Source organism: Sycon ciliatum, chromosome 2 (assembly GCF_964019385.1).
Source record: "Sycon ciliatum chromosome 2, ocSycCili1.1, whole genome shotgun sequence".
Lineage (NCBI taxonomy): Eukaryota > Metazoa > Porifera > Calcarea > Leucosolenida > Sycettidae > Sycon > Sycon ciliatum.
The window spans coordinates 21,807,549-21,949,815 of record NC_088644.1 but is presented as its reverse complement, the minus strand read 5'-3'; the positions used below and the strand labels follow the sequence as shown (position 1 = coordinate 21,949,815).

General features: G+C 47.3%; 7 protein-coding genes and 2 non-coding genes across 13 annotated transcripts in view; 7 read left to right on the top strand and 2 right to left on the bottom strand.

Moving 5' to 3' along the window:
• LOC135809213 (FIGNL1-interacting regulator of recombination and mitosis-like) overlaps positions 1-17,106 on the bottom strand; it is a 34,082-nt gene extending 16,976 nt beyond the window's left edge. For 2 of the 3 annotated variants that reach the window (XM_065322505.1, XM_065322506.1), the window contains exons 1-17: positions 16,764-17,105; positions 15,902-15,944; positions 14,685-14,770; positions 13,928-14,035; positions 12,231-12,286; positions 11,476-11,566; positions 10,650-10,736; positions 10,060-10,126; positions 8,620-8,704; positions 8,006-8,051; positions 7,245-7,325; positions 4,190-4,264; positions 3,323-3,387; positions 3,013-3,091; positions 2,763-2,829; positions 869-952; positions 20-209 (exon numbers count right to left, since the gene is read on the bottom strand). In XM_065322505.1, the coding sequence (XP_065178577.1) occupies positions 20-209; positions 869-952; positions 2,763-2,829; positions 3,013-3,091; positions 3,323-3,387; positions 4,190-4,264; positions 7,245-7,325; positions 8,006-8,051; positions 8,620-8,704; positions 10,060-10,126; positions 10,650-10,736; positions 11,476-11,566; positions 12,231-12,286; positions 13,928-14,035; positions 14,685-14,770; positions 15,902-15,944; positions 16,764-16,835 (1,382 nt within the window). In that variant the 5' untranslated portion in view covers positions 16,836-17,105. Of the gene's footprint in view, positions 1-19; positions 210-868; positions 953-2,762; positions 2,830-3,012; positions 3,092-3,322; positions 3,388-4,189; positions 4,265-7,244; positions 7,326-8,005; positions 8,052-8,619; positions 8,705-10,059; positions 10,127-10,649; positions 10,737-11,475; positions 11,567-12,230; positions 12,287-13,927; positions 14,036-14,684; positions 14,771-15,901; positions 15,945-16,763 lie in introns of all 3 variants that reach the window. The other variant, XM_065322507.1, reaches the window with a different exon arrangement.
• Positions 17,107-17,521: 415 nt separating this feature from the next.
• LOC135810794 (phospholipid scramblase 1-like) lies at positions 17,522-19,271 on the top strand. Its single transcript, XM_065324231.1, has one exon. It carries the CDS (start codon positions 17,695-17,697, stop codon positions 18,466-18,468), a length of 774 nt encoding a protein of 257 aa, XP_065180303.1. The 5' UTR covers positions 17,522-17,694; the 3' UTR covers positions 18,469-19,271.
• Positions 19,272-26,336: 7,065 nt separating this feature from the next.
• LOC135809211 (phosphatidylinositol 4,5-bisphosphate 3-kinase catalytic subunit gamma isoform-like) lies at positions 26,337-62,949 on the top strand. 3 transcript variants are annotated; one of them, XM_065322502.1, is made up of 38 exons: positions 26,337-26,754; positions 45,043-45,209; positions 45,700-45,774; positions 46,120-46,595; positions 46,877-46,956; positions 47,691-47,768; positions 48,041-48,098; positions 49,494-49,542; positions 49,821-49,931; positions 50,153-50,243; positions 50,606-50,715; positions 50,950-51,046; positions 51,430-51,502; positions 51,808-51,892; positions 52,067-52,156; positions 52,600-52,684; positions 52,995-53,113; positions 53,418-53,610; positions 53,903-54,237; positions 54,589-54,822; positions 55,062-55,152; positions 55,415-55,477; positions 55,700-55,798; positions 56,309-56,428; positions 56,735-56,829; positions 57,077-57,170; positions 57,420-57,476; positions 57,630-57,730; positions 58,137-58,191; positions 58,606-58,740; positions 58,935-59,045; positions 59,351-59,445; positions 59,713-59,788; positions 60,151-60,252; positions 60,550-60,621; positions 60,959-61,054; positions 61,511-61,624; positions 61,899-62,949. In XM_065322502.1, exons 2-38 carry the CDS (start codon positions 45,118-45,120, stop codon positions 61,968-61,970), a joined length of 4,179 nt encoding a protein of 1,392 aa, XP_065178574.1. In that variant the 5' UTR covers positions 26,337-26,754; positions 45,043-45,117; the 3' UTR covers positions 61,971-62,949. The 3 variants fall into 3 exon arrangements, with proteins under 3 accessions (XP_065178574.1, XP_065178575.1, XP_065178573.1); XM_065322503.1 differs by lacking the exon at positions 26,337-26,754 and adding an exon at positions 41,108-41,483; XM_065322501.1 differs by lacking the exon at positions 26,337-26,754 and adding an exon at positions 43,832-44,326.
• Positions 37,806-38,885, top strand: LOC135810437 (uncharacterized). The gene is made up of 2 exons (XM_065323930.1): positions 37,806-38,318; positions 38,859-38,885. The coding sequence occupies exons 1-2, from the start codon at positions 37,806-37,808 to the stop codon at positions 38,883-38,885; spliced, it is 540 nt and encodes a 179-aa protein (XP_065180002.1).
• Positions 62,950-63,016: 67 nt separating the features above from the next.
• Positions 63,017-65,163, bottom strand: LOC135809212 (uncharacterized). Its single transcript, XM_065322504.1, has one exon. It carries the CDS (start codon positions 65,101-65,103, stop codon positions 63,385-63,387), a length of 1,719 nt encoding a protein of 572 aa, XP_065178576.1. The 5' UTR covers positions 65,104-65,163; the 3' UTR covers positions 63,017-63,384.
• A 179-nt stretch (positions 65,164-65,342) lies between these two features.
• Positions 65,343-128,288, top strand: LOC135809210 (Fanconi anemia group D2 protein-like). Its single transcript, XM_065322500.1, has 48 exons — positions 65,343-65,613; positions 65,703-65,816; positions 67,191-67,249; positions 67,812-67,867; positions 68,407-68,466; positions 76,462-76,522; positions 76,733-76,791; positions 77,261-77,333; positions 77,694-77,818; positions 78,358-78,445; positions 78,944-79,048; positions 82,427-82,503; positions 82,890-83,049; positions 83,700-83,840; positions 84,468-84,602; positions 84,989-85,120; positions 86,461-86,760; positions 87,937-88,056; positions 88,285-88,358; positions 88,858-88,986; positions 89,495-89,604; positions 90,164-90,279; positions 92,975-93,083; positions 93,367-93,517; positions 93,733-93,787; positions 94,170-94,294; positions 94,625-94,706; positions 96,349-96,465; positions 97,476-97,607; positions 99,280-99,413; positions 99,682-99,792; positions 100,041-100,168; positions 101,981-102,068; positions 102,489-102,608; positions 104,128-104,221; positions 105,120-105,191; positions 105,677-105,715; positions 106,258-106,332; positions 107,918-107,992; positions 108,335-108,412; positions 108,705-108,806; positions 109,991-110,030; positions 120,472-122,041; positions 122,189-122,481; positions 123,665-123,687; positions 123,918-123,969; positions 125,342-125,468; positions 127,374-128,288. Exons 1-43 carry the CDS (start codon positions 65,574-65,576, stop codon positions 120,501-120,503), a joined length of 4,293 nt encoding a protein of 1,430 aa, XP_065178572.1. The 5' UTR covers positions 65,343-65,573; the 3' UTR covers positions 120,504-122,041; positions 122,189-122,481; positions 123,665-123,687; positions 123,918-123,969; positions 125,342-125,468; positions 127,374-128,288.
• Positions 108,508-108,580, top strand: Trnaa-agc (transfer RNA alanine (anticodon AGC)). The gene has a single exon. It is a non-coding gene; the product is annotated as a tRNA-Ala (tRNA).
• A 2,519-nt stretch (positions 128,289-130,807) lies between the features above and the next one.
• On the top strand, positions 130,808-138,185 carry LOC135809209 (coiled-coil domain-containing protein 124-like). Its single transcript, XM_065322499.1, has 4 exons — positions 130,808-131,269; positions 135,676-135,877; positions 136,695-136,819; positions 137,067-138,185. Exons 1-4 carry the CDS (start codon positions 131,111-131,113, stop codon positions 137,259-137,261), a joined length of 681 nt encoding a protein of 226 aa, XP_065178571.1. The 5' UTR covers positions 130,808-131,110; the 3' UTR covers positions 137,262-138,185.
• Trnav-aac (transfer RNA valine (anticodon AAC)) lies at positions 136,519-136,591 on the top strand. Its single transcript has one exon. It is a non-coding gene; the product is annotated as a tRNA-Val (tRNA).
• Positions 138,186-142,267: the final 4,082 nt, after the last annotated feature.

Below are 142,267 nucleotides of genomic sequence, written 5' to 3'. Positions count from 1 at the left end.
ATAACAGGGCAAAGCTAACCCATTTTCTACTTGTCTTTCTGCTGCTGCTGCTGCTGCAGCACTAGGCTGTCCAGTGAAGCTGCCAGAGCTGAGTGAGAACTCTGCCTGACAGTGAGGCAAGGCTTGGAACAGTAGCTCCAGCAGAGGAAACTGTGAGGATTCCAACTGCTCCGCCGTAGAGGGTAATATCAACTGATCGCGCACCGAACCTAAAATAGAAAGAAATAGATTCCATACACCGGAGTTAGAGGTAAATGAAGTGTGCATGTACTACAAACAGCAATATCGTAGTAGTGGAATGGTGATGCCTGCTGAATGTACTCAATGGCCATGCTTTCTGGCACTGTTTAAGTCTGACTCTGATCACCTCTGTTCTGCAATGGTCACTGCAGTAAAATCATTTGTCCCAAAGACGTGGCCGACTATCTGGAAGCACTAAGACTTTCAGGTCTTATACCTCTGGACAAGCGTCCCAGTGTGCATCTGTTGCCGCTGAGAGGTTTACAGGCGGACAATAGGACAGGTGGTGATGAGAGTTGTAGAGAGAGAGACGCTGCTGGTGTAGCGGTCCCCCGGAGCAGATGCACATTGGGGCGTGTTTGCCGGGGAGAGCTGCATGTATAGAAACTAAGAGCGTGCAGCTTCTGACTTTTCTGCATGGGTGTCTTGTCACTACAAAATTCCTGGATTACATTATAGTCAGTGCAGATATGCAGCGAGGAAGTGGCGTTGTGCATACAACATGCTCTTGTGGTGGTATTGCCCTCACATTCTGCTGAGTTCAAATACACGACTGTGTCCAGCATTCAAGACCAATGTAGTGAACTGAAAACGGCATCTCTACAACTGCACACAGCTAGATTCTCACCTGGTAGGTGTGCAAAGTGTTGGAAGAACCAGAGTGTACAGTGCAAGACACCCAGCAACCGTTCACCATCCTCTCCTCCGTTAGCTGGGTAATACGACAACAGTGTACGCACACACACACAACACACGTGCGCGCACACACACACACACACATGTGGACACACACACACATACATACACGCACACACGCACACACACACACACACACACACACACACACACACACACACACACACACACACACACACACACACACATGTGCACGCATTTCATACGCTTGCACGATCTCAAGACCAAGACACACACGTGCCGAGATGAATTCAGGTACCCATGCCCATGTCACTGAAGCAATGAAACTAAATACACACACACAGGAGAGGGTGATGATGACGATGCTGATGACCATGATCTGGATGCCTCAGCATCGCAGCCCATTACAGCGTCTGGTAATTCCCGAGTTGATCGGGTTCAATTAATCATCCCACATGATCCAGTTCGTGATGCAGTGGGCGATGCAGGGCACATAGCAAGGACAATGCGTGCGGCCAGAATTGGGGACGTGTGTCGTCGCCAAGCTGACATCAAACCATGCCTGGCTGCAGAGCAACAGTTCCTGGTTGAAGTCGCCAGTGAGAAGGGCCTGTCGTCGTGGCCCACGGTGGCTCCCTGCTAGCAGGATGGAACAATCCTGAAGAAATCTGATTTCCGGGATGCTTTATGCATTCGTTACGGTCATCGGTTGAGTGGTTTGCCGGAGATATGTGTGTGGAGTGGCTCTCAGTCCCCTGCGCTACTGGTGGATATACCACTGCACGCCACAACGAGGTGAGAGACCTCATCGCCACTCATCCTGCAGCATTCGCACTGGCTGGATTCCAAGCCGTGAGCCAGCTCAAGTCCCATGAGCTACTGGCAAGAAGAATCAGTATGCCCGGCGTGTGGTGAACGCCAAGCGGTGATTGTTCACCCGCTGCTGTTCTCAACCTACGGTTTCAGTGGTCCTGAAACGAGTCAGTTTTTGAAGTCTCACTCGTTGTAGACCAGGACTTGAACTGTCCCATGGTCATTGACTCATTAGCATGCTGAGCAGAGCACCCGTCTCTCGCTTTGCCTCTTGCTGTGGGCCAACAGATGCCGCATGGGCTCTTTCTGTGGCTCAGTGTCGCCAGGCTGATACGCGAGTTGCTTTATGTCTCACAACAATCATTTTGGTAAGTATCACATTATCAATAAAAGTTTGGTAAAAAAGAGAAAAAAACACAAGAGAACGAGTTATGCAGCAACTATCCACGACTGTAACAAAATGATAAACAGTCAGAAAGTGCGATAGTAGGGCACAAAACTGACAGGCTACTGAGACATTCAGCGACCCGAGACCTAGCTCCAACACATCTCCACATCTCTGCGGTCCTACGTAACCATACACCTTCCTAGTTGGAAGGCTGTTGGTTTGCGCACTGGAGAGGTGTTGGAGCTAAGTCTCGGGTCGCTGAATGTCTCAGTAGCCTGTCAGTTTTGTGCCCTATTATCGCACTTTCTGACTGTTTATCATTTTGTTACAGTCGTGGATAGTTGCTGCATAACTCGTTCTCATGTGTTTCTTCTCTTTTTTACATTTATTACTGGCTCAGTATCCAAGTTTACAAGTTTGGTACCATTTCATTATCTCCTTGAACAATATCTATTTGGTGATTTATCACCTCTGTCCTGCTTTATTCTGCTCTTCCTTCCAATCATCTTTTTCTTTCCTTTATTGGGGTTTCACAGTTTGTGTTTCATCGATTGATCGGGTTTACCCTTTCATCGATTGATCGGGTTTACCCTTTCATCGATTTATCAGGTTTACGGCTATGCTCGTACAAGAGGACCTTTCCTATGGCGACGACATCACTTACCTAGCTGGACCAGCGATGGTAAAATCTCAGACCATGATTCAACCAGTCTGGATAGAATGCTGGAAGTCTGTAGACCAAATACAAATGAACACGCCACACAATGAATGGCAGTGGCAACAACACCTATCAAACAACAGCAAACAATACGGCAAATACAGTAACACACAAAGAGTTTAGGATTGAGCACCTGAAATATACAAGTAGTAAATTGTTGGATGTCATTGCATACAGCGTCGACCTGCTGACTTACAACTTGCTTGACAACAGTTAGCAGTGTGTCGCTACTTGACCCGTCACTGCCTTTGCCCCGGTATAGAACAGCTGTAGAGCTACACAAAGTACCAACAACAAACACACATGGCCACACCGGTAACAACATCACCATTCGGAGGTAGGGCACGAGAGAGCAGATAGGAAACAGCGCCATGCCTTCATCCCCTCCATCAGGTGTCATGTCAACAACACAACAGCAGCAGGCACAGCAAAAGGAATGGCAGCTCAGCGACGGCCATACCATCAGCGGACAGTGATTCAGGAAAGACACAGGATGTAGGGCATACCTGTTAGCTCTCAACAGCATATCCAGCAGCACGAGATACGATGTATCATCCAGTGTTGTGCAGCTCTGGTACATCCAACAAACCAGAGAATACCAGCATGCACAGCCAATAAAACAGAACACAAAACACACAATACGTTGTATTTCTAGCCGGCAGAGCGCAGCGAGATAGGCGAGAAATGATTTCTCGCACAACATGTTTGGTTGCAAATATGGCATCTGGTGTGTTTCTTATCGTCGTTTCCTTTCCCGACTTCTTCACAGTTTTGAGTCACATCTGGCTGCGGCCAACTACGCCTCAATTTGTGTGTTGTCGCTATTGCTGCCTATGTCTCTATGTGTGCCAGTATATGTGGAGCGAGAAAGATATGAGAACATAGTCACTATCACAATTTGGGAGGTGCATTAGAGTCAGGACAAAAGAAGTTGCAGTCACATGCATTAACAAGTACATGTGAAGAGCTGACATGCAAAACCCGATAAACGCCAAGTTTGAGAAATTAAGATTTTCAGCTCAGTGTAATCAAAAGGTCGAGAGGCACCACCAGGCAAATTTCACATTCAAAATCTGACTAGAACCATTTCAAAACTGGAACCCAAATTTGGACTTAAGATACCAACCGCACATAAAAGAATCCTTTTTTGGCCATTATCCGAAAAGTGAAGAAATGGATTTAGCGGGTTTTGCCTCCCAGCTCTTCATGTACAGAGCCTATGGAAAACAACACACACTACCCATAAACCATTTCTAACGACATGCTGCTCACAGAACAATGAAAAACAGCCACCAACAAACAAACATTCAGAAAGGAAAGCTGAAGCTCACAAGTCACCACACTACTTCCACCACACAAGAAGAAGAACCAACCTGGAGAAGAGATGTCAAGGCATTTCCAAGGAAAGTCACCACCTTCACTGGGCTGGCTCCAGTTTGTGCTGCTGCCTACACAAGTAGAGGAAAAGGAACAGAAGAAAAAGTTGAGTAGAAAACACAAAAAAGGTCTGGAAACAAGCCAAAGAAAACTATCCCTATTGGTTTCAAGTAGCCCAGCAGGTCAAGAATAATGCTACAATGTACCAGCCAATAGCTAACTAAAGCCAGTTGAAACTTGAAAGCCTGAAGTACTAAAAGTACAGGCTACTGTATGCAAACTCAAGCAGGAAAGAAACGATGTTCTTCTGCTTTCTAGGCTTAGAGATGCAGATTTTGGCTCCAAAATATGTGTGAAAAGTGGCAGCCAATCAGAGAGTGCGACCTCTTGAAGGCAACACACCACACCAGTAGTACTAGTAGTAGGCATTTCACCCCATTTTTTGAAATCGCGTTTTTTCCAGGTTTATCATCGGTAATCGATGGTGGTGGGTATCACAAGGTCACACAGAAAATTTTATTGAAATCCACAGTGATACCACTCAGATATGAAGGGTTGAAGATAGGCAGTTGCATAAGGCGAAATCAATACAATTTGTGGCACCAACAGCATCTCCGAAGTATCATCAGTGGATATAGTCACAAAACATCAGAGTGTTTTTTTCAAGCACACATCACTCACTTACACCAACAACCCTGTATGGATCGAAACAAAACAGATCAAAGTTCAGAATAGGCAAGAATACGGCAATTGTGACCGCAATCACTATAGCAACTCCATAGCAACCCATAGCAACGCCATAGTAACCCATAGTAACAGCTTCAGTTTGCTGTGAAATGAACTGATAACGACATACTGGCAGGCTCCTGCGGGTACTAAAGCGTAAGAGCTATAAAGACATTCTTCTGGCACAAAAACAACACAAAGCTTCCTCGTTGTACGCCGTACACCGCAACGTGGAGGGTAAGCAAGCGCGCGCGCGCGCGAATTGCTGCACAGGACATTCGTGCCCACAGTCATGCCATCTCAAGTGATTCCAAGTTGGCAAGAAGTTCCTCAGGACCTCTGTTGGTAGCTTCTTTCCATGGTGTGATATCTGCCTCCCTCTCCTTCAACTGCTCCATGCAGCAGTCATGAATTGCCTGCTGGTGAGCTTTGAAATTTTGGTGAAGCGTACCTGGCTGCGTATATCAAAGCATCCCCTCATCAGAGGGTTTCTCCAGCAGCCACTGTGCTTTTTGATTGTTCGTAAACATCAGTAGGCCTTTCAGCGCAACCGTGTCTAAACTTGGCTTTCAGTACGCTTTGAGAATTCGCCCAGGTAGGACGACGCATCGTCGTTCTCCTCCGCCTAAAGCGCATACTTCTCAGTGCCTACGTACATAATGTCTCCTTGCGCAGCGATGCGCAAGCCCTGGTAAACAAGAACTCTACTGTTTCCGAATGGAAAGACGACGCTGAAGACGATAGGCAGCGTTTCAAACGCGAGCAAACAACAGTTCTTTGTGAAAAACTCTTTGCTGGTAGTGTACGTGATCTACAACTCGCAAAAATGTACGCACTATGACGTATGTGGGATCTACTGAAAGCTGAACGTCAGAGCAACACGATGCGCCCAACTATCAGCCCGTACAACGAAGCATAGCGCGTACCTGTACAGTTTTGCGCATGCACTTGACTGGTGCCACGCAAGTACGCACTCTCACCTTAGCAAATTTTGACAGGTCCTGTCACGTGCCTGAAGTGCCTACTAGTAGTAACAGTTAGTAGCAAGGTCATGTCACAGCTACATGTACATACAGTGCAGCTACATGCTACAGCCACAGGCCATGTCACACATGCACATGTTAGTACTAGAGAGGTGGCATGCATACAGACTGTGACAGCTCACACCTTAAAGGGGAAGTATACCCTAAAATCAAATTTTCACCAGTTGTAGTCTTCTGGGCGCTGAGTCGAATGGTCTTGGTCCGAGGAAGCTGCGACGCTCCCTTCCTACTTGAATCCCAATCGAACTCGCGCACTTCCACCGAAACTGGGTGACTGCGCCCTACTAGATGGGGATTTGTATGCAAAATGTCACTAAAAGCGCCATTTCGTTCTTATAAAAGCACGGATGACCGCGATTGGCCCATATGTTGTAGTCTTTTGGACGCTGAGTCGACTGGTTTTGGTCCGAAAAGGCTGCGATGCAGCGTTCCTCCTTTATTCCCAATCGAACATGGTTGAACAAGCGGTCACGTGCTCCTGGGTGCCCAAATCACCTGGTCACCGCGCCAGCAGGTGACAAATTTCACACCAAGGTTCAACTCGAGTTCAACTCGAGTGACAGGACTGCACCCAAAAAAGGTCAAACAGGCTAGTAAGTTGTACCCTGCAGGCACGGTGACCAGGTGACTGGTGTACGCAGGAGCACGTGACCGCTTGTTCAACCATGTTCGATTGGGAATAAAGGAGGAACGCTGCATCGCAGCCTTTTCGGACCAAAACCAGTCGATTCAGCGTCCAAAAGACTACAACATATGGGCCAATCGCGGTCATCCGTGCTTTTATAAGAACGAAATGGCGCTTTTAGTGACATTTTGCATACAAATCCCCATCTAGTAGGGCGCAGTCACCCAGTTTCGGTGGAAGTGCGCGAGTTCGATTGGGATTCAAGTAGGAAGGGAGCGTCGCAGCTTCCTCGGACCAAGACCATTCGACTCAGCACCCAGAAGACTACAACTGGTGAAAATTTGATTTTAGGGTATACTTCCCCTTTAAGCAAGCAGTACATGGAGCTTGAAGAAAAAGAGTTGCTGTAGGCACATGACCTTTCCATGAGTCAAGGGCATTGGAAAATAGACTCCGTGTGATCTGCTACAAACCTATCAGCGTTTACCATACAATGTACAGTGTAGTTCAGAAGGACCAACAGCTCACGGAGCTGAAGCACAACACGACTGCCCATGTCTACAAAGTAGTCGATCCACTACACTGTCAAGAAACGAGTGTGCAATGATGTACAGCCATGTACTTTGAGTACACACAGTGGAGTGTTGTTTCACTGACCTGGTCTCCTACCAGCGTAGAAATGCATGCGTGAAGGCGGTCAACAACTGTCTCCGCAAGAACTTTCAGACTGCTGTCCATCTATGGACAAGAAAACGGACCAAACAGAACATAGCGACATGTACCGGAAAGAACATAATGGTGGAGAGAGCAAGAGAGTAAGTTACACTTATAAAGACAGGTAAGTCTAACAAATGAGAGAGAGTGGAAAGAGAGGGGAGGGGGGGAGAGAGAGAGAGAGAGAGAGAGAGAGAGAGAGAGAGAGAGAGAGGGGGGGGGAGAGAGAGAGAGAGAGAGAGAGAGAGAGAGAGAGAGAGAGAGGGGGGGGGGGGAGAGAGAGAGAGAGAGAGAGAGAGAGAGAGAGAGAGAGAGAGAGAGAGAGAGAGAGGGGGGGGGAGAGAGAGAGAGAGAGAGAGAGAGAGAGAGAGAGAGAGAGAGAGAGAGAGAGAGAGAGGGGGGGGGGGGGGAGAGAGACCAGGTTATACAGATTTATGTATGATCAAATCTGAAACTTGGAGTAAAGTCATGATAATCTTTAAAATAACTTCAGGTACGACGCAAGCCCTTGTTAGGATATACAAGTTAGACCTTGTGTCTTTACATGCAGCTCTTCCCACGTGTGGGTAGTGGTGGTGCTGGTGCTGGTGGCGCATGCGTGTTACGTGTGCGTGCCATGACATTCGTGATGACTAACTACACGTAGAGGAATTCTGCATGAGGACACTTAAATACATCACTGAAACGATACAATGCACACTAACCTTCACTGACTGGTCACTCATTTCGCCGCCAAATTTGGTGTAAAACCTGGCGGTGAGAGCCACATGGAAACATGGAAATGAGCACCGAGGGAATATGCTTCTCATCAAAATACGTTCGTTTGATTGCACTTCCATCGCTACTTCGAAGTACTCAAAGTAATGAATTTATAACAGTGTTTGAGACTACGTGTACATGATGCCAGCAACTGTCATAATATTCGTTCCTCTTTATACAGCCTCACCAAACTTCATACAATCTCCGTATTGAAAAAATAGTCAGTGACTCCATGCTAATTCACTGGCTATGGGAGTCGCAAGCAAACCAAACACCATCCCCCATCTGAGCAGCGTTTCACAATTGGCTGGCATCCAGAACAGTCTAGACTGCTGTATCCGAAGCCAGCTCACACTACACTACAGGGTCCTAAGCCGACCCAGATGTAACTGGTAAAGGAACAGATACCGCCAGGCATCCCGGCTAGGGGTGCACTAAAAGATGTCTCCACACTAGGCCTATTCCAAACATTGAATGTCTCACGGCGCCTTCCCGGCTGCCCTCACTGCACAGGCGTGACTCGTGACCAAGACTGCCACCGGCAACAAAACACACTCACTTCAGAAGGTTTCTCCAGGACTTGACCATCAGCGTGTTATCGAAATGAACACTCACAGCAGCCACGTCTTGCAAACACGTCCATACTGCATGGCAGTTGAAACAGCAACACGTACACAAACACACACACTCGCGCGCACATACACACACACACACACACGCACGCACGCACACACGCACACACACACACACACACACACACATGCATACACACACACACACACACACACACACACACACACAAACACACAACTGAAACTGCAGAATAACTCCGAAAAGATGCACAACACAGACACCTGAGAAGATCCAGAATGGAGAAGAGTAAAGAGTAATTGAGTAAAGTATCCAGCACAAAGTAGGCTGCAGCACGTCCCATGCTGTATTACCCGGGTATAAGGCAACCTTTATTCCCGTAGCTATGCAGAAGACGTTACTTCAGTAACGTCTGGCGCTAGCCAGGGTCCACACAGCTTTAATTTGGTGTTTGTGTGTTTGATTGTTTGTTTGTGTCACGCCTGGCGCTATCCCGTATCTGTCCCGTACTGTACCGTACCAGCAAAGACAGCTGGCCACAATATTTTTGTTTGTTTGTGCCATCGACATGCCTGGCGCTATCCCGTACCTGTCCCGTACCATCAAGAGTACGGTACCATCAAGAGAATGAGTATATATGCGAAGTGTATCGGGGAATGCATTCAGTGCAGTAACATTTTGTGTGGATTTGTGTGCGAGGCCGAGATCCCACTAGCAGGCTGGCTGGGCCGCCTGTCGACCAGCCCGGGAATCGCATGTAGGCCGATCGCATAATAATTATAACGTATCTACGGATCTACAGTCATGTAGATCTATAGCAGGGAGTCATATTATGTAAACGACTCCCTGCTGTATGGGGAGATTTTATGAAGAAAAAAATACGAAGTAGGGAGACGAGTAAATGCAATCAGAATGGATGTTAGTTGCCGTCAGTATAATAATAAGAAGAAGAAGAACGCCCGTGATCGGCAGAGTCAGCGCCGGTCCCAGGAAACGTCAGGACAGACATCCCGTCGACTCCAGAACGCCCGTGATCGGCAGAGTCAGCGCCGGTCCCATAGCTATGCAGAAGACGTTACTTGTACTTCAGTATCTCATTGAAACGTTTTTGCAATACAATGATGTAGCTAATCAAAGGAAAAAGCATTTCCATCAGTTCTAACAACATGCACGATGATCTAGGCAACAAAGCATAGCGCAGGGCCCTGAGCTTCCAAGCTCTCTCGTTTAAAATTAACCTGGAAATCTACTTGAAAAAGGGGTAGTCAACTAATAACCGGGATTCAACTAGTATTGATCATATCTATACTGAATTGGTAAATCGAGGCCCCAAGTACCGGGGGTCAACATATAACTGACGTCGACTTAACTAAACCGTAGAAAAAGTAAAGTAAAGTACGGTACTTACAAGCTGGGAAATGTTCACTGGACTTGCTCTTCGCCACTGTCATTTGCTCCAAGTGAGAGAAGCAAACCTGCGAGACGCACACACGCATGCACAGACGCGCACGCGCGCACACACACACACACACATATACACACACGCATGCACGCACACATATGCGCGCGCACACACACACACACACACACACACACACACACACACACACAAACGCATACCCATTATAGAAGGCCACATGGAAGTAAGTTACCCTCAACTCCTTCCCGCAATCATGATCACTGAACTTCAACATCTTTCTGATCGGAGATATGCTCCCAATGCCTCAAGGATAATCGTAGAACTCCAATCGGAGTTCGCTAAGGCTCTTCCAATTTACATACATCGCCAATGAATACAAAGTGGACACAAACGGACAAGCAGACGTTCACCTTTGCGTCGCACCATCAACTTATTCATCCAGGCGGTGGGGCTCAATTCTTGCAAGCAGAGGTCGTTTTGCTGCACTAGCTCATCAAGAGTGATATACAACTATTTTTATAGACGACAGTAGTCCTGTTCTCGTATGAGTTGCATGCTTGACAGGCACTGCAGCATACCTTGAGTGAATTATAACTCTGCCGAAATACGTTCAGCAACTCCGACTCTAGTCCAGAAAACAGGAGGCCGTAGCTAGTGCTACTCTCCTAACAACCAGCACACACACATGAAGTGACACCAACAGACAAACAAGCAAGATAACGTTTAGCAACATCATCAATTGTGTGCAGGGCTGCAACGAATGTTCTAAAAGGCTGAAGAATCTTTCTACAAAGTATAATCTAAACGAACGAAGATTCTAACATTCTAGGACTCTCTCTCTCCGTCTCTCTTTCTGTTTCTCTGTCTCCCTCCCTCCCTCCCTCCCTCTCTCTCTCTCTCTCTCTCTCTCTCTCTCTCTCTCTCTCTCTCTCTCTCTCTCTCTCTCTCTCTCTCTCTCTCTCTCTCTCTCTCTCTCTCGCTCCTCTCTCTCTCTCTCTCTCTCTCTCTCTCTCTCTCTCTCTCTCTCTCTCTCTCTCTCTCTCTGTCTGTCTGTCTGTCTGTCTGTCTGTCTGTCTGTCTGTCTGTCTGTCTGTCTGTCTGTCTGTCTGTCTGTCTGTCTCTGTCTCTCTGTCTCTCTGTCTCCTCCTTCGTACAATACTTTGTGCATCCTGAACTCTTTTAAAGCAGCTCCTGCAGTTCAACTTCAGTATGGCATCATGGCACGATCAGATGGAGGCAATTGCACAAGTCTGCGCGTCCTTAGTCATCTATCAGACAAGAAACCAAGGCGGGGACTCGGGAGAGGCACGCCGCTCTGGCGGGATATTACGGTACATTCACACTTATCCACGGTAGAATGCAGGAACACAGGAACGCAGGATTGCAGAGATCACATGTACAAACCTGGCAATGCTCCAGCGCATCCTTGGCCAGAGTCAGCGCTAACACAATGGCTTGCTCACACATACCCAAGTGAAGCTGGTCGTCGGATGTCCTTTAGCAAACATGATAAATGAGCAGGAAAGAATGAAACACACCGGTGTTGTGACGGCCAAGCAAAGTGGCAAGCATCATCATAAATCATGTGGCGACTTCGGATACTGTAAACCGGGAAACTTTTGCGCTGGTTTTAGTTTGCGGTTTGAGAGAACAGACCAATTTGAACCTGGAAATGTGTGCGATTGGAGACACTTTCATTAGTTTTTCGCTTTTTATACTACAGTTCTACACTTTGCAATTTCACACCCCTCGAGAAAAAAATGTTGAAGCTTCCAGATTACGAAAGTTTCCCGATGTACAAAAGGCATTGTTGACCCTGGATTAGTGCAGCAACAAGCAAAGATGGGTGCTGCAGTCAACAGCGTTTCCTGTCGCCAAATCAAAAGCCAGGGATGTACAAAAACAACTTCGAAGACATAATAGTTAACACATGTATGCGGTTAACATGGCAGCTATGGACATAAGATTGATTCCCAAGCTTCACAGGGTGCACTGCGGATGCAGTTGAGCAAACGCCACCTAGTGAAAGACGGAATGAGACAGCAAGATCACCAGGACATGCTGATCCATCTACTGTGTTGTCTGGACGGGCAACATTACTTAGCTTCCAACAGGGCTACTAGTGTCATACACTGCAAATACTCTGCAAAGCTACTCACCATTTCAAGATGTGATTGAGATAATTCACAGTCGTAGATTGACACTGGGATAAGAACTATGGGTGTACAGTGCAGTGAACACACACACACACACACACACACACACACATACACACACACACACACACACACACACACACACACACACACAAACACACACACACACACACACACACACATACACACACACACACATACACATACATACACACACATACACACACACACACACACATACACACTTGTACTTGTTGCTCACTGCCAAAACTGGTCACGTGGGTCTCCTCGGAAGAGGGGAGAGAGACTCAAAAGGAATCTTGGAAAGATGACTCAATTGGCTATTGAACCACCCAACGACCGACACCCCCTGAAATCCCCAACACTCTGGGTGGACTTGAAAATGATCCCACTTATGGGCTCACCACACCTCAGTAAGTGGGTGAAGACAAGGTGCAGAAAAAGGATTGACGGCATCAGGGTATCCGTCCAGGGATCCAACTGCAGTTACCCCTGCCCCCCAGTGAAGGTAATGCTTGCTATTAGTGTGGGTGACTAAATCAGCTTATATCGGATTCATTCACATACACACATACACACACACACAGACACGCACACACACACACACACACACACACACACATACACACACACACACACACACACACACACACACACACACACACACGCACAACTATATTGCATATTAATTTTGTTCACTACCAGAAATAGCCCATGTAGAGGGGACGGCTCGATACCGGGACGTTTTGACAGCCAAATTTGTATAGACCCAAACCGATCATCAGCGTTGATTTTTCACTCGAAATATGTTTGTGAAAGGAAACTGGCATGTTGAAGTTTGCTCTGGGGCCAGAGTCAATCGAACTGAGCCACTCCTTTGTGTTGACCCATTGCCTCCAAGTTGCCCAATTTTTCGCTTCAAAAAAGCTCAAATCAGAGGTGGCTCCAAACCGGACACGTTTTAGAGTGCACGTCAAATTCACTCTGGGTCTGAAATTAGGTAATTGCTATCGCTCCATGACGGCCAGTACAGAGTAACAATAAGCCTTGTGTGTGCTTCCATTAGTTTTGATTGGTATGCGGTGCTTTATTGGCGAGAGGCGAGCCGCTGTTTACCTGCGACAAGAAGTTGATTTTTCGAAAGTCGTAAAACTCAAGTCGCAGTGCGAAGCAACACGTCAAAAACTCACCTGCTTGATATGGCGCTTCTGGTCATCGCAGAGCCATGAAATTTTGGCTCGGAGTATAACACATCGTAGTCTCACTGTGACATATGTTTTCTAATCAAAATACCAAGAGAGAAAGTGAATATTGAGTCCGTTCCGGTTTGCAACCGGTGTCCTATTTGAAACCGTCCCCTCTAGTATATCCCGGCGAAGGAAATAAAGATACAGAAGGAATCTTGAAAAGCGAAACCAACCGGCGATCAAACTACCCAACAGCCCCCGGCACCACCACCACTCCCCAAACATGGGTGGGCTTGGAAAATATGCCACCACTTTCAGGCCCACCACACCACAGTAAGTGAGAGCAATGTGCAGAAAGAGAACAAAAGAACATACACACGCATACATACATACATACACACACACACACACACACACACCACACACACACACACACAAACAAGTGTACATATACGCCCACATCCACACACAGAAGCAGCAGCAGCAAGGTACCTGTAGTAGGGGTCGCATAGATATCAAGTTGTCACCGACATTATCCTCTTGGACTGAAGACACAAGTAGCTCTATGCTATGAAGGCATTCATTACATACTCCCAACAGCTGCAGCACAACAAGGGCAAGCAAGGATTCAACGGTTCAAAGCTAAGAATACACACTTACAAGTCCCTATGTCAGGAAACAAAGCAGGACTCATAAAAGAGTGCTACTGTCCCTTGCCCATGTTTCATGCACGCTTTACTGCACCACGTAGGAATGCTCTACTTGAACTTGTAGCTGCACTCATGAGGTCTCACTGGCCAAAACAGTCAGCTGTCTGCAGCATTGAGTAGTAATGAATGCATATGTAAGCATTGAGTAGTAATGAATGCACATGAAGTATACAGAGCTACAGTACTGTCCGGTGCTGAAGAATGGGTCGCAGTTTAGGCTAGACTTTTCATGCAGAAATCTCTATCAAAATAATCCTATGAAAAAACACGGCTCGCGTGAGACTCCTATAATAGGATTTGAATAACGGCATAGTGGTTTTCATAGAAGTTGTAAATATGTGAAATACCTTTCCGAAAAATTGCAAAAATTCACTAGTTTGATACCTTTTTTTGCAATGCTAAGGTTGTCCAGAATGAGAAAATCAATATAATGATCAGGGTATGTATTTGGGCACTTTGACCGGTTTTCTGTACGCGTTACGGGGAGATCAACTGATGGTAAATTCACTACAGTGCACTTCTGTAGTCCGTGTATTTACCTGTGAACGGAGAGTCTGCTGATCGCTACAGCATAGACCTTGCTCTGCAGAGCACAGCACTGTCTGTGAAAAGCGCTGGAGACTTTCTGTGAGGAGACATAGAGAAACAATCCAGCCACAAGGAGATATATCTGAGGTCAGATGTACACGATTACACTGCATAGTACAACAAGCAACATCAGACTATCAACGGAATGCAGCTAGGCAGTGGGGATTGTTTGAGTGCCGTGCAGCCAAGAACTTGATGACGGACAACGGACACCAGAATCTGGAATCTGGAACCTGGAACGCCCATTGCCATGGCAATGATAGCGATGACTTCCTCACGCCGAGGCGCTAGACTTGCCACCTGCAATATGGCGCATGCTGCTTGAGGTTGCGAGGAAGACGCACGGACCACTCGATCACAGCGGTAGTTGGGAGACAGGATGTTTGCGGCTTACTTCTCAACCCTCTGCCGACAGTACTGGAACCAGGTGGATCTCTCCTGTGCTGTAGCGTACCAGTCCGTTTCAGGTAGACCGATGATGGTAAGATCCAAGGACACAACATCCCGTAAGGGCTTCTTGGGATCGTGCTGCGGGTATTTGCAGGGCAGCTCGCCAAACAGCATCTGCTTTGGCAGCTGGGTCGCCTCCGCCCGGGCAACATGAGCAAGCCACCGCACGCGGTGCTTGATGTTAACGTCCACCCCTGCCAGCTCACTCAGCGAGTCCAACGACAACCTTTCCTCCCATCGCTCACGACAAGAGATGCCGAGGGTGGTGCGGAATGTACTGATGGCGAAAGGTGTTGAGCTGGCAAACATGATCCGCATTCATACTACTCAGCGTGAAGAATCCAACTCGTGCTGTGTGCACTCAACAGACAGCTCTTGGCAGGGGCAAGCCTGCTGTAGAGCACCACTACAGCATTTCCTGGTCTACACTGCACAGACATGTACTGTGTCCAGTGTCTACACCGCACAGACATGTCCTGTGTCCAGTGGCAAACTCGAAAACACACACACACACACACGCACACACACACAAACACACACACACACACACACACACATACAAGCATGCATACACGTGCGAGCATGCATGCATAGTGCATACACTTGCACTTGTTCACTGCCAGAAACTTCTCAGTTTGTCTCCATGCAACAGGGAAGAGACAATCAAATGCATAGGTGCAGGTGCGACAGTGAGCTAGCATATGTGCATAGCATTTACCTGTCTTGTCAGTCCATGTGGATGAAGAAGCAGAGAGAGAGTCGTGCAGCAAGGGATTGAGTTAAGGATTGGATAGGATCAAATCGAGGTTTAATAGGGCCATCCGTAAAAAAATCTTCTTTCAAGAGACGATACTTGTTCATTCCTCTCCAGACCCACTCCCTCCCCCCTCCGAACGAACATACACACATTTATGCAGGGGATCGCTATTTTTAATGGAGTGAAAAATCCCCTCATGAAACATGACCAACAGCAAGTCCAAAGTCACCGTATACCTAGGTTTGCATTGCCAGTCGCACAACCTTGCCGTGGCTATATTCACCAGGCCGACTTTCACTTTTTGCAGGTTATCAACTACATGTATGCACAGTGCCCGTCCACATCTAGAGATCGGACACCTCATTCAACCGGGCATCTTGCAGGCACGTACATCCAGCCAAATCTTGAGAACTTTCTTCCTTTTTATGGCAGCCAGCAGAACTATATCACCGCAGACAATATCATAACCCTCAGTGCGTATAGACTAGTGCATAGTTGTGGATGGTATTGATCTTGTTTCAGTGACCCGAACAGAAGAGAATGGTGCATCGCATCCAACATGGGTGCACGGTGCATGTATTCGTGAGCTCCGGACGATTCTGAGGGTGTGCAGCACCCTTCAGTCCGGATGTGCCTCTATAAGAGACGTTATGCTGTACTTGTATATCAATGATCTGTGAAGAAGTGCTACAATGGAGTTGATACGTAACAATTTAGCAACAGCGTACTACCACAGGGTATATGTATTGAAAATGACCAGGTTTTTTTGTTAATAAATTTAATTAAACTGTCCACAGACAGGAATCGTTTGGGGAAAGGATATTAGCAGGTCTGAGAACACTTTCCACTGAGTTCCTTGGCTGCTCTCTGAATACCCCAATGTCCCGTCAGCCATTGTCAACTAGCTCATCAGCAGCACCAGCTCATCGTGATACCAATGTTAGTGCTTGTTGTTACATATCCACCACATCAGGTACAATGAATGTCAAGAATATCCACCAACCATACACTGTGATGAAAGAAACAAGCTGGCTAGTGCAGATGCCAATGAAAACCTGACAAGGAGGATGAACAATTTCAGGTGATATCACTACACATCAGGGAGTCGTAAAATACCACTCCCTGCTACATTGCATATTCAGAAATAGCAGCACTTCAAAAATCATTATGTTTTCGAAACGTGGGTTTATTTCCCGCACTTTTACCACGCCATGCCGCGTATATGCGCGTGCCTGCTGCGCCAGGCACTCAGCTGATCAGTAGATCCAAAAAAAGTGTAGCACACACAGGTACAGCTACAGGTCAGGTCGCGTCGAGGACCGGTAGAAACCAGGGAGTACGACTACGAGTACTAAACACCCGGGGTTTTGTACTGGGGGTACAAACTCCCTGCGATCCGCCACCCGGTATAGATCTACCCGCGATTCGGCACGCGGCATGGCAGTCTCCAGATCAGATCAGATCATGAGATGGGCGTGCACTCAGCAACTGCACTGCCGTACAGTCGTGCACGGTACCGCCATACCAGGGAGTCGTCAAATACGGTATTTGACGACTCCCTGCGCCATACCATTTTGCAGTGTCTGCTTCCTGCATGTGACAACTTTCAACTCCTTCCAAGATTTCCTTGAAGTAACGTTAGTTAGTTTGGGAGAAGAGGAACGAGAAAGTTTGTTTTTCAGAATTCAGCTTCGAGAGCTATCAAATCCGGAAATATCTCTGTTGTAATTTACATTGCAACTAGTGTGTGCACTATGGCCGAAAAAGGTGGTGCACAATGGATGCCTTTGCCTCAGGCGGATTCGAGTTGTCCGAAAGGTTTGGAATATTTGACCCAAGTGGATCAACTCCTCGTCAAACAAAAAGTAGAGCTTCTCGAGGCCCTCACCGGCTTTGAAACCGCCAATAAATACGTTGTGGCGAATACTTTGGGACAGCAAGTGTACTTTGCCGCAGAGAAGTCCGGCTGCTGTGAAAGGCAGTGTTGTACCCTTTCCAGGGCATTTGAAATTCACATTATAGACAACGCGAACCAAACGGTGATGGTATTCAAGCGGCCCCGTCACTTCTGCACAAACTCATGCATGGGCTGTACTTCCAGTCGCGTGACAGTAGAAGCACCGCCGGGCAATGTGATCGGTTATGTGCAAACCAATACCTTCTGCTGCAAGCCAACCTACACCATAGAAGCACCTGACTTGAGTCCAGTCCTCAAGATAACCAGTCCATGTTGTGGATGTGGATGCTCGTGTTCTCCGAAGTTTGCGGTGCAGACACTTACTGGCGAAGAGATTGGTTGTGTCCAGAAGAAATTTTCGGGTGTTGTCAAGGAGGCATTCACTGACGCAGACAATTTCAACATCACTTTCCCCATGGACCTTGACGTCAAGGTCAAGGCATCGCTTCTGGCTTCACTGTTTCTTATTGACATGCTGCACTTTGAGCAGAGCGGCAGTGGCGCCGGAGATACTGGAGAGGTTGCTGCAGCAGAGGGCCTCTGCTGCCTGCTGACTCTTCTGTGCAACTAAAGCTCAAGTCCAGGTATTGTCTCCCCGTGCAAAACACGCTTTCCTGGGGCGTGTGTGTCACGGGTTCAGTTTTGTTCATTATAACTATGATCTCATTGTCTTCATGCTGCTTGTTGTGCTTCTGCTGCTGCTTTCCCTTGGTGTCCTGGCTTTCTTGAAGCCAACAATCTGTCGCTACTATGGTGTTTTTGTTGCTGCTGTTATGGTCGATTCTTCCGGCCCAATTAACTTACAATCTCGTCAAACTCTTCCGATCTTCTCATGATTTTAGGATATTCTCTTTTGCTATTCATTCATTTTTGAGATATTTATATACGTCCTGCTCCAATGCCGCTTTTAAAAGTTTCACTCCAACTACAAACTGTGCTTGACAATCACGCTGTTACAATATTTCTTCACGTCGTCCTCTCATCATGATTTTAACTTCTTCGTCCATACTACATAATAATTATTGTAATGTTTTTTGTTTCCCACCTCAACGCATATTTCTAACATTAGGGAGTCTCTAGGTTATAACTGACAGCATGGTTATTCCTGTGGGTTAACGTTTTCAGTTCTGGCCAGTGATCACTAGTGAACATCTCCCCTTTGGCTGGGCCTGTGTGCTGCATGTTGCTTCTTGATTGCGGTACATGCACATCAAGCCGAGCAAGAATGTGCAGGCTCAGGACGTCAAGGCCAAGACTTGTTCTGCTCACAGTCAGGGTGCAGAGCCCGAGTCTGTGGGACGAATTTCAGAGGGTGCGGGGACTCACAGAACATGCCACTACCCGTGCACACATCCATACCTGAATAGAAGCACACAGAGCATGCAGCTACATTGTTCCATGTACATTGAAGCTGTAGCATCATGCCTCTTTGCTGTGTAAATATGCTTCCTTGGCTTGATGTGAGGCATTGTGTACACTGGATGAAATTAAAACTAAGTGATTGACTTGATAGATGATGAATTGAGATAAGAATATATTATCATGAAGATCATGCCGCTATTTTTGACCCAGATATCTATTGTACTTTGTCCCCTGCCGGGTAACTGCCGACTCAATCCGTGAACCCGTGGCACAATCCATCCATCCAAAATAGTACCACTGCCACTGACTTTTGAAAGCCTGATCTTCACCACGTGAAATACAATGTAAAAACCAGCTTGAAGCTGAGTTTTGAACATGCTTCTCCATACATTTATTTTTAGGGCTGAAACGATAATGCCACTGAATTACTTGGTAATCGATAATCCCGTAACACTCAACTACAATCGTTACGTTGGAGATTACTCGATAGGGATTTTGAGTCCAAAAAGTAAAATTCCCATTTTTCTTGAAGTTTGATTCGGTTTCCGCTGTGGTATGCAGTTGCCAGGGGTATGGTTTATGTTCTGATGTGACTTCAAAACTGCCATGTTTCGGAGCTACCCTTTTATTTCACTATGCAGATTCTTTGGTATTATCAAGAGTACATGAACCGCTGGCGACCGAACTCCACCCCCCCCCCCCCTCCCACAAACTCTGATTTTCCGGGCTCAGGTCACATGATAGCAAAGAAATATCATCTCATGTGTACCCAATGAAGGATGTACAGTTGAGGGTCCTGACTAAAAGCAAGAGGAAGCTCCCTCTTGCAGCAAGACTGGAGCTTCCTCTTGCTTAAAAAAGGTCCTAGTAGCCCATACTCAATTCTAACCGTACTGCGTAAAGCCCGATTCATACTTCATCTCGCGTACGGGAAACCCATCGCGCGACCGTCGCGCGATGGGTTTCCCGTACGCGACATAGTTGAGCTCAGATCAACTTTTTCGCGACGCGACGCGTTTCCCGTACGCGACATGAAGAATGAATCGGGCTTAAGGGTGGGAGGTTTTGAAGACCTGTTGTTTAAATGAGGTCGACATAGGGAGGGTGGTGCTCATCTCTTCTCCCTCGACCTCGTCGCATGTGCCTTCCGACGGAATGGTCAGGTGCCCCAGATGGGTCTCTTGGGGTTGGAAATGATCTTCATACACTTGAACTGGGAATCCGGCCCACAATCTCATGTTTGGAAGCAGGACATGGCAGGGAAGACTAATACAGTAGTCTAACCACTTTGCCCCCCCCCCACTTTTTTTTTCTTTTTTTTACTAAGGCCACACTGCGGCTTCCAATCATGACATGCAAGCAGCGGTGCAGCATCGCAGGCATGAATCGTGGACGTGGTGACGGGGTCTGATGTGCTCCACCGACCTAGGGTCTCGGCTTCACTGCACAGCAAACGCGTCGAAAGAAAACGGGGGGCTAATAATTATCCTGAGATGGGGGGGGGGGAAGAAGAGAAGAAGGAGAGGGAAGAAGGACAGAGAGAGAGAGAGAGAGAGAGAGAGAGAGAGAGAGAGAGAGAGAGAGAGAGAGAGAGAGAGAGAGAGAGAGAGAGAGAGAGAGAGAGAGAGAGAGAGAGAGAGAGAGAGAGAGAGAGAGAGAGAGAGAGAGAGAGAGAGAGAGAGAGAGAGAGAGAGAGAGAGAGAGAGAGAGAGAGAGAGAGAGAGAGAGAGAGAGAGAGAGAGAGAGAGAGAGAGAGAGAGAGAGAGAGAGAGAGAGAGAGAGAGAGAGAGAGAGAGAGAGAGGAGAGAGAGAGAGAGAGAGAGAGAGAGAGAGAGAGAGAGAGAGAGAGAGAGAGAGAGAGAGAGAGAGAGAGAGAGAGAGAGAGAGAGAGAGAGAGAGAGAGAGAGAGAGAGAGAGAGAGAGAGAGAGAGAGAGAGAGAAAGAGAAGTTTGTCTCTTTCCCTCAAACTAGTGAAGAAAGAGAAAGAGAAAGAGAAAGAGAAAGAGAGAAGAGAAAGAGAAAGAGAAAGAGAGAGAGAGAGAGAGAGAGAGAGAGAGAGAGAGAGAGAGAGACTGAGAGAGAGAGAGAGAGAGAGAGAGAGAGAGAGAGAGAGAGAGAGAGAGAGAGAGAGAGAGAGAGAGCTGGGAGATAGAAGAGCACAGTGCTCTTGGTGATGGGGACTGCGAAGGATAGCAGGTTCTGGGACATGTGCATGAGAATCAGAATATTGGTGAAGATGGCAGCAGGGTTATAAGGTAAGTAGCTGAACACTAATAAGAACAGGGAAAGCGTTGGCGGGCAGATTCAAAGTGCATCAGTAGCAGAGAGCCAGTCCTGAGCAAGAAGGTGACGGTACACCTTTTTCTTGAAGCTTTGCATGTGGGGCTGGGCGGGTGGGTGGTGGAACAGGTCTGGTGGCAGGGCATTCCACGTTGCAACGGTGCAAGCAGGGAATCCTTGGAGGCAGCTATTCCGGGTGTTGGCAGGCAGGCCAGTTGTCATCTGGTATGGATGGGAATCCTGCAGCTGGAGAGACTGACGGGTAGGTCTTGTCTCGGGGGCACGGTGGGTGGCTGGTTTGGGCAGCATCTGCTTCAGAGGGCTGGATGCATCTAGATAGCAGAGCTTGTAGGTATAGGCAAGTGCACCTACCAGGCGACGGAGTGCCAGGCTAGGGAGCCAAGTACCTGCTCCGATGATGTGGAGGGCCCTTCGCTGGATCTGGTCCAGCTTCTTAAGATGGGACGAGGGTGAGCCCATCCACACTAAGGGGCAATACTCGAGTGTGGGTCGCACAAAGCCGTTGCACACGCGTTGGCGGCTCTCGGCGTCCAGAATGGGAGACGCTCGCTTCAGGAAGCCAATCCGCTGGTTAGCACGGGAAGCTAGGGAGCGGAGGTGGAAGGAGTAGCTCAGGGTGTCGTCAAAGGTGACTCCCAGGAGTTTCAGCCGACTCTCTTCGCTGACCGGTGTGCCGTCAAATGTTGCTCGAGGGAGCTCCCAGGGCTGGCGATGGTGGCCTATAGACATAGCCTGCGTCTTGGATGGCTCAAATCCTCCACTTATATCCCCAACGGGAAAACGCATCAATGCCCTGCTGGAGGAGCTCGGAGCCACAATCAATGTCAGCTCTTGATGTGAGGCAGTGGAAGAGAGTGGTGTCGTCAGCGTAGGTTGCTAGCTCCATACCTGGTGGGGAGGTGGTCCTCGCCATCATTGGTGTAGAGGATGAACAGGATGGGACCAAGGATACTGCCCTGCGGCACGCCAGCTGTGGTCGGGTACGGACTGGAAGGTTCACCTCCAACTGCAACCCTCAAGTGACGCTCAGTCAGATAATCCCTCAGTCAAGCGAGAAGTGGACCAGTTATACCATAGCATTGTGCCTTGTGCAAAACGCCTACATGAGAGACGCGGTCGAATGCGCCAGCCACATCAACTGCAATGACTCTAACCTACATTGTAGCGAGTCGCACTACCAATTTTGAGTCGACTTGGGCACGAGTTGACTGTTCCTGGACAGTCTGGTACATTGTAAACGGAGCCGAATTCGCAGATTGCCTTCCTTTCTGCCGAAGTTTTCCTGTCATGACTAATAATCATGAAAACATTGAAAAGTACAGTCATGTACAATACATGTACATGTACATGACTGTACAAGTCATGTACATGTACATTGTACAAGTACTAAGTGTACAACATGTACCGGTAAGTCCTCAATCTCCGTACTACATGTACATGTACACGTCCTATTCACTGTTCCTGTCATCATGGTTGAGTCTCGTCCAGCCCAGGGTACCGACTACCGAAGCCAGCTTGAGAAAAGCTTTCGGAAACAAACAGGTTTTCGGAATAAGCATCCAGGCAAAATAATTCTCTGTTACGTTACAGCAGTACATGAGTCTACAGTAGTCTGATCCAATGTCTGGAGTGGGGGCCGATGGATTACTACTGTCCCCAAAATAGTACTTGTCAACATGAAAACATGAAAACTCACCTCCTTATGTCTAGTGAGTAACAGTAACCTGGTAACAGGGCGCATTCGCCGCATTGCCCAGAATAACTAGTTAGTTACATGACATCAGGGCCTGAACTCAAGCCAGGCTGCAGGGTGGACTCCAATGCCTAACACACATACAATGTATACATGTATGACACAAGTCATGTACACGCTACAGAACTTACTTGAAGGCTACATGCTGGTCCGTTTTAGACTTTTACTTTTAGTGCTTGGCCGGTTTGTCGCCTACATCAGGTAGTATTGCTTACATTAACATCTGTATTGTGATGAACCGTGTATCTTCCTCGGCCGCGAGTATAGTATAGACGCAGCAACAGCAGCAGCATTGCAAGAGCTAGTAAATACCAACCACATAAAGAATACAATGTGCATGTAAAGAGTACGTACCAATACTAACAACTCTCACTTTGGACAAAACACTGATCCTTGCAGTGGTTCGTAGTGGTAGTAGGACTTGCTAGGTGGCAGGCGGTATGAGACCAGACTGACGACGGTATGACGCCTGCCAAGTTCAGGTAGACTTGGACATTGCAGGAAAGGGAATGTGGGGTGAGATACTTCTTCCGTACTTGACGAATACGTCTGACAAAGCCACAATGATGCCCACATTGATTGTGTTTATAGATAGACTAGCAGCACCTGCGGCCAGCGTTGCCTGGCCGAATGTGGCATGCGGGTGAAGCAGCAAGTACGTGAACAGCACACGTGCTCAGCACGTGGTGGTGGCCAGACCGCTGAAGAGGAGGTGGCATGGTGAGGGAGGTTCTTCATCGTTGGAAGGAGAAGGAGGGACGTCTGTTACGCCTTCGGGAGGCTGGTCAGGGTTGTCCATCACCTGGTGGCGGATGAAGCGGCTCAAAAAATTCATAAACTTACGAACAAAAGTGCGATGCGCTCTTCACTGCAGATCAGATGCAGAGTGCAGTCAGTGCAGATCTTTTGTATCCTTTTGTTGCAGATGTTTCTATTTGCAGAGAACGGTTCACCATGGTTCACGCGCGTGGTCCGCAGCGCTTGTGCGGCTGCTAGTGCTACCAAGAGTAGATAAACAAGAGTGTGCAACTCCGGATCTCTCCTGCACAATCTGCAGATACCCCGCGCCCACGGCGGAATTTTTTGTTTACGTCACCTTTTTTCAGAGAAACGCGGCTTTGCCGCAGAGCAGTGTGAGAGCACGTGCTGGGCACCGACCTTGTAGTGTAAAGCCCAGCCAAATGCACGAGGGAAAACTCTCCAAAAGGCTCGCAGCGCGTGCGTCGTCGAAAAGATTACGTCAACAAAAAATTCCGCCGTGGGCCAATCCATCCGGAGTTGCACACTCTTGTTTATCTACTCTTGGTGCTACCTATGGCCTAGGCTAGGTGGCTACGTCTGCTACATGATTCGCACGCTTCGCGTGCTCAGTGCTTCTGCGCGCGGCTGCTACTGCTACTCGTGCTGATCGTGTCTGCTACCGGTTACCATGTACCACCTACACTGTTCGCACACTTCGCGTGCTCAGCACGTGGTGGTGGCTACACGATTCGCGTGCTCAGTGCTTCTGTAGCTGTGGCTGCTTCCGCTAGCTACACGATTCGCACGCTTCGTTCGCACCCTTCGCGTGCTCAGTGCTTCTGCGGCCGCTAGCTACACTGTGCTACACTGTTCGCACGCTTCGCGTGCTCAGGGCAGCGTGACACAAAAACACACGTCACAGGTGCCTCTTCTTTATAAGGAGCGTGACACACACACACACACACACACACACACACACAGACACACGTCACAGGTGCCTCTCTTTTAAGTAAAGATGTGTTGCATCTAAACTGCTTTTGTACTGCAGATCTCCAAGGCAGATAAATAATTAATTGCGAAACGCAGGAAATACTGCGAATAGATGACACACGCACTGCTAGCGTTTGCATTGTCGTATTGTTAGACTTTGGCCAAAGTGATAATAATAACTGCATAACAAATATGAGTGCATGGCGCGGAATCTCTTCCAGCTAGCTACGCCATGTACATAACATTTTAGTTACATTACATTACAATAGCGAGAATTCGCCAATAGTATAGAGTGCTCAGCACCACAAGGATGGAGCAATACCTCTGTTCTCTTCTGCGGTTGTGTACATGACATTACATTGTAATGATGTACAGTGTAGTGTGGTATACCCTGTACTGTAGTGGCACAAGGACGTAACCTGTGACAGTTTGGGCGTGTACTAGTACTAGTACATGATTATGCTGTACTGGTATAGTCACTGCTATACTAGACGGTACACGTCATAAAGGAGCTCCTCCTCTGGCCTCGCTCGAAGTCCATGCATGGTGATAAAATAGTCTCCTACCTGTGCTGAAAAGGTCGTCAGGAGTCTCAAACCCGTGTACAACAAGACCTGGCTGTCTCCCCCACTCCATGGCACCTAAAAGTCCTTATTGCCTACATCATAGTCATGTACATGTGCAAAGAAGGTTTGGCACATACATGACTATGATGATGATGATGATTGTACTTGTATACATGTATACAATGACTTATGTACATGTGCATGTATGTATGGCGACCGGACCAACACGCGATGACCCACCAGGTCACGTGAGGTGCTAACTGTAGCTCTGTGGCTATCGTTATTCGCCATTTGAAGAACATGGCAATAGGCTGTCACTACATGGTATGTGAGCAGGACACTGACGCTGACAGTGACTATTTAGAACTTCGAAGAAGATCTACCCTATTCCCGAGCATCCGTCGTCCGCATGCCACTGCCACGTAACCGTCGTTGTCTTATTCCGGGTTACCTGTTTTTCGACACTCCCATAACACGCTATGAGTATGAGCTAACAAAACCCATGATAGCGGCAGTGCCCGAGGAGGTCTCCATTGTCAGTTGTGCGTGAGCACTGTCAAATTCGACTGCCATAACCAGGGAGTAGGCAGGGAGTAGGCGGAGAGTTACAGTAGTGGACCGTCAGCAGCGAGACACGGAGAGAGGTGATTGTGAGCGGACAGCTGGTCTGCGCTGCTGGACTCTGCACATTTCCGTAGCGTTGCTGCTCTTTCATACCCAGGAGTTATGAACAACACAGCGCTGGAGCACAACGCCTGCAGATACACAATGGTATAATCCTGCTGCAGCCTGTTGGCAACCGTTCGCTCGCCATAACACTAGCATCGATGAAGAGCTGTATGCTATCGAGAAGGACCTGGCATTAGTAGATCACTCACATGCGTGTTTCTGCTGGTTAGTCCGGTGTCCAGTTGTGCGGGCGTCAGTTCAATATCAGGCGGGCAAACCCTTTCTTTGCCACTATACGCCAGCCGTGCAGAAGCAGTTGCGTGCCTGTCTCGCGGAGTTTTGTGTGAAGTGAATGATTGCTTGATTAGTTGCTGATCCAGGCGGCCTTGGAAGGTGATAGAATAGCCCGTTGAATGCAGAGCTGCATGTAGGCGAAACGGCAGAGAAGACCACAGCCTGACCTGGCAAGTTGAAGGTGAGTTGAAAGAGCATGGCAATTGGTAGAGTTGGTAGTAGAGTACGCATGATCCACTAGTTCAGCCAGGTATTATCCCCTAGCCATGTCCCATGTTCATGTTAAAGTTATTGCGAAAACAGATCATGTTAAAGCTTGGTCTGTGGACAGATAATGATAGCCTTCTGCACACAGGCTCCTAACTCGCTCGTGGGAACCGCTATTGCGCTAGAAGCTGATGTTCGATGTAAAGGCCAGGTCCTGTGATGTTGATTCTGAAAAATAGCTCACAATGGTATGAGTAGAAAATGTCTGTGTGTCAATATGCTGGTGCTGGTAGGCTCGCCATGCCTACATTCAATAGGTAGAGTGAATGACAATGGACATGTGCAGTGATTATGTTGCCGTGTGTTGGTATAGTGTACATAGCGGGCACTATTCTACTACGAGCCCGCCATTGTGTAATAGCGTGGTCCGCTGCATCTCGTCTAGCAAATTGTCGAAATAATTGACCGGTGCGAGTTCCCCTTCGCGGCATATGAAAAGGAGAAAGAAAGAAACGTGTGCTCCTTGCGGACCGAGCCCAGCAATGTAGGTGCCAGGTGTACTACATTGTACTAGCATCATTATCAGAATATTCTTGGCGTTATCACCCTGCCCCAGAACTGTAGTAATGTTTAGTGTTTATATTGGATTCAACAACAGCATGTCAAGGGGTAAGATAACTAAGTTACTTGTCGGGCAGGCCGGCGTTTGGGGAAGCCTTGGTGTCCGTGATTGGCATTTGCTGATGCCTATTCTGGGATTGTGTGCCCGGTGATGAACCACCAGCTTGTAATGTGCTAATCATGCTGGTATTACCCTGCTGAAAAGTGTAGTAGTACGTAGAGGGTAAGCTAGAGGGGCGCAGTTGTGTCAGAGGTAATACGCCTCAGCGTGTGTTGTGACTGAGCAAAGGCAAACAACTCCAAGCAACTTCCAAGACACATTTATTGTGTCTTTCGGCCACACTTGTCGTGTACAGTCGTGTTAATGTTCCCTGTAGCCAGTCCATAGGTCAATGTACTAATACAGAAATACGTTATCGTATACATACATGAGTATAGCACTACAAACTAAGTCATTGCACAAGTATCAACCTTTTTCAGGGAAATGGCATGTACCTGGACAAAGAACACATGGAAATAAGACATGTCTTTGGTGCAGCGGTTGTGTCCAGATTCGCTCCTAAGTCCAGGCGGTGAGCACGACGGTGCATTATAGTAAAGCTTTAGATTCCAAGCCCTGATGGCTTGCCCAGAATCACTGTACAGAGTATTACTACAGCTGTAGTAGTTTTAACTGCTTTTACATCTAACAAATTGAATAAAGTGGTCTCATTGTAGTGAATTCCTCCACACCTACATGTAACCCCCACAGACCCAATGTTCGTGACTTGTGCTGTACATGTGTGGGCCAGTACAGCTCTGCAGAGGGCTGGTGTTGAGATTGTTCACCAGCTACATTAAAGGCTCATGACGCCATGTAACCACTAAAAGCGTTTATATGGGTGCAATACCCTGAATACAGAACCACAAAGGCAATAAAAAGAGAGAACACAATACGTTGATACTGATACTAAGTGTACTGTGATCGCCGGGCAGTAAAAGAACAGTGGCTTACGAACGCCAAAGCATCCAGGCCTGGGCAAAATACAGTGTATACAATACCTGCTTCTACAAGACAGTAGTGTTCACGACAAGTACAAGCAAGACTGTATAAACAGTTCATGAGTTTTTGAATTATTTTGGTAATACTAGTACATGTATGTAGTAGACGTGACAAGTCCACAAAGCACAGGTAATGGTATTCGTGTATGTTGAGCCTCAGACATTTATTGGAAAGATGATCCCATTGTCATGACTCTCGCTGGTATACCAGAGTGAGACAATCAAGATAAGTATTGATCCGTTCGTATTGTCTGATGATGAGGTTGGGGGTCCGTTGGCTGTTGTAATCATGGTGGACACGCGCATGTGAAATCCAGTGTATTACAGTACAGAACATTGTTATGCAGCCTGTGTAGGGGTTGCATGCGTAGGGGCCCACGTGTTGTGTAATGTTTCAGCGTGTGCCTTGGCTCCACGGCTTCAAGACAAAGGCAAAGGTCAGAGTCGAGCTTTGAAGCGAGGGCGGAATGTGAATGACCCAAGCTCCACTGTAACAGTAGTTGCATTGCATGTGCAAATGGAGTGGAAAGGTTGCGACAACGCTTGCTAAACATGATTCCTTTCTTCACGGCATAGCAGTCATGTCAGCGACCCAATGGCAAGTACATGTACAACTTTTGGTGCGTTACCGGCATGGCGATACGGAGACCTATTGGCCAGTGGAGTGCCTGTAGCCTCACCAGCACTGCTACTATCTGTGACTGTGGTGACCACCATTCAATGTCTTGTCCTCCCCAAACTGTACCCCCAACTCTCTCTCTCTCTCTCTCTCTCTCTCTCTCTCTCTCTCTCTCTCTCTCTCTCTCTCTCTCTCTCTCTCTCTCTCTCTCTCTCTCTCTCTCTCTCTCTCTCTCTCTCTCTCTCTATATCTATCTATCTCTACCTCTCTCTCTCTCTCTCTCTCTCTCTCTCTCTCTCTCTCTCTCTCTCTCTCTCTCTCTCTCTCTCTCTCTCTCTCTCTCTCTCTCTCTCTCTCTCTCTCTCTCTTTCTCTTTCTCTTTCTCTCTGTCTTGTCTTACTCTTTTTTTCTTTGTCAGCTTTCCTGGTGGTTATGTGCTTTTCAAAAGAAAGAAAGAAACATGTGCCAGTACTGTAGGCTGGCAATGTATGGATGTGGATGGAATAGAGGATTAACACCTCCATGTTTACCAGGCCGGACAAAGCAAACGACAAGTACACAGGTGGTCCCATGTCGCTATCCCGAAGTAAAGGAAAGTCCGGTATTACTATTGCGAAGTGTAGATATAGACCGGGTATCCGAGTGAATCACTGTACTCTAGTTATGGATGTTACACATCTGATACTTTGCCAACGCGGCCATATTGGCGGATTGGTGGATATCTTACCATCTGTCGCGTTTGGCCGCTTGATCAAGGCTTCGTAACTATAATAGTACAAGTGACAGTTCTCGCTGTTTATCCGAAGTCTTGAATTTAAATGACATCTTCTACCCGCAGTGAATGCATCTTGAATAGCCCCTGCGGCCTGTCCTGGAGGAAAGGCGGCGGAAGTCCGCCTAGCGCGAGTGGGAAAGGATAAATAGGGCTTGGTGCTAGCACATCATGTATTCTGCAGCCTGATACCACGATGAACACAGGCAGGTAACAGACACCGTACCTTAAAAAAAAAAAGAAGGAATAACAGCACAAGGATGCAATTGTATTGCAATCCAATACACAGTATACAATCATGCGTGTAGAGATCTATAGTCGACTAGTCGGCCAGGCGTGGTCAGTTGTGCAAAAACAGGATGGTTGGCACCCTGATCCACATCCCACAGACCAATCCGTAGCAGAAACTGTTAAAGTAAGCCCAAACTACACCAGAACTCGAACGAGTAGAAGTCCATAATTATCTCAAGTCCATGATTGTAAAGTCAAGTTCGGCCTCATTTTTCTGTGCCGCGCTGACGACCACAAAGGACAAAGCAGCTCTATCCGTAGATTGAGTACAATCATGTACATGTACATGTAGTTTGAGCCTACAAGATATGCCCAAACATGTAAACAGCACATTTGTCATACCAGTTGTGGAAGATCAAGGATCATGATCATGATCGGATTGTGTGGTGATGGTACGGCTGAGTTTCCATCCAGGTCAAACCGCTGTTCTTGATGGCCATACATGTACATGTACATACCACCTGGGGGTGGCTGTTTTGCCCGTCGGGGCCGGGGAGGTGGCGGTCGGGGCTGGGTTCCGCGGGGCGCGGGAATGGTGAGCACTCACCAGGGCTCATGGCTCACGCGCTTTTGGCGGATCTTGGCTTCTGTCGCCGGTTTTCCGATGCCTTGGCGGGTGTGGTAGTCACCCCCTTGCCTGGCGTGAGTGATTCCCACAACACAATCCCCATCAACATTTTTACCACCCTAGGTCACAATTTGATATGTAACAATGCAGCACAAATCTGTATTGATGTGTTACCAGAAAGTCGCGCTGTTTCTCTACCCTGGCTATGCTCTATACTCTCAACATCTTTTTCCTCTTATAATCACGCTGATTTTGTCATCCCTTTTCCTCGCGCTACTGAAATGTACCTCCATCACTTTTGCCCCCTTCTCCCCTTCTCCGTATATATATATTCTAGCGATTGTTAGTCTTGGTCATATGCTGTCTGATGAAGTGTTCTGACACGAAACTCGGAGTTACAGCGGAATGAGACGTTTTTGATTCATTGCTGTGTAATATTTGTACATGTACATACCGATAGGTACATTGTACATGATTGTATGTACGCGCAGCACTGCACCGTGTCCATGGTGTCCAGTCTGCAATGTTTGTATGACATTGTGTAATTCGGGGATTATGCAAGGATTTCAGTGCGATTCATCGTTGGTGTAGTGTTGAGAATGAATAGTGGCAGTCGCAACACGTTGCGTAACGCGGCACACTTTATCACACTGCACTGGGACATGCTAATGCTGCCTTTACAGGGGCACTGCACTGTGTGTGACTGCAGTGCCTGCACTGTTTTCTGTAAAGTGTAATCAGCCATGAACTCGGTTCCTCCGCGACGTCATGGTCTGGAGGTTGAAGTGACCATCTGCTAAGCATTGGCGGATAATGCTCGAAAAGGTGGCAGATTCTGCTCGAAAAGCAGTGAAATTGGCAGAACCATACAAACCTTATGGCGGGCAATTCCTCGAATTCTGCTCCACTTCTTTATCCACATACATGTGCATGTACCAAACATGCATTAAACTTACCAGAAAAAGTACCGAATTCTGCCAATTTTTCTACCGGCATTATCCGCATATGCCTACTATCTGCGCCACGGTTGCCGATATCTGTAGACGGGTGAGGGACTGGGAGTGACCTGTGATCGTGATTAGCTATAGTAAATCTAGGACTGTGGTCACTGCAAGTGCAATCAAACGTCAGAGTGATTGAGTACACAGTGCAAGCATGGATAGAGCTATAAGCGGTTACACGTACCGGTACATTCGAAGGAATAGTCGAAGGTTCGATGGACTTCTTGTGTGCTCTGGATGGCAGTCGTGAGTCAGTCAAGTCAAGTCGGCGGAATAGCGCGAGCTCCAGTGTGGGGAAGCTAGCAAACCTATTCCTAGAAAATCACCGCCGAAGTCGCAACCACTATTTCGTTATTTTGTTCACTCAATCTGCGGACAGCATGCTGTTTCGTTCTTTTATTTTGTTCATGTATGTCCAGTGGAATGAAAATGACCATCTGCGTGCACTACACTGCACTGGTGAAATCCAGTACGGATACTACTAGTACTAGGCACGAACTAGGTGGAGCCCATTTGCATCCGCGGACTATTTTACTATCTTGGCAAATGGACCGGAAGTGCGTGTCCCAGAAGCTTCGCGTCGGCCCATCAACAAGACAGTCTTCTGGTCCGCTGTCGTCCTGTCGAAGCGGCCCTGGGCATGGAACTGGCACTGTTGCCGCCGCTAAGGGTTTCCGTAATTCAAATCATGGAACAGTTGTGCCAACTGTCATGACCGCACAGGAAAAAACAAGCTGCTGTGATGAAGTCCTGGGCAATAATTATTATGTAGGTAGGTAGATACATTTTTATTTGAATTCGCAGAACCAAACGGGCGGTGTCGCCCAATTACATGGAAGCGAATGGAAACAGTAACATATTGTAGGAAATAACCTACCGTATTTTCCGGGGTATAAGCCGCACCGGGGTATAAGCCGCACCCCCCTTTTTGAGGCAAAATATTGACTAAAAGTTGGTATTCGGAGTATAAGCCGCACCCACAAACCTACAATGTAGATTTTTCACACTCATTGACAAATGGCCTTTCTACAAATTTATTATGGTTATGGAGCTAAATACCATGTTAGATCAGATTATGAAAAATAGAGTCCCCGCGTACCGTATGGCGTAGCCCACGCACTAAAACTAGTAAAAGTGCCGGGATAGCAACACAGGCGCGAAGCTGAGTCGAATGACATGTCACATGACGTCAGCATGCATACTGATGTATGCTAAGCATTCATTCGCGCAAGCATATTCGGTGTATAAGCCGCAGGGGCGATTTTGGTCCGATTTTTAGCGAAAAAAAGTGCGGCTTATACCCCGGAAAATACGGTAACTTGATAGCAGGGTGTAGTACAAAGCAAAGAACGCTCAGTCAATGAATAACGTTAACGTTAGAATACAACACCGGGATCCCGGGAGGCGGTAAACAGCACATTGATTGATTGATTGATTTTATTTTGGATTCGCGAGACCAAACGAGCAGGAGTGCTCAATAACAGGGTAGCGAATGGTTGAGTTGTGCTATGTGACAATGTAGTGTGTGCGTGGAGGGGGGGAGCTGCGGAGGCCCAATACAATGTAAGGGGATGGGAGGAGAGAAGGCCAGCGGAGAGTCAAATTCAGAAGAGGGAGGAGAGAATAGCTGAAGTACACGGTTACTGAGCGAATTCAAATAAACCAAACAAACAGCAAAACAAGTACACAGCTCACGAGAATAAAGAGGACTGGAGCACAGAATTGAACTGCTGATGTACACAGCTGACGAGAATAAGGACAGGAGCACAGAAATGAACGGGAGGCAGTCTACGAAGTGGTGGTACCATCGGTGCATGCACCACGGTACATTACCATAATCCATATTATCGGCGCGGCTTTGCAAAGTTCGTGGGTACTGAATACCATGGTGTGACCAATTGTGTAGCAGTCAGTCTACAACGTGTAGGGAATGGCAGCTCGGCGGAATGCTGGGATGTTGCCCATGGCTCGCACCGTGTCAGGTATATGGTTCCATAACAGGCAACCGCGAGATGCCGGTCGGCATTGGCCTGCTCGGCTTCTGGCTATTGGTTGTTGCAGGCCCAGACTGCGCTGAAGGCGAGTTGCTCCGCAGTTGCTGACAAACAGTGCCTGCAGAGCAGGACTGGCACGGTTATGAACGCACCGCCATACCAGCACGAGCAGTTTCTGGCGATATACCTCGTCCACGCGATAAACAGAGAGCCTCTCCAAGAGGTCACTGGCCCTGGTAAATCGTGGTCGTCCGAACACCGCCCTTGCTGCGCGGTTTTGGGCCACCTGCAAGCGGTTTAGCTGGTTGTGGGTCAAGCCAGAGCCATAGGCGGACGATCCATATATCAAATCCGGCATGATGACAGATAGGAAGTACTTTCTTCGACTAGCACATGCCTGGTACTGTGGAGTACCGCAAACGTTCAAAGGTTCCTGTAGTGTTCAGTAGTAGTGGGGGCTGCTGCTAGCAAGACAGAACGGGAGGCAGGCTTGTTTGAACTGGTGTGGTGGTACAGGGTAATACCACGCACGTCGGATGGCAGGGCGTTTCATAAAATGGACCCGCGAGCGGCTGGACGTTCGTGGCCGGCTTTGGAGGCAGATTTGGGCACACTGGAAGGCCCAAGCTGCGTTGCGTGCATGCGCGCGCGTTGTTTGAGTACTGGGACTGTGCGGCGCACCACCCGACAGCGAGCTGAAGAGTGAAGACCTAAGACTTAGCTGAGGCTAAGAGAGTACAGTCATGTACTACTACAGCTGTACTAGTAAGTAGTAGTAGTAGATGATAGTAAACAAAATATGCGTCACTGTGTGAACCAGTGCACAGGAAGGAATACCTGATTTGGGGCGCATGTTCATGCATGTACGTAGAATGTTGGAAGGACGTGTGTTGACAAGGAGTGGGAACCCCCTCCAGCGCTCCGTGCATCCGATACTACCCTACCAATGAATGGCGTTCGCATGCTCGTGTGAAGGCACCTAGGCGGAATGCAGGACGCGCGAAGCAGAACGGAACAGGTTCCTTTCTGATGTCGTGTCCCTGCGGATCTTCCTGCATTCGGTATGTACATGACATTGTACATGTACGTCAGTAGCCTTTACTCTGTAGCGAGGCTCCTGCCCCTGGCCTAGTACATGTACATGTAGGTATACATACATACTAAAGCCAGTAAAGGTAAAGAGCAGAGGACATGCATGGGCGGGCTAGGCGAGCGGACGGAATGTTGGTACTAGTATCTGGTGAGGTTGTAATCATAGACAATGGAAAACTCCCGATCCCGCCCTTGAAATGGGATCTTCACAGGATGTTTCACACCGGAGAGAGGGAGGGAGAGAGAGAGAGAGAGAGAGAGAGAGAGAGAGAGAGAGAGAGAGAGAGAGAGAGAGAGAGAGAGAGAGAGAGGGGGCGGAGACAGAGAGAAACACGGAAAGAGAGTAGACACAGAGACAGAGACAGACGCACACGGACAGATAGATAGAGGAAGAGAGAGAGAGACAGAGACAGACAGACAGACAGACAGACAGACAGACAGACAGACAGACAGAGGGGAGAGGGAGACAGAGAGAGTGACAGAGAGAGAGAGTGAGCGTGAAATAGAGTGAGAGTGAAAGAGAGAGTGAAAGAAAAAACTTAGAAAAGAGACACAGAGACAGATCGTGAGACAGATGTTCGGACGGAGAGACACGGAGAGAGATTGAGAGAGACGAGGATAGACAGACGCAGCAGCTAACTACTTCAAGTAATATCCGTAAACCAGTTTGCAGTTGGATATTGGGAGTTGGCGTACTACACATGTAGTATGTGCTTCAAGCTGCGAGTATTGAAAATTCAGGCAGCATAACATGGCAAAAGGGGCTGCCTAAACAGATACAACTTTAATACTTTATTGTAAGTCATGCAGATTGACTTCACAGGCTGTGTGATGCAATAGATCTCTCTTGCGACGGGCGTGTATATGGACATGGTACATGGTGAAAGAGAGGAAAAGATCAAAAGGTCGGGATTCGCTGGCCAGAACCCCCCCCCCCCCCCCCACTTGAAACACATGTAAATGTGTGTGTGTGTGTGTGTGTGTGTTACCTTCACTGGGGGCAGGGGTAACTGCAGTTGGATCCCGGGACGGATACCTGATGCCGTCAATCCTTTTTCTGCACCTTGTCCTCACCCACTTACTGAGGTGTGGTGAGCCCATAAGTGGGATCATTTTCAAGTCCACCCAGAGTTTTGGGGATTTCAGGGGGTGTCGGCCGTTGGGCGGTTCAATAACCAATTGAGTCATCTTTCTAAGATTCCTTTTGAGTCTCTCTCCCCTCTCCCGGGGGGACTCACGTGACCAGTTTTGGCAGTGAGCAACAAGTACAAGTAAGTAAGTACAAGTACAAGTGTGTGTGTGTGTGTGTGTGTGTGTGTGTGGTCACTGTGGTGTGTGTGCGCGCGTGCGTGCGTGAATGTGTTGTTATGTTTGTATGTGTTTCAAACGTTACATGTACATGTATTATGTAGATCTACCACGAACTGATATTACTGGTATACATGTACCTGTAAAGACTTTAAGTAATGGGTTTGCTCCCACACTGGAGCTCTCGCTATTCCGCCGACTTGACTTGACATTTGACTGACTCACGACTGCCATCCAGAGCACGCGAGAAGTCCATCGAACCTTCGACTCGGCAAACCTGCAAGAAAGCACCACTCCCTGCTCAATACACAGTGTTTCGGAGAATTCACCCCTCATCAGTTGAGCTTGAGTAGGCTGAGGAAGATTGTGCCTGAAGAGCACCACTGACGTGTATAATAGTGCTCTCCAGGCACAAACATCACCAGGGAATTTAGGGCTGAAACGATTATACCAATTACTCGGTAAGCGATCGATAATTCGTTATCAATCAAGTAATCGTTACGTTATACGTACATATAGATTACTCGTTAGGGATTTTGAGTCCAAAAGTAATGAAAACTCTCGTTTTGTGAAGATTGAATCAGTTTCCACTGTGAGTCTGCAGTTGCCTGGGGCATGGTGCATATTCTGAGGTTTTATATTGACTTCACAACTGCCATGTTTCGGAGCTACCCTGTCACTAAAATAAATGCAGGTTTTTGGTATTATGAAGGCCTAGCCTTTGGAAACAGAGTAATGTTTGCACAAAATTCTTACACTATTTGCTAACGATTATAATCGATTACTCGATCGTTAAGCTAAAGAGTAATCGATAGGTGAAAATACACGATCGTTTTAGCCTTACCAGGGATACAGACTTACAGAGACGCTCCATTTCCAGCGCGACAAACACCTCGTGAACACCAGATAGCAGCGTGAGTCAGTGTCGCTCCTGGACGGTGAGAACAGACGTAGAGACTAGAGGACCATCGGCGGAATAGCGCGCGAGCTCCAGTGTGGGAGCAAACCCATTCCTAAAAAATCATCGCCGAAGTCGCAACCACTAATATTTTCATACATGTAAAGTACAGCGGTAATCATATGTACATGTACATGTATGCATTATTTAGACTGGTACCTGAACAGAGTTCCTAATCAGCAGCACTGATGGGACTTACCGTATTATTACTTACCAGCACTCGCAACGGTGTACAGGGTTATGGAATATGGGCCGTTACCATGGTTACTGTACACGCCCGATTGGTTGAGAGACTCACCTCCTCTCCCCTGACTCACTTGTGAGGTCTGCAACTCTGCATTCGCCACTAACCATGCTAACGTGACTAAGGTGAAAAGGCATAGTGCAGTGGTGGCCTGCGGAAGCGAAGGCGATAGCTTGTGTGTTTCTGAACATTCAAGTGATGCTAACGCGGATCCCGCTAATATTATCTTTACTTATAAAAGAGGGGCACCTGTGACGTGTGTCTGTGTGTGTGTGTGTGTGTCACGCTCCTTATAAAGAAGAGGCACCTGTGACGTGTGTTTTTGTGTCACGCTGAAGCGCTGCGGAGCTGCAGCGCTGCCCTAGTATAGGCCCTGAGCACGCGAAGCGTGCGAACAGTGTAGCACAGTGTAGCTAGCGGCCGCAGAAGCACTGAGCACGCGAAGAATAATATTATCGGGCGAAGAGATACCTCTGCCTATTCACCTGCCTTCAGTCCCGGGCTGTTCCTTTGGAAATGGCAACAAGTCTCGATGTCGACGGATTCATGAATGCTTTCTTGAGGATGACCAACCGGCGCGGCGTTCCGATACAGGTCGTCTCCGATAATGGCACCAACTTCGTCGGAGCCGCCAACGAGATGAAGAAGCTTCTGAAGGCAATGGAGGGAGATGTGCAGCGTCGAGCAGCGGACAAAGGCATCAAGTGGTCATTTAACCCGCCGGCTGCTCCACACTTTGGTGGCGTACACGAGGCACTAGTGAAATCTGCAAAGCGTGCCATCTTCGCCATCCTAGCAGGTGCGGAAGTGAATGATGAAGAATTGGCGACTGCAATCACCGGCGCAGAGGCGTTACTGAATTCACGACCACTTACCTACCAGTCAGCAGATGCCAGAGATTTGCTGCCGTTGACACCCAATCATTTCCTTTATGGACACCAGGGCCAGCCATTCGTACCAAAGGGCACCGACATTGTGCCGCACAGCCACCGTTATCGCTGGCGAGTTGTCCAGAGTTTGGTCCTACAAGTATGGAAGCGCTGGATGACCGAGCTATTGCCACTTGCTTCACCCGCATGCCACATTCGGCCAGGCAACGCTGGCGGGGGTGCTGCTAGTATAATTATATTATTAGTATATTACTTGGAACGGTGAACTAGTACTAGTACTAGTACACCTACAGGTACATGTACATGACTGTACAATTGTATACAATGTCGTGTACTTAGTAATTATTAATTTACTGTAATCTCTATACACTATACAGTCATGGAGCTGCAACACTCCATACAGCCAGTCAGTTTCACTTGAGAGTGAAGTCAAGGGGAAGACGTCAACAATACATCTGCCTGAATGAGGACCGTGAATTCAATAAAAAATAACACATCTGCATCGTAATAGCGAAACGGAGATGCAGAGTTCCGATCCATGAGAATATCCGACCGAGTCCTCGCGCTAAACCGAACAACCTACTAATGACAGAAGAACTGCAATCGTAATCAAGAGTCAGTCATATACTGAGGTTATCTCGCTTGTGTTTTTTTTTGTGTTTTTTTTTGGATCTGACAGCCTCTTGTACGGGCAAAGACAAAGTGATACAGCTTACTACTACTACTTCGAAGTAGTACATGTAGTAGTAGAAGTACATGTAGTAGGATGAAAAGAGCACAAACGAAACCAATAGACAGACAAAACCTAGGCAAATGGTATCAAATAGGAATGCCCGCCTCCGCAACCGCCAAGGTGGGAGGTGAGCACCGGCCGAATATTCCGGGATCCCCACAAACACATCACGCTGGACCGGAGTAGGGAAAAACTCGCAGCAAACCCAAGACACGACACAGCTGTATGCTTCTCCGCTCTTGGTTGCTTGAACTTGAAGAGAAGCTATCCGCTTGTATTAAGTTGTAGAGCGACTCCGCGTGTTTGCCCAAACCACCGGTGGTAGAAAATATGGCCGGAACAAACGACGAATGCTCTCAGTGATGTCGCGGACACGTTGCTCGTAGCATGCAGCGCCGCTTCTCCTTCTCGTGCTTGGTCACAGGTGTAGCTGGAAGCAATGGAGGTGGCGCGGTTTGAGGGGGCATGAGGATTGAAAACCCTCGCGTCGATGAAGGTGCACTCAAACCGGCCACCCCAGATGCCACTTGCCGCAACGTCGAGACGGGCCGGCTCAGTCTGGATGGCGGTGCGATACCGGAACTGGAATCTCACTTGGTGCAATGGCTATGGACCAGTCACCTGTTGCTGCAGCTGCCAGTGGCATTGCATGTTGCCCGCTGTACGTGGACTAGAAGATGCCGGACTTGCTGGGAAACACTACAGTCATGACATTGTACAAAGTTCATCCTCCTCAGTGTAACGTGTTTCAAGGGGCGATTTTCATAGATACTGAGCAGTGAGTTGTAGTGTTATCATGGTTATTAGTGCTCGGGAATATCAGTTCCCACACTGACACTCGGGTAATGATTATGTCCATTCTATCCGAGTGCAAGGCTGTATTGTGCAAGGTCGACCACTGTATTGCACTCGCTCCTTGTTTTTTTCCACTGCATCCCCATCACGTACATATGAAGTCACATTGAAGTGTCAGCATTTTTTATTTATTTTTTTACTAAAAAGCACTGGCCAGCAACATAAAGGGGGGTAGACAAAATTGGACAAGCGAACATTGACAACACATGCCGGTAATACTGACTGCTCGGTGTGGAGAGTGGCATCATCGGACTCTTGCTACTAGTACATGTATTAGTTTTAATAAGGACTAGTTACTTGAACGACTACGTAAAGCAGAGCCCATCCGTACAAGAAGAGGCAAGCAGATCAACGTCCGACGCTTGACTTTCTACTGTTCTACCTTCCACAAAGGAGTTCCGAGCGTCCAGGCACATCACTTCATCTCACCGACATCCGCCTCCCCACAGTCCCGAGTTCCCAACTCCTAGATCCTGATATCAGGCTGAGTTGCCTCCTTTCACCGTCACTGCATCAGTGATGATTGTTTGCCATGACTTTCACCAGTGTTCACCATGGTTCACAGACAGTCACCGTTGTGCTCGCGCTATGCTGAGACTGAGACTCTGATCAGAGTGTAGGTCTACATGCCATATCTGTGCTTTGTACAAGTGTAGTCCGGCAGACTACGCTCAAGATCAAGCGGCTCGACATGAGTCGTAATCGATCGAGTAAGACTGTAGTGTAGATCTACTCTGTAGCTATCAGCGTGGTTATCACGTTAATCTTATCTCTCATCATCATGATCATGAGACTGTTGTCTGTTGAGAGTCTCTCATGATGAGCATGACAATCATGAGCACAGTAATCCTGAATATCAGGTTACCAGTACCTGCATACGTGGGTCAAGCATGCCTTGCCAGCCACACTCACTCAGATCACGCCTGCTCTCGAGGTACAGACTCAGTCATGTACTGCACTAGTGCACTGCCACTGTTCATCAAGTCGAAAAGACGAAATTTTTCAAGTCGAAAGTCAACACATCCGCGCGTAGAGCATGCAGCTAGCTACTTCCGGTACTAGAATTACAGAACTGAAGCAGAGTCCGACTACAAAATCATGTAGACTCGTGAGTCGTGCACGCGTGGTGGACCGGTACGCGGTGTGACTCCCAGATCTACAAATCAGGCATTGAGTACACCGTACACGCATTATAATAAATTTTGTAGGCGCACTTGTCTTTCGATGGAAGCAGGTCGTTGAAAGTGGAGAATATAGACAGTCCTGCTGCAGTAGGTTATTGAAGCGTCGTTCTCTACTTGTAGTTGTACAGTTGTAGCTTTACCTGTCACTGTGGGGAGTGTGGGTTTTACACCGGTAACCCACCTGCATCTGTGACGGGCCCGGTGCGCCGCTGTCCTTATGCATGGTATGCGTGTGGGGAACGCTCCTGTCCGCATCGCTGCTGTCCAACTCGAGGCTCGGCCTCATCAGCTAATAACTGACCCCCTACCAAGCTCCGGCTGCAAATCTCGGACAGTAGCGAGGCGAAAGCATGAAGACAGTGACTAGTAGGTGGCTGAATGAGGGTCTTGCCGCGGCGCACTGATCAATGCTGTCCAGGCCGTGGGCTTGGAGGACTGACGACTCGGACGACTTGTTTATCTGGCGACATCGATGACTGAAAGTGAAAATTAATGGTTCAAACGCCAACACATCATTGCCTTGCGCACACGCGTGAGTAGAGCTACATACATGTACTGCTATAGCGCTAGTGCTAGTGACACCCGTTCTGGGTGAAATGCTTGTGCAATGATGTCTTTTGATTGGGATGAGGCCAGACGGTACCATAACGCAATGCCCATTCATGTTCAGGCTAGTAGTGCGCCTACTAGTACTAGTAAGTAATATTTAGTTACTCCTTGTTTGTGAATTGTGGTGGGTTTTATTTTTATTTTTTAGGTACATGTATATTGTGCCTAAAAATTATGTTGGACGGATAGGAATTACCGAAGCTCGAAGGGGAAGAAAATGCAGTCAGTGAATGTGACATTTGATGATGTGGTGAATGGCAAAGACTCGCAGAGACATGGGACATGTAAAATTAATGACAGTGCTAGTGATCTTAAAAAATGACTTTTGCTAGTCCTTGGCCTTGTGGTACATGGCACTGTGTGTCTTGCATGTAGTGGTTGTGCAATGTACATGTATGTATTTGTAGTAGCCTGGTTTCGGACTGCACATTTGCGCTGCGGTGATCATGGGCAGGTGAACTGCATGCACTGTCCACATGCATGATGTCCTGCTGAGGAGCTAGTAGTGTCCTAGAGTATGTTCCATGACTGTACAGTCCTAGACATCAGGGTCCGGTCCTTGTAGATCATGGTAGATAGGGCTTGAAAGTGATGATGTCAAAAATGGCCAGGGAGTAGTAAGTTGACATCAGATTTCTATTTTGGATCCACTAAGGTGTGACTTTGCTATTGCCTCAGTATGTGGGTGCATAGCAACCCACTCATGTCGTATGCAGGGGTGACTTTTACTTCGCCACCAGTTGTAACCCCGCCCCCAGTAGCCAAATCAGTCAGTTTCACTGGCTACATCACCTTGCTGTGAGTAAGACGGCTTGAAATGTGCTTGGATCCATACAAAAACTGGATCCAAGTGGGTCCAGTTTTTGAATTTTTGAAATTGTTGCTATGCTGTGACGTAGCACTTTCAAGCCCTATTGTACCATGAACTTGATGAAGTATGATACTATGATCCTGGGATGATCCTGGGATGATCCTGGGATGATCCTGGGATGATCCTGGGATGATGATGCTGGTACATGTACATGTAGCTGCTGTTGTTGTGGTCATGCGCCAGGGGGGGATTAGTTGGAGGGGCAGAGCTAGAAGTCAGGGCAATGGTGTGTTTGGAATTGACACATCGTGTTTAGTGTTCTGAGGACGGTATGGTACCCCTCCATCAGGCCCATGCCCCAGTTGGTCAGCTAGACTAAGTCACAGTAAGAGTCTAATGCCATACACTAGTAGTAGTCCTCTTGACATGTTGAATTAGGAAAGAAGCATTGTCCCTTGAATGACCCATTTCAGTTGTCTATTCACCTTTGACAGCTGTGCAGTGCCAAGCTGGCATCCTAGAGCTGTAAAATGGATGACTCCAGTCACTATCCGTGAGGAAGTAATTCAAAGAGCTTCTTATTGCTTTCTTCTATAACCAGTACTGCTTCAGTGATGTCCCTCTCCATTTCCTAGGTATTGGGAAGGCTATTCTGTGTACTTAGCTGTATGATCAAGCTCTGCGGAAGCTAGCCCCTTTCATGGGTGATGGGAGCCCATTCAGTATTTCCAGGGGCACTAGTGCACTCCACACTGATCTCTAAGTACCTGTAACAAACACAACTCAGACTGAGGGCATGACCTCACTAATGAATCACTGGCAAGTACTGATATTACTGGGTGATACTAGTACTGAGTAGTAGTCCTCACTGTCCTGCATGTACTTGGGATAGATACTGCCCAGGAAACGTCCCAGGTCAGTCCGCTTTCTTGCCACCTGATGGTGATACTGAGTACTGGTAGTTTCACTTTTACTAAGTTTTAGCCCTGCACTGTTGCGGGTGCATGGTACCAGTGTGTATGGTATGTACAAGCTGTGTGTACCCTGCACACTCTGCAGCGTTGTGGCCAGGTGTACATCTGGTGCCTTGAGGAGCATCAGCCAGGAAGTAAATACATACTTGTTAGTTGTAGTACTTGATCAGCAGCATGGTTTTGAGTGTTCACAGTAAAGCAGTGATTCATGCCTGCATGTCTACATGTGTTGTGCATTGAGTGGAAACTACTTTGCTGTTACCAATCCTGGCTTGCCTCATCAATGGAGGTCTGGATGCTGGGGATTGTCCACTTCAGAGAGGACTAGATTGCGTGGGCTGAGATTAAATAATTATTTTTATCAGTTTGCATACCATTGTATTGATCATGCAGTATGTTATGTAGCAGTGTCTACATCCAGCCAGAGTCCTCTTGTTCAGTACTATACATGTAGCTAGCACAGCCAGACCCAGTGCTGCTACATGGCTACATGATGCAGTGTCATGGTCAACAGTTACATGACAAGGTGCATTTCCTGTAGACAGTAGTGCTACACTACAGTACAGGGGATACTAGTGAACTGTTTCTCCTCATCACACAGCAGTCTCCCCTGACAGCTTAGAGAAGGACACTGCGTAAATTCTGCTGCTGCTTCACTTCAGTCACACGAGTTGCTAGCTGGTTCAGTGAGAGGAAGGAGAGGAAGTAGTTGTAGCTACCTGTTGCAGTTACCCACTAGTTTTGGTAGGGTTGTCAGTCATACTGGTCTGGGTCAAGTCTAGTGTAGGTGTATTGTGTACCTGTCAGTTCCATTACATCCTAATGCTATAAGAGATGAGCTGAATTTAACTGGCTGAGACATCACACTGACTGGATCAGGCATACAGCTTTCTCCTTGGAGGTGGACAAAGTTGGGCAACCCCAATGCACGCCAGTATGCTTAGGTGCATCCCGTTCACCACTCGGCGGCAGTCCCCGCAGGTGTGTATGCGCATCTATGTTCGTCACAAGTTGTGCAGCTTGCAAGGTGTTTGAGAGTTGTTATACTTGTGGGAAACCCGCAAGCCTGAACTGAAAAATATGCCTGGAACTCTATTTTAGAGGGTTCTGAGATTCGGATCCCAGTCTGTGATAACAAGCGGCCTACCAGGGAACACGGGGCACAGGAACTGAATTGTGGGGTGTCTTTGCTTGGCTGCGATCGAATGTTAGTAGTGGATAGCATCCATGGCAAGTTGTTTTACTTCGAAGTGTGACAGTTTCATTATAAAGGTATACTTGTACTTTGAAGTACTTGTGCACACATCTCCTGTTGTGTTCTTGTTTTGGATATTTGCTCGAGACAGTGTGTGCGGCTTGCTGCTAGGTTCAATTATTATCCAAGTAGGTGTGAAATTTATAGAACGTTAATAAGTTACCATAAATGATGCTAGAATAGCCAGGCCTTCCACGCGAGCCCGTATTTGCAGACGCTCTGCCATCAAGAAGCACTCTGTTAGCAGAGAAATCATCCCTGTCTTGGCAACATACATTGTATATCTGATGTACGCATGCATTCTTGTGTTGCAATTCCGGTCACTTGGTCTGGTTTTGCCACCGGGCTTGACCACTGTTAGCAAGCAGTGTAGACTTGTTGTCAAATACTACCTATGACCTTATTACCACTGCTATCCTTTGTTCTCTCTTCTATCGTATAGGATATCATCCTTGACCGATCATACCAGCGCTGGAGGACAGCTCAGAGCATAGATTCCACTGGCAGTTGTGTCGCGATGGCGGCCAGTCAGGTGGAGTGCCATCCTAGCCCGGGGCCTGTGCATAACTGCATTCCAATGCTCTCTTCTTCCTGGGGGGAGTCGGAAGGGTGCGTAATGTAACATTCACCGTGTGGCACTTGTATGCACAATAATAATATGTTGAGTGACTACACAGTACACTGATGACGTACTGCAATGAAAACTTCAGACAGCTCTTACACACAAAACTAGCCTGAAGTTATGAGTACATGTACGTTCCTTGTGGAGACTCTTTGTTTAAAATGCCAAGGAAAGTATCTCAAGATAGATAGAGAGAAAGAAGGAGAAGGAGTGAATGAGTGGCTTAGTGAGCGAGTGATTAGTGAGTGAAAAAGAGACAGAAAGAAAGGCTGAGAGAGAAAGAGAGAAAGAAAGAAATAAGGAAAGAGCAAGAGAGACAGGGTGTGCAAGGGGAGGGAGAGAATGCGCTTACATTCTGTTTTATGGTGTATATCACCCGGGATTGGAGTGACAAGGTGGATATCTATTTTGCTAAATATTTTTCTATCATTTCTGCCCAAGCCTTTAGAGTTGATTGCCGGTTTGTTCTTCTCACAGTGAAAAGGCCGAGGATGAAGATGACGACTGCTGTACATCAGGATTCGTGTCTGAGAATGAGCAAGACAGCCATACGTAAGTGCACCCCCCCCCCCCCCCCACACACACACACATACCTCACTGTATGAACCGTAACTTGTGTGCAGCAATGTGCTTGATATGTTGAGGTACAAACCGGGCTTGTGCAGCTCCCTTCGTGAGTAGTAATGCATCGGTATGGCCTCATGCCATGTAAGTGCAATGACCACACCTGTCATGATGCAAGGGATGCATGGGTTCAACCGTTGGAGTAGATGAACACTGATCATGGGATTGAACAGTAGTACACTGCTCAATGGTACAAGATTGCCACTAGCGAATATTCTTTTCTGTTGTTGCTGTTGCTGCTGCTGCTGCTGCTGCTACTGTTCCGTTGTGTAGAAATGTTTCTCCGAAAGTGTCATTCCGCAACCATCAGTCCTCAATCACATCAGAAGGTAGCAGCATATCCGACAACGAGAACCTGTTCAAAAGAATCGAGCCGTGCCCGTCCGACCTTACCCACCGCCCACCGGACATGAAGGGAAGTCTTCGCTTCTTCTCTCCCCCTGCTGCTCGCCGCTGCATGTCCAGGAGAGACAGCGGTGGAAGTCTACCCTCCACTCCCTACAGGTCGCGTAAAGCAATAACATCCCCGCTCATGTCGAAGAAACGTTTTAGCAGTGACACGTCCACCGAAGAAAGTCCCCGACACAGTATCTCATCGTCGGGAAGAGAGCGCATGGACTCGACGTCCTCCGAATCATCTTCTTTCAGCGCTAGAGGCCCGAATGGATTCAGCCGCAGGGCAATTGGGTCAAAAGTCAAAATTGCATCACGACGTCCAACCATGCGAGCAATTCAATCTTCTGATGAGGGTATGTGTCTTAGTAACTTGGTTACAGTTTAAAAGGAGTGTGGTGGTAATTCAATACGCACATAACATATCCCATGTTATTACCATCACAGTATCAAGACGTAACTGCATGGTTGTGCTGAAAACTGCATGATGTTAGCATAGTAATGCTCTTGTAGGATATCTGCTGGGTATAGTGCCTATAATAGTGAGCACCAGTCTGTACTTACGTGTCGGATCTCGCGATAGCCTCCTCCTCTGTTCGGTTTTTTCTTCCTTGTGCTAACCTATGCACATTGGCAGGGCAAACAAGTAACACTTTCTTGAAGAGGAACAGCCTGCGACCGGAAAGCGTTTCCTCCCCAGACTACATGGGACAAGAGGTAAGAATAATCGGTGCTGCCATGTCCTGTAACGCTGTGTTAACACATGTACGGCAATGGCAGTCGGTAGATCGTGAGGGCCGTGGGTTTGAGCCCCACGTTAGGCACCAAATGTCATGGAACTAAGTGTGGACAAGCTGATATCTCCCTCGGATCGCACCAAGACCAAGCACCTTCAAGAGAGTGAGAGAGCGTGTATTTTACAAGTGTCACTTACTAGATGACGGGATGAATGACAAAGAGGCAAAACGGGGAAAGGAATATAATTATTGAGCTGGCAGAAGCAAAAGTGGTGCACTGCTATGTATGGTGGATCCCAAATGGGAAGGGAAGCCAAGATGGCAGACGGACTAATATAGTGACATCCCAACAGGGGTAAGTTCAAGAAATGCATATTTATATACAGGGACCAAAGACGGTGCAGCAGTGTGTACAACTGGGCGCCAATAACGTAATGCATGTAAATAGCCGGGGAAACCCAAACAGGTTCACGGACAACGAAATGTTCCATATGTCATTTTTCACCACTAGTGCACGGCTATTCTGGGTAAAATCTACTCGAGGGTTTGAGGGACAACACAAGCAATTAGCACTGTCATGAGCTGTTAAGTGGATAATGAGGGACGGGCTAACCTTGATGTGGCCTATCCGACCCTCCAGCATGTATCCTGGTGGTGAGCTCTGCGTATGTGTGTGTGTGTGTGTGTGTGTGTGTGTATGTTGGTTTTGTGCAGTCGTTAAATGGCCCTACATCGCCGAATCACCGTCGTCGACCAGAGGACGATGAGTCGCAGCGTTACTCAAGAATTCAGGTAAAGAAGACGCCCAGGTGATTTGCCAGCAACACGCTTATGCATTGCATTCACACCGTGGGCTCCAGCCGTGATGTGTATGCCTGTGAAGTATACTGGAGTGAGATCCTTCCATCTATCCGTTCACAGTACATATACAGAGGAATTTTGAGTTCATTCCCAGATAAGAGTTTACCCTTTCGTGCATCCCAGCAGTAAGTACCTCTTGGATCCTCGTCAAATTTGACTTTGAAGTTCACCTGGCTTACATGTTAATCTGACACTTTATCCAGGTGCTGGAGGTCGTCTTCGTTCTACCGAAAAGAAATACGGTCTTGCTCAACTGTCCAGGTAGGTCATGGTTGACTGGTGTGGCAGTGGTTTACTTTGCTGTGCTGCATGGCGGGGAAATCCGTTTCTTTTCACAAACCTGTGCAGGCGTTATAGCCATTGCTTTGATGGATATCCAGCATAGCAGAGCAGAGCCTGATGACTTTTGGTCGATCAAACATATTTGGGTAGTCAGACAGGTACCGATATGAGTGTGAACAGCTGTCAATTGCGGCAGGCCGCCGCTTTGTTGTATTGGCTGGTCTAGTTCTAACGGGCCAAGTGTATCGTATACACATCCACAGTGGTTATGGGCCGCCGCGCAAGTTTTCAGCAATAGATGATTGTGTGCAGGCGTCAGGCGAAATTACTGGTCAGTCGGCGACACGCATTTTTCACAAAAATTTGCGTTTCACCTGCTTGGAGAGTATGCGTGTACTCGAGTCTCATCCTGAGCACGTTTTTTTCTTCCTTTTTTCAGCTCCAGTATAGCTGTATTTTTCATTGCAAAGCCGTCCTCGATTGTTGTGTTCGTTGTTCAAATGAACTGGACATTCAATCATGAAGGCAGAGGACATAGGAGCCTGATCGGAGTTTCTCGTGGCATAGGACGGCCACACAGAGACACTTTGGGATTTTCTGAATATAAAATACCGTACGCACGATGCTGAGATCAATTTGTGCGATATCAAATTGTTTGTGATCTACCACATCGAGCAGAACGGGATCCAAACACAAGCTTACCGACGGTTAGGCTGCCGACCTGACTGGACAAATGATCCCTGGCTTCACCAGACGCCAGAAGTCGGACACCATGTCCTTTGCCGCAACGTCCATCTCCAAAAAGAACTCCATCTTCGTCGTGAAAAGGCTTAAAATACTCAATATTCGACCGAGATTCGCGGACTTGCGCTTTCTCGGATCGATTAATTTCCTGTTGGAACAGTTGCAGGGCCGCTTTCCGCCACTGTTTCAACAGGCAATGGCTCCAAAGCATGCCTGGAACAAGCCATATCGAGGTTGCAAGCCACCCCTCTCAACAACAAAAAAGAAGAAATTCGAAATTTCAATGGTGGAAGATATACTATGAAGAGAATTTCAAAAAGTATATTTCGCGGAGCGATCGCTCAACCTACGTCATTCAAACTTTGCAGGATGGTTCAGACGTACATGCTAGGCATGGAACCACAGGCGATGATGCCATAGTTGACACACAGAGTAACACACACAGCAGATTCGTGTGCACAGATACTAAATTAGTGGACGTCGTCATCTTCTTCTCGCTGATCTCGAATGTACTATGACGTGCTATTTCGCCTGACGGAATCGTTCTGAGATACAGTAACAGTGTGTTTCTTACCAGCCATTTCTGCTGCTCAATCTCGATCCGTGTGCGTTATTGTGTATTCTCCGCAGGCAACAAGACGGTGGGACAAATCAAGGACATGTTGTGGAATGAGATGAGGTACAGTATAGAAATATGCTCAGTGTGCCGTGTGTAACTCTGACTTCCTGGTGGCATACTTACTGTGTAGAGTTTGGGGAGTGAGATGTATACATCCATAGATTTCACATATGACTACAGTGAATGCTATTCCATTACATTCAGCGTGACTCAAGAGATAGCTTTCCTAGTTGAGGACCAAAGATACTATGGTAGTTGGTACTTCAACTGCCTCTTATCAATCTCATTGGCCGTGTACACAATGTAACACTGTAATTGGACTTGTTTTCCCCGTGCAGTGAGAGTGGAATCATGGAGACCTATCCAGAGCTGATGAACCATGACGACTATAGTCTTAAGTACAAGAAGTTTGGAATGGACTACGAGCTGTACGACCAGGAGCAACTCTTGTATCCTACTCATAACCGACATGCTTTAATGAGACGAACTAACTCCCTGTGCATGTTGATGGGGGGGGGGGGGGGGGGGCAGCTGTGTAGCCTGGTTCTACCTGTGCGGTATCATTGCCACTAAATCGTATCATTGCCACTAAATCGTATCATTGCCACTAAATCGTATCATGATTTCTTCATTGTAGTCCGACTTTGTCCTTGACCGTGATTCAATCTAGTCAAACCCTGTCCATTGTCAGCTACTGGCAAACAAAGCGGAAGGCCCAGCCTGAGCTGCGCGTCGAGCTGAAGAAGACCGACAGTGAAAAGGTACGTGTAGCACTGCTTGATGTTTAGAGAGTTAGAGACGCGTGGTACGACATTTTGATACGATCAGTGGATAGCCTCTACTACAGCGTAATGCAATGCACCATGTCCTACGGGTTTCCATGCCTACCTGTGCAACGCGGCACTGATATGGTTGATTTGCTACGGTTGGGATAGTTCTGGAAGTTCACCATGCATGTACATGTATTTCATTTCCTGAAATCAACCAGCTACTTTCCACATCTTCAGCAAGATGCTTTGGCATTTGATTCACTACAATCACACACATTCAATTTTAGTTTGGACAGTATCCAGTATTAACCTAAGACCCAATCTACATGCGTTGAATTCTCGTTTTCTTCTAGGCACGTGAATTTCAGGAGCTGATCAACAGTCTAGTTGGCATGGATATGGAACAGCTGATTTCGAGTAGCAACAACGACGAAGCTGACATCACTCGCCGGAAATTAGTCAGGTATTTTAAGCGTGCTGTTTGTACTCGATGAGTATTATCTGTACATGGATGCCTGTGCTACACCAAAGCTATATAAGACAAAGCGATAGGACAAACCGTGTCACTTTGATTCTGTAATCTGTATGACCTGTATTCATGTGGGTGTGGAAATGTGGAGCATGATGCAGTGCATTCTACTCGCGGGCAAACCAAATACAATTCTTTCTAATTTCTCGTTTGATGTGTGCCTGACAGTGCTCGCCACGCCGCAGTCAGTTCTCGTGACAGTGAGCTGTACGCCATGGAACCTGCTCTGACACACAGCGAAGTACCAGAGCCAGTCAGGAAAATGGTAAGCCATGCCCCCGGCACACATACCCTTGTAGTTCGGCTACGGCACTGCCAGGTGCCGAAGAACAGAGCACCGAGGAACGAACAGGCTAGGGTTTCACCCAGCACAGCATACCAATGTATACCACAGTGACTCAGCTGTGCATAGACTGTAGTGCATGACAATAAGAACGGCCTAGGCTAGAAGGCTGACCTTCCAGTTCTTCGGCACCCGACGGTACCGTAGTTCACTTTGGAATGGGATTGAAAGGTGGCCATACCCACATTGCTTGTGAAGTTGTGTTGGTTTGAAGTTGTTTGTGAACTTGATGGTCACATTATGGGCTCTGTCGGTGAGATTTGTGAGGCGTTTGTGTTCCGTGTCTTCTATTGTTTTGCCTGTAGTGTGCCATGTGGATTGAGATCAATGTTCAGTTTGAGGACCAGAAGGACTTGAGGCAGGTCATACTGTTTCAAGGTTAGTTGTAGGGATCCGCATGGAGCCGTCTCATTGTTGGTGGCCTTTTAGTGTCTACGCGGTCATGGGTGCAGTCTGCACTGTACAGGACACTTGACACAGTCTGGAGATGCTAAACCATCTGCGGCATACTGTATCAAGTATATGTACAAGTATCTTCCACAGTGTGACACAATTCTACCACGAATGAACATGTTAGTGATGCACATGATCACCCTCAGCAGTTGAGGTCTTAAAAAAAAAAACACGGCTTGATAAGCATGCTGATGCAATTGTGTTGTCTCGTGCGCTCTGTGCTGCCGCAGTATCCGAGACCCCGCTGGACCTGCTCCAGTTTCTGTTCAACCCGGACAGTGGCAAGCGCTCTCTGCTAGGCATACCTGACTCTGCGTAAGTACATGTCCTGGATCTCAGATAGGTGAAGTGCTTGTGCGTGGATGTCCCAAGCTATTCAAAGAGCTCATGTACTGCACAGTGGACTGGTATGCCGCCACCTTACCATGATGCACAAACAAGCAGGAAAGAAATGCGTGTGCTTCTGGTTGTCTTCTTGTGTCATTGCAGGGATCGCTCGCTGTACACATTGAAAGTGTGCGGCCAAGATTCGTATCTCTACCGAACTCATACGTTTCTGAAGTACACTTACATCCGTCGGTAAGTGAGATGAGTATGCCATTATCTACAGCAAATGAGTATGCCATTATCTACAGCAAATGAGTATGCCATTATCTACAGCAAATGAGTATGCCATTATCTACAGCAAATGAGCATGCCATTATCTACAGCAAATGAGTATGCCATTATCTACAGCAAATGAGCATGCCATTATCTACAGCAAATGAGTATGCCATTATCTACAGCAAATGAGCATGCCATTATCTACAGCAAATGAGTATGCCATTATCTACAGCAAATGAGTATGCCCTACAGGTCATGTGAAGGCACATCAGCTGTCTCCATGTTGTCCCGGCCTTTCCTGGATACGACTTAGCAACCCACTGATGCTGTTATCACCACGGAGGTGATACCCTTTGCAGCTAGCATTGCCTTCATTAAATTCCTTTTTTCTCTTCTATGAACTTGCTGCATACTTCCAGTTGCTTACTCAAGAAGGCACCCATCCACCTTGCGGTTGTCAAGAAACCCGATGTAAAGGAGGACTTGGTGCAGAACCATGGAGAGGTAAATTGCTGAGTGACCAGATCTACGTCAATTTCTGTTCAGTGATTTCTCAATCCGTTCGGAGTATGTGAGATGCTTGATGCTTAGGGAACACATGTAAACTTGTCACGGTTGGCATCCTGGTATACGGTGAGGTCGCATGGCGGCATTCACCCACAGCTATCCCGGTGTGATAGTGTGATGGTGTTGCTAGGGACCGGTAGCATATCAGCTGGACGGTGTATGTGGTACTGTGGGAGCTGACATATTTTTTTGTAGCTTACCAGCTGTTTGTGCTGTGTGCTTGCCATTTCCCCCCATTCGACTGTAGCCGGATTTCATTGACGACTGCTGCAACCTGACTGGCAGTCACCAGCAGCTGTCGGCACTGACCAAGATGCATTCTGAAGTGTTCACTATGTCTCTATGGGACATACAGACACCATACAGGTATGGTGTCGCAGTACACACCCTTGTTCATAATACTGATCATAATGCTGTAACATGTGCTACTTCAAAATTGAAATCTACACTTGATGGCAGTAGTAAGAACTTGAACAAAGGTTTGCTCTGCTCTACAGGACATTACAATGGAGTGTGTCTCCATACTGATGTGGAACGGTTGATAACATGCAATTTGGTGTTGAAGATAAGCCATTCGCTTGTTATTAGTAGCGTTGCGAAAAGCAGATCATTATATACATGGCTGCACTATCAATGGCGATGACGGTCGTTTGGTTTGTCTGATTTACAGGGTGAAAGTAGTCGGCGTGGACGGCATCAAGGACAAAGGAAACTGTTCGTGTCTGTACGTGGAGGCGGGTATCTATCATGGCGGAAATCTGTTGTGCCCAGCCAAAGGTTTGTCAGTTCAAGCACCCACCGATGAGCACCTGCTGATCAATCAAATGTTCAACTTCGACATTGCAGTCTGCAACTTGCCCAAGGTAGGTGCCAACCCTGCGTTGCATGCCCACCTGTATTCTCACCTGTATTCTCTCTTTGAGTCATTTCTGTACATTGAGCTGGGTCATTGACGCGTATGTGAAAGGCGGCTCTTTCAAGTTTCAACTATCCGTTTTTCTGTTGCCGCTAATACTTTGCCTTGACATCTCAAGTTTCTTTCCCCGGAAAGGTGGCGCATGCATTCTAGTATAGCTTATTGTTCTCTGCACTATTGCCAGTATGTAAGATAGCTGACATTGTTCTGTGCATGCACGTCCATGGCCGTTTCTGCAGGCGGCACGGATGCACATTGCAGTGTACGCGAACAAGGCGAGCAAGATTTCTCGACGCGGCAGTCAGTATCTGATGGGCTCTCAGAAGTCAACCAATACCCTCAGCACACCGGGTTCGCCGAGCAGCGCCACCTCGCCGGGCACGAAACGGAAACTGTTTGGACTGTTTCCATCTCCCAGGACGCTGCGCCGGCAATCTGAAGATGTAATCATCAGTGACCCCGTACCGACCGACACTGATCAATTGACCATGGACGGTCAGGATGTGGATATGGATACTAAGCCCGACAATGTTGAACCACTCTACTGGGTCAACGTACAGTTACTTGATCACAGGTATGCAGTGTATGCTAGTATACTCGCATAACAGCCTTGGTGTTGCATGCTTTGGGTGATCAGGTTTAATTTGGTAGCAGCCATAGATCGGGTGTTTGGCTATAGGTGTTCCATATATGGACCTGTTGTATGAAATTCCCCTGGACGTACACTGCATGTCTCAATAGATCAACACTGGTACTTTGACCCTAGCTATGAAGGTAGCTGCCTGCAGCCACTAGGTGGAACACCTTCAGCGATGGATAAATCAATCGAGCAGCATTGCAATGCACACCTCCCACACACATTGCATGGCATTGGTATGGTGTGTTTTCATGCTGTGTTGTTATGCTGTGTTGTCATGGTGTGCAGAGCTGTGCTGCGCACTGGCTATCACCAGATCGCCCTGTGGCACGTGGACGTGAAGAGTGACAACGAACGCGACACCAGCAAATTCTCACCGAATAGCTGCACAAGCGAACACCCCGATCGCACGCAGACTGCCACCTGCTTCATGATCATGGACACGTATGCCCATCGTGTGGCTTGCCCCACCGCTGGCTTGGGACAGTTGCAGAAGGATCCATCGAATAGTGACCTGAAGGGGTGAGTACCCACTAAGTTACTCCATGCACTTGTACTGAGTATTCACGAGGGGTTTGTTGAGCTTCTTAGCCAATCTTGCATTGCAGTGCTTCAAATACTGCAACAGTACGTGTACTACGCCATATGGAGCCTCGTGCAAGCAATGTGCAAGCAATGTGTGTTCTGTAACAATCACTTGTTTTTCTGTGTTTGCTGACAACTCTGTGCGCTTGACATTCTTTTGATTTCCCCGTGGACAGAGATAGTGCCGAAGAAGTGAGGAGTCCAAGCAAGAAGTTCCTCAGGCAGAGCTTGGATGATGCCATTAGCTGCTCCGACCCCCTCAAACCGGTATGTTCCGTGCTGTTGATGTAGACAGTCCTGAATAGTAACTTGTTTGTGACTACATGTACCGGTATTGCCATAGGCGCAACAATGTCATGTTGGAGTTAGTGTAAAGGAGACAATTTGTTTAGGCTTTCGGGAGTTTGGCGAGGATACTCCGACTTACTTACTCAGTCGTGGTTATGCTGGATGTAGGCATAGTGTCGCGCGCTCCAATTGACCATTGCTCTATGCACCGGTATGCTTGTGTATATGCGTTACGTTGCAGCTGACGAAGGAAGACAAGGACCTGTTGTGGAACTGCCGGGATATTTGCAAGAAGCGCCCAGAGGTAGGTGCAAGATGCAATAAGTCATGCCAACTGAACCCGACGTACCGGTATATGGAGTGATATCTTTCGCTGGTTTAATTCTATGCAAACGAACAATGCTCTTGGTCATGCCTGTCGAAGCACAAGACACTGAGTACAGTACAGAAGAATACTAGAAGCTTCTTTTCCTTTTCTTCCTGCTCCCATGTCCTTGTGTTTGGTTGCCTTTTCGCTTTTTGACAGGCTTTGCCAAGATTCCTGCTGTCCCTCAACTGGGCCGACAAAGGTCATGTCCTGGAGATGCACAGGTTACTGCGAAGCTGGGAAAAGCCGACCATCGAGGTAAAGTGAAGTGTCAACAAGCGTGTTTGCACTGCTACTACTAGACCCAACATACATGTACACAGCTACGTACCTGTAGTGCAACAGTGCCTTGAAGACACGCATAGATGAATTCACATGCACACAATGTACCACTGGCACTGACATGTATAGTGGAGACTGCACTTGTACATTGCTACCATATCCAAAGTTCCTGCTCCCTACTTATATGGTTGGCAAGCATCAGTGCTCGGCGGACACTCCAGTACTGCAGAATATGCAGCCTACAGTAACTGATATTGCAGTGAAAACAAGCAAATTGGGCCAAACGGATTATTATTATGTATTATGCAGCGCCTTACCGGTATTGCCCTTATCTTAGCTTGCCTGTTTTGTCAGTTCGTGGATGAATGATGGATGGATGATCATGAGTGTTGCACTGTTCAGGTACACGTACATGTATGATGTAGTCAGAACTGCTTGCTATCTACAATTGTGTGTGTGTGTGTTCTTGTTCTGTTGTGGATACAGGTTGCACTGCAGCTGCTTGATTACCATTTTGCCGACGAGTCTGTGCGCTGTCTTGCCGTGTCGCGTCTGGAGAAACTGGAGAAGGATGAGCTACTGACATTCCTGCTGCAGCTTGTACAGGTACAGTGAATGCTGCACTGCACTGCGTGAAGAAGATAATCGGATGATGCATTGGCTTTGGAAAATTTATTTATTTTTCATTGCTGCGCTGATGAGTCCACAAAGCATGGAACAGTTCTGTCCGCAGATTGAGTGATGCATTGATACCTGACCTTTGTTAAAACTAGCAGTCCTATTGCAGTGCTGACTTGCGTAGTTCACCTGAGAACATACAATAACATGACTTATACCAGCTGTTGTGACTAGTTGTTATAATCGGTTTCCTGCACTGGTGCATGCCTGTCACGTGTGTATATTTCTTGGCAGACGTTGAAGTTTGAGCCATACCATGACAGTGCACTGGCGTATTTCCTGCTGGAACGAGCCCTGCAGAGCAAGCGCATTGGCCACAACTTCTACTGGTAAGTGTGGATACTCATAGGTAGTGTAGAAAGTGTTTACTGTTACTTGGACATGGTCAATACATCAGGCAGTGCACGGCCAGTGCATCAGGCAGTGCATGGTCAGTATGCAGTGAACATGAAGTGTGTACCTGGTGCTTTGGCAGCAATGCAAGCCCAGGAACTGTATGCAAGCGTCAGCATGTGCTGCATTATCTGAACGGGTATCCGCCTCTTTCCGGAATATCTCTCTGTTTCTTGAGTACAGGTTCCTGCGTGCAGAAATGGATGCTCCGGAGTATCGTGAGCGATTCGGCCTGCTTCTGGAGGCCTACTTGAGAGGCTGTGGCAAGCAGATGCTGGTAAGGAGTGAATGATGTGCTAAGAAGATGAAGCATGAAGGGGTACACTGGCCTGGGAAATGGTCTGACAAGACCGTTATTTACCATGGAGTTTGATATGGACAACTCCCCGTCACTGGACTAGACTACACCGTTTCTATGCTGGAAGGAAGAAAGAAACGCACATTTTTGTTCTGTTGTAGTCATTTGTGCATACCGTGCCTGAATCAAATATATGCCCTACACCGTATTCGTGTTGTGATGCTGTAGGGGATGATCCATCGCCAGCAGGAAGTCAACCAGTTCCTCAAGATGGCCGCTGCGCAGGTAAGCCAATGTCCCGTGTGAAGTTTCCAGCGTGTGGTCCCTTTGATCATTGTCATACCACATTCTGCAGCAGTCCGTCTAGGCATGGAGCATTCATCTGGTAATGCTGCACGTTGTGAGTTGAATACTCGTATCCTTTGTTGACATGTGCAGGTTAAGGATGAGAAGCTCGAAGCTCGCGCCGGTGCATTGCAAAAACTCATTGAGTCGTCGGATGTCATGAAGGGCGAACTGAGACCTGTGTATGACTCCAGGTAAGTTGCCCGACAAGCGTGAAAATCGGAATCCGACAGTGCCGCTCATCGCTCCTCTCTCCTTGCGGTGTGGATGAGTTCTGCTTCAAAGCATAGCCTCTTCTAACAGTGGAGAGCTGTGCTAGTGTGTGACTCCAAGCATTGCATTTAGAAGTGAGTGACGAATACAGTTTCTAGTTTCCATCCATGTCACAATGTTGTCTTGAATCGATCCAATATCATGGCCACGTTGCCTAACGGTTTTCACCTGCACATTGCCGCAGTATTCTTACTCGTCTTGTATGCGTATCAGTCCCATTATAATCGATGAGGCACTTGCATGGGTGGCAGATTGTTCCGTATCACAAAGCAGTGGCTCATCTGTGAGACCGTCTTCTCGGGTGAACGTGCTCTCTCTTTCCTACAGTGTGACCATTGGTGACCTCGTTGTCAAGAAATGCAAGTGCATGGACTCCAAGAAGGTACGGCCACGATTCGTTTCTGGGTCTGTTCGTCCTCACTCGCTGTGTTCTATAGCGAGGTGGTGACTGGCTAAGCTCTAATCATTCTGACACAGTACAGTATGAGAATTCAAGATAGCTCCTAGCAGTTCTTACCGGTAATATGGGTGAACATTTCAGGGTTTCCCAAGCAACCATAGTTTTTTTTGTACGTGCACGTACATGTACAAGCAAGAGCCTGCTAGTGGCAATGGGAGAAGCGAAGACTGGCCAAAAAGAGTTTCTTGTCCAAAAAAAGCATCGCCTGTTACACTCCCACACCCAGCACATCATGTACGAGTATAAGATTTGGCTTGACGCGTATGCTGAAAAGGTGCGCTGTAGGCATATCGTGTTGGTCACATAATTCTTGTCATCATGCTTGTGTATGTACAGGTGCCGTTGTGGCTGGAGTTTGCCAACAAGGATCCGACCACAGTCATACCAGCACCAGTCAAGGTGATCTTCAAGCAGGGTGATGACCTCAGGCAGGACATGCTTACACTGCAGATGATCAAGCTGATGGACAAGGTCAGTGCATGTGTGTACCGTGTCGACTCGGTGCTCTGAATCGAGGCTTTCTAAGTTTGTCTTGTCTCATGACTACCTTGAGTTTCTTAGCTACTGCCATGTTCCAAATCCAACCAGGTCTTGCTGATGTTTTGTCCTGTCACCAACATCTTTCTTGTACGTGGCTGCTTTGGGTTTGTGCTGTGATGCTGCAGTTGTGGCAAGACAACGGACTGGACTTGATGATGTTACCGTATGGTTGCATGTCAACTGGCAATGAGGTTGGCATGATTGAAGTGGTGCTGGAGGCAGAGACAGTAGCCAGTGTGAGTATACACACCCACAGTGATCATCTCTGGAAGCCATTGCTGAGCACATACACAGTCACATGCTGCTACTGGACCATGCAGCCATCGGGATAGTGCTTCAATATACGCTGCCCGGGCATGCCTTGCACTATTCAATATACGCTGCCTGGGCATGCCTTGCACTATTCAATATACGCTGCCTGGGCATGCCTTGCACTATTACACGTATTGTCGTAGTAGGTGATGTGCAGCTTACCGTACTGTCACTGCTTGCCATGGGCTTTACTTCCTGTCTTGATATTAAATTCTGTTTCGCTATTCAGATTCAGAGAAAGCGCGGTGGTGACATCATCTCTAATGCCAGGGCATCATTTGCTGACGAGACGCTGTCAAACTGGCTCAAGGAGAAGCAGTCCAGGTAGGATCCTCTCCATTGCCAATTTGATCATAGAGTGTTTCCTCTGAACCTCAACCAGTGGCGTTCTGCATGCTGTGATGCAGTAAACAGCAGCCCACTCCACTGCATTGTCAAAGTAGACTAGCCCCAGGAAGTCTGGGGTTTGTCCTGGATGCAGTACACATCTATGCTGCCTTCCATGAGTTCTCATTTCTCTGGCTCCACTGGTGCTAACAATGCAACTGACTTGTTTTTCATGGTGGTATACCTGTGTTGTATTGTATGCAGTCATGCTGAACACGTCCAGGCAGTCCGGCGGTTTGCAGCATCCTGTGCGGGTTACTGTGTTGCCACGTATGTACTGGTAAGTGTGCAACACGTATGCTGTACCCAAGTAGCTCGTCAGTGTGGGTGTGTGCGTGTGCGCGCGCGCGCGCGTGTGTGTGTGTGTGTGTGTGAGTGTGTGCGTGTGTGTGTACATGTGTGAGTTTGCGTGGCTTGATCACGGCGATTGCATACGTGAAATGTGTCCGAGTGTGCCCTTATTGTGAGCGTGGGTCATGCTGCATTGTACACAAGGGATGACCGCGACATATTGGGAAGTACATTTACCTGACTTTGGAATGGTTGGATTAACTTAAGGGTGAAGGCGATTGTGATCATTAACGACAATCCCATTGATGATTCCGACTAACGCCTGTGCTTCATATTTGTATTCCCTACCAGGGCATTGGAGACCGACACAACGACAACATCATGATCACCAAGTCGGGCAACCTGTTCCATATCGACTTTGGCCACTTCCTGGGGAATACCAAGAAGTTCCTGGTGAGTTCTCCCTCAACTGTCTACGGGCAGTACCGGTACATGTACACTCATGTACTTGTTCGTGTTCTTGACTTCTTGAGTATGATAGTGGAAGGCAGCACCTGTTGCCGTGGCCTGGTGCTCTTTGCTTGTAGTCTGGCACTGGTGCTCATCATTGGGTGGGTTAAACTGCTGCTGTATGCACCGGCATAAATACGGTAGTTCAATTGCTTGCACACATCTTTTGCTGTGTCCGAATACCGGCCTGTGTGCTTAGCGTGTTGCTTCCATGTCCTCCGGTGTGTTCTTCCTATTCAGAAAGGACTGGTGAACCGTGAGCGAGCGCCATTCGTGTTGACACCAGACTTCGTACACATCATGGGAAAGAAGGTTAGTGAGTTGAGCAGTGTGGATTTCGGCGGTCATCTCCAGGGGTATCTTCACTTGCCAGCGTCAATACACTGCAGTGCACGGCGGCGATGAAGTGCTTGACGAATTGGCGAGGCACACTTGGTGGCGGGCTCGTGCACTGCAGTAACAGAGATTGCCTAGAAGCACATGTTGTGTCCACAACTCTGCTCAGAAAGTACCCTGTTATCATACACACTGCAGACTAGCACTCACAAAGTGATGATTAGAACTTAGAAGGGTAATACCGGTACTTGTTGCAGCTAGCTTGAAATCTAATGCATTCGTTCCATATTTGCTCTCTCTTGTGTGTTCACAGGACAGCGCCAATTTCCGCCACTTCCTTGAAGATGCCTGCAAGGCGTACAACATCATTCGCAAGCATGCTCACCTGTTCATCAACCTATTCTCCATGGTGAGTTTGTATGAACATGTACATGTATAGCTGTTGAACACGCAGCACCAAGTTCACAAGGGGTTCCAAATGTATGCTCTTCCCAAACTAGCCTGCCATGTCACTCTTATCATCACCTATATGGAGAAGATACTCTATACGGTATGCCGGCATCTTTAAAGCCAGTGCGGTGCATGTTTTGTAAACTGAAGCAACAAGTACTATACTAACAGAATGCCCAGCCCAGCTGAAAGGGCAAAAGGGGGATTTAGATTGAAATTTCCGTGCGGACGTTTATGCCACGGCGTAGCAATTGGGTCTTTCGCGTATAAAATTGCTATAGGAAAGCAGCTGTGTTTCGAATATACTAGTAAGGACATGGCTTTGAAGGCGCAGACATGCGGGTATATTGATTTAAATCATCACTCTCTGTTCATCCGGGTAAATTGTATTCTTGTTGTGTGTGTCTCTGGGCAGATGAAGTGTACCGGTATACCAGAGTTGACCTGCATCGAGGACATTGACTACCTGCGCAATGTGCTACTCTTGGACAAGACTGACGAGGAGGCAGAGCAGCACTTCACCAAGCAGGTTAGTTGATGGTACTCCCCTCTGCAATGAGGCATGGACAGGACAGGTCGTTGAAGTGGTTTTATTCTGCCAGCTTTAGTTATACACCTATTCCAAGTGACGTGATCGGGTTCTGATGGAGATTATCCCGGCTCTCCACGTGCCTGCTTGAAGTACATGTGTTCTCGACGGCATGATGTTGTATAAAGACATGTAGTGGAGAACAGCTGTGGTCTGTTTGGTACATACCAGTGTATAATACTCCAACTTCTCTACAATTGTGTATCTTGCTCAGGTGGTCCGGTGTCTGGAGCTTTCCTGGACGGTGCGCTGCAACTTTGTTGCCCACAACGTCAAGCATAGATAAGCCACTACAGATGGCCACCAGCAGCAGTGTGGGAGTGCCAAAGACCAACACGCACTGGCTGGTTGAGGACATGCTTGTAACTGCCTTCCCAGAGCTCTCGTGTTGCTGCAAGCCTCACCGCAAGGAATCACCGGCTGTACTCCAACACGATGACAGGATTGCCGTGACAACAGTTACAGTGCATAGCTAGCTGATTGCGTCTGAAAGATTGTCAACTTACTTGTCAACTATACATATATTTCAACACGTACACCGCATTTTCTAATGTTGCCGTACACGCACGCACCTTGAGATTACGAGTTGATCGAATCGCACAACACAATGGCCACAGTGTAAATTTAAGCGCACGGCCCCAGCTAGCCAGACCTCTCTTTACAAACAGGACACGATAGAACTTTGCAGAGTGCACAACCTTGCCTAGTGATAAACACGTACACACACGTGCACACACGCACACATTTAAAACTGACACTCACTATAGAGGACCTGATCTCACATCTTTCCATTCCGATTACTCATTCTAGACATTAGAAACCACCGCAATAAAGACAACAGACATGCTTCTTTTCCCATTGGTTGCAGCATATCATCAACTATTTTCCCTTATACAATCTATCACTAATATAATGCCAGCGACAATTAGCAACAACAAATCACGTTCGTCCTCTTTGACCGGAGTTGTTATCTATTTTTTACTCATTTTTCCGGGTTTTCTTATGCTGAAGTTACCGGTAATTGTTTATTCAAGACATCTCACCCCTTTATTCAAGGCACTCTCTGTCTTGACTTGAGCATCCCGTACATCCTGTAACATCTTGTAACATCCCTCTCTCTCATGCAATAATTTCGATTTAGCAATAGGACATGCCAGGAATAGATACTTTGCTGAACACATTCGTACAGGTCTTCACTTTCGTCCATTTATTTGTCAAGTTACATGATACAACTGCTCTCTACGGGCAAGTCGGTTTCTATTTGATACGGGTTTGACTTTGAACTATGAGGACAATCGGCTAGTCGGAAGTGCCCAATAGAGTCGAACAGTCTCGATTTCATACATTTATTGCGCAAAAGCATTAGCGAGAGCAGCGAGAAAATAGAAAAAAATAGAGAATGCTAGAAATGGAGACTGTGTCTATTAAATCTTCTGTGAGTTTTGTGACAGACTAAATTGCTTCAGTTTTGATGGGAGACTATTGCCTATCGGGTGTGTTTTGTGTGTGTTTCATGGTAAATGCATGAAGCAGCAGAACTACGTTTCTGCTTTCATGGAGCGCTGGAGCCCTGGATACTAAATAGTGAGCGCAAGAACATTTCAACATTATCTGGTTGTGTCACGGGCTGCATAAATAACACCAACGGTCCACTGGAAAAGCATATAAATAGTATAAACAGTATGCCCACACGCACGCACTCACGGATTGTAGCGGACAGTGACCTCCTTGACGTTCAGGTGTTCCTTCACGGCACCGATGGGCACCTCCTTTCGATGGAAGATCCCAGCGGCAAGAGCTGCATCACAGCCGGTTGCAGCAAAGACCTCTGAGAAATGCTCCGGGCAGCCAGCGCCACTGGACGCGATCACAGGAATGCGAACTGCAGACTTGATGTCAGCAATGAGCTCTAAGTCATAACCCGCATTGGTACCATCCCTGTTAATGCAGTTGAGCATGATCTCACCAGCACCGAGCGCCTCACAAGCACGCACCATCTCCCAAGCACCCACGTCGGTGGTTACACGACCGCCAGCAGTGGTACATTGATACCAGCAGTACATCTCACCGTCCGGTCCCGGGTACTTTGTCTCAATGCAGTGCTGCTTGCCCGGAACATCTGCCGGTGACTGTGCATACGCACGCTTCGGATCCACTGAGATCACCACTGCTTGGCTGCCGTACACCTCGGCAATGGTCTCAATAGCTGTCTTGCCCGTCTTGGCGCCAGACTGCATATACTCTACGGCAGCACGCACAGCATCGCTGCCAATCGACACCTTGTCAGCACCGGAGCGGAAGTATTCACCCGCCACTTCCACTGCAGGGTACGTGATGGAGTCACCTGCGGCCCCACCGTCAGTAGAACTTGCTGCAGCTGGGACGGTTATGTCACGAATGCCGCCACCAACACATAGAGGAACAAAGACGTGCTCAGAGGTGCGGCGCAGAACATCCAGCATGGGCTGGTCATGGAGAGGAGAGTCACGGAACGAGGTGATGTTCAGGAACACCACTTCGTCTGCACCTTCCTGAAAGTACCTGCGTGCCAGGTCCACTGGCTTGCCAAGATTGCGTACCTCGCCACGCTTGGTTGCACCGTTCTCTTCCGTTGCTCTCTCACGCACGTCGTACTGCTCACCCTTAGTCACTACCAGGTCACCGGCATCATTCGACCGTACATCCAAGCAAGCAATGACTCGTCGTGCCAGCACGGTCGGTCCTTGAACTAAACATTGGAATGGCACGGGACTGCTTGGCTCCGGATACGGGAAGTCCTGCAGGAATCGCCGAATGAGATCTAGCCCTGCCTCGCCACTCTTCTCAGGGTGAAACTGCGTCGCAACAATGTTGCCCCTTTGCACAACACTGACAAACGGAACACCATGATCCGTGGTGGCTAGAACATCAGTTGCATCAGCCTCGGCGGCAGGGATAGCGAACGAGTGTGTGAAGTAATACCGGCCAGATGTACTCTCCGTTTGATCACCGGCCGCGAACAGCTTACTTGCTCTTTGTCTCCGGATCTCGTTCCAGCCCATGTGCGGCACAGTCAGAGGTTCATCGACTTTGACGTTATTCAAATCTCGAACAACACCTGAGAACGCACCCAGACCAGCCACACCAGGTGATTCTTCACTACCCTCGTACAATGTTTGCAGACCTAGGCATATGCCAAGAAAGGGCCTGTTACTCTTCAAATATGCACGAAGGGCTTCCGTATATCCCATCTTCTCCAGGGCATTCATCGACTGTCCAAATGCACCGACACCTGGGAAGATCAATTTCGACGCCTGAGCTATGTCAGCAGCGCTCTTCACGAAACGCGGTTCCACTCCATGTTTCTTGAGAGCATTCAGGAGACTACGAATATTCCCTGCTCCATAATCCAACACCGTCACCGGTTCAGGCAGCTCCATCTCCTTTCACAGACCACCCAATTCTTTATCCAATTTCTGATTTGAATCAATTATTTTGTAGTTCTTTTCTTCTTGTTGGATCTGTCAATCCGGATCCGAATCATGCACATGGGTCTGTTAAAAGATGACGATGCTGGAAGCGACGTGATTGGACCGCTCGAAACGGCGGGAATCTCCAAGCCCAACACATGTTTCAAAAACAAAACATACATGTGGAGACGTGTTCCTGTAGTGTTGAGATTGTTTTGACTTGAACAAATACCGAGTCTGAGTGATATGAAGAATGATTAGATATGCCATGCATGGGATTGCAATAATAATTGTATTGGGAGGACGGCCGGCTGAGTTGAGAAATCATGGCGTAGCTTTACCTTGTTTACCCCAGCCCAGGGAGTGCGTGTGCTCGTAGAGCTAACTACTAGTACTTACTAGAAAGTAGAAGGTTCGAACAAACTACCACGCAAAGAATAATGATGATGGTCGGAACGAAACGACGATCTGATCATGCAGGTACCAAAGCATTTTTAGTTCATCCTTTTTCCCCATTTTGTAGAATGACGGCTAACGCCATTATACTTTCCGTTTCATTTTGATTGCAGCCGGTAACTCATCACCAAAACGCGCCAAGCAAAGCACGTCCGATGAGAATGTTTTCAGACGCACACTTCGGAGACTTGGTCTTCACATGTCCAATGGGTGTTCTTACGAACTTGGTAAGACTACTTGATGCAGCATGTGTGCGATCCCCAAATTCATCAATTCTCATTCCAATTTCTCTCTTTTTATAGATGAAACATCCATACAATCAGTCATGTACCATGCCAACATATTCTTGCCACTTTTGAAATGTTCGAAATCTCAATTCACCCATTCAATTTTTATTCCAAAAAAGTACAATGTACAAGTAGGTGCACGGAAGGGGTGAGATTTGATCATGTTTAATAGCCAAAAATTCTGCCAACCTCATGGGCCAGGGTGGTATTTCCTTCAGCATAATTATGTATATGAGCAAACACAAACAAAACTCAGATACTAGTATTGAACTTGGAGTAGGGAGTTCAGTTCCGGTCGCTGAAAAGCGAAAAATGCAGTCACAGCTCGCCTGTACAAAGTGAATGGGTGCCTCGTGGCTGCAGTTCGAGATGCAGAGAACAAAGTATCCTTGGAAACAGTACGATAAAGTTGAGTTTACACGTCGCGTGAATGGTCTACAATAGAGTCGCGCGCTGAAGAACGTGGAGCCCAATAACGTCCAGCCTGAAATACTAAGAACACCCCAGCCTGAAATACTAAGAACGCCCCAGCCTGAAGCTAAGAACGGCGGTGTTGGTTTTCTGGCAGCTTGTGGGATACATTATGATCCAGTACGCAGTGTTTCTAAGAACGTGCTATAAAAACGCAGCCAGATTGCTGAAGAAATAAGAACGTCCCAGGCTAACCCCTCGGAAACAACGTTCTTGGGCGCGCGACTCTACCGTAACAGCACAGCATGAGCACTATATACGGGCGGCCGTATCATTCCGGTCAGCGAGAGCTTAGTATCACTCTTTAAAAAAGAAGACAAGAAGTAGGCCAAGGGCAAAGTTCATCTTGTTAGTATGTCAGATGTATTGGTGCTCATGAGTTGAGCAAGCAGATCCTGCTGCCTTTTTTTTCTTTCTTTTTTCTCGAGCCTGGGATTGAGAACTTTTGGCATGCCGGCACTAAGTCATTTCTCTGCAGGCACCTTCAACAAGGCAAACCTCTGCTCAGCAGCATGGGCATTTTCTTTGACATACACCACACCGGGCTCGGCGCTGGAAAAGTGCATGATTGTAGTGATAGTGAACCTTGGGGTAAACCAACCAAAAGCCCTATACTGTGTAAAATGCTTTACCATTCATGCAACTGCAGGTTGAAGCTAGGAATAGGTTGTTTGCTGATTGCACCTTATGGCAGCTAAACTGAGACATGCAGTAGACATCATTGTGCGTGTTTTAACAAGCCAAAGCAGCCACCGACAGAAAAGCATGACAGTGAAGTAGCCTACTAACTGTTAATGCGACATTGTTATCGCCGTCTCTTGTTTATTCATCGTTTTGTTTCAGATCTGGAGCAGGCAATATTCCTTCGGCGACTGACTGCATCTTTGTCGGATAGCAATGAAGTAAGACGAGGACTACATAGATTATAATCATACACACTGCAGTGCCATTTGCACAGTTTCCGTCCCATTAGTACATACTGTAAGTCTACAAATTTTTCGGCCCATTCAAATTTCGGCCTCCCAGGGCTAAAACCCATTTCAGCCGCATCAAACTTTCGGCCTGTAACTGCTGCTGCCTGTACACACTGTCACACTGAACCTTGCAAAACAAAATTTCGGCCGCAACAAATTTTCGCCCAAACATGACCAGGCCGAGAATAGCCGAAAATAAATATGCGCTGAATATTTGTTGACTTACAGTAGCTGCTTACCGGTAATATTGAAATCCAAGTGTCATCAGTCAAGTAGCGCCTGGCGCTGTGTAACTCCAGACTTACGAACACTGGGCTGTGTGCCGGCTGACTAGTATTCCTGAAAGTGAATTTCTTTGAGCACCACTGAACTTGTAGTGGCAGCGTGCGGTGCTTGAGCTATAACCACTGAGCAGCCGTTGGCGCACACAAGCTTAAGTTTTGTGTCTGTTTGGCTTCTACGCTGCATTTTCCGTGCCCTCCCTGTGCAGGAGTTGAGGGAGTGTTTCTTGGAAGGCCTGCACGAGCACATCGAGGACAGTGAAAGGTCATTATTGCTGGCCACTATGTGCTAGACTACAGTACTGTCGGTCGCCGAAGAACTGGGGGGGGGGGGGGGGGGGGGTCAGCCTTGTGGACTAGACCGTTCTTATTCTCATGTATTACAGTCTATGCACAGTTGAGTCGCCGTGTATACATTGGTATGCTGTGCTTGGTGAAATTCTAGCCTGGTCGTTCTTCGGCACTCCTTTCTTCGGCGCCCGACAGGACTGTAGGTATGGTAGCCACTGTTTACCATAGTAACTTTAGTGTATACTGGTGCTTGTGAATGTGAGCTGTGAATGTGAGCTGACGTCTTTTTTGACAATTCATTGGAGGTACTGTTGTGCTGAACGCCACTGGATCTGTTATCAATGGCCACCAAGAGTACGTATTATGTGACCACCTTCGTGACTAGTCATGAATGGCCTTTTTAGAGCGGGCGATCTTCGCGCCAGGTTGTACCTGCAGTGGATTGTTGTGTATGAACATGACACACTGTATGGCATTGCTGATTGTTCTTTGTGGTGCATTTGTCTTGTGTAGGCTCCAGCAGAGTGTCATGTTCACAGCCCTGTCCAATGATTGCGGAACCGAGAGCCAAGAGTAAGACCAAACAGTGTACCTGCCTGCTCGTGTTGCTTGTGTATTCGGTACACTGGCGGTGTTGCCCCCGTAGGCGACGTTGGCGACGAGCAACACCCGTCGTATGCAACTTACTTTGCATCCACTGCTACACTTTCTGTAGTCTGGGCTTTATGTATGACTAACACTGCTATTGATGTATTGACATTCAGTCGGCTCCAGTTACAACTGCCGGTACACATGATACATGAACTGTCTGACCCCTTTCATGCATTCGTATGCAGCTGTCACCTAACACCTGCACCGCTTTTGTCATCTACTTGTACTAGTATGTATCATTTGCCGCTACGCTAGGATCGGGATTGTAGTCCGTGATCCGTAGGGTAGAGGGGCTTGTTTTCCTTGGTGTGTTTAGAGTTTTAGGTTCCTGCTTCGGTGGTGCAGGTCACTAGTTTTGGTCATTCTTGTTTTAGTATGAGTTAGCTGTTTGGCATGAGAATGAAAGAGTAATAATACAGTCTTCTAATAATAAAGTAACGACGTTCCGTTTGTGGAATGGTGAATCAAGACGAGAGGTAAAAACATTGGTCCTTCGAGAGCCGGATTCGAACCAGCCGGACGGAAAGATAATGGACGTCGACAAGCGGCACAGTGAACAGGTCAGGCGATCTCAACGTGAGACCAAAGGCCGGAAAGTGAAGCCGACTTGTTGCAGCAGGAGCGACAATATCAGTAACGTTGTCGCAGGCAGCGTCGCGGAGGAAACCGAAAGTATCTCCTCCTCGACACTTAGCCGATTCTCGAGTGTTTCTCGACGCTCTTCGAGCAGTGCTGCTGAAGCCAGGAAGCGGAAAGCGGAGCTGGTGGCAGCGCAGCGTGTGGCTGCACTTGAAGAGGAAGCGAGAAGCCGTAGGCTGGAAAGCGAGAAGAGACTCTCCAATCTCCAGCTCGCCGCGGACCTGGCGGCGATTCAGGCCGACGAGGAGGTCGACAACGGAGGCACAGCAGCACCCGTGCTCGACTACGGCCACAGCGAGAGGGCAATGGACATGCAGGAGTCACACTACTTCGTGAGGGACGGTGAAGAACCAGTATCTGCTCAAGACGCAGAACAGCACCCACAGCACGAGGAGGTCGAAGTGACTCAAAGTGTCATGCCAGCCCAGGGGTACACGGACAGTGACCCACATGACGCGGCTACTCCAGCAGTAATTCCAGCCACCAGCCTTGTGCAGCCTCTGTGTGCTGCGGAGATAAGGATCCAGGAGTTGGAGGGGCAGCTGAAGTTATGCCGACAGAACACTGGCTCCATTGAGCGAGCCTATGACGACAAGCTCACTGTGGAGCTTGAAGAAAAAAGACGACTGAAAGACGAACTCCAGCTACAGCAACAGACGATTGCAACCCTGAAGCAGCGGATCTTCCAGGAAGACGCGAGGCATGCTGACCAGGTGCAGGTGATCAAGTCCCTGGAGGGAGATCTTGCCAAGGCCGAAGCAAGCAACGACCGTCTCCAACGTGACTTGGATGCCAGAGACCATCGCATCAGCCAGCTCACCAGCACGTCATGCGACCTGGAGGACCAAGTGCAGAATCTAGAGTACGAGCTGGAGGAGACCAGAGCTCAACTAGCAGTCATGCAGGTGGACATGGCACCTTCCAACCAGGAAAGGTGCGACCTGCAGACCAAAGCGCAAAGTGAGCCACGTGGTGCGGCCGGTGCCGACACCTTCACATGCGATCTCCCTCCGTCCAGGAGCGCGGGAGCAGGGTGCCGTGACGATGGACGCCCGAAACGACCAGCAAGCACTGATGGTCCTGCTAGCCTGCAGACGCAGGCCACATCAGGTGACAGCATACAGTCAGCTGTTGCATCGGCAGTGTCACAGCTGGCCCAGGTATTGTCGGACAAGCTGACGCCACCAAGGGCGACCACTCCAGCCCACCAGAACACCTCGGACAAGGACCTGCGGAGAATGATGGCTAGACAATCAGCCACAAAAGACCTGCCGGCCTTCAACGGTGATCCGACAGCATGGCCGATGTTCAACCGGACGTTTACGGCCTCCACTGCAGAGTGTGGTTTCTCCAACCAGGAGAATATGACCCGTCTGCAGAGAGCCTTGAAGGGAAAGGCTTTGGACAGTGTGAAGTCAATGCTCGTCGTACCGGACAACTTTGATCGAGTGATGCACACTCTCCAGATGCGGTTCGGCCAGCCAGACCATGTGGTCCAGTCCATGATTGCCCAGGTCAAGACCATGCCTAAGTTGCGAGACGACGACTTCGAGCAGCTTATTGACTTGGCGAACTCGGTTAGCAACTTGGTGTCGACCATGGAGCTCCTCAAGAGCACAGGCCACTTAGCTAACCCGCAGCTCCGCCAGGAGATCGTGCAGAAACTACCGAGCAGCTTGACCCGTCAATGGGGAGAGCACGTAGCAGAGTGCAAAGATCCAGTGACGATGAAAACACTGGCAGAGTGGCTCGCAAAGAGAGCAGATGCGCTCTGTTGTGTTCGGAGACTCGACACGACGGCAGCAAAGTGTGTGTCAACAGGCAGCAATATGAAGCCGCCACCGACTGCTCGACAGAGCGGCCAGCGGCAGACTGCCTTCGTGGCCAGCGAGAGAAAGTGCGACTTCTGCGGACGGGCAGGCCACAAGGTGGCTGAGTGCCGAGAATTCGCACGCAAGACGAGCAACGAACGCTGGAGATGGGTCAAGACAGAACGACGATGCTTCACCTGCCTTGGCCAGGGCCACCGCACTAGAGAGTGCCCTGACAGTACGCCCTGTAAGAAGGATGGCTGTGACCGGCTTCACCATCCGATGCTGCACCCACCAAAGAGGAAGGATGATGTCGAACGCACGAACCTAGCTAGCGCCCAGCAGCAAAGCAGAGTCGTTCTGAGGACAGTGCCGGTAGCAATCCGCGGACCGAAAGGTGTGGTGAACACGGCCGCACTACTGGATGAAGCATCAACGGTCACCCTGCTGGATTCAGACACCGCAAAGCAGGTGGGCGCAGAAGGGCCATGTAGGCCATTGACGCTAGCATGGACGAACGATATGTGCCAGCAAGATCCTGACTCCAGGGAGGTCACAATCACCGTGAGCGGTCAGGACGGAGACCTCCAGCTGTCGGCCCGGACTGTGCGTGAGCTGCACCTACCAGCCCAGCATGTCGACATCAACCATCAGCGACAGCGTTGGCAACACGTGAGCAGCGCAGACATCCCTCTCAGCGCGACAAAGAAGCCGCGCTTGCTGATTGGCCAAGACAACTGCCATGTTATTTTGCCCAGGGAGACGATCGAGGGCCCACCCAACGCACCCACACTGAGCCGGTGCAAGCTGGGGTGGTCGATACACGGCCAACTCGGTGGCGCTGATCAGGTACTGCATGCCCGACTTGACACAGCGGAAGAAGGCAGTGCCGAGGACACGGATATCGGTCTCCACCAACAGGTGAAGCACTACTTCACCACAGAATCGTTCGGTGTACAAGTCCGCAGCGAGAAAATACGCTCGCGACAGGAAGCGAAGGCGGAAAAGATCCTGGAATCCACCACGAGACGTATCGGGGAACGATGGGAGACCGGCTTGCTGTGGCGAGACGCTGACGTAAGCCTACCGGAGAGTAAAACGTCAGCAACGCGCCGCCTCCTGTCCATTGAACGCAAGATGGACAGGAACCCTGCATTCTCTGAAGCGTACTGCGCCAAGATTGCACAGTATATTGACGACGGATACGCCACCAAGCTCACACCCTCACAGCTCCAGATGCCTTCTCAGAGAGTGTGGTACCTGCCACATTTTGGAGTGACAAACCCCAACAAGCCAGGCAAGCTGCGCCTAGTATTTGATGCAGCTGCGCCAAGCCACGGGGTCAGCCTCAACGATGCCCTGCTGCCGGGCCCCGACTATCTCAACCCTCTCAACAGTGTGCTGTTCAAGTTCAGACAACACCGCGTGGGGTTCGGAGGGGATATCCGACAGATGTTTCACCAAGTGCACATCCGACCTGACGATCAGCCTGCACAGCGGTTCCTTTGGCGAGGCAGTGACAGAGACCGTGAACCTGATGTCTACCAGATGAGAGCCATGACATTCGGCGCTGTATGTTCGCCAGCATCAGCCCAGTATGTAATGCGAAGAAATGCAGACGAATTCCGGCACAGCGCGCCAGATGCAGTTACTGCAATCCATGACAAGCACTACATGGACGACTACTTCGACTCGACGCCGACGGCAGAAGAAGCAGCCCAACGGATCAAGGAAGTGAGTCAAATCCAGGAAGCCGGAGGCTTCTCCATCAGAGGCTGGGTCAGCAACTCACCTGATGCTCTTGCTGCCGTACCCCCAGATATATGCTCACCATCAGTAGTCACTATTAGCAGCGACAACGAGACTGTAGTGGAGAAGACACTCGGTCTGAAGTGGTTGCCACGGGAAGACGCGTTCGGCTTTAGTCTGAGCCGTAGACTGGAGCAAAGCAACACAACAGAAGTGACAAAACGTGAAGTCCTACGCAAGCTGATGTCTGTGTTCGACCCCCTTGGTTTCTTCACCTACTACACCACGTCGGCTCGCATTCTGCTACAAGACATTTGGCGCACAGGCGTCGGATGGGACGAGCCCCTACCAGGACCTCTCGTCCAAAGATGGACGGACTGGTGGACGGGAGTCCACAACCTCGGAAGCAGGTCAATTCCGCGTTGCTACTGCACGGCTATTGTGGACAGAAAGGACCTGGAGCTTCACGTGTTCGGAGACGCCAGTGAGTCGGCATTCGCCGCAGCTGCCTACTTCAGGCTATCGCTACCTGACGGCAGCACCAGAGTCGCATTCGTGTTTGGCAAATCCCGTGTTGCACCACTGAAACCCGTATCCATACCGCGGCTGGAGCTGCAAGCTGCACTGATGGCCAGCAGAATGGCCGACACCGTCCGGAAAGAGCATGATCTACCTATCGACCGCATCGTGCTCTGGAGTGACTCTATGACTGGCCTACGATGGATCCGAGCAGACGCCCGTCGATTCAAGCCATTCGTAGCACATCGTATCGGAGAGATTGAGGAGCTCACTGATGTATCGCAATGGCGGTGGGTCCCGACACACAGCAACCCAGCAGATGCAGCAACCAGAGCCCCATCCGAGATATCAGCAGCGCAGCACATCTGGACGAATGGCCCTGAGTTTCTGACCAAGCCAGAGTCTGAGTGGCCAGTAGAGAATCCTGGGCAAGACACTACCACCAGCGACGACCAAGCCGAGATGAAGGCAGAGTTTACTGCGGTAGTCACCAAAGAAGCGCAGTTAGCCCTGCCAGATATCAGCCGCTTCTCATCCTGGATTCGGCTGATGAGAACGACAGCATGGATCGTCAGATACGTCAACAACCTGCGTGCGAAAGCGTCAAGCAAGCCCACAGTCACTTGCTCTGAGTTGCTGCCATCGGAGTACCAGCAGGCCCAGAAGCTGTGGTGGAAGAAAGCACAGCAAGACAGCTTCCGGGAGGAAATTGGCGACCTGCAGAAGCACAGCAATGTGAGCAGCAGCAGCAAACTTCGAGACCTCTCACCTGTGCTAGATAGCGACGGTGTGGTGAGAATGCATGGCCGAATTCGAAGTGCACCACCCGGAAGTCCACTGACGCCCGAGCCCGTCATCCTGGACCCGTCGCACCCATTCACACAGATGCTCCTTCAGCAGTACCATGTCTGGCATGGACACCATGGTCAGGACAGTGTGGCAAACGACGTCCGCCAGACGTATTGGGTCTTGAAACTACGCACAGCCGTCCGCCGTACCTGGACCGTATGCCAGCAGTGTAAAAATGAACGCGCGCAGCCAACACCACCTCAGATGGGACAGATTCCCGACGCACGCGTTGCCACGTTCATCCGCCCGTTCACACATTGCGGCATGGACTATTTCGGGCCACTGACAGTCACTATCGGACGACGTCACGAGAAGCGGTACGGCGTGATATTCACCTGCCTTACGACCCGAGCTGTACACCTGGAGCTGTCACACGACTTGACAACAGACTGTACCATCATGGCAATTCGTAGGTTGATCAGTCGCAGAGGATGCCCTGGAGTCATCTACTCGGACAACGGCACCAACCTACGAGGTGCAGCAAGAGAACTCAAGGAATCGTTGGACCAGCTGGACCAGACACGCCTCACAGCTGAGCTCACACCGAGAGGAATCAAGTGGGAGTTCAATCCTCCGGCAGCTCCGCACATGGGGGGAGCGTGGGAGCGACTAGTGAGGTCCGTGAAAACCGCCTTGAGAGCCGTGCTCAAGGAACGTGCTCCGCGTGAGGATACACTCATCACGCTTCTTACAGAGGTTGAGGCGATACTCAACAGCCGCCCGCTCACACATGTGTCCTCTGACCCAACTGACGACAACAGCCTGACGCCGAACCACTTTCTCCTAGGGACGCCATCAGCAGCACCAGTGCCCGGAGTATTCAGTGGTGATGACCTACATCTGCGCCGGCAGTGGCGCATCGTGCAAGTGTTAGCAGACCATTTCTGGCGCCGCTGGATTAAGGAATACAGTAAGATCGGGCGCCGAAGAACACCTCGCCGAAGAACACCCAGGCTGGAAAACCGGCAAAATTTAAGAACAGTCCAGGCTAGAATTATCAGATTTAAGAACACTTTTAAAATTTGGAATTTCCAAGTTGCGAATTTACACGTAGATCTACATATTGTACATGTATGGGAGGTGAGTACATGTCATGTACACGTGTAAACAGTAACTGCTACATGTACAGTCATTCCCATTTACGACACCCACTAGTTTAGAAGTACTTACTACATTGCACTACATGTACATGTACATGTACATGACAAACGTCATGACGTCACTCGACTCGCCGCGCGCGTGTGAATAAGAACGGTCTGGCTAGAATCAAAAATTTAAGAACTTTCCTAGGCTGCGCTCGAGCCCCTGCGTTCTTCGGCGCCCGATCTTACTGTACTTGCCAACGCTAGCCCGGCGAACCAAATGGCACGGAAGAACAGAGAAGAAGGTGGAAGTAGGTGATGTGGTGGTCATCGCCGACGACAACGCAGTGAGGAACACATGGCCGAAGGGGATAGTGACGGCGACCTATCCCGGCAGAGACGGCCTGGTGCGGGTAGCAGATGTCAAGACCCAGACTGGTGTGTTCCGCCGGCCGGTAGCCAAGCTCTGCGTGCTAGACGTCCGTTGTGTTAGTGACGGATAAATCGTCACTGGGGAGAGGATGTTGCCCCCGTAGGCGACGTTGGCGACGAGCAACACCCGTCGTATGCAACTTACTTTGCATCCACTGCTACACTTTCTGTAGTCTGGGCTTTATGTATGACTAACACTGCTATTGATGTATTGACATTCAGTCGGCTCCAGTTACAACTGCCGGTACACATGATACATGAACTGTCTGACCCCTTTCATGCATTCGTATGCAGCTGTCACCTAACACCTGCACCGCTTTTGTCATCTACTTGTACTAGTATGTATCATTTGCCGCTACGCTAGGATCGGGATTGTAGTCCGTGATCCGTAGGGTAGAGGGGCTTGTTTTCCTTGGTGTGTTTAGAGTTTTAGGTTCCTGCTTCGGTGGTGCAGGTCACTAGTTTTGGTCATTCTTGTTTTAGTATGAGTTAGCTGTTTGGCATGAGAATGAAAGAGTAATAATACAGTCTTCTAATAATAAAGTAACGACGTTCCGTTTGTGGAATGGTGAATCAAGACGAGAGGTAAAAACAGGCGGGGTGCTGGTGTGCGTGTGTGTTTTTGTTTTTGGGTGTGTGTGTGGGGGGGGGGGGGGGAGGTATATATGGGTGGTGTGAATGATACCTAAAAAAAATGTTCCTTCTTTGCTATGCACGGCATACCGGTACATGTGCGTGGTGCACTCACTATCATGCTGGACCATGCTGGCATCCCGTGCTGTGTAATGTGATCGAGTGCTGAATTGATGCTTGTGGTGTGTTGATGTTCTCTGCAGTCTTGCCGGTACACGCTGTGACAGTCTTCTACGCCTGTGTCTGTCTGTGGACAGCATTCAGGTTAGAATGTGAATGTACAAGTCATTCAAAGATTTTGATCAGTTTACATGTTGTGCGGCTTTTAGACGGGTGTTGGTTTGTGTGTGTGTGTGTGTGTGTGTGTGTGTGTGTGTGTGTGTGTGTGTATGTGTGTGTGCACCCCTCAGTTTGTCTTTTTCTGGGCTATTGTTCACCTGTTTGTGTGTTCAAATTTTCATTTCCGATTTCTAGACTGCTGTGGTTGCTATGATGCTGGAGAAGCTGCCAGAATTTGCAGAGGATGATGCTAGGTAATTTTGCAATTATGAATTAGGGATATCAAGCACTGTACAGTAGTATCCAGTTCTTGGAAGGTGTCACGTGTACTGCGTTCACGTACACGTGTGTTCAATGTGTGCCCCACGCATGCATATGTGACATCATGTGTGGATTGGGTTTTGGCTCCTTCTGGCGTTTCAGGCTTTCCTTACTTAGTCTGTTCTTTACGCTCCTGGCATCTGGTGTCTTTTGCCATTGCTCTGTTCTGTTCTTACTACTCATTACGTGTACGTGAACGCAGTACACGTGACAGAAGGGTTGTTGTGTAATAGTGATCATGTGGCCTATGAAGTACTTTACTGAGGTCATTTCAACGGGCCCGACACTGGCCAGCGGGCTGCTCATTGTCTATTTGGGGTTACGGTAGCTTTTCTAGACTTCTTCTAATTTTTCTTGCTCTCCCGGGTAAACTGTTTCTGTTTGTGTGTGTGTTGGCTGTAGCACACAAACGGTGGACATGCCTGCTGTGATTATTACACAGCTACGATGGCTGGACCGAGTCGTAGATCCAGAGGTGAGGACTTTCCGCAACCTTTCCTTTCCCTTGGTACCCCGAATCAGGAATATATTATTGTTGTCAATGTGTGAAGTGTGCACATGTATTTCTTGTTCTGGCTATACTTCTGGACTCAATTATGCTTTTTCTGCCTTTCTCTCTTTCTCTCTCTCTCTCTCTCTCTCTCTCTCTCTCTCTCTCTCTCTCTCTCTCTCTCTCTCTCTCTCTCTCTCTCTCTCTCTCTCTCTCTCTCTCTCTCTCTCTCTCTCTCTCTCTCTCTCTCTCTCTCTCTCTCTCTCTCTCTCTCTCTCTCTCTCTCTCTCTCTCTCTCTCTCGCCTCTCTCTCTCTCTCGCCTCTCTCTCTATCCCTCTCTCAAGGCACTCTCAGAGAAATTGTTGGAAATGATTACGGTTACCAACATTGCCATACAGCGAGAGATTGTTGCGGCGTTGCCAGAAATAATCACAGACAGCCAACATGAAAATGTTGCAAAGGCTTTGAAGTTAGTGCTATAGCTGAGCATACTTTTTGTAATTGTGTGCGTAGACTTGTTCTTCTTTTGAGACAATTTTGAGGAACACAAGGTTCATTTTATGTGGGTTGAATGTGAACATTTTAAACATTTGAATGGTTACTAGTAGTTCAATTGTTCAATCATTAGTCAATCATTGTAATTTAGTTGTAATCGTAGGAATGAGTATTTGTGTACTATAGTATAACAGTATTTTACTCGAATACAGGCGGCGGCAAAGCTGTTTCTGCGGCGACCTTAAATTTCATGCACTGGGCGATCAGACAGCTTTGACCACTATAATGATTGTGACCTAGTCTGTGAATCAGCACGCATGTGTGCTTGTAACGGTTGGAGAGCACTATTAGGTTGGACTTAGGAAGAAAGCACGCACTTTTTTTCTTCTTTTCTTTTTTCGAATCTGGCCCTCTCATCGGCTTTGAAATAGATAGTGCCAAGTATGTAAGATCTCAGTGCTGTGACTGCCATGTGTCACTGATTTTTTTCAACTTTGTTCTTTCCCTTGGTAGAGAAATGCTGTTTGAAGATCCACAGTTGACCGTATGCATCCTGGATGCCCTAGCTAATCTTAGCCTCTCCTCCCAGCTGCTCTCCGAGGTGAGGACAGCTACTGTCTGACATTGTATGTAATGCAGGAAGTGGATACGTTATGATGTGCGTGGGGCTTGTCGATGTGTACTGCTAGGATTCTGAGCACATGCTTGTTTTGTTGCTGGTAGCCTAACGTACTGTGCATGGTTCATTGCCGAATGCATTGGGCCCAACGGCTTTTCGCAGACCACCTTATCGTGTTCAGAAAGCAATAGTGCACGGGCACTTGTATTAACAAATATTAATGTTATATATACTTAATCTGCGGACAGAACTGTTTCGTCCTTTGTGGACTCGTCAGCGCAGCACAGAGGAAATGAGGCCGAACCTGATAGCAATGGAAATAAAAATTTCCAATCAGGCCCGAACGTACCTTGCCAGAGTGCTCAAACTGACAAGTAATGTTATATAGATATCTCTTTCTCTATCGTCTCTCTCTCTCTCTCTCTCTCTCTCTCTCTCTCTCTCTCTTTTTCTCTCTTCCATTCATTATAATATTGACAGATCCGTACGTCAGTGATGAAAATTCTTCCGTCTACACAATCCAGCCAGCTGGCTGTTGTGTTGCGTTTCCTGCTGCATTCCGTCGTGCCTAGCAATGCTGTTGAGGTAAGGTGAGATTGTTGAAACTTGTCTGTTGGTTGTTTAGGTAATATTTAGTGTAAAAAAGTCGTCTATTATAAAAAAAGCTTTTTTATTTTCCAACTCCGAGTCATTAGCGTCAACTTTCGGGTCATGTTCCCAATGGTTTGTTTCGTCCGGACAGGCTCCTTGTTGTGGCATTTCGCTATCATTGTGACCCGCCTAAATGTTCGTCCTGCTACGGCTATGGCTAGTTCTTTTCAGTCAGCCGTCTTACTCCACAGTGGTCGAGCATCTTGTAATGCCGTGTTTTCCGGAGTATTCGTTGGGACAAGAAATACTTTTTAAATATTAAAGACTTCATTGGTTTGAGGGAAATGTGCAAATGGGAAAAGTCCGAGGAAAAGCTCGACTGTCACCACCAGGGACCCTCACTTATGGCCGCCGATGCTCTACCACTAAGCCATGGTAACATATTACAGTGAAAACATGGAAAACAGCGGGGCACAAGTTATGTGTCCACCAACTAAACCAGATCATGAACAGTCAGACGTGCACAATTTAGCACCAGACTGACAACGGAATATTTGGACAATCCACGGCATAACAGTCCAAAGTTATTTATTATGTTCCTATTTCCTGATGCACTATGCACGTGTAGCTAGTGCCAGAAGAGATTTTGAAAGCTAAAAAGTGGACATAGTTTACCGTAGCAAAGCACTCCTCACGCTACGGTGTCAAATGCACTTTCTTCAAGCTTATCATGTACCATAACGGTGACAGTGCACAGGGTCCGTGCGTACAGGCCTGTGCATCTTGCAGGGGGAGGGGGGTTGCAGCAGAGTTTATGGTACAGTCAAAACCGCTTGGCACGTACAGGGTGTAAGGCATACTATTGTTAGTATTGTGTAGTACAGGAAAACCTGTCAAGGCGACCACCTGTCGTGGAAGACCACTGCAACCAGCACCAAGGGATGCTATTTCCAGTCAAATGACCCTGGATAAGGAGACCACCTGGTAACAGAGACCACGTTTTGAAGGTCCCTTGAGCGGTCGTCATAGACAGGTTTCACTGTACGTACTTTTTGCAGTTGACGAAAAATTGGCACACTTGATTGCAGCGTGGGTGTAGTAAATGACAGTCGACTCCACTTATAACAAACTCGCATATAGCGAATTTCGTGATATAGCTAACCATTGTCCATGTCCCTGTAAGAGCCCATACAAAATTGACCCTTTATACTAAAGTGAACAGTTTTTTCGTTTATAACGAACCAAATCGTGTAGGGCTGCATGTAACCCAAGTGCGGTCATACTGTCATCGGGCACAGGTCAGCCATGGTTTGCTGCTTGTGTAGTATGAGTGCATTTCTGTTATAACAAACTTTGGCTATAAAGAACTAATTCTCCTGCACAATGGTGTTCGTTTTATCAGGAGTCGACTGAACTTCGGCTAGGATGTACTTTTTCCGTGTTCCCTTGTGGGTACATCTTATCAAGTTTAGACGGTACTATGATGGTCGAATGAATGGTGATATATACACGTAGGATAGATTATCTGTATTTTGTGACAATAAATCTGGGTGCGGCTTATACTACGGAAATACGGTGCTAGTATTAATTTTTCAGCCGTCGTAGAATTGTACTATTTCAGAAACACTTTTTCGCTGGGTGTCGTGGGGGGCAAGGTCCTCGATGTAAACCGAGAGCACAGATCGACTTGTTTCATCTGTGTGAACATGTCAACGGTCACTCATTCTTTTAGTGTCCACTCTATATCTCGTAAGCTTTTGCGTGCACAGAGATTCCACCATACACACTGGTATCACTCTGGGAAATATCAACACATGTGCCTAGCAGGAGGTGCACTGGGCAGGTGGAGAATCCGGCTGTTGATGTACACTTGGTATGATTCTTCTCCAATGCTGTACAAAGTCACCATATCTGCTCTCTGTTCCTCACTTGCTTTTTCTCCAGACAATACATTGCATAGCCTCGAGTTGTGTTCCTCGTGAACATGCTGCTGTCGCTCACCAGTTTCTGCATGGCATTGCAATTATTAACGTGCACGACATCTACAGGTCTCACATGAGACGGTCTCTGAGGACTTGTCGCTGGCTTCTCGCCTGTTTCCACGCGTACAAATAGTTGAGTTCGCAAGTTCTGCAGGAGCCGTGCCCGGTGTGGTAGATCGTGGACAAGTCTTTCAAACGAATCTGGATCGGGCTGCACTATTGCCTTCTTCATGTCTCTCTTAATGCACATCTCATGGGCTTAGTCGAATGCAACTGATTGGAATGATGATCGCGACAGGGTAGCTGCAAAACCTCCTTTTCTTAGCTGATGCATAACTGCCGTCGGGAGGCTAGCCAAATGGCTTAGATGGTGCGGTACCAGGCTTAAGTAGAACGTTCTGTCCATTGCATGAAATAGCGGGGCAGCCATCTTGGGAGCTGCAACCCGAAGGCTCCAGTTCCGTGGTCGTATAGGCCGCTCAGAGACAGATGTACGCTAGGCAGTCGCGCTGCAGGAACCCATTCCAGTATTGCCACACATTGTCTTTGTCATGGGTCTGTTCTCCAAACTCTGAATTGGCTTTGTGCTGGGCTTCCGCAAGGACCTGGTATGCAGCGAAGAAAACAGACATGGCACTTCCTGAAATTGGTGCAGCTTTCAAGGGATGTAATGGCTTGGCCCTTAGAACCAAACGCTCTAGCAAGCTGTTTCAGCCCAGCATCCCAATAGAGGCTCATGAGAACGGGCTGCATGGCCTTCAGCATGTGTCAGTCTCCTGGGTATGGAACTAGCCAAGTCAACTCATGGCAATGCTCCAGTTGGAGTTTGGGCAGGCGGTCATACGTTTTGCCATCACCAACAATAACTAGCCACTTTGTGCTGACTTGCCAATTTCATAGGTCTGGTGTAGTGACTCTTGTGCATGATGGCTGTTGTGCTGAATCTGCTGGCTCATTTGTCACAGTCAAGTATACCACGTTTGACTCTTCCCCTACATTTGCGGCAAACTCTTCTCTGAAGCATGGGTGCCTCTAATAGACTCAACGGTCTTGATGAAACAGGCTTCCTTGCCTTCTTGCGACTAGTCGTCACAGCGTACTGCAGCTTTCGATGAGAATGGACCACTGTCCCTGTACACGCAGCAGCTAACTGTTAGGGGATGCTGCCTTGGAATAGCATGAGAACTGGCTGGGTGCAGTACGTACAGAAGTCTGGGAAAGGACTGTCATAGAGGATGATTGCGTTCCATCTCTCTCTGCCCTTCATGTGCCCTGGAAGCATGTGTACTGGGTGCTGAGCATGATGGATCTTGTTCGTGCTTCTGTTCATTCCTCTGCTTTTTTTAACCCTCTGCCTGTCTGTGTCCACATACACTTTCTTGTATCCCAGATCATAGCGGACGTCCGTGAGAATCTAGACCTTGCCTCTTCAACCCCTGTCCCTGTGCTGACGTCCACCCCGGCAATGTGAGTAACTGTGAATCTAACCCTAAAGACACGGCCTCTACCTGCATGACGTACATCACGTGTCTGTTGTGGCAGCCTGCTGCTTCATAGGCCTACATGGATGTTTCTGGGGACCGCACATCACACGTTCATGGGAGCGTTCAAAAATACCAAAGACCTGTTGTCTTTTCTTTCTTTTTTTTGGGGGGGGGGGGGCTTTACAAGAGCCGAGACAAGTTTGGTTTGAAATGAGTGAATTATATTAGTCTTCATGGAGACAAACTAGAGCTTTGTATGGAGGGTTATTGTTCTTCTTTGCCTGCCAGTCACACGCCTGTATATTCTTATTGCTTGTGGATACCAACCTAGTTGTGCTCGATGGCTGATTGTATATGTCTTGACTATAGATCTGCTTCACACACTGCTGCTGGTGCTGGTGGTGCTGGTTCTGATGAAGGTGAATTGCTGGCTGCACAGGCCTTGCACGCTTCTGTTCGCTTTCAGAAGTGTGTCGGCGATGCCTGGCTGAAGGTCATTGAACAAATGCCGACCGTTGGCAAACACAAGGTAAGGACTCTTGAATTTTTTTCAGGTGATGCCCTCCTGGGTAAAAGATTGGAAACAATCGTGGTACTTGGTGTAGCCGAGGACTTGGTGTGTTGCGGGTTGGAGGTGTAGTGAAAAGATCTCAAGGCTACAATGGAGCTTCAAATTTCTGAGAAAAAGTCTTGAAATTGGCCATTTATTGGGCGTCTGGAAAAGGTATCCGATTCTGGGTGAAAGTATATAGCAGCACTGTTAATGCTTGCTGTTGTTTTGGAAGAGAGCAGTGAGCACACCTCACAGAGCATGCTTCTGCAAGGAGCAAGTACGGACTAGCTGGAGCATGTGTTCACCTTATGGTGTACGCTTACGGTTCGGGTCATTCACCACATTCGCAAGGCATGCGGGAATACATTGAGTCTTCCAGGCTGCATGGCATAAGCATGTGTTGAATACGCACACTGTATGTTGTACAAGTAAGAATTGCAGTGAACAGAATCAGTTGAATTGACATTAGACAAAGGCTTTATTAGTTATGCCACCTACAAATAATGCAGAACTGGTGATGGGCAAAGTACATGTAAGAGCAATGGTGGAAAAAAGATTTTAATATATGCCAACACTCCTCAGCAAGCTGTATGTTGTGTTGGCATTGCTCTTGTCGTCTTGTTCAGCCTCTAGACCTACTGCTGATGTTCATCCTGCACCAGTGTCCGGGCAGACATAAAGGTGTGGAGGCTCTGATTCGAAGCAAATGCCGCGACGGTCTCTTCCTGCCGGACCTCATTGAGCAAACATTTCAGAGCCATACTCAGGTAAACTTGGAATATTGAACAGTGTCAGTCAGTGTGTGAGAATGTGTTTGTGCAGCAGCTTTGTCAATGTTGCACAGAGTATCCTGACAACTGATAAACCTTATTCGCATTGCCGCCATGTACAAAATCCCGTAGAATCCCATAGACCTGGTTGGGTGTTGAATGTACAGGACCCTAATGTATTATCTGTATTTTCCACTACGAGACGTGCCCCGCCGGCATGTCAAGCAACAGCCTTTTTCGGACAAAGCTGGTCATTAGCTCTATCCAAAGTGATGAAGTTGGAAAAGCGACTGTCTGCGATTGAGTATTGGACTAAACTGGTAAAATGCGCACATGTAGCACAATCAGTCATGTAGAACACAATGAACACTCAACCGGGTGTGTACACACCTACTGGAATTTGTACCTCTCTACAATGTGTGTAAGGCTTATGTGCAGTGGGTGCTTTTGTCACCAATGAAACCCAGACAGCATTGTAAGGCAGGCTGAGCTGCGTGCTGCCTTTTTACATTATACAGGTTTTGATTCTGAAACACAGCATGCAGCACTGCATCTCGTTTCGGATTTCGTTAATCCCAGCTGCACTTGATGTCCACTTGTTACATTTGAAACTGTGCTCTGCAGGCATTGCAAGAGTATTTCTCCTCCATCGTGTCCATTGCTGAGTCACTTCTCCGGTCCATGAATGATGCTGTTGCCACATTTGCTGAGACATTGTACCAGCAAGTATTCCTCAACTTTGCTATCTTCCACCAGCAGGCAAGTTTAGCACCATTGCATCCGTGTGTGTGTACGTGTGTGTGTGTGTGCGCGCGCACGCGCATATGTGTACGTGTTTGTGGGTATGCGCGCGCGTGTGTGCGCGTGGGTGTGTATGCACGTATGTGTGTGCGTGCGCGTATGTGTGTGTGTGTGTGTGTGTGTGTGTGTGTGTGTGTGTGTACTAGTGCTGCGGGAACATCGAACAGAGGCAGCTACTGAAAGGTGCCATTTTCAAGTTTGAGGGTATGACCCGGTATGATTGTATATAATGAACATCCCCCCCCCCCCCCCCTGCCCTTTGAGGTAAGACAATCATTTTCAACCATGAAATTGAAGGTGCAGTATCCTGTTCCCCTCTGCTCATCTCGGTTTGTTGTGTTCAGGAAGTCATCGGTGCTCTCGTTACTCATGTTGGTGGCGGTCAGTCACACGAGGTGGACGCAGCACTCAGTGTCCTTTCTTCTCTAGTGGACACACAGCCCATGTCCGTGTCACCATTCGTAGTCTTTCTCAAGGTGACTATCCTGTGTCATGTTTCTGTAACGTGTTGAGCTGAACCGGCCGTGTACATAATCTGAAACCAAAAAGGTTTGTGGTATGGCCTTCTCCCCCTGGCCCCCGCCAAACAACAACACACCGTTCTGTTGGTTTCAAATAACTTCACTTCTCAACAAGGGCGCAGGAGGAGAAAGGCGAAAACAAGACTCGACAAAAAGACAACGGGAAAAGACACGAAAAAACAACCAAGAACAAGCAGTAATAAAGCGGAAACAAATCCGGACAACCAATCAGGGAACAATACGTACAGAACACATGACCAAGACCAAAACAACCAGACCACGGACAAATCACACATCACTCTCATTCCCAGACCAAACTAGCACTCCGCATGCACGACATTCACTTGACAGTCACTCTCACACTCTGACACCGCGTACTCTTGCATCACCACATACCATAAGCGTCACACATCACATCATACTCACACACACACACACACACACACACACACACACACACACACACACACACACACACACACACACACACACACACACACTTAGACCAAATTTGACATCAGACATTGGACTCTGCGAGACAAGAACCGAATACAACAACGTGCGTAAATCATACTCGCAACATATCTGTGTTGAGCTGCACTGATGGTGTACATATCTGTGTTGAGCTGCACTGATGGTGTACATATCTGTGTTGAGCTGCACTGACGGTGTACATATCTGTGTGTGAACTGCACTGACGGTGTACATATCTGTGTTGAGCTGCACTGACAGTGTACATATCTGTGTTGAGCTGCACTGATGGTGTACATATCTGTGTTGAGCTGCACTGATGGTGTACATATCTGTGTTGAGCTGCACTGATGGTGTACATATCTGTGTTGAGCTGCACTGATGGTGTACATATCTGTGTTGAGCTGCACTGATGGTGTACATATCTGCACAAGCAGAAGTATGTGTACTAGTGGAATCACTCATGCTTTGATTGAGCAGCTACTAGTACTTGTTGACAGTGTAGTTCAAGTAAGAAGTTAGATCTGTCCTACTGAATAGGCTGGCATGGCTGTAAGGCCCAAACACTAAGAACATGCAATGGAGCACAACACTGCCTTCTCACGGGTCAGGATTTGCATATAACAACGTTGCCCTGTGAAGATTTACCTCAACTTGAAGTTGTCTGTAGCATTGTTTCTCGGCATTGTGCAAATTACGTGGCAGTTAGGCCAGGTGTTCCATTGTTGCATGTAATTTGCTGTGTTTCTGAACAGGCTCCGATCCTGTTCCATGTCTTTTCATTCTTTGTGTTTTTCTTCCACTCGCTGCTCTCTTGGTGGCAGGGAATGCTGGACTACCTGGAGAATCTGTCTGTGACACAGCTGCGGCGGCTGTTTACGCTGCTCTCTCAGCTGGCGTTCTGCGGCGACTGCGACGCTGGCCACGTGGCTGACGACATGCACATCATCATTCGCAAGCAGCTGACTAACAGCAAGCTGCGCTACAAGAGAATGGGCATCATCGGTGCTGTGTCTGTGATCAGTGCCATGGCCGCAGCTCGACCTGGCGAGACGGAAGCAGCCATGACCAATACGGAGACGAGTAGTCAGCCGTCAACACTCTCTGGTCAGACGTATGAGCAGGTAAGTTCAAAGGTCAAGTGGCCTTGTCAGCTTACCATGTGTGTCACTGTGCGTATGAAAAGGATTCTCGTGCAAAACACAGTACAGTATATCCTTTATAGATTTCCTGAAACAGACTGAAATGGTTATACAGTCGTCCCTCTCTAATCCGGCACTTGTTTATCCGGAACCCTTCCCAACCGGCACACTTTCTGACAAAACCGATTTTTTCGTTCAATTCCTACATCTTAATCCGGCACTTGAATTCCGCCTCCGGCAGTGACTTTTTGAAACGAATCGCTCAAACTGCACGTAGTTTGATTTCATAATCCGGCAGTCGTAAATCGACTGTGCGTGTGTGTGCAAGAGTACGTATACATGTGAACATGTTCTCTGTTTTACTTTATCACTGTGTATATTCCTGGAGAAAAGTTGAGAATATAAAGCCGTGCACCAAATACTGGGGTCGACACGGAAAAACCCTGCGTTTTGACGTATGATACATGCATGTAATTGGGTAGGGCGGGGTCAGAGGGCAGGATTTCTTAATCCAGCACCCTCGTTCATCCAGCAGAAAATGCCGTAGCAAAAGGTGCCGGATTAGAGAGGGACGACTGTACTGTGTTTGAGGAAAGAAAAGTTGCACCGGCTTGTTTTCTGGGACTCAACGATCAGATAATACAGAAACAAAAATCCTCGCTTATGATCTACATTTAATACTCTGTAAGGAGTAGATGAGTTTCACTCTCCTACCGATGTTGGGGCAGGAGGCAAGCAAAGTGTTGCCGATAACGCTTTCGTCTTGCAGTATGTTGGTGCCTTTTATAATATAGGATGAGGTTTTGCTATTCTACTTCATTTCATTTGGTGAGGTGTGAACCGTGACCATGGTGAATTTTAGATGAATGTAAGCATCGATGCGCTTCTCTATGTGTATCCTGTGGTGGCAGTGCAAGCCTTGGTACAGTCTGACCTCGCTTAACCGCACACATCCGTTTTCCACAAAAAAATATCCGGATAGGCGAGGGAACCGGATAATCGAACACACATACTGTATGTGCGCATGACATATCCTGGAAATCGGTAACCAACAATTTTCTTCCGGATGGCGAGGGATCCGGATAAAAGTGGACCGGATAAGCGAGGTCTGACTGTAATACGATTGTGGCATTGGACTGTGTTTCTGGCTAACTGCAGACTGTTGCGTTGCTGGATATGGTGCGGAGTAACTGTGTGCAACACCCACTGGCTGCATCTCTCTTTTATGATGAGCTAACGGCAATAGTTTGCCGTGGACGACTGGACATGAAAATACTGGTACGTACGTATGCAATGATGAGGATTCGCAGGGCACGTGCCAGAGACATGTACCTGCATTTTACTTTGGGCTTAGAAGAGTATGGATACGAAAGGAAAAGTGCTCATTGCCAATTGGCATTGTAGTAGGTTGGTGCTGCAGTATTCGCTTTTTGTTCTATCCCTGATGGAGCCTCTCTGGCCGCATCTCTCTGTGGTATGACTTGTGCTGTCCTGTGTGTACTGTAGACGTGGATTGCCGACTGTGTTGTAGCTGACTTTCAAGATGCATTCCTGATGGAATCAGAAAGTGCCTTACCACAGTGAGTACATGTGTATGTGTCGTACCATGCATGGATGTGATAGCAGATGTACATGTGTATGTGTCGTACCATGCATGGCTGCGATAGGAGATGTACTTTTCTTTCACACTCAGTCCCACTCTTGCTTGCTCAGGCTTGTGAAGTGCAGTGGTTACTGACTGGCTTTGGACGTGGGGAGGGGGCACACACTGGCATTGCATTTGCTTGTGTGGCAATGCTGCATGTTTGAATTTGAACGTGAACAAGCATGAGATTTGTATGATCGAAACAGCTGTACAAAGGAATACTTTTTTTTCCAATGGCGGTGCGATAACCTAGAGTCGTGGTGCTGACTGGTTTGTTTCATATAAAAGGAGTCAATGGGTCAGGTCTGGCTTAGGGTCTCGTGAACATCTCCTAGATTGGATTCTTTTACACGAGTCCAGGCTGTTTGATTCGTAAGTAAGTAGCTCCGAGCGTGTGGCTTTTGTTTTATTCATTCTTGCCAACTGTTCTGTAGAGCGTCACCATTGGAACTGGGACTTGCTTACAACCTCGATGTTGGAGATGATGGAAGCGTGGCTGTGAATCTAATGCCACTCTTGGCCAAGGTGCCAGCACCTAGTCTGTCTGCTCGAATGTCAGACCAGTACGTCGCAAGTTAAGAATCTCTGGAGCAAGCTAGAATAACATTTGAAGCACTTTTGTTGTTTTGTTGTTGTTGCTGCTGCTGCTGCTGCTGCTGCTGTTACTTTGGCTGCTGTTGCCATTGTTGTGATGAGCTTGTGCTGCTGGTTAGTTGACAATATCCCTAGTTTGGCTTTTGATTACACAGCCATCTCTGGGGGAAGCACTGGCAATACCAGTAATTATGAACACATTGAGAGGAGTACACCGATCATGCACACTGGTTAGACATTAACAGCTTTCAGCCCAGCGTACAGCTAGGAAGGCTAGGCAATGTGTCCTTTACAAAGGTTGCATTGCTAATCAATAATAGCTCAGTGCAGACAGTAGCTGAATGCCGTATTCCTGCCAAGCTGTTGACTGATTGGTCACGGCGCTTGCAGCACCTACATGTTCTTTCTATTGCCGTGGGTGCACGCGTGTGTGGACGTGTGTGTGTGTACATGTGTGCGTGCTTGTGTGACGTACAGGGCATGCCCCACATCATCTCTGATCAGCATGCCCTCGCATTTCTCATTGCTTCAGCAGTGTGAGAAGATGCAGCATTCGCAGAGTCTGGAAGGAATTGACGCTTTGCTTGGTGAGTCAATGAGCACTTTGCACTCTGTAACCCATCCTGTTCTGTAATGTTCAAGGTGCACTCTCTGTAAACCATCCTGTTCTGTAATGTTCAAGGTGCACTCTCTGGAAACCATCCTGTTCTGTAATGTTCAAGGTGCACTCTCTGGAAACCATCCTGTTCTGTAATGTTCAAGGTGCACTCTCTGTAAACCATCCTGTTCTGTATTGTTCAAGGTGCACTCTCTGTAAACCATCCTGTTCTGTATTGTTCGTAGTGTGCTTTGCTCTTGCTCGTACCAAGGTGTGACGGCAGGGGGGGGGGGGGGGGTAACGATTGAGAACCAAGAACAACTGTCTTCGGGGAGGGGGCAGTGACGATAACATACCTACAGGATCCAGTGACTCTCCAGTAGATACACCAAGAGAGTACGATACTTTCCCTTTTCAGAGGGAGTCAGATCTGTACTACTATTTAGAGACTGCATGTTCTAGTAATGGGGATAATACGACATGTGTGCATGTCCTACGTCAGCAGCAAGCGGTATTCTGACATCCATGCTGTCTTGTCTGTCCTACAGGCTGTCCGCTCGTCCTCTGCACGGAAAGTGTCATGCAGAAGTTCCCTTCCCTGCCAACGGAGCAGAAGCTGAGAATCTGTGCCAGTCTTCTGCTGGCTATTAACTGGTGCCGTGAGGTACGGTCCTATACCCTCATCTTGACTAGACATGTTGTGTGTTGGCAATGATAGAAAGAATTTGCATCCAGCCCGATGCATACGACTCGTATAATTATGTTGTTGATGGGACTTTGCTGTTCCGAAGTCCAGCTTGAGACAGCTGCTCATAATTGCTGGGAGCTATTTGTTGTGGACTGGAAAAGGTGTTATATCTTCACTGCTGACTCACGAAACATGGAAGGTGCGACAACAGAGCAAATAAACTCCAATCCAGACAAACGTGTTGCAGCCAGTTATACTCCAATAATGAGTTGCCTTCCTTAGCAATAACCACAGGGAAGTTTGCTGGTTGTATTGGACTTTGACCGGGGTCTCCCGGCCATAGTTAGAGGTGTCTTCACGAAGGTCTATATTAAATTTTATTATCAAGAGTACTTCAGAAGTAGACAAGCAAGAGTGTGCAACTCCGTAACTCTCCTGCACAATCTGCAGATACCCCGGCCCACGGTGGAAATTATTGTTGACATCACCTTTTTCAGTAGCACGCACATTTTGCTGCAGAGCAGTGTAAGACCACGTGCTTGGCACCGACCTTGTAATGTTTTGCCCGGCCAAGTGAGCGAGGCAAAACTTCCCGAAAGACTCGCAGTGCGTGCGTCGTAGAAAAGATTACGTCAACAATAATTTCCACTGTGGGCCAACCCATTCGGGAGTTGCACACTCTTGTTTATCTACTCTTGTTATTACCGTAAAGTACCGTTGATCCGTTTTCGGCAGGGGGCGGGAATTAGATCAAGTCGTTCAAGTGCAGTACGATGTACAACAAAGCAGAAGATCAGACCTGGCATGCTGGATTGTGCACATCCTGCACTCGCACGTATTGTGTACAGCAGTACCTGCGTCAGTTGAACATCATATGTCGTTGAATACGCCGACGTCGCTTCACAGGCAGAAATTAGACAAGGTGCGGATCAACGGTACTTTACGGTATTCTACAAATGATTGTGACTGTTAACCCTTTCACCACTGTCGACGTATATATACGTCATGACGTGTGCACCTGCCCCACTGACGACGTATATATACGTCCTCAGTGTATGTCGCGTTTGTACTGATGCCTCAACATCAGTGGGGCCTGGAACTGTTCCTCAGTGGGCTGAAGGCCCTGATCGACGTGTACGCAGCTTATGTGGCCAGTCTGCACAGCAGAACAGCCGCGAGCATCGAGTTTGAAGTGCGTATTTTTGGCATATCGTTCAAATAAATTGTTTTGCTCAAAGTTCGTTTTCGTGATCTTGCCCTGCTGTTTCTCGGCAAGGTAAGTAGCTCAACTACTCTGTGTCGATGGAAGGAGTCCTGTGAAGCAGTGTGAGGCGGGTAATGACTCTGAGGATGATTCTGGAGACAGCGAAATTGTGTCGGAGTCGTCTTCTGAGGATTACGAATTTGCTGCTATTCAAAAGATCGCAGCTGACTCGGACGCAGGGGATGCTGGACACCAAAGAGATTTGGAAAGCGATGCTGAAGTCTCTGACAACTAGGCATGGTGTTCTGAGCAGGAACTATCTGTCGTGAGCCCGTTTGCTGAAGTTCCTCAAGTAAACTGCGATCAAATTTGAAGGTCAGATTTTTGAAAATATTTGAATTTGAAGTCAAGTGTACTGGTCAGGCATGCATGCAGATCACAATAGAGATGTGCATACATGTAAGTATTGTATGTTTAGTACAGAGCCAGGCACCTACAGGATGGAGATTGCTATCTAATATGAATCCAGAATAATCCAGAATAGTCAATAATTGTGCAATTTTGAATCACTATCAGAAATTGCGCAGCCGATTGTTTCTTGAATTTTCATGCGTACGTACACCGGTACGCAGTATGCACTCGGCTGTTTAGGGAATGCTTCAGACTATTTAGATAGCTGGATTGTCTTGCCAGTGAGTGTCCAAATCAGAGAATGAGCAGCATTGCATTCTCCATCAATATGACTTTACCTGTGCCGCGTACGTACGTACGCGTGCGGCCAGAGATGAATCACCCTTGGATGCGCCGAACACAGTGAGCCAACCGCTGCCACTGCACCGGCTGCTATTATAGCTGATGCAGTTGATATGGTTGCTACTCCAGCTACTCGGCATACTCACTGTCCATCATATGGTTTTGTCTTGAAGTAGGTAGGGCTGCTGGAGGATTCAAGCTTTACGAGGCTCCCAAGAAAAAGAAAGACCCATTCTGGATCGCGAAGTCGCATATGATGCAAGCGCCGTATATAACGAGTTGCTGTACTCTAGTCTAGGTTGCCGTAGAACACCAGGATCATATCAAGCATGTTATATGACATTTCTCCATTCTGAAGTCAACACTGACCAGTTATAGCACTGCTTGCCATTGCTTGTCTGATCTTTGTCGCCAATTGCCCAAATTGAATGAATTTTGAGGAAAAATTGCCAAAAGTTGCATATCTAAATATGGTGTTATGAGTCTCGTACAATGAAATCCTACAAAATTTCTTTGGATTCACAGTGCATATGTCCATACCCAACATCTCCAATCAATTTTGGACCAGAATATGCATTTTCAAAAATTGCCATTTTTGGCCCAGTGGGAGGTGATTTTCCGGTCAGGGCTGAAAGGGTTAAGATCACAACAAAAGGCAGGGGTGTATTCACAATTTTGGCCGTTCCGTCTTCTTTTTGATGTGTATGATTGCAGATAATCAATGCGTTTGCTACTCAGGAAGATGGTGAAATGAAGGGGAAAGTTGTGCAGCGTTTGCAGAACATCACGCATTTGGAGCAAGTTCTGGAGCGATGCTTGGCCGGTGCGTGTGTGTTGCTGCAGCCTGGGTCTGCTTTGTACGTGGGGTACATTTCGTATAGCTGGATTTAATGGTCGAGGGCTAGAGACTGGGCAAATGTTGGGAGCCCTGCATGGGCCAAGGAGGACATTTCTGCACTTAGAGTCACTGAGGTACAACCTGTTATGGCACTCTACATATCCTCACTGCGCTGATGAGTCCACAAGGGACGAAACAGTTCTGTCCGCAGATTGAGTACCCTCACTGTGTATATAATATGCCATGTGTGCTTTGTTTCCTGTTGCAGTGACACCGTCATTTGTACCTCCGCTGGCTGTGTTTGATGAGGACATAGCAGTCAAATCAGTCGGTGATGTCATCAGTAGCATTGCCGCAGCAAACGGGACCGGGAGTGCAGGTAGCGGTGGCGGCAAGCGAGGCAGGAAACCCACGAAAAAGTAAGCACTGACCATTGGCATTGCCATTCACGGGGCATATACGGTTCTAGCTAATGTCAAAAGGCCATCACGAATGCTGTGTGACTTGGGTTCAATTTGCTGCCGAATGCATGTCCCTTGGCTGGTCGTGTCTACCTTCTATTTGCTTCAGCTACGAGTAATCGTTGATGTACAGGGCTTGTGCGTTGTGTGTTTGTTGGCTGTGCAATGTGTAGGAAGAAAGCAGCAGATGATGCAGCCGCCAAATCTGACGACGTCTTGTCACAACAGGTGGGTGCGATCTACATGACATTGTGTTTATGCATTTTGTTTTTTTCTTGTGAGGGTGTTGCTTTGTGCCACAGCTGAACTTCCTCATCAGTGGTGCGGCAGGTGACCAACTTCTTTGATTTATTCTCTATTTGTGTTGTCTTTGTTTTCCTTCTTGCAAACTGTCTCTTTGTGTTTGTACATGTAGCTTGGTGCAAGAATACGTCCATTGTGCCTGCAACAGCAACATGATGATACCTAACATTACCTCAGCTTTTTTTGTCTTGCAAAGTTCATATGGACACACGGCACACAGAGAGACAAAGTCCTGGGCACACTCCTTAGTTGTCCTTACTGCTCTGCTTTGGTTCTTTTTTTATTTGTGTACTACCGTGCACAACAGGACCTTGATGGCTCCATTGCGGCTTCGGTGCCCTCCTCCATTGCCGCAGCTGCCACTTCGTCCTCCTCAACACCTACCCTTCCGCCTGGCACTTGTCTTTTGTCTCATTACCAGGCATGTGTGAGGTGAGTAACGTTATTGGGCTGTCCGCTGCATTTACTGCGAAGTAATTGTTACGCAAATTATGTGTTCCCGGGAGAGCAATGGTGGTTGGAGAAATGGTTCTGCCCGGGAGAGCAATGGTGGTTGGAGAAGTGGTGTCTGCCCGGTTGCAAGATTTTACTCACTGCTGTTCTGTTCAACTCATTGATATAGTAGACCATGGTGTTCTCTGTGTGTGTGTGTGTGTGTGTACGTGTGTGTGTGTGTGTGTGTACGTGTGTGTGTGTGTGTGTGTGTGTGTACACGTGCGCTCGCGCGTGTGGGTGGGTGTTTGTGTTTGCTTCGTGCTGCAGGGAGTTAGACATGGATGTATTTTGCCTCATACAGCACACCTGCATCACAAAGAAAGAGCTGGACTCCCAGATGCACACGAAGGTCAGGAGGTGAAGGGAGTCCAGGGCTGTATGCATGCGTTTTGTGTAGAGATGAAACCAGTGACCTAGCCAAAGCCGGCTCAGCCGGCAGAATGCCGGCTGGGAGGGCGACCTGCCGGCTGAGACAGCTCCAAGGGTTATTTTGGCCGGCTGGCAAACAATTGAGATTTAGAGAAATTTTCAGTTTCTACAAGTACAAGTATTTGTAGCATGCTGTGTTCGGGGATCATATTTCTTTCAATCATGTCACCAAGCCCACTATCATCCGCCAAGGTAAGAGTCGACCACTGTCAGCTGTCGAAAATAGGTCCAGTTTCTGCCACTACAATGTCCGAATAATCGTGGAAACAGAACGACCGGCACGGCAGCAGCGAAAACTTCCACTGAACTGCACTGGCACTGCACTAGTGCACTGTACTTGCGTAGATCCCGTACAGTACGGCGTACTGCATGCACTCAACTCTTGAGGTCACGCAGTCACCCACTTGAGGTCACGCATGTAGACTGTAGTGCACTGCACTAGCACTTGAGTCGAGATGGTGGAGTACAACCCATATCCGTAGGCGTAGGTAATGTAACAGGTCGGGTCATGGTTCGCTGCTTCCGGTGGCGTACACGGCTGTGACACTGACAGCTACAGACTCTGGACTGTCATATCGTGGACCATTCGTGGCTAGGCTGGGTCTTGTCAGATGACCAATGTACACTGCAGACATGGCGATGGTGAACATATGATCCATGCTCATGTAGCTGTTTGCTTCCTTTTTCATATTTTGTTAATTTACCTATAATCACATTGTCACAACTGCCTGATGAATGTCCATAATTGGACGAAGCGAAAGGAGATGCAAGCTGCAATGAAAGATTTGTAGTGGTGTGTGTGTGTCTGTGTGGATATGTGACTGATGGCGGGGGTCTGGGGGCGCAGCTTTCAGAACGATGCATTTTCACTAGAACGTTGGCCGGCTGGCATAACATCCTGGCTAGACCTCTGTGAAACAATTATCCAGGCCACACTGAAAAAAGTCTGTGGTTCGACTCACCCGACCGTAACTTTCTTTTCGGCGGGCTGTCGTGTGACTGACGTACGTGGACTGAATACGTCCACGTGCTGTGCAGCGTGAGTCTGCGGACGCAGGCGGCTCCTTTTGGACTTGACTTGTAGTTGTACTGCAGTGCAGTGCAGTGAGTGGTACGACTGCTGCCTTGTGCTGGTAGTAGAGTCTACTCGATACGACCACCGGCAGACTGTCGAGACTTATTTTGAAGTGACCGTCCGGTTGAGAGTGATTGCCTCGTTCCAGATTAAGGTGATCCCTTTATACAACATGTATGGCATAACACTGCGTAATAATGCCGATGTACTGGGTGTCTAAAGGCAGTACAGTGTATTTACATGTACTAAAAATATATTTTTTTAAAAATCCGCCCGTAAAAAAATGTCCATGTTAGTCGAACCACACCTTTTTTAGTTTGGCCCCATTTCTTCTTTTCGAGTATTTACCGTTAAAGTTCCGAGTAATCGGTGTAATCGTTTCTTCCTTAATTTTTGTGTTTCTTTGTTGTTGTTGGTGCATGCAAAGCACGCTCACCTGCTCTCATTGTAAACATGACTTACTGTGTTTGTTTGTGCTCCACTGTAGACTGTTGAAGTCATTTCCATGCAACCACCGCAGCTGTTGCTCTTGCTGTCCGACTTGCGGCGGAAACTCAACCATATCCTACCAGCAACAGTGTCTGCGCGTGGATCTTTCCTGAAGGTGTGTGTGTGTGTGTTTGTATATCTGTGTTGGTGTATACTCCCCTGCAGGTTTGTGTTTGTAATCCAACTTTATATGTCTGCCTCAATGTATGCTCCCCTGAAGGTTTGTGTGTGTATGTCTGTGTCGGTGTACATGTGTGTTCTCCTCTTGTAAACCGGTGTGCACGGGCGTGATTGTAAGTAATGTGTAGCTGTTACTGTAAAGTGAGAAACTTTCGCTAGAGATTAAATATATCGCCGCAAACCTCTCTGTACATTGATTGTAGACAGTACAGATCCGACTGAAGAGATAGAATCGCAAAAGTTTCTCATCTTGAATCAGCCCAATTTATGAAAACGCTAAATTTGCGCGCCGCGAAAGTTTGTCGCTTTACAGTATATTTCTACGCGGAATGTCCAGGCTATCAAAGATCTTACCATTCTATGCTATAATTTTTGATCAGTATTAGTTAATCAGTATACTGCTAGCTCAATGATACATACACTGTTCTTACTCGAACATGCCTCCGGATAGCACACGACTCATTGTTTAAGAAGACTGTATTATAATGTTTTACTCTGACTCTTATCGAAATCATCTTCCAGTACAAAGGCAAGTTCTGCTTCTCTCGAAGCAGAAGCGGAGATTCAAAACATTCAAATCAAAAGATCGCGCGAAAGCAGTGTACGCGACTACGCGCATCAGACGTGAATACAACATGAGAAGTGAAAGCAGTGTACGCGACTACGCGCATCAGACGTGAATACAACATGAGGAATGAAAGCAGTGTACGCGACTACGCGCATCAGACGTCAGCTGACGTGAATACAACATGAGGAACGAATGCGTAGTACTAGTAGTATGATAATGCACTACAGTACAACAAGCAGTGCTGATAGACACATAAAACGGAGTGGCTCTGCACCATTATCAGTGGGCTGGATATAGACTGTACATACACGTATGGATCATAACAGTCTGTTAGCTTAGATCATGGTACACATTCTTGCTTCCTCCTTTTTCCGAAGGCCAAGCATCGCACTCCGCCGTCAGGGTTCACACTGCTGCAGCGCTTCAAGCCGGCTGAAGTTGCTCGTCGTGTATTGGACATGCTACCCTGGTTGTGTGAGCATGTTGAATGGGCACATGAGTTCTTACAGGTATGGATGGTGCTTGATTGCACATCACTTGTCATGCTAGTGTTAGCTGCCCTTGCTAATAGGGCTTGAAAGTGCTACGTCACAGCATAGCAACAATTTCAAAAATTCAAAAATTGGGTCCACTTGGATCCAGTTTTTGTATGGATCCAAGCACATTTCAAGCCGTCTTACTCACAGCAAGGTGATGTTACCAGTGAAACTGACTGATTTGGCTACTGGGGGCGTGGTTACAACTGGTGGCGAAGTAAAAGTCACCCCTGCATACGACATGAGTGGGTTGCTATGCACCCACATACTGAGGCCAGGGATCGATTTACTTTGATTTTTTTGCATAGCAGTCACTGCTACACAGTTTTACAATTGACTAGCAACTCCCAGTATTGATTAGCAGTTTTCCTTCATCAAAAGTTTACATGTATAGCTGTACAATAGCAGGATTTCGTACAGAAGAGGACAATAGCTGCAGTTGCTATTTGCTTTTCCAAGCGAATGTTCGACCTGAATATTTACGTTAGAGTTTTCGCTTGGGCACGTTACATGTTCAGCGTCCATCCGACTTCGAGTTCTTCACAACACAATGTCCTTCAACAGGGCAGTTCCACTGTTTCCTTCGACAAAGAAACCTCAGGAAAGCGCTCAAACGATCGTGACATTTCGTGCAAAGCGCATCGATTTTCGCTTTTCTCCTTTTCTTCATCGAAACGAATCGACATTCCTGGCGCGTCCAGTTCTTTGTCCCTCTTCTGGACAGTGAACCACTGATCAGATTCACTGACATGTTGGCTACATGAGACTAAGAACCATCTACTTCAACTGTGTCTTGTCGAACAGAAACAAACTGAGCTTGACACGGTGAAAGAAGAAAGGAGAACATCAGGAAAAGTCACCGCCGTGTACAAAAGTTCAGAACACTGCAGACTGTGCAGTCATGTACGACCAGTGTAGTGCTAGTGCAGTGTCCAAAATCGAAAGAGCGCGATCCGCGACCCCCGCGCGGACTGAGCAGGACAGGCCAGTTGGCAGTTGGTTGGAGTAGTAAAATACTACTCCCTAGTCAGCAGTGTGTACAACAGTCGCATGTAGACTGCACACAACTGGTCTTTGTAGTGCATCGCAGTTTTGGGCGATAAAAAACGAAAAGCGAATCGCAGCCAGTGAATTTTGATTCGCAAACTGCGATGCGAACCCGGATAAATCGATCCCTGGAGGCAATAGCAAAGTCACACCTTAGTGGATCCAAAATAGAAGTCTGATGTCAACTTACTACTCCCTGGCCGTTTTTGACGTCATCACTTTCAAGCCCTATAACGTTTCCCGCGGCAGTCTCTAAACACGTCCTGTTGCTTTATGAGCGCATGTATTTTGAAGCAAGCGAGTGTAGAAAAGAGATAACGAGTTGAACATGTGCTCTTCTATGGCCGCTTGGTACTGTAATAAGTTATAATCTTGCCATGAACGGTTAATATGATCCTATTCCTAGCCAGATTCATTTACCATGTTTTGGGAGATAACGTTATTTTTTAAACTTCTTCACTGCTTTGATCTCTGATCATCATTGGAGAGGGGGAATATCACGTAGAGTTTCAGTTTAGTTATTTTGTCAGGAAGTGTTAGTGTTCTTTGAAATTGTAGTTAGTTAGCTGCTAATGTACTTGTGTTTTTCTCACAACAGAAACTAAACGATGGTAATGGTGATGACGACCTGGACGATGCAAGCTTTGCCGAGCTGATGGATTGTGGAGAGAGCAAAACCGTGCGCGAGATATATCGGCAGATCATGAAGATCATCACCATTCTGCTTTCATGGTACGTTGTTACGTGCTTGTTTTGTCAGGTGTTGACCTTGTGGCTGCAGTACTCTCCAGTTACTGTGATCACACTCTTTATGTTGAGTATGTGCGGGCCTATGTCCAGTATGGGGGGGGGGGGGGAGAGAGGGGTATTCTGCGTGTTGAAAACAGCCTAGTTTGCTCTCAGACACTGCAGAGTGTCCAGTATGTGACTGGTGAGTTCATCTTTTTCTCCATCTGATCTCTCTCTCTCTCTCTCTATGTTTATATCTATCTCCCTCTAGGAATGGCTTATCTAGTCTAAAGGTGGTGCGACGTGACATCTATCGTGCCTTTGCCGCTCGACTGGACATTGGTGAGAGCAAGAAAAGTCAGCACCTCAGCTTCCTAGCCAGGTATATACCGGTACATGTGCTGCTCGTATTGTGATATCGGTGACTTGATAAATGATAATGCTTTGTGAAAAACGGCCCCAGCAAAGAGGTGAGCGATAGCCGTGACGTGTGCGTCTCACTTTCCTTTCTGCCGCTGCATTGGACTCACCATCACCCTTCATGAACTGTGCAGTGTATGCAGCGTATATGTGTTCCTGCTGCTTGTGATGTAAAATTTGTTTTGTTCGACTCTGTGTCCCTGCGTGCAGTCAATCATTCCAGTACTTGCAGAACTTCAGCACCACTCTCCCGGATCTCAGCACAGCAACACTACTCTGTCAGCAGCTCCAGGTTCTGCGTGACGAAGTGGATACTACTGCATTATCAGCGGAGCTAAGTAAGTGTGTACATGTGTGTGGGTGTGTGTGTGTGTGCGGGTGTGGGTGGGTGTGGGTGTGGGTGTGGGTGTGTGTGTGTGGGTGTGTGTGTGTGTGTTTATACATATTATGTGAGAGGATGTTTGTGTGTGTGGTAGAAATTCACATGAATGTGTGAAGCATTGTAGCATGAGAGCGACCCTCTCTCAAGCTCTGTTTGTCTTGGTGAACACCAGCAAATGTCCATGATATGGGTCATGCATGTGGTATTTGGACTGAGAAATAATGCAACACCATGACAGGTGCAAGATTTCGAGATGTGCTACTAATGCACACGGTCTTACCAACAAAGAAACTGATCACCCTAGATAGCCAGAAAAAAATGTTGGATGACACAGCTAAGAAACAGCATCGAGAGCTGGAGTAATGCGCATGCTCCGCGCGGTCCCGTGTCGGAGCGCGGGAGTTCGGAGTGCGTGTTCTGCACGGGCACGTGATGCGCTATGGCAAGTACGTGCAAATTATGTTCGGAATGTAATTGTTGGTGGGTTGGTAACTTCACTTACCGTGCCATGCACGGAAACTTATATTTTACTTCCTCCGCGTCATCGAAATTGTCGCAGTTTGACTTTTGATATAAAACGGGGTATTTACTCTCCAGCACTCGTACCAGAGGCAAGGAATTCGACATAGGCGATAGTCATCAGTAAAGGGTGACGGCAAAGGTCTATTTTCTGTTATTGGAAGCTGGAATTTTTGAACTAGACGCAATTTCTTCGCTGATGTCGCTGCGATGGTAATATCGACTCGCTGAGATCAGTCAGGCGTTGCAGCCTGCACATTTCTCGTGCTGATGGCCATTCACTCAAGCCTCATCACTGTTTTACCTTAGCTGGGGTGAGAATGACTTCGTGGAACAAGTGGCAGCGCTTGGAGAAACATCGAGGGTCAGCAAACTAAATGCTTGCAACAGCGATAAAATTTGTCGCTCTGGCTGAGACACTCAGTACATGATTGAACCTGCAAGAGCTGTGTAGACTCTACACGTAGTGCTAGTGATGCACGCGCAGGTGCCGTAGCGGGCCATGGTATACCAGTGATGCTGAAAAAGAGGGCGCTCTGGACGTGATAGTACACTTACCTGCATGAGCTGTGACCACACAGCTAAAATAAATGGGCATGCCACGGCTAAAAAAAGTTCATTTCAAGATCGAGGTGATTCCACCGACGGTAATCAACCGACCTCGCAACGATCGTGTATTCTTACTAGGCTTCGTTGGTGGTGAAGTAGAAATCATCCAGAGCTAGCAGACGACAAGCATAGCAGCTCTTGGTCCTGTGGAGAAAGTCAAAGCGTTTGAGATGAGGCGCGACCAACTTTCAACCTTCCTTGAAATATTTCAGAACGATATTTTTGCGTCCATTGACATCAGCGACGACGAGGACTTCATCTCTGCATGAAAACTCTCAGTCCAGCTGTCCTGGAACGTTACACTAGTCTTCAGACTATCATACTGTGTAATAAGTTTTGAATGGCTTAGCTTATGGAGTTGTCAGTAACAAGTGACAAGTCACTAGTCAAACTGCGACAATTTCGATGACGCGGAGGAAGTATAAAAACCTGGTGTGCATCTCTAGCCAAAGGCCATATGGAGATGGTCCTAGACTGTAAACATGTTCTTCTTGTTCCGGTTCCTGTTTTTCTTCCTATTCCTGTCATGGTGCTTCATGGTTGCTTGTACGAATGTTGTCTCCCAGTCACTCGGTGGTGTGATACTGGTTACATGTATACTGGTTGCATGTATGTTTGTCTTGGTCTATTACTACTCTAGGTGAGGTTGCTGGCTCTTTTTTGCAAAAGGAGTGGCCGTCGGAAAAGAAGTCCACGAAGGCGAACGAGTCTCTGGTGTTCTTGTTGAAGTAAGTACTTGTGTTTACACCATATGGCACTTTCCACTCCTCTCTCTCTCTCTCTCTCTCTCTCTCTCTCTCTCTCTCTCTCTCTCTCTCTCTCTCTCTCTCTCTCTCTCTCTCTTCTCGTTGTGAACTGGATGATTTTTCAATTTGTTTGCAACACCCGAGTTCCTGCCTTGTAGCACTCTGGGAGACCATTGTTGCTTTTATTCCCAGTAGTTTCTCAATGGTCTAACACTCGCCGTGTGTGTTTGTGTGTGTCTGTGTCTGTACATGTGTGTGTGTGTGTGTAAGTGTGTAAGTGTGTGTGCACACGCATGCGCATGCGTGCATGCTCTGTGTGCTTGTGTGTGTGTGTGTGTGTGCGTGTGTGTGTGTGTGTGTGTGTGTGTGTGTGTGTGTGTGTGTGTGCGTGTGTGTGACTAGGTTACACATAACATGTGCTGAAGACCCGCTGTCAGTCATGGAGACGATAGCCGGCAAGGCAGCACCAGAGCTACTTTCCGAGGACATACACCAGACATCCCTCTACCCTACGTTGAACAGGTAATGGTTACCGTGGTCACACAGTGAGCCAGTACTCACTACTCAGTACAGTGCAGCTCTCTGATAAGACCTGTACCACCATGGGGAACAGGAAAATATGTACTTAGTATCTGGGGTGTTTCTTATCCAAACATGCTTCATTTAGGAAACTTCACTTCTCAACTCCAAACTCCAATTTTTACATTGTAATGTTGGTGGACAGTTAGTCATAACTCGTAACATTTTGTCCTTCTCCTTTTTCACTGTAATGTAAATCTTAATTTTAATTCGAATCGCAGTGAAGAGACCGTTTTGGAGCTTGGAGTTGAGAAGTGAAGTGTCCTAGATGTGTAAGTGGCTGCGTTGGATTTTGCGGACAATCAGAAAAACATATTCCATTATTAGTAGGGGTGAAACAATTATACCAAATATTCGAAAACTCGTTTGGATTTTTCAAATATAATCGTACTCGGAATAAATCAGAGTACTCGCTCATGCATGGTACATGCATTTACCACAGAAGTCTGCAGTTTCAGAGCAGCAGTCAGCAGATCATTGATGTGCAGAGTGTGTGGTGAGCATTTGTACATGAGTAGAGAGAGCCCAAAAGACCCACCAACCAATACACTCGAGAAAAGGACTGCCAATTGGTTCAATCAGGGTTGCACCATGTGATTTTTTAAGGCCCTTGGTGTGCGACTTTTAGGATATCAAGAATACTCAAATATACAATCGGAGAAAATCAGAGTACTCGAACTCGGGATCTCAGTGCGAACTTTCACCCCTAATTATTAGGCAAGGCAGCTGTACCCCAGACAATGGCTGTACATGCACTAAGCAAGTATATGCCTATCAGGGTACTGTATTGTACTGTATGCACTGTATGTACTGTATGCACTGTATTGTACTGTATGTACTATATGTAGGTGAGCTCCACTGTACTATTGTAAGCATGTACCTGTTGAAAAGATGTTTCATATCCCAGTATTGATATGAGTCATGCACGCCATTCTATGCAGCAGTGTGCACAGAATGCAGCCTACAGCGGTGGCGAGTGTAGAGTCCAACCGATGGATAAGGCAGAGCGCTGTCCACTGCACAGCCCAGTGTCGGTAGTGCTAAGGCCGCGCAGTCCGGAATGTTTCATTCCGTAGATCGTATTTCACTCTCCACCCCAGTACGTAGTATAATATGTACACCTGTGCTCAATGAAATCCAGGCTTGTGAGTAAGCTGGCACGTTGCACCAGTGTAAAGCGCGGTGTTTGCTGGTCTGAGACTACATGGCACCGGGCGCTATTAACTTACGACACCCGGATTGTATTGAGCCTCGCTGTAGTCCAACCCCCGTGACAACATATTTATGGTCTAGTGGGTCATGCATTAAATGGAGCGTTTGTATGTACAGCTGTAGTGCTAGTGGAAGGCAGTCACTTTTCAACTAGCCGTATCCGATGGTAGCGAGATTTAACAAAGGAAAGGTCGCTTAACAAATTGGTGGTGATTGTACCTGGGCCCGGGTTTGTTCACTGTTGTCCCAGGTTGTCTTTCCCGTCGTTCTATCGATGCTTGCTCCATGAGCTTGTTGCCCTGCTGCGTTCCCAGCCAGCGCCTAGAGCTGCTGATGCCATGGAGGTGGGTCTGCCAGTGTCTCTTTCTTTGGTGGCAATCTAATGTGCTCGTGGACATAAGGACTGCCGCGATGAGTGGAATTACATGCTGCAAACAACTGCCTACACAAGAAAAGCAGCAAATGCAATGTGCCGTATAAAACATAGTCTTGTGCTGAAAAGACTTTTGTCGCTGCAGTTCATGTTTATGTGGAAATATTGATCTTTTCTTGAAGTCTACTCGGCGTGTACCGTACACACTCACACACACACACACACACACACACACACACACACACACACACACACACACACACACACACACACACACACACACCTCAGACCTCAGACCTGCCCATCGTGGAAGCGATGATAGCGAACAGCTATGTTAGACATAGCAACTTATGCTGGGATTACACCATTCAACCGCTTGCAAGGCTGATGAACTGACCGCCACTATTTTTAGCCTGGTATCCACCACACAGCTGATTGAAGTGACTTTTTCTGGCCAGTTTTTTTTATTTTTTTACACACACACCACACCACATACTCTGGCATACACTGGCTGTTGGTATCCACCCAGAAGAATGAAAGAAGAGCTAGGAGAAGGAGAAAGAGAAGAAAGACGTGTGCAACCATAATCGTCGGGAATTGAACCCGATTGGAAATCGACTGCACATACCACTGCACCATATGGGACACACACACACACACACACACTCTGGTTTACTAGTGCACATTGGGCCAGAAGAAAGCTGCGTAGGATTTTCAGTGTATTACACACTGGACCAGGCTGACTAGTACAGCAACTCTATGCAGACTCATCCCGGAAGATGTATTATCTTTGAGTCATCGTGTTATATTTGGCTTGCTGGCTTGCACCATCCATTCCTAGCTGTTTTGTGATTCTCTGTGTATTGCAGGTGAAACGTGAGCAGCTCACCAAGTTGCAGCTCTTTGTTGGTGTCTTCTACATCTTGATTAACCTTGTGAAGGTACTTTGAGTGTGTGTGTGTGTGTGTGTGTGTGTGTGTGTGTGTGTGTGTGTGTGTGTGTGTGTGTGTGTGCGTGTGCGTGTGTGTGTGCGTGTGTGTGTGTGCGTGTGTGTGCGTGTGTGTGTGCGTGTGTGTGATTTTGGAACGAGTTATTGAAAAGGCCACATTGCATGCTGAATCTCTGATTAATACTGTAGTGAGTAGCAGTTGCTTTTGCGAATTTTCTGTTTCAAAATGCCAAAGCATCGGTCAACGAGGCAACGGGTAGAACCCATAATCATGAACGACATGGTGATGGCCAATCACTGCCCTCCATACCAGACACGCATAAGCCCCGTGCAGCAGTACTGAGTGCAGATTTCCAAACTGCTCGGGGGGATGAAATGTATTGAGCGTGCTTCTCCAGTGCACAGCTAATTGCGCGAGGTCCCTGTTTGCATCTGATGGCTTGGTCACTTTGTGTGTTCTTTTTCTTGTGATGATAGGCATTTGATGTTCGTCCAGTCCTTGGCAATGCTTTGAAGGTAAATCTTATTGTCCAACGTTGTTTATTGGATTCTTGCGGGATTGTTTCTTTCGTGCACTCTGTCATCTGTGTGCGTGATATTCGTATGTTGACTCTGATCCCATTGCATTGCCATTCAATGACCATTGTGCATTTCCCACTTGGAACTCATGAAAGTTGGTTTGTGGAAAGCCGAAAGTTTGATTTCACTTGGCACATCTATACGGTCGGCATACCTTCTCAATACTTTGCATCACATATGCAAGCTCAGTGTCCTGGTTGCTGACCATCTCTGCTTGTGCACATCATCTCCTGGCAATATAGTGCACAGTTTCTTGTGTTGTTCTTTGCCTGAGTTGATGTGGTGTAGCCATTGTGTCATGTTTTCATCACCGTGCCTGTAATTTGAATGTTCTGTTCACCCGATCCAGTACTGAAGAACGGTGTTGGTCTCGCCTGTGCTTTGTTCTTTCTCTCTTTCACACTTTGAGTCGCGTCCCCTATTTGTGTGTGTGTGTGTCCGTGCATGCATGTGTGCTTGTCTATGGGTGTGTTTTGCAGTATGGGAGAATGTTTGTGGAGACGTTCTTGCGCCTGGGCATGCCTGTCTTGGACTCTACCTTCAGAGTTAGCAAGGTTAGTGTTTACTTAAAATCAGATCGAAACAGATGATCACAATGTTTTGTGTTGGCCGACCGGGTCATTTCCCCAAATGTCGAAGCTTTCATATCTGTGTGCGATGTATTTATGCGTGTGTAGCAAGCTGGCAAAGCCGCTCATTTACATCGTGCATGCACGAATAGAGCGTACATATTATGACATCAGTAAGACTTATGACTGTTACTGACTCAGACAGCTCTTCTTCAGAGCTGCTGATCTCACACTTCTGAAACACCTGACACCCATATGTTGCGTTTGAAAATCGCAACAGTGCAGATGAAGGCCCGCACACACCTACGCCAATAAGTTACTACACTTGAATTGCACCGCAAGTAACAAAACACAGTTGGTTGCTCCCAACACGGGAGCCCGCGCTTGTCCCGCCAACCTGACTTCACACTTGACTGTTGGGATCAATCAACTTTCTCATAACTATCGCCAGAGTCGCTACCACTATTTAGTAACAAAACAAGGGAACTCTACGAAGACAGAAAGTGAAGTGAAGAACAGCAGCAACATAGCAGGCATATAAGCAGTGCATGGGTAGAGGCAACAGTTGTGTGCATGTGTGCACCGTGTGCTAGTACAGGTGCATATGTGCACCGTGTGCGTTGTGGAGGTGTGAAAGAGGAACCCGGGTTATATTGCATATAAACACTCGTACCTCGGTTGTCCGGACACTTCGGTCTACCGGGCACGCTTTTCAGTGGAAATATTACTACTCTTTTGTCAATTTTTGTGGAAATTGCGACGCCATATGCCATATGTATGGCCCTTCCCGGTCAAAATGCATGTGATTCAGAGTTAGGGACATTTCAAAGTACCGGGCGGTGCCCAGTCCCGAACCGCCCAGATAAACAAGGTCTGTGTGTAATGTGCTGTCTCCAGCATACAGGCAATGGGGAGATGCTTGGAAATTCTCCTGTGATTCTTTCTCACACGTCTTGACATTCACACCGACTGTGCTTGAAAGCTGACACAACCATGCCGAAGTTTCCCAGAAAAACTAGCACCGTTACGTGTGAGGTACAGTGTTTTGTATGTGTTGCACAGCAGGAAGGGTTTCACTAACCTAATTGGTTGACGAATTGCTCTCCTCCGAGCAGGCAGCAATCAGGGAGTCGTAAAATACTATTTTACGACTCCCTGGCTGTAATTTTCTACTGCCGAGCCTTTAGCTTAGAAGACATGTTTGTTTCCTCTCCCTGTTCTTTGCATAAATGTGGTGTTGATTGGAGAAAGATGGAAAAGGGGAAAGTCTGACGAAATAAGCGACTGCCACCTTTGCACACAAAAGGCACTTTCAAAAGCGATGACAGCATTATTTAGTCTTTAGACTCTTTACGTTGTTTGTCTTTGTAAGTGAGCTTCCATTCAGAATTAGGAGGTTATCGCTGATTGACCAGCAACTGCCATCCCGATGGTGTACTGTGTGTGTGTGTGTGTACGCGCATCCGTGTGTGTTGTTGGTGTATGTGTGTGTGTGCATGTGCGTGTACGCGCATCCGTGTGTGTTGTGGGTGTGGGTGTGTGCCCGCTCACTCCGTATGTGCACGTGAAGGAGGACGTGCAGTCTTTGCTAAAGACACTTCAGCAGAGCACACGGTCGTTGCATCACTTCTCTGGGCACTCCAAGGTAAGCATGTTGGCGACTGCGTTAACTCGTGGTCCACTGCATGCTCGTGCACTAACTACAGTATCACCTTTGTCGGATGCTGATATATCACCAGTTGGGCATCCTCCTGGCTTGCATTTTGGCCCCTCGTAGGCTCTCTGAACTGGTTTCATGCGCTCATTCTTGCCTTGACCACAATTTGTTGTTGCTGCTGTTGCTCTTGCTGCTGCCGCCACTGCTGCTGCCGTTGTTGCTGCTATGCTTCCTGTTGCTGCTATACTTCCTGTTGCTGCTATACTTCCTGTTGCTGCTATACTTCCTGTTGCTGCTATACTTGCTGTTGCTGCTATACTTGCTGTGTAGGTGATGAAAGACGTAGTACTGACTAACCATGTGCCGGCTTTGAAGAAGTGTTTGGAAGCGTTTGTATTCAGGGTCAAGGTAAGACAGGCTGAATAGCGATTTCTGCTGCATTGCTGTTCCTCGCCGATGCACTTACAGTACAGGGATACTTTGCTCGCTCCTAACATCAAGCAGGGGGACTAGCTCACATGGTAGAGCGCTCGCTTAGCATGCGAGAGGTACCGGGATCGATACCCGGGTTCTCCAGGCACACTTTTTTCTTCTCTTTTTTGTTGTTGTTCGTTGCAGAATTCTCTGCTGGGGGACGTCAAACTCAGCCAGTGACTGCCAGTAATGCTTTTTACCTTTCTTTCCTTTGCGTCTTCTGCAGGCTATGTTATCAGTGAATGACTGCCACCAAGCTTTCTGGATAGGCAATCTGAAGAATCGTGATATCCAGGGAGAGGAGATCCTTTCGCAGACTCCCCAGCAGGTCAGTGGCATAGTGTTGACACTATGCTGTTGCAGTGTGTAGTGGTTGCTACTAGGATTTTAAACGTTCATGTTTGGGTAACATGGGTGCAGAGAACGGCACTTTCAGTCTTTGACTGCAAAAGTCTTTGTAGTGGGTCTGATCTACTCACCTACCGTCTCATTGCTGTTTACATGTGGTCTCGTCAGCATTCATCCGATATGGCGTCGGATGCAAGCGCGAGTCTTTTGAAAATTATCCTGGAGTTGCCCATTTTTCTAATTTTATCTTAGAAAACGATAGTATCTTTAGCTTCCTTCGAGGTTGTTGACCAGCAAGTCGCGTTTCCAAGAAGAGAAAAGAAAAACAATTGTTCGACACCTCATTCAACACCGTTTTGGTCCTGATGCCTAAAGAGAAATGTCCTAATTCATTATCGTTGTGTGCTATTGTGTAGCTGTTGTTCCTGCTCTCACAGAAGTGACCCAGGAGTTTCTCCTGCTCTAGTTTTCTCGAATGACCCAAGGTTTCGTTCATCCGAAAACATAACTTTGTGTGCGGAAGTTTATAAGGTTTTTGGACAGTCGCTCAGATGCCCATGCCCATTATGTGATTTGTATGACCCAGTGGGTGGTCACCTGCCAACTCTGACATCTGTATGTCAGCTCGGTGGCCAGAAATTCGCTAAGGGCGCGTTCAGACTACCGATAAAAAGTGACGGAATGGGAAAGTTTCCAAGGTGATTTGATCGCGTGACGTTACTGGCACGCTACCGGCGGAAAAGTTTTACTGCCGCGGCTGCTGCAGCAGTAAAACTTTTCCGGCAGTAAAAAGAGTGCTCAGGCTGGGAAAAAGGGAAAATCCCTTCTCAGTGCCGCGTTGAGAGGTGCAAAACTTACGTACCGGTAACGTTAGTTTATCGGTAGTGTGAGTGTCCTTCACGGTTTATCGGCATTCACGGTTTGACGGGGTTCACGGTAATCTGAACGCGCCCTAATTTGTTCCGAAGTACGAAACAAGCTGCATCCAAGCATGAAAATGGCCCCAAGGGCGATGGGCTTGCCACAGACTTGATGATCTGGCTCCTAATATGTGTAGTGCCTGGCAAAGGTGATGTCAGCCTGCGGTGGATTTCAGTAATCTACATGTTTTACCTATTTCAGTGTTTCTTCCCTTCTGTACCTGCCCACACTCTCTCTCTCCAGGTCGATGATGCTGGAAATGAAAGTGACCAGCAATTATCAGGTATGGTATGGCATGTGTGCTCAAACTATTTGTTTGGTGTACGGCTGTGTGTAGGGGGAGCGCTATCCTTCTCGCCTGGGTGCCAAAATATCTACTTAAAAAAAGTATCTCCAGATAGAGTACCGTAGGCGGGCAGTGTCCAAGGGCATGTTCGATTGGTAAGGATCGGGATCCAGATCTCAGATCCGTCGGATCCTTCAGAGTCAACTGGACACTTTTTTTTGGGGGGGGCCTTGACTGTTGCCATGTTGAAGAAGTAATAGAAAGTCGTACTCACCGCGCCAGTTGTACAAAAAGTCAACAAGCTCTATCTCGATCCACGTGTGCGTACCACAATGTGTACAAAAACGATTTTTATCCGCCATATACGCACGAAGGTCACATTTGGATCCGTTGGATCCGGTCAACCCTGCTCCCCGAGGTGGGTTGACCGGATCCAAATCCGAAGGATCCAGATCCGTATTCGACCAATCGAAAGGGTGTGAATCCAGTGGATCCGGTGGATTGGGATCCCGATCCTACCAATCGAACATGCCCCAAATGTGTAGTTGATGACCTACACATACATTGGTGACAAGTGAGCACCCGACCCGTAGACCCTGGTCTAACACCACGCGGTTATACACAACGGCGCAGTATTTAGCAACAGTACGAGCGACATCGCAGGTCAGCTCTTCGATTCTGACCTCCTTCTCTTCCAGTCGAACGTCCTTCTCCGAGATAATGCTCTCCAGGAGAGCTCTCTCTCTCCAGCAGGCTCCTCTCTCTCTCTCTCTCTCTCTCTCTCTCTCTCTCTCTCTCTCTCTCTCTCTCTCTCTCTCTCCAGTACGACCAGTGCGACTTTATTTGCACTCTTCCAAAACTTGCGAATAGCTATAATGGGCGCTGGCCGTGAAAGGCCGAGTCGCAGAATCGCCAACGTCATTCTCGAGACCACCACCAGTTCTCCCAAGAGTAAATAAAATTTGCTCTTGGTTCTCCTCACACAGATCTGTGTTGTGTAGAGCCGACGAGCCAGTTTATGTGGATGTGCACGCGCAAGTTGGCTAATCTCATGAATATAGCAACGGCAACTTCGTACCTTTCACTCTGTATACTAAGCTGTACAGTGAATGTAAAGTGGCTGACGCCGGCACGGCTGTCAAGAAGCGGCAACTTAGAAAGATGGCGTCGGTTCGAGATGGCATGGTAGCCGCGCACGTGCCGTGGTCCGTGACTTGCTCATGTATGCACGCAAATGCAAGTCACAAACTCACAAAGATCGTCTTTGCATTTGGAGAAATGATACCTTCGTCTCTTGTTGGAGGTTGGCGAGGTTTGCCTAATCTTTACTTGATTGCGATGCCGGTATGTCCTCTCAATAATTAGAACAAAGAGAGCTGATGATCGCTTCATTGCTGAGTAGAAGTAACAATCAACTCTCCTCAGGTCCTCAGTGCCAAAGGCAGACGACTGCGATTCCACAACGCTCATTTCACGATGCTGGAAACAATAATCATGTACACACTTGGACCATTCGGTGATCCCTATTCTAGCCGCTAGTCCGCCCAGCAAGCAGATGTTCCACGATCGCTTCCTTGACCCTTCATATACATCAGAGGATTCCGAGGCCTGAATGCTGACGAGCGAGTCTATGGAGTCGTCGTTATCATCTGTCGCTTTTCGTTTGCGACTCTCCATTGCATCACAAACAACTTCTGGTAACTTCGTGGTCAGACCATTCTCGTCAAGGTCGACGGTGCCGACGCGCACTAATATCCTTGTGACGCGTGTAGGGACAATTCTCAGCTGCACCTCATTGCTTCGGAATTTCATCATCGTGCGGTCCGTGCGGAAGACTTTACGTTTGTTCAGTTCCCTGATTAGGTCAAGCAGCTCGGGTGACTCGATTTGGCGACCGTTGAGGAACGTCTCCTCAACCCCCTTCAGGCTGAATTCGGTATCATCCGTCTTCATGACGTTGTAGCATGTCGTACTTCCATCATCCCACGAACAGAGGAGCACGTCGTTATCTTCCCGTCTTGCTGTCCCGTAATCCTGAACATCACCGACAACAATCTTGGGCAGACGTTGTCTTTTCGCATTTGCCCGCAAAACGAGAGCCGAAACCCGGCAGATGTATTCAGCTATCGCCATTGGTTGTTGTTGTTGTTGTTGTTTGTTTATTTAGAGTCGAAGAACAAACAGGCAAATTTGCCTAATTACATGATATCGACTAAAAAGGAGAATAAAGTATAAAAGGCCAATGAAGGTAATGATACTGAGTAGAGTGGGTAATGATACTGAGTAGAGTGGGTAATGATACTGAGTAGAGTGGGTAATGATACTGAGTAGAGTGGGTAATGAAGGTAATGATACTGAGTAGAGTGGGTAATGATACTGAGTAGAGTGGGTAGTAAAGTATTACATTGTAAAAGCCAGTTAGGCCAGTAAAGGAAATAATAATACAGCGGGCAGTGGCATTACTGAAAAGCAGCATGTGCTGGGAGGGATCGCATGAATCGGTGGTACTGTGGGATTTTCCTGATGTCGGGCTGGAGCCTGTTCCACAGTGATACACATTGGAATGAGGCAGAATGTGTGCCAGCGGATGTCTTAGTGACTGGAAATTTAAGTGCTCGATTTCCCTGACTACGTGTAGCACGGCTGGCATTAAGAGGACTGAGCATATCGGTAAGCAATTGGTGTATGATCTACACAGTTAGGGTGAAGAAGTAGCGGCCGCAACTCATAGGCTGTATGGGCATCATCCAGAAGCCGTACCATAAGCTCATCTTCGTCAATTGAAAATAAATAGAATTTCTCGACATAGGGGTGAGAGGTTGACCATGCCATATCTTACATTGACTTCTTCAGATAGCAATTGTGATGCATAATAAAATTACATCAGGTTTTATAGGGTAAGATCAAAGGTCACGCCACGGGGAGATGACGATCTTGGAGAACACGGTGAACACGGTGCATGCGCTTCTCAGCTGCACCGCATTGCGTCGGAATTTCATCATTGTGCGGTCCGTGCGGAAGACTTGACGTTTATTCAATTCCCTGATAATGTCAAGCAGCTCGGGTGACTCAATTTGACGACCGTTGACGAACGTGTCCTCAACCCCCTTCAGGCTGAATTCGGCATCCGTCTTCATGACGTTGTAGCATGTCCTACTGCCATCATCCCAGCAACGGAGGAGCACGCCGTTATTGTCTCTTCTTGTAGTTCCGTAATCCTCAACGTCACCGACGACAATCGTTTAGCTAACTTTTCACGGAAAATGATCCGAAAAATTTAAATTACAAGCCAAAATACTGCAAAACTATGAGTTCTGATTATATAAAATTGAAAAAAGTGAGATAAATTTGACATTAGAAATGGTGATATTTTAGACATCATAATGCAACATGATCCAGGGCAGGGTATAACATCCCAACCCAAAAAAAGAAGAAAATGATACAATTCCAAACCATGACACCACAATACCTTATTGTTTAGGGCAGGGCATAACACCCCACCCCTAAAAATATAAAATATAAAGTGAGATTCGAACCCACATGACACAATACATATTTTCAATAATACCCCCTTTTTTGGGGCAGGGTGCCCCTGTGGTAGAACCAGCTCGTTGCTTCCTACTACTATAACGATAAGGACAACTGCGCGAACGAGGGCTCGCCCAGCAAATACAATTCAAGTCGTGACTCCAGTCAAGAGGCCCTGACCAGGACTGTCACTTCTGCTTATCAAAAGCCCACACCCGTTAATACCTCTCCGAACGTGCTAACCGGAGCTGTGTGAACCCGGAGGAAGGTTTTCTTCATCGGCAATATCACTCCTGGCTGTGAGGCGACATCTATTGTCAACTGGTGTAAAGAGCGAGATGTGGAGGTGCTTGCATGCTCCGTAGCCACATCGCGATACTTTGGCACCTCCTACACAAGACTAACCGTACCTGAGGAGACCACCAATCGGGTGATGGGTGACTGTTTCTGGCCGGAGACTATTCATTCAGCATGCTGTTCGGCCATGGAGGTTCAATGACGGGGTGGAGGTGTCTGCAGACATCGCTGATCAGTGACTGCTCTTTTTTCCGTGGCTTCGCTGAACCCGCATGCAGCTCCATTCTTCTTCTTCCCCGAATCCCGTGTCTGTTCTAACCTAAACCCCAATGCCAGGCCATATGCTCCTCTGTGTCATCCAGCCGAACAAGTGAAGGAGACTAGCTTCGAGAAGCTCCTATTGTATACAACAAACTGCCGTTCAAGTGTCAATAAATATGCTGAATTGTCCGTAATCGTGGAACAACACCACCCTGATGTGATTTGCTTAACTGAAACTTGGCTAGAGCCTACTATACCTTTCTGTATTCCGGGATACCTAACCTATCGGCGAGACAGACCGCCTTGTGAGAACATATCTGGCACCACCTCCCGGGCATACGGTGGTGTTGCAATCCTTGTTCTAGAACACCGTTTTAGGTCCATACGATATCGCCCGGATCTACTCCGTCCTATGTGTGAGGCTGTATGGGTCCAGCTCACGCCCAGGTCAAGCCGTACTGAACCAATTGTCGTTTGCTGTACGTATCGACCGCCTTCAACCAGGGGCTTGGACATAACTCGCTACGGCGACATGATTGGTGATTCTCTCAGGATGATTCCTGTATCATCCTCTCACGTCATCATCGCTGGATATTTGAATGGAAAAAACAGCCTCTGGTGCTCAACTGACCAGACATGCCCTGCTGGTGCTGCAATACAACGAGAGTTTGGCTGCTTTGGTCTTCAACAACTGGTCGCCACAAACACGCACACCGCACCTTCAGGCAGCCAGGCATACTTGGACCTCATCTTCAGCAATCGTAGCCAACTAGTGTCGTCCATAGACACAGCCTGTGCTCTGGGTGCATCGGATCACCTCCTCGTCTCATGCCAGTTTGATATCCCCATGGACCCGCTTCCCTCTTGTGCTTCATCCAGGGATTGGGTGCAGTCATCTTCTGCCCATAAGTACAATTTTAAGAGAGTGACACCTACGATGTGGGCGGGTATAAATGATGATCTAGCGGCAGTTGCCTGGCATACGGTTGTTTCGTCAGATGTGGACGAATCACTTGCAAATATTCAGACTGTTCTAGACCGCATCTTTACGCAGCACATTAGTGTCCAGCACTATGAGCGTTGCTCCATCAGGGATTCAGGGAGATCACGTCTGTCGAAACAACTTCCGCCCTGGATTAATGCGGAATTGAAAGGTGCTATCCGTCACAAGGCGGAACTTCACAGTCGGAGTAGGAAGTACCCAAGTCCTGTCAACATATATCTGTATAAAAAGCAACGAAATATTGTGACGTCGCTGTCCCGAAATTGTCACCGGGATTATATCCGAAAACTGCAGGTCCTGATTTCCGATACCAGTAATCACCCTTCATTGCATCAATTCATTCGCATGCAGAGATCTTCGGGAAATAGCCCTGGGATACCTGACCTCGCATCAAATGGAAAGTTGGCAGCATACCCTGCAGCTGAGGGCCGGGTTCCACTGCGGCTCCGCTGCTCGTCTTTCGCGGCTTGAAACGTCCTCATTACCATAGTGACCGCGGCTCGAGCTGGAGCAGCGAGGCCGCGGCTCATCGCGAGCTTTTGCTACGATTCTTGACCAAAAACTGCGAGCCGCGGTCGCGGCTCGACCTGTTTCCCGTACTTTGCATTGTTTCGTACGCCAGAATTTTCAAATTCAAAATTTAATTCGTTGCGCAGGCCAGAACACGAGGATTTTTTTTGATTTCGCGCGTGCGCGCGCGCGCGCGCAGGCAGGTGAAACGTCATCAAAAAGTGTGGACTACGACCGCGGTACCGCGAATGGCGAGTGTCAGTGGAACCGCGCTGCTCCGCTGCATGCAGCCAAGTACCGCGGAGCAGCGGAGCCGCGGATCCGCAGTGGAACCCGGCCCTAAAGCTGCGGCTTTGAACGAGCAATTTGCATCAGTGGCGGTTGTTGACGACCCACGCATAGCATTGCCGTCCTTAGACCAACACCCATGCCTCCTGAATGCGTTTCGTGCTCCGATAATAACCACAGCTGGAGTGCGCAAAGCTATTGCGAAGCTTAAAAATCGTAAGACGGTCGATCCGACTGGTTATGGTCTCAAATGAAAGCTATAATGCGTAGGGGTATCTCCAGAAACTTTTAGCGAGATCGGATCACCCAGTCAAGAGTTATTTACTGTTTCATTGAGTGCGTAAAACATATTTTAGAATTTTTGAACCAAGTTGACAGGTTTTTTAACTGTTTCTAAATCTAACACTACGAGTGACTTCGGCGCAGATTTGGAGAAATTTCTTGCTGTTTCGTTGCTGTTAGTAACATAAACAAACATGGCGGCTGCATTTGATTAGTTGGCAAGAAAAATGTTGCTGTTTCAGAACGACAAGGCCTTGATCTTGAGAGTATGGGCAAGAGGAAATTGTCCTATCGCCCCAAGAAGCGTTCTAAAAGGTATTTTGGGCAGTCTACCGCTGCCACGGCTGTTCCAGATGGCGATTCCGCGTCTGAGTCAAGTCACGAAGAAACGCCAGTGTCTGCTGCGAAGCGAAAGCTTGATGTAGACTTTCCCAGATGGATTGTTTGTGATTCCTCGTCGTCTTGTTCGAGTGACTCCTCGTCGTACTCGAACCCAGACAGTGATGTCGACAATGAGCATTCAAGTGACAGAGGCGATTCTGAGAGCTCTGCTAGTGTTTCTAAGGCCAGCAGTGGCGATGACTCTCCTCAAGATTCTGAACTAGGCAGTGACGATGGCAGTGAGCAAGAGTGTGCTGGATATCGCCTTGTTGACATGGAGTGCCTGAAGACAATTGTCTCAGAAATTTGCGTATGCAAAATTTGTAGAACTGGCAGTTTGACTGTCAAGGAGACAGATCGTGCTGGCTTAGCTAGTTGTATATCTTTAGTTTGTAGCAATGTTGACTGCGCTGGCATGAGCAAGTATCCACTCATACCCAAGTCCAACCAGTATTTTTATGATTGTAATAGACGCAGTGTGCTTGCAGCGAGATCAATAGGAAAGGGTCATCGTGGCCTGCGTAAATTCTGCGGTATCATGAATTTGCCACCGCCTATATCGAAGTCGGCTTTCCAGTGTCATCAGAAAGCCTTGTATGTTGCTTCTAAATCTGTTGCTGAGAGCAGTATGCAGCAAGCATCCCGGGATGTGCAGGCGTTGAACTTGAGCAAGCAGAAAGACGAGCACATTACTGAAGTAACGTTTGACGGCACCTGGATGAAACGCGGCTTCACATCTCTGCACGGTGTCTTCACATGCATTGGCTGGGAAGTTGGTCGTGTTTTGGATCTCCATATTAGCACAAAGCACTGTCATGCATGCAAGCAGTGGATGGAGAAGAGAGAGCGTGACAAGATTACAGCTGCTGAATATCAAACTCTAACCTTTAAAATCAATACGGATCGATCTGCTCCAGGCATGGAGGCCGAGGTCGCTGTTACTCTGTGTGCAGAGAGAAAGCTGAAGGAAGCAGAGAAAAGTCGCAGAAGACAACGTAGGAGGCGTAGGAAAGGCATTGAGGAGCAGAATCTAGAAGATGAGGGCACTACATATGCAGCTGGTGAGTTTTGAACTCATCGTTGAACCGATTTTGACACCCAAAAGTTAGCTGTAAATAGGGTAGTTTAGGCCACCGTTTACACTGTATCTCAAGAACGCTTCAATACCAACCTATAAACCTATACATTTTTGAAATCTGTGTTTTGTTAGCTACAATATGAGTGGAACAGTTTTTGTTTTTGATCCTTGTGGCAATGGTACTGCCTGGTTGAAAGTAAACTTCTATACGCACGCTTCGACAACCCTGAATGGTGACTTTACTAAGTAGCAAATAGAAGAATTTGCTGCACTTTAGTTCACTCATTTTTTAGCTTGTGGTATCCCCTCTTGATTCAGGGTATCTCTTGAACCCAGGCACTGTTCTCTGACCAACTGTGCTGTAAACGGTCTTTGACCACCGTGCGATGTGCGCTCTTCTCCAGTACTGATGTACCAGTGGTCTGCTGTGTTGAAATCTCACTTGTCTTTTCTGCCATTTGGTGCATTGGGGTATAATTAATAACTGTTCAAAATTTCATGGAAAAATATCAATCCATTCCTGAGTTCTGCTACTTTGTATTGGTACGAGTCCAGTATACGGCTGACAGGGTATACTCCCACCTTAAGCTTAACAAATCGCCTGGTATGGACGGCATCTCCAACGAAGTTGTTATTTAAAGTTAAGGCTCTAGCATCATCATTATCATATCCTCTATGTCTTCTATTTAATTTGTCTTTCAGAACAGGGAAGTTTTCATCGGCATGGAAAGTGGCCAAAATAACGCCGATATTTAAGGGCAAAGGTAGTAAAGCTACTCCTGGAAATTACAGGCCGATCTCTCTCTCTCTCTCTTATCATGCATTTCAAAATTATGTGAACGAATATTTTATGATCAGTTGTATAGCCATGTTGCCCCTGCCATTCACCCTGCTCAGTCTGGCTTTCGTCGTGGAGACTCGACTTCACTGCAGCTGTCTCGCCTTGTACAGGACATTTTTTAAAGGAGCAAGAGCAGAAAAGTTGTACACGGGCATTTGCTTCTTCGATCTTGCCAAGGCGTTTGACACAGTGTGGCATAGAGGTCTCTTGAGGAAGCTTCAAGTCATCTTTAACATCTCTGACACACCGTTGAAGTGGATAGAGAGCTATCTTTCTGGGAGAAGCCAGTTTGTGTCCGTGTCGGGAGCAGACTCGCCAAAGCTACCCGTGCTGTCGGGGGTGCCTCAGGGCTCAATTCTTGGACCATTGCTTTTTGTTTTGTATGTTAATGATCTACCAAGTCATGTTTCTGGAATGTCATTGTTTGCTGACGATACAGCTGCTTTGCGCCACTGTAAAACTGTCAAACAGCTTGAGTCAGAGTTGCAAGACGCGATAAATATGATTGTCACCTGGATGTCCAGTTGGAGGCTTCAGGCAAACGCTTCAAAAACCAGAGTACTGTTTCTAACAGATTCTGCCTCAACGTTTAAGTTCACCTTTCCCAATTCACCTACAGAAATTCAGACGGTAAAGGAGCACAAACACCTAGGGGTAATGTTCGATTCATCCATGTCCTGATCGGCTCATGTAGATTACATTTGTAATAAAGTCAGCCGTGCTCTTGGCTATATTAAAAGTCATTGTAAACATCTCTCTATTCCGTGCCGTTCAGCTATATATAAAATGTATCTCCTTCCATTGTTTGAATATGCTGCCACAGCCTGGTGTGGTCTAGCTAAGGTCTTATCCGATTCCATTGAAGTTCATCATAAGAAAGTTCTAAAAAAATTGTTCTCGAAGAAACCTTCCTTTCCCTCCAATGAGTTGTACTTATTAGCTCAGACTACTCCGTTAGAGCAACGCCGACTAATTTGCCTCTGTATATTGGTTCATCGAATGCTCTTGGGTTGTGTTCCTGAACATATAAAGCCTCTTATAACTGGTTTGTTTCGGGCCGCTCAACCAGAAACAAAGTGTCTCTTCCCAAGGCCAAGTCAACGCAATTCACAAGATCGCCATTCTTCCAGGGCTACTGTGCGTGGCTACAACTTCCCGACTCAGTGAAGACTTCTGCATCATTGAAAGAATTTAAAGTGAATCTGAGGGCTTGCTGATGACTGCGTGCACCATAATAAAAAAAACTATTAAATCAATATAGCTTTTCGGCTGTTTCCTTTTCATGTATATAATCTTCTCCTTCTTTTACCATGGTTGGCTATCACCCACATCTTCCCGTTTTGGCTGCCATTGGAAGCCATAAGATGTTGAATAAATAAAATTAAAATAAAGAATTAGGGTCTTACTCGAGATCTTCACAAATACAGGCTTAGCCACCCCACAAAACTGATAGATGGCACGAACGAAAGACAAGTTAGTTCGCACACACTGCATTGACCTGGACATGTACCGTTATGTGCATGCATGTACATGCACGATATGTTTTGTACGCCCCTGACATTACCGATTTCACCATACATGGCACTACCTGTTCACCCCATCCTTTGCGAATAGTAGTCCGGGCTTCTATTTGAGAGGGGCTTGTATTTTTTCAAACAGTCGTTGTGTGGGGGGGGGGGAGGGGGGGGGCAATCATCCAAGAGGGGCTTTTATTCGAGTGGGTGCGGCAAATACTATGAGAGTACATTAAAATGTACTCTCAGTCAATGCACCGTCTGTGTACTTGTACTGGGCTTATCTGCGTTTGTGCACGTGTGGGTGATTTGTGAGCTGCACTTGACTTTCTGCTGAGTTGTCCATCACAGCTTGACTCTCCAACACCTGTACTAGGCTGTAGTGCTGTGTGAATGCTCTGCATTGTACTTCATCTAACTTGTGTCTTTCTTTCCCGGCTTCTTTCTTTTTGCAGAGGAAGGCTCAGATTCGGAGGATGAAGGATAGTCATGGCCCCTCTCTCTGAATTGCTGGCGTATAAGAAGACTCATGGCTGCTCTCTGATCTGCTGTATGGCGCCGAGGCCTGTAGTGAGTTTGAGGATGACAAGTCCGAGCTGGAGAGGCAGGATTCACGACTTCGTGCGTGTTTCATGTGGTCTCATTCAACCGTCAAGTAGTGTTGTTTCTTGTTCCATGATATGAACCGATCCCTATCCTCGTTCAAGTACTATAGAATTCTACAAGTGCCGTGCCATGCCACATCTGTTTAGAAATATCACAGGTCACCCAGGAGGAAGCCATCGTATTCTAAAAGTTTATTCAAGTTTTTTAACCTATCATTTTACTTGTAGGCTGGTCAATACATTATTAGGACTGCTGGACTTCATGCAGCATCTTTTCCTGATGTCATGAAACATGAAACAGCATACACTTTATACTGAGTGAATAGTGCAAGGAAACATCTGATTTATGCTATAGTCATCTTTATGCGAACATGAGGTTTTCTTCTTTTTGTTTTCCTTTTTCTGTCTGTAAATAAGAGTCGTTATTGAGTGCAACCCGGTTAAAACGCAACGGATACTTGAGCTATCGCATTGGTACGGGTGCACTGCAAGTGCGAGTCTGAATGTGAATGGCTGCGTTGGTTTTGTCAGCTCTGGTCCAAGCTAATGATCGACTGTGTTTAGGGCTGCTGTGAGTGATTTCGAGGAATGCGTGACTGTGTACATCATGAGTGGCTCAGGCGGGTCCGAAGCGGGTTGCCTCTCCCCTGTCGTTTTTCCCCCATAAGGCTAGTGTTCCGTTATCTGCCTGCCAGCTGTCACTAGCAGTAATGGCCAGTTTGAATGAGCAGAGGTTTAAAACGCTGGGCTTCTGATGTCTGTGTTGTCTAGTATTGTATGCTACATGTATTCTTGGCATTTTGGAACCACCTTAGCCCAGCCCAACTCAACTTATACTAGTGTTGCGCTCTGTTGCCAACTCGGGCAAATGCATAGACATGATATGAACTAGACAGCCATGTCATTAATTTTCTGCCCGCAACAATAGCACACTGTACAGCATTGCATATCTCCATGGTGCTGATCCATGCAGGTACCGCGTACCGACGCTAGCGCTGTACGGTATGGTCAAATAAGGCGTTCAGTTTTTGGATTTTCAGATTTTTGACAGGGAAGTGTCAGTTGGCAAGTCAGCGCTTTAGCTTTGCTGTTTGGACATCACAACCTTGGCTGGCCCGAGGTTGCCTTGCTACTGTGCTCGAAGTCCGGGCGTTTCTGACTTGGTCATGTACTAGCATAACCTCGAGATCACGTACCATCTGGATCAGAAGCATAATTGACTTGGGATTCGCGGAGCTACAGCAGTTGGCGTTGTAGTACTTCCGAGAGGAGAGAGGGAGAGTTGTAACTCAAATCGTTCTTATTTATTTTATCAGATTCGCTTTTGGAAGTAGCACCGCCAGATAGTTGTGTGAATATACACCAAGGGAGGGATCGCCGTTCATCATGCGTTACTTTATCGTACTAACTGTGTTTGCAGGTGAGCAGGTTGTGGAGCAGTTTATTCATTGGACATACTCGAGGAGGAAGCCAGAAGAATACATTGTTTACTTTCTGATCATGATTAATGAAGATTGAATGATTATAATAAAATAAAATCTTGTCTTCTGTTGGTTCAACCCTGTAGCGGTTACGCTGAGGTTTGCTAATGGTCAAGTTTGCTCACTACCATCATCCGCATCGCAATGTCCGAATACTCGATCATCAGGTTGTTGCACCTGGGTACCGGAGTATCCGAATAACCAGACAGTGTTCAAAGACCATACGTTGAACTTCACAGAGAATGACGCATGCCGCCCTCTTGGCTTCGTATTCAGCACATACTACTTTCAGCCACAGCAAGGAATTGCTCAGCCATGCGCAAGAATCAACTGTAACTTGGATGGCAATGGCCAGTGTAGCGAGTGGGCTATTGTACATGTGAGTACCGGTATACCTTCTGTGACACCGAATGTGCACCCCACAGAGTGCAGTGATTGATTGATTGATTTTTATTCCTGAAGCGATGCAAAAGACGTTTACTTTAGTGGCGTCTGGCGCTAAACCGGGTTCACACCGCTTTATTTCGTATCTGTGTGTATGTGTTTGTGTGTGTGTGTTTGTTTCTGGCGTCGGGCATGCCTGGCACCGTCCCGTATATGTCCCATACCGTACCATCAAACACTGCTGGCCATCATATTCAAATAGGGCTTTCAACTGCAGCATCATAGTGTGAAGCAACTTGGAAGAATGTGTATGTAGCCAACTACGAAGTAGCCCTGGTATTAGAAGGCACGATCTGATAAATATACACGAACTGCAAAACAGTACAGGGATGAATTTATCCTGTATCGCATCGCAGATTGCGATGCAAAATCATCTACTGCTACTCAAAAGTCACCTTGACTCTCGGATAACTGCGATACATACAGACTATCCATGCCTAGCCTGCACTGTCCAGTAACATTCATACAGTGCAGTGTATGTGGTGCAGGCACTCTCAATCTTTTAGCACATGTATGCTTCAGTCGTTTTGGCAGATGGGCTTTCAGACATTACTCTGAAGAAGGACAATGTGGTAAACACTCAACCTTCAAAGAAAAATGCTAGTCAAAATCAAAGACTGCAACGCAATTGTGATTTTGTATAGCAGAAAATGCATAATATGACAGTAAATTCATCCCTGCAGTACTCCTGGTGAATGTAGCCATCATTGAAACAACATACTAGTGTGCTGTATTAAAACCAATGGTTTCGCAGGCATCCTCGTCTCTCATATTGGTATTGTGTGGCTGTGTGATGCATGTGAGTGTCAGTGAATGTACTTTTTGCTACCACTTGCGATGTTGTTTACTGGTGTGTAACCGTGTGCATTGTGTGTGTGGTTGTGTGTGTGTGTGTGTGTGTGTGTGTGTGTGTGTGTGTGTGTGTGTGTGTGTGTGTGTGTGTGTGTGTGTGTGTGTGTGTGTGTGTGTGTGTGTGGTTGTGTGGTTGTGTGTGTATGTGGTTGTGTGTGTGTGTGTGGTTGTGTGTGTGTGTGGTTGTGTGTGTGTGTGGTTATGTGTGTGTGTGTGTGTGTGTGTGTTTCTACACGTTGTGCTGATCAACCCCATGGTAACCTCAGATTCAGACCAACAAACAGCTATGGTAAGATATATTTCTTGCTGCTTAGATATGAACATTTGGCTGGCCCAATCTGCTGATGTCTAACTTTTATTAACTCCTAGTCTCTCTCTCTCTCTCTCTCTCTCTCTTTCTCTTTCTCGTATGCATGCTGCTGGTGTCTAAGACTCAATATGTTTGTGTGTGTGTGTGTGTGTGTGTGTGTGTGTGTGTGTGTGTGTTTGTGCACGCATTGATATTGCGTTTGACTCCAGCGCTGAATTCCAGGTTGATGGCAACACAGTTGGAAGCCGTATATGCCAAGATGTGAGTTCAGCCTATCATGCTTGCTTCTGTTCTCTGTTGTTGTTTGAATGGAATTCTTTATTCTCACGATGGCACCATCGCCAATAAGAGTTGTTGTTGTTGTTGCTGTTGCTGTTGCTGTTGTTGTTGTTGTTGTTGTTGTTGTTTGTGCTTACGCTTAGAATTGAAGAATTTTTGAAAGATCGTAAAATAGAGTAATATAATGCAGAATGCGTAGGCATTAGTAGACGTACTACCAACAGCCAGAAAGGGACGGAGACGACCGTTTTCTTGTGACAATCATCAGTGGAAAACTATCGTGACTAAATCATTCTCAAGGACAACTGAAACGCATACGGAGAGATAGCATATGAGACTAACTCTATAACTGTGTCACCTAATGTTTTGGTCTCATATTCTATCTCTCTGTATAAGTTTCATTTGTCTTGGAGAAGGATTTAGTGACAATAATTTTCCACTGATGATTGTCACAAGAAAACGTTCGTCTCCGTCCCTTTCTGGCTGTTGGTAGCACGTCCGACAGTATGTCTACTACTGTGCACTCTGCACTCTGCATTATTTTACTCTATTTTACGATTTTTGTCTCCACGTCTACTTTTTGAAAGATCATTGGCTTGCTCTTCTCTTTGTTGAGGTAGGTACTAGCCCCCTCGGGAGCCGTGCGAGGAAGAGATGTGTCTGTGGCATTTTATCCAGTGTGGACATGTACGGTTGCGCGTCAGTTATCCGGCACTCTCAGGGCTGGATGCGGCTGGATAAATGAATATTCTGGATAACCGAAGCTAAATGGCCATCTTGTGTTCGCACATGAAAGGACTGTAAAGCATGGCTTTACCTGTATTTTCATGCTCAGTTACTAGTATTATCCTGAGACAGTCGTCATGATCAGCGAACTTACCGTAAAGTCTTGTATAAAAGCCGCAGCTTCTATGACTTTCTTGGTGAAATTTTGCAGGCTTCTATACAAGACAGGTATTTCTATGTATGTCAACACTAAAACCAGGCGTGTGTGTGATTTGATGGGCCCAAAATTGCGGCTTCTATTCGAGGGCGGCTTCTATTCAAGTGCGGCTTTTATACAAGACTTTACGGTATATAGACTGACTTGTATGTAACACTGCATAAAGACAATGTTCATGGTCCGCACTGTCCGCATTTACTTGAAGTAGGACTGTAATTTCTCTGCAAGTATACAGTTTATGAGCTGTTAGTGTAGGTTTGGGTAACCAGCGTGCTGGATGACTGACCGCAAGACTAGCAACATTCAACGGTACCACACAATCACTAATGCACTACACTTCGTGACTAATGAGTACTGCACATACTATATTCATAGTCTCTCTCTATCTCTCTCTCCATTCCTGGTCCACAGAGCAGCTTTTCGTTCTGCCGCAAGATCCCCGGTGTAGGATCGCAGGTGGTGACCGTCAAGTTTTTCTGCACTAGCTGTGCGGAAAGTGATGTCAGTTTCTGGTACAGGATTATCACATTCAACACTGGTAAGTCGGTGGCAACTCAAGCCTATACTGAGCCATACACTGAACCTGTTTTGTCAACTTTAGCATTTTAATGCATTCCATAATTAATTAATAGCCATGTGCTCACACCATCACGGGGGATCACTTTTGATCAGCTGTGTCAAACTGACTCAAACGTCCACATGTGATCTGTATTTTGGTGTGCCTGGCCGTCGGGTTGTCCATCACCCACCGACACAATCATAATGTTTGCTTTCGGCTTGCACTGCTGTTCAGTGCGAGTTGTATAGGGCCTATGCTTCACCACCAAATAATTGCATCACACCATTCATAGGTTCATAACGGCAGATGCTACTTGGTCCTGTGTGTACTGTGCCGGTGATAATCATATGACTGTGAATCAAGCCTGATGGCATAATTTTGCCTCATCAAAAATTCACATAATTCAAAATGAAAATAATTTAAAATTATGACGTCATGTCCACACACATTTGTGTTTATATGTACGTGCGCAAAGCAAAGTACATGTAGTTTTTAAAAGTTAGTTTCAAATCCGAAATGTTTTCTTGTGACCCTTCTTCGGTGGAATAACATCATTGATCAGTACAGTAGCATCAAGAGTTCATAACCCCCAAGAGTGTGCAACTCCTGATCAGTCCCTGTATGGAAGCCCGCTCGGCGGAATTCCTTCATTGCGTCATTTTTGGTGCAGTGCGATGAGTCACGCCAATGAATTCTTCTAAAATTTACAGTCAAACCAGGATGCTTCCCCAGGGTAAACTGCCTAAACTGCAATTCTATAGTCTGAGCCTCGAGTCAAGAAGCAGAAGTGAAACAAAGACAGTATGCACATGAAAGACAAAACTATTTTTTCGATGCAATGGTGACTCTTCATCGCCTTCTTCTTTCACCAGTGCAGTCAGTCTCTTCAAGAACAATTTCTTCCCCAGGCCATCGGCATATTTCTGGTGCTTTCCTGGAAGATAATTTCAAAATGGTTGAGGAACTTGAGAATACGTCGAAGGAGCATTTTTCGGCTGAGTTGCACAGCTATCAGAATGATTATCCTCAACGGCAATGCAATATTTTTAACAGCGTCCTCACTTCTTCCTGTCGCGATGTCCATTGGATTCTTGGAGAAAGAGTTTGTTTTTGAGAAAGTACGACTTATACGTCCGAAATGTCTTCAAAAAAAGCTTCGAAAAGTCGAGGCTACAGCCTTGAGTTAGGGGCGGTTCAGGGTATAGTTTCCAGAAATCGCAAAGAACCCAAATTTACCTCGGATGACAAGCTGCGCACGACGTAATGTAGGAATTTCGCCGAGCGCTGGGTCTATGCCCGTTGCACACTCTTGGGGGTTATGAACTCTTGGTAGCATCAAGAGTACATAACCCCCCAGAGTGTGCATCGCCTGATCTAGCTCTGCATAGGTCGAGCGTAATCGGATCTTTGCATCATAATTCCGTACACATCTGAGGGGAACCCGGGGAGTCGCGGGTACTCTCGGATCAAAAACAACGGTGCCCTGCCTCGAGACCGGCCTTGCGCTGGTGTGGAGTGTACGCATGACATCAGAAGATCCGATTACGCTCGACCTATGCAGAGCTGGATCAGGCGTTGCACACTCTGGGGGGTTATGTACTCTTGGTAACATGGAATCGCATCAGTGATCAGTACAGTAACATGGAATAACGTAGGATCACCGTATATTACCATCAGGTGCTAAGTATACGACCACAATGAAAGCTAAAGGGATGTGACAACACTATTAAACTAACTGCGTTGCTGTGTGTGTGGGGGGGGGGGGGCATGACGGCACAGTTAAGTATTTTCATACTTGTAGCGTTACTTAAACTGTTGTCTCCTCGCCACCTATTTGCATACTTATTCAAAATTTTATCTTTATCTTTTTTTTCTGTTGTGCAGCCGGCCAGGATGCCAATGACCTGTGCCCACTGCAGCCTAACATGTTTCCCGACGATCTTATCCAACTGCCAGCCAACCAGGACCCTCGCAACCGGAACCCAACCATTGCTCCAGCAACCACTTCTGCCGCGTCTTCGCTCTACATGCTTAGCTGGTCTCTTTGGCTGGCCGTGGCATTTCTAGCTTACCTCCTGCACTAGAAGCTCGGCATTGTGATAGAGTTTAGAGTGCTATCATGAGAGTCGATCAGGGAAAGAGAGGATCTAAGAGGAAACTGCATTACCTGCTGCTGTGTGTGACACCTCGCTAGGCAAGCTGGCCTCGCCTTTCTCCCGGTGTTCGCTACTACAGTATGAGGACTGAGAAGTGAGTGAGTGAGAGAGAGAGTTTTCTGTTGAGCACTGGACCCAGCGACTCTTGGTCCAGAACTGAACAGTGTATTGTAATCATTATCTCCGCAATACTTTTTTTTTTAAAGACAGTTGTTAGCAGATTATGCATCTTCTAGCTAGTAAGTGTAGGTTTTTAATGAGCACATACTGTAGGTGCACTGGTGGAGTTGGTGCTGCTGTCCCCATTGTGCTGGACACAGGGGCATGTTAGCCAGATTCCCTCTCTGCACACTACTGGCCAAGCACTCTTCCTTTGTGCTGACATCTGCCCTCCATCTTCTCACCCTGTCCTCCACTCTTGCTTGTTCCAGCTACTTATTTCTTCCTTCAGACTGCAGTAAGAAAAACGTCTCAAGACTGTTCTCATTATACATTGCATTGTGCAGATGGCAAAGTGAATTAGATCTTCCAACTGTTGTGTTGTGGAGAACCACTCCTATGTTTACAAAGTACACCGTTCATCCATGGTGTGTTCTTTTTCTTCCTTTACAAGTTTATTTCACATACTGGTGGAGAACCGCTGCATGCATGTAGCCCCTCTGTTTGTGGGAGTAGAATGCACGTACAGTAGGTATCGGTTATAGCGTGGGTGTTTAAAAAACGACTCTCTATTCTTATTTCCGATATTTCTTACACACGATAAATCAAGTGTTACATATCATGTGCGCAGAGGCAGGAAGATCATCGTACATACAATGTAGTGTTAGTCACATATGCTTACTTACCATGTGGCTATGCAACATGAGTTACATGACCACAACAGTTGAATCTGCAGCACTACGACCCAACGCGAGTCAGATCGGAACTGCATTGGACGGATGTTATTACTACAGGCGATATACTTTGTTCTAATCTGGCATGTTTCGCTACACAAAGTCCATTCTTAGGACCGATATATTCTACTGTACGATAAAATTGCTTGTAAGAATAAATGTGCACTTGAAATCCATGTTATGATTATGAAAACATAAGAGTTCATTCTTGTAGGCAGTATATTCTTTTACACGACCACGCTATAACCCATACACACGCTATAACCCATACGCACTGTACATGTAGGGCTACCACCGGCGGTAGCTCGTCTGACGTCAGGCTGTGATCTGTTTCTATGTTTTTCTACGGGCATGCTTTAATATTAATCATTGGCCACAACTGCAGATTATCAAGTGATCCAGCAAGCAGTTACGTGTTCGGGACCATCCAATGTCCTTTCATGCCACAGACTCGAGAGAACAAGACACATGCAGTCCACGACAGCGAGTCGTAAAATACGTTTTGTACTTTACAGCTCCATGGTCTACGACGGCAAAGAAAATGTTCCACATTCCTCAACAATCCCCACTTCTGTCTGCTAAGATAATGACAAGGCTAAACGGTGACGGCAAAAAAATTATGGCAACCAGGGAGTACTCAAGGTTTTTAGTACTCCCTGATGGCGGTCAGAAACTATCAAATGCCCCCCCCCCCCCCCCCCCCCCCACCGTACGCATCCACATGCAGCATCTTTCTGTTTCTTTACACGAATCCATCACACATGCACTCACACATGCGCACACACATACTATAGTACAGTGCTAGCCAGTGGCATGCAACCATTCGCTTGAGACCCGCGCCCCGATGGAGGCATTGTGAAGGTATGTAAGCTGGCCTGCACAACTGCAGTGTGTCAGGAGCGGCTCGACTCGGGGGCGCAGGAAGTCAGCTCATGGTCGAATTTCAACAAGCATGGTTGTAGTCAACTGCCAGCAAGCAATGTGCAATCCTCACCACTGCGTGCTGTGTCAGATGTTCTTCTAATAATTATAATGGATGCACATGGACCAGTCAGACAAGCACTCATGTCATGAGCAGCAGCTAACAGGCATATGAATGCTTGAGAACAGTACATGATCATCAAGGCTTGAGAACACTGCATGATCATCAAGGCTTTGTCTGATGAGCTGCTGTACAAGCAGGAATGTATGGTCACTAATGGGGTATTCACACGACAGGCATACCTACGTGCACCGGAAAGTTGCTATGGTATTTTACCTGTGAACGAGAAAAGTGGCTGAAAAGTGCAAGCGAGCTAGGGGCCCACTTGCACGATAATCGTGGCGTGCACGAGTACATTTACACCAAAAAGCGCGAAACAAGACTTGATTTTTTACGCGGCTCTTTAGAGCATGATAATTATTGTATGCGTGTTTCGAAAATTTGAAATACCCATGGCTACTGGTCGGTGAAGCATTCAAAAATGCAAACGTGCCTGTCGTCGAGTGCAGCTGTGTGAATCCACACAGTCACTTTTCTCGTATGTCATTCCCTGTAAAACGTGCAAGTGCCTGTCGTGTGAATACCCTATAAGAAAAGTGGGGATGACGGGATAATAATTTTAAAAGTTAGGCCATCACTTTATTGTCCTCATAGACTTTTATAACAACATTATACAGCAATATACAGCAATATTATACAGCCAGCAACCACACACTAGATATTCATACTAGTAGCAGCAACAGCTTACAGTATGAACAATCAAAAGTGTTCATGACCACGTCGATTTGTTGATGCCACGGATGCTCCCTGCCATTCCCATCAGATGGTACATATGACGAGAAATTTTATAGTCGGTGATCAAATTACGTGGGTTTCCAGTCAGCACGCACCTCCTTCTCACTTTCCTGACTTTTAGTGGACGAGCTTGCTTCTTTATATCGGCATGAGTAAACACACGGATATTTACCAAGTGCTTCACCACTGAAGGCGGACGGACGATAGGGTTGGACATGATGCTAGCGTTGTCACCACTCTCCTCTCTTTCGTTTACCTCCTTGTCCACTAGTCAAGGATCAAGGAAGACACATACACATTACATCCACTCGCAAAGCTAATTGCAAGCTTGCATTTTTATTTGCAGAGATGTTTTTTTGCAGTGTTTGCAGCAATTTTTTTTAAAGACTCGCGATCGCGTGATGACGCAATGACTTAGCACAAAAAGTGGAATGACACAATGGCCATATATATTTTTGTGATCATTCTTATTTTCATTGTTCTTGAAAGTCCCCTGAGCTGAGCTGGCCAAGCTAGCTTAGCTTGCAAGGCAAGGTCGACACGTCGGCAGTCAGTGCTGTGTGGCACAAAATATCCTCAACTGTGTGCTCCATGTAACTCGTCTGTGGCTTGTCCAGAGCGTTGTGGTGCATTGCCTGTCGCGGTTGCAATAGAATCCTGGTCCTGGATAAAATCGGAGCTCGATCGTATTCGAATTCCATTAATTTTGCCAGCATTTCATTGTACACATCGTTACTCTTTTATCTGGAGCTAGTAAGTTTTGTGAAGTTTGTAGTCTTCTAACAAACAAGCAATATGCCGAAGAACTTCAAGGGAACCAACACCAAGGCGGTTGCGGCGCGCGAGCGGCGGGCGACTGCTGAGGCCGATCGTGTGGCGAAGAAGCAGAAGGACGAGGAAGATGAGTTTTGGCGAGATGATGATAAACATGTTGCCAGAAAACAGCAGCGAAAGGTACGTGTCCATGGCAGCAGCGACTAACCTAGCTGGTTTGAATGAAAAGATTCAGCTACCGTATTTGCCGGAGTATAACGTATAACGGGCACCTGAGTATAATGCGCACCCCCTCTTTTGAGCAACGTTTTGGCAATTCAAGGTATACTGTACATTGCAGAAATATTCGTCTGGAGTTTAATTTCGTCTTTTTCGTCCAGGAAGTTTTTGGGTAAATTAAATGCCGGATTAATGTCGATTTGTCCAGCTTTTCTATACACTCTTATGATCCATTGACGAAATTTTCAACCGGACGAACTCCCTTTCTTTGGAGTTGGACGAAATTATTGACCGACAAAATTAATGTTCTGCCTCTACAGTATCCGGAGTATATTGCACAGTCTAGATTTGAGAGTATTTTCGATCATATACAATGTAGACAATACTATTGCGACCATTTTACATTCACATACTAGTGGATGATGATGCCACCGATGGGGTCTCGTACCCATCATGCATAAGCAGTGTAGCTGGCAGTAGACACTAGAAATGCACACATAACTGTTATGGTTTGCCTCGGGCCAGAGGTGGCAAACTTCGCAATAGCTTGATGCATTGCACTGCTTTTCAAAGTACGTGCATTTTCATATTCGGAATAGTGCGCATCTGCGATTTGGGGCCTCAACTATTACTATACTAGTATTAAACTCGGATGTTGAGCCAATAATATAATTTAGAGAAAGGAAAGGAGCACATGGTTACAAGTTAAGAGTAACTGTCCACTACTGTAACTAGATACTATTGTCAGAAAGTGCAACAGCTAGGCACAAAACCTACGAACTGAAATCAGGGTTCTAGCCAAAGGGGGATAGGGGGGGGGGGGGGGGGGGGCGCAGCGCCCCCCTGTGAAAAAGTGCCACCCCCTACTCATTTTCCGATTTTTGTGTTTTTTCGCGCCATTCAACGAAAATACAGTCGATAGTCACTACTAGAGGGTTCATAAAGGCACATTTGTGAGGGGTGAAGTCGGGGTTCACCCTGTATGTTGCATTTTGCATGGCAAGACAATTTTGGACAATGGAAAAAATGGGTCACGGGGTAACTTTTTCCCATACCCCCCCCCCCCCCCTACTATATTGACCTGGCTAGAACCCTGGAAATGTTGAATAAAAAGGGGCGAAGGACAGAGCCTTGCAGCACACCTCTGTTTCCTGCGTATGTGTCACCCTGAGCTGTCTTTGTAACGACACACTGTTCCTGGTTCTGTAGGTATATAAGAAACCAGTGCAAAGCTGTACCTCCCACGCCAATGTCAGTCAATTCTTGTAGGAGCATGCCATGGTTTACTGAGTCGAATGCCTTCGACATGTCCAGGAATGCAGCAACAACAAAATGTCCTTATTCGCAGAGATGTGTGCCAGTCGTTCACTGCACGAGCCAGTAGGTCCTGACAGGAGTGGTGTTTCCGGTACGCACATTGCTCCGGTGAGAGTAGTGGTGTCGCAGTCGGAGCAGTATAGCAGTATAGCAGTATAGCAGTATAGCAGTATAGCAGTATAGGTGTGATCCATGAGCTGTTCATGTGCTAGTGTCTCCATCAGCTTAGCCATCTGGGGTAACAGTGATATCGGCCTGTAATCGCTAGCAATGGACTTGTCACCTTTCTTGTGAGTGGGACACACATGCGCAAATTTATAGCATTCGGGGAACTCGCCGTAGGAGAGTGAGGATGAGCAGAGTCGTGGGAGTGGTTCTGATATTTGCTCACCAATTATCTTGTAAATGGTGGGAGGGGTCAAGTCAGGACCTGTGGCCTTGCGGTTGTCAAGGTGTCTTAGGAGAGCCAGGATGTCATCAGCTGTCACAGTGGTGAACTCAGAGAAAGAATGTTGAGAAAGTGGCCCATGTGGAACTGTCAGAGGAGTTTAGAGTGAAGGATGTGTGATGACTTTGGCAAAAGTAGTTGTGATTGACAGAACACTATTCTTTCACAATCTCATCCATGCAAACTTCAGAACGAACAAGACATGCAACATACACGTGATACAGCAGAAAGGGTGGTAAGTGTGGCAGTTCAGACCATGCGGATGGCCGGGGCCTTCGGTGAACCCAGTGTAAAAGCTACACAACCATACACCGTCACAGTCACACCACATCATTGCACACAGCTATGCACAGATCACAATTCATTTGCTTGCGCCAAGCTGTCTGGCATTATTCCAAAAGGTTGTTAGCGTTGACAGACTTTTCAGCTCTTGAATTACTACTTGCAATTCACCGATAATCAGATGCTGGTGCTGCTCCATCTTCTGCAGTTGCTGCTGCTGTTGCTCCTGTCGTTGGTGTATCAGCTGAAGTTGTTTCTGCATGTTTGCCTCCGTCTGCTGTAGTCCTTGAAAGAGTAGTTCATCCTTAGTTTCATCGTTGTGCAGCAACGCAGCCAAGCTTGCAATCAATCTTCTGCACGCCTCTTTTTCTCTCTTTTTCTCCATTAATATACACCGTTTAGATCCTCCATTATTTGCCAAGAAGTTAGATAATAAACTTGTGCGGCACAAACTGACACCGGAAGAAATAGTACATCTAAAGTGCACGCTATACTCCGACAAATACGGTACATAAGAAAAATGGCACACGGCTTACGATTATGATACTTCAGTCCTGCTCAATGAATCCGATCGTGTGTGTCAAGTACGCGCCGGGCGCTGTGCAGCCCCAGACCTGCGACTACTGTGGCATGTGAACTGGTGTAGGGCTCAAACGTGACTCACACGATGGGATTTCATTGAGCAGCACTGTAGATCTACTCTCAGTTATACCAGATGGTGTATACCACATTGAGTGTGTTGCATTATACTAGAGTAGGTAAGGGTGTCATCGATTGGCGAATCTGGATTAAGTGCGTACAGGCGGTGTGGTCCGAGCAACGCTGGCCCAATCGAACAAAGCAAGGGTGTAGTACGCGAAAGGTACGCATATCGTACAAAGATTCTGTGAAAGCTTTCAAAAAAAACGTCAAGTCCATTTCCACTCCAGCCACTCCCGGTGTGGAGGCCTGTGTGGTCAGATTGCACTCCGAGTACACCTACTTCGGATTCGGCCAAACGATCACGCTCACTTGGAGCGTACTTGCTCGGGATTCGCCCAATCGATCGTGGCCTAACTGAGTAAGCTCACAAAAGTGTGCAACTCTGCATACAGGGTCTCCGATGTCGAAAACTCACGTCACGTGTTCAAAGTACAATTTGTGCTACGCACAACGAAGGCTAGCATGCACACAGGCCGAGTATTTGCCATGATCATCCTGATGTCACGTGGTGTGAGTTTTCACCATCGGCCAACCCCATAGAAGAGTATCCAGAGCTGCACACTCTTGGGAGTTTATGTACTCTTGATTGTAGGTATGTACACAAACAAGATAGTTACCGTAGTGTCTTGTTTAAAGCCTATCTCAAATAGAAGCCTGTTTTGAATGCAAGCCTGATTTTTCAAGATACACTGTCGGCACATAAGCCTGGTTTTAGTGCTGACACACATAGAAATACCTGGTTTGAATAGAAGCCTGATGTGAATAGAAGCCTAGCCCTTACATCGGCTTCTACAGGAATAAGCCCGGCTCCGTTGACCCATGTTTGTTGAGATGGACCTGTGGCGAGTTTGACAGAGTCACAAGCCTAGCCGAAGACCTGACATCTACGATCCATACCAAAACTACTTCGAAGTAGGTACCGTAGTGACGCGCATTTATGCGCTTGTGCCTATATCCGGGCATAAGCGCACCCCCACAAATAAGCGCATGGGCTTATAAGTGAACCTAAATGCAATTCCATCCGCGACACAGGGACACCACACAAACACCATTTTCACATAGCTTAATGTGCAGTGCGGTATCGCACTATTTGCATAATTATACAAGGTACCGGTACTCTAGCAACTCAAGCGCATACGCCTATGTAATAATGTGTGAGACAAAACTGCCTGCGAAAAATAGCAAATAACGCAAAACCTCAATCATAAGCGCACGAACCTTTATGTGCGTCACTACGGTATCGCTCTAGTGGATTGGCCCATAACTCATTTCAGATAATACAATGTAGTTTTTAAAAAACTTATTGTATTACTTAGTCTGAACATTCACATTATCTATGGTCTCTTTGCTGCGAAAGTCTCTTGATATTCGCTGTAAATACACAGTGAATACAAGGAGACTTTTGCAAGAAAGGATCATATTATTATTGTTCAGACTACTATTGTAAGTATGTATTGCTTTTCTTTCTTCCTACTTCAAAAAGTACACCTCTGTCCAATGCAAAAGTCATCAAGCAACATTTAGCTAATTAGTTTATCTTGCTATTCCAAGTTTCGTGCATATGCTCTTTTCAAACAACTTCTTTTATCTCCTCTCCAACTGTGCTTTTCAAATGCAGTCTGAGAAAGAAAGTAAACGCAGTGATCAACTGGAGCGTAAGAAAGAGCTAGCGTTGGAGCTGGAGAAGGAAGAGACAGCCATTGCTACTGCAAAGGCTAGCAGCAAAACTCCTAAAAAGATCACACGTGCGGAAATCCGGGCTAGCGAGGAAGCAAGGCAACAGGCTGGTCGGAAATCGCCAACACAGGAAGCAGATTCTCGTAAGTATGCGTACCAGTAGGCGATTGGCTTTATTTGTTGAAGGAGTGTCTTCTTTTGACTGCATGGGTGCGATCGAACTGGGGCTGACACGCACTGCCTACATTGCGTAACCATGGTAACTCAGCTGCACCAGTCCATGCACTGTACTCATGCACTCAAAGTCAAACCCACTGTCTCTTTTACCAACACATCTGTTTTTCCGTGGTTTGTTCTATCCCCGACGTTTTCTCTAACTTTTGGGTGCATGGACTTCAGTTCCATTCAGAAGTTCAATTACTGTAAAAGCAGAAATTTTCGGTGGTGTTTTATTTCGGTAACTTCGGTGCCGACAATTTTTACCGAAAATAAAATGCACCGAAAATTTCGGTACAACCGATACTGTATGTATGTAGTACTAGTACACTTACCTGGAGAACGGGTTTTACCGACAAATTTCCCTCTACCGAACCGCCGATTTTGGCGAATACCGAAAATATTACACCACCGAAAATTTCTGCTTTTACAGTAGAACAGCCCGATGCAGCCGACGAAGACCGGGTTTTTCGATGAAGTGCTTCCCCAATGAAGTTGCACACCTTGAGGGATTACGTTCTCTTTTTACGCTATCAAGGCTCCATATTTTGCATAGATATTCAGCTCTGTTTCCATAGTGTAGCGGTTATCACGTTCGCCTAACACGCGAAAGGTCCCCGGTTCGATCCCGGGTGGAAACATGCATATGTTTTTTTCTTCTTTTTTTTCTTTTGGCTTTTATCCTGTAAAGTACCAACGTGTTCTTCACTTGATGCTCATTTGTCTGTACATGTTTTGTTCTAGGTGTTGTGGTCAATCCCGATCTTCTTGAAGAGAATCCGAATCAGGCTGTTGCAGCACAACTGTCAGCAGATGGTGGTATCGAGGCCAGGAGTGTAACGGACGCTATTGCGGCACTATCAGTTTCAGTAAGTCCCTGCTGCTGCAAGAAACTCTTGCGACTCATTGGATGGTGACAGTGGTTTAGAACGTTTTGGCAGCATGCCGTCGCTGCATAATCCAGGGACTGCTCAGCTAGTTTTCTTTAAAGCTGCCAACATGGAATGCTGTTGAAATCAATTGAAGCCACATTTGATTGCGATACAACCTTGATCGGATATGTTGATTCCCAATTTGTTTCACAATGGTATTGTTTCTGTGTGTTTTTTTCTTCAGGAAAAACCACTTGAGCGCCACCCGGAGCGCAGACTCAAAGCCACGTACGCTTCGTTTGAGGAGACCCGCTTGGCTGCATTGAAGTTAGAGAACCCATCATTGCGTCAATCTCAGCTGCGGCAGATGATCCGCAAAGAATGGACCAAGTCTCCGGAGAATCCCATGAACCAGGAGCACACAACGTTTAATGCCTGAAAGAAACAGCGGCCAGACCGGCGTCGCCACATTTCCCTTCACCGTTCTGTACAATGAAAGAGAGAAACTGCTGCTGCTGCTGCTTGCCACGCTCCAGTGATCTTGCTCAGTCGAGTATCAGCGATGGAATGATAGACAGCATGCATGATCCAGCAATCATTGGCTCAAGCACCAACACTGCCAAAGGTCCCGGTGTGACGTTGAGTAGCAGCAGTCGGCATGTTGCCTTGATATGCTGCAACGTTATGCTAGCAGCCGTATGCGGTGAGTCGCTGTGGCCTCGAGGCATTGTATGAGTGTACTGCATGCGTGCTCAGCTCTCCGTGTTTGTTGACCTTTGAATAACACACTGCCAGTTGAGATAGGATGCCCCACGAGACTGTATGCTCCTCGGTATACATGTATGTGTGTGTGTGTGTGTGTGTTCACTGTTCAACACCAGTCAGGCTATGTTCCATTTGGTTCTTAGCATGGTGTGTGACATCTACTTTCTAGACACACTGCTATTGCTGCTACTACTACTGTTGTTGCTGCTGGCATTGCTGTTGGCATGTTTTGAGGACTTCACTTGCCTTGAGAATGGCTCTGCTATAATATATTTTCATTCCTTTCCTTTTTTTAACTTTACAGAGAACGAACCTCCTGCAGGAAGTTACCATGTGAAACCAAGCGTCTAGTCCTTTCTTGTTTAGAATGTTTTGGACCCTACAGATGTCTAGCTTTCGACCTGACAATCACACATCCACCACATGTACTCTAAAGTACTTGCTAGGTTGATAGCTGAGTGTCTTCACTTCTTTTCTAGTCTAGATTGTTATAGCAGCTTCTCCTTCTGTTTCACTGCTTCTACTGCACATTTGTCCAGCTGTCTTTGTCGCCTCTGATGTTGGGGCCCTTCCTCTTCAACCAAGGTCTTGGAACTGATCACAGTTTGAGAACCGATGTGTGCCGGCTGCTCGTATAATATGAGGTGACAGCCAATGTGTGCGCGTGTGTGTGTGGGTGCATGTGTGTGTGTGTGTGTGTGTGTGTGTGCGGGTTCCGTCCAGATTGTGGTTGTGTTGACAATGGTGTTCAGTGTACGTCAGCTGACAGAGAAGTCAATCGAGCATCAGTCCCCTCTCTACATTCTTATTGTCGACCTGAGAAAGACGCCTGATTCAGTCCCTCGGGTGGTTCTGTGGTCTGCTCTTTCAAAGCTCAGTGTGCCGTCCGATATCAGATCTCTGCCCGGCCAAAGGTATGCAAGCAGTGGTGTGTGTTGGTACAAAGGTATGCAAGCAGTGGTGTGTGTTGGTACAAAGGTATGCAAGCAGTGGTGTGTGTTGGCAGTACTAGTAAGCTAACTGTCAAGATCAAGGCTAATAATTAGGGCTGAAACAAGTATACCGATAACTCGCATATCGATCGTTAAGAGTGCTATCGATAATCGTTAGTGTTCAAAACGAGTGCTAACGATTTTTTTTATGCATGTATAATTATGAGTGACAGTATTCTAGCCCTTGCACTCCATCCGATAGTGAATAGGAGTACAATCATGTACTTTCAAGCGCAGTAAAATTGATTTGTGGCTTTGAAAGAGATCGGAAGAGAATACTCTTTGTCTTTTCAGTTCATTTGCGGGAAAGGTCAAAGATACGAGCAGTTGCCGGAGGGTGATGACAAGATTCTTCGCTCTAGAAACAACATGAAATTCTCTAGGTCATGTTGACAAACCAGCCAGATGTCTACAGATGTCAACAGTGCGGTGACAGACACAACTTTCTAACGTAGCAAGGTATCGTGGGATTTCTTCATAAACTGGTGTTCCAGGTACACGGGTAGAGCCGACAAGAATCGATAAAACCAATAATATATCGATCGTTAATGATATCGGTTGATCGTTTTAAAAGAGTTATTGAATGATCGTTTCAGCCCTACTAATAATGGTCTACACCAGGGCTAGCTGCACTGTAGCACTCCATCGGACCATGCTGTTCAACCTCAATTTCTCGGCGGTGATGACTTTCTGGCGGCTCAACTGCCTGGAAGCTGGTGTCACGTTACCGCACCAGCACCGTTGACGTCAGGTTGGCAACCGCATCGCTAAATCTCGCCTGCGTGACCCACCTCGGTAGTGCACTGCGCAATGCTGGTAGTCTAAGTGCTGACATACCGTCATGAATTGCCGAGGCGTCTTGCGATTATTTCGGAACCTTCTGGATCGATGGAGCCCGTTCTCCGTAACACGGCTCATGTGACGCGTGTACATGGCTATTGTCTCGTCCACGCTACTAACACTACATGGAGCTTAAGCATGGATGATGCCAATCTGCGTAAGCTGAATGACTTTCATTATCAGCTACAGTGGGTGTGAATGATCCTCGGCTCGGTGGAGGGGGGGGGGGGGGGCTGAAAGCAGCGTTGAGGGGACGTTTTCATCTGACCTCGCCAAGACCATCGGACTGATGTTGACATCACAGCTGTATACTCTGACACTACCTGCGATAACTTGGACATATTGCCCGTAAGAAGTCCGCAAGTGTTATTGTCTGTTTGGCCACTTGACAGCTTGCACCGCAGCCTTGCCATTGTCGCAGGAAGATATGGAGGGATGTCATTTGTTCGAACATGCATGCCTGATGATTCAAGTGATGCATGGAGCATTGAACAAGAGCACTGGAAGGACGTTGCGGGTCGCGTACCGTATGGACTCAGTCACTGGTACTGGTATGCAGTATGCCACACATAGTTGCTGCCGCCCCTTTTCATTGTCACGGTGCCACGGCGCTCGTCCGGAGGTTCAGAACACCACATCAGGTTCTGCTAACAACTTTATACTGAGTTTTTTTTAATCGTCAATGCGTGGCAAGATCGATTGCAATGTCAATGCGTATGTGTGTGCGTGTGTGTGTGTGTGCGTACGCGTGTGTGTGTCACTGTGTGCGTGATCATATGTGTGCAAGTGTAGTCACGGGCGTCTGTGCATGTGTGTGCCCATCAGCAACTCCAATGTGAGTCATCACACGGGTTGTTGTTGTTGTTGTTGTTGTTGTTGTTGTTGTTGTTGTTGTTGTTGTTGTTGTTGTTGTTGTTGTTGTATACTGGTGCTGCACCTATAATTAGCAATCTAGCATAACAATCCAGGATCACAGCCCAAACGGCAGTTTCTAAATCTCTTCCGCTAGTCATAGTACAAGAATCCTTTGTGTTGTCTATGCTGCCTTTCACGGTAGTTTCACCCCGTCTCCAGGCAATGCCAAGACTGGCAAGACTATCGCGTGCGCTGGAGGCAACATAACCGCCCCCCCCCCCCCCCGGGCTCCGTAAACGGCCTGGGCCCCCGGCCGGGTTTTGCACGAGAACTGTCTTGTGTTTTTTTTTGTGGTGGGGTTGTTTTCTTCGCAGGCCGTGAGGCCTTCCGCGCCAATCCGTGATATCCGAGCAGCTTTCATCCAGTCTTTTCAGTATTTCAGGCGTCCCTAGCCCTCGCTGGGTCGGTATGAACTCTTTGTGCATGCTCTCCGTCTTCGAGCTTTTTCGCCTGGCTTCTGCTGGTTTTGCAAGTTTCTATCTCTACGACTGTGACAGTGATATACCGGACGTAACGGTTGCCTCTTAGCAAACTTGCCGCTGTCGAACGCTCTCGTCTCCCTAGGCCCTCTCTCACTCGCTTTCTATCTTCACTGACAACAACGCATGCAGCAGCTCAACGCTAGGAAATGAATGCCGGGACAAGACCGCTGGCTCATGGTCCGATACCACTACGGTACCACTGTGACCAGCGGCAGCGGGGAACTTCGGATCTTCAAAGCCTTCGAAGGTGAGTTATTCCGACACACGCAAAGGCGGCTACATGCTAGGTAGAAGGTAGGCTAGGCTAGTGTTACGTAGAATCTAGTGCAAGCACCGCCATACATCCGCCTTGTACTATGGTATGCTGTCATCATAATGCCTCAGTGGTAAGCTATCAATCAAGACTAGGCTGACAAGTACTGTAAAACCGGAAAGTTTAACGGCCAAAAAGTTTTTTTAACGTTTTCGTAATTTTGGCATGATAAAGTGGAGAGTTTTTAAAACGATGGCTACCTGGCCACCCATCTGTATGCGCATCTTTTCACAGACATCTCAAACCGGGTTCGCGATAACGTTTCTTCAAAGAACGAAAAAAATGGTCGTTAGAACGTTGACTTTGTGACTCGTTAGACATTCCGGTTTTACAGTAGCCGTACTTGTAGCACTGATGACGAGTGATGTAACGTTAGGTCAAGGTTGAAGCCAGGTCCAAGGAGTAGTAACTTTTGAAGTGCTTTCAGTCTTTGCCAACGAAATCCGACCCATGTGCCGAAAGCAACACCAAGGCTCATGCGGCCACTGCGGCCCTTGGATCGGTTTTTGGACCGTGCGTGATGTAATTAAAATGGAAACGCTACACTACTTTTGACTCATGGGTGGGATTTCTTTGGCCACGACTGTACCACGTGTATTTTACTACGACCTGGTTGAAACGGTTTGCAAGATAAATGAGAAAAAATGGTTGGTTGATGCACCGGTGGTGAACGTTTGCAGGGTGATAGTTGCTGCGTGGGAAATTTGAAACAGATAAGGTGGATCCGAAGAAAGTGCCATGTTTTTTAAGGTAGCGTCTGGAACCCTCTTTAGCGTGATTTAAAACGTTGTCCTTTCGAACTTGTTTGGGCTCAAATACTTCGGAAGTATTACAATGCTGCCACACACACTATATCCTAGAGTACAGTAGCGACTTCCTGTAACCACTGCAGCATGCAGGATCAGCGACTTCTCTTCCCCGCCATACTCGCTTGCGTTCCGCTCACCCAGCATATATGAATCGTATGCAGTCAACTTCAAGTCATTGACTTGAACACTCGACAATGTATAAAATTATTATGCATTGTAGACTGAAAACAAATAAAAGTGCCAGTGATCCAGGTACTTGAAATCACCCAGAGTCGGAGAGTGATCTTGTTCATCTACAGGTTTGGGTAGAAACTACTTCTTTCGGTAGA

Excerpts from the sequence above, each read along its gene's own strand:
- LOC135810794 (XM_065324231.1), top strand. The coding sequence starts at position 17,695 with ATGGCCGAAAAAGGTGGTGCACAATGGATGCCTTTGCCTCAGGCGGAT.
- LOC135810437 (XM_065323930.1), top strand. The coding sequence starts at position 37,806 with ATGGCAACAAGTCTCGATGTCGACGGATTCATGAATGCTTTCTTGAGG. Across the intron at positions 38,319-38,858 it reads TCCAGAGTTTGGTCCTACAA|CCTCTTGTACGGGCAAAGAC; the intron begins GTATGGAAGCGC and ends TGGATCTGACAG.
- LOC135809211 (XM_065322501.1), top strand. The coding sequence starts at position 44,270 with ATGCACGCCAGTATGCTTAGGTGCATCCCGTTCACCACTCGGCGGCAG. Across the intron at positions 55,478-55,699 it reads TTTGCAAGAAGCGCCCAGAG|GCTTTGCCAAGATTCCTGCT; the intron begins GTAGGTGCAAGA and ends GCTTTTTGACAG. Across the intron at positions 56,830-57,076 it reads ATTGGCCACAACTTCTACTG|GTTCCTGCGTGCAGAAATGG; the intron begins GTAAGTGTGGAT and ends TCTTGAGTACAG.
- LOC135809212 (XM_065322504.1), bottom strand. The coding sequence starts at position 65,103 with ATGGAGCTGCCTGAACCGGTGACGGTGTTGGATTATGGAGCAGGGAAT.
- LOC135809210 (XM_065322500.1), top strand. The coding sequence starts at position 65,574 with ATGATGATGGTCGGAACGAAACGACGATCTGATCATGCAG. Across the intron at positions 102,069-102,488 it reads TCTCTGGTGTTCTTGTTGAA|GTTACACATAACATGTGCTG; the intron begins GTAAGTACTTGT and ends GTGTGTGACTAG. Across the intron at positions 104,222-105,119 it reads GAGCTGCTGATGCCATGGAG|GTGAAACGTGAGCAGCTCAC; the intron begins GTGGGTCTGCCA and ends TGTGTATTGCAG.
- LOC135809209 (XM_065322499.1), top strand. The coding sequence starts at position 131,111 with ATGCCGAAGAACTTCAAGGGAACCAACACCAAGGCGGTTGCGGCGCGC. Across the intron at positions 131,270-135,675 it reads CCAGAAAACAGCAGCGAAAG|TCTGAGAAAGAAAGTAAACG; the intron begins GTACGTGTCCAT and ends TTTCAAATGCAG. Across the intron at positions 136,820-137,066 it reads TTGCGGCACTATCAGTTTCA|GAAAAACCACTTGAGCGCCA; the intron begins GTAAGTCCCTGC and ends TTTTTTCTTCAG.